The sequence below is a fragment of the Hemibagrus wyckioides genome, linkage group LG07, assembly GCF_019097595.1.
Source record: "Hemibagrus wyckioides isolate EC202008001 linkage group LG07, SWU_Hwy_1.0, whole genome shotgun sequence".
Lineage (NCBI taxonomy): Eukaryota > Metazoa > Chordata > Actinopteri > Siluriformes > Bagridae > Hemibagrus > Hemibagrus wyckioides.
The window spans coordinates 11,547,572-11,670,446 of NC_080716.1; the positions used below are offsets into that span (position 1 = coordinate 11,547,572).

Here is a 122,875-nt window from a genome sequence, read left to right on the forward strand (position 1 = left end):
TCTGTCAGGGAGTTTTGATGGCCGGGATTTTTCCGCAGGGAAAATAAAGTGCGCACGGCTTGTTGGGCTCCTGCACCACTCCAAGGCCACGTTTCCTTCCTACAGTTACAGGTTTCCGTGCGCAAATCTTATCGTTCCCAAAAACCTGAGGCTTAGCAAAATAACCTTTACACATGCTCTTTCAAGTCTCAGCTCAGCAAACATCTCACGCACGTCTGTCGATACATGCCTTTATACTACTAGCAAATATACATGTCAACATCTGGATCCTATGACTATGTACATACACTCACAATGTACATTATACTGTATGGGGACTGGATATGTAACAGCCTGGAAAATAGATATCTCAGCATTGGTGGCATTGTGAGACTTGCCCTGGACGTGAACTCTTTACTGCAGACCTGGCAAATATTTAAACATGTTCAAGTCTAGTAGTACCTGATCTTGACTAACATGAGTGTCTGTGAAATCTATGGATGAAATGTAAAACATGATTTTGCAAATTAGACAATGATCACTAGTTAGAATTAAAAGGGATGAAGTGGGTTAATCATTTTCCTTTGAATATGTTAATAAAAAAGTAGGTTAAAAATGTAAAAAAGAACAAAATAAATAAATAAATAATAAATTTAAAAGATTTTTTGAGGTCATTGCTTGCTTTTTATACAGCAACCCTACACGTTTGGTGCAAGAAGATAACTCATGGGGAAAAAAAGCAATATGTTTTATTTCGTGGAATAAACATACATAGATTCATTTTTGTTTTTTAGGATTGAAGATTTCTTTTTGTTATTATTTTTAACTCTGTGCCTGGGAGTTCTCACTTAGGTGGGAAACCTGTGGAGGCTCACACCTTTAATCCACTCCTCTGTGCGCCCATTGGTCCGTGCTACGCTTAAAGTCCGACTGGAACTCTGGGATTGACATGAAGAGGCTGAAGAAGTCTTAAAGACAGTCATGTACTTTGACAGAATGTTTCCCTCTTTGGACATGCAAGAAATGCTGGAAAGCGAGCAGCGCTGTTACGCACCGTCTGAACAGCCCGAGGTTCCGGTCTCAGGGCCTTCTAGCCCAGCATCGGCTGAGTCCGAGCTCAGCTGCTCCAGTCCGGAAACCAAACCGACACCGGAAACACGAGTGAGGAGACCTCTGAATGCCTTCATCATTTGGACGAAAGAGGAACGCAGACGTCTTGCGCAGCTCAACCCAGATCTGGAAAACACCGACCTGAGTAAAATACTTGGTAAGTAAAACAACAAGAAGTGCCTGTTGCTCTTTAACACTTAAGGTCGTCAGGATATTTGTAACACACGTTACAACATTAGGTCTGAAACACGTACACACAATGTGCACAATATGTCCAAATCATCCATAATATCAAGCTGTCAGATTCCAGTCCACATTCATAAAGAGATCAATGTTGTCCCTATTGAAGCCCTTGCTAATTAGCTGATTGATTGAATCAGGAATGCCATTATCCAGAGCTAAAAGTAGACACTGCTGCTTTTTAAAACAATTATTTTAAGCTTTCTGATCACATTTCTAATCTTCACTCCTTTTGTTTCACATGCTCTGTAGGTAAGACCTGGAAAGCCATGTCTCTGGCAGAGAAACGTCCATATATGCAGGAGGCAGAAAGACTGAGGGTCCAACACACTATTGACCATCCCGACTACAAATACCGTCCCCGTCGCCGCAAGACCAACAAGCGTGCTGCCAAGATGCCTTCAAATGAAAGCAACATCTCACCCAACTACCAGCTTAGCTATATGCTCCAGAACCAAGCTCTTCAATATCCATATACACATTCACACATGCTGCCTAACTCGTATTCACACATGCATGGTCCCAGCTTCCAGCATCATTCTGCCCCGTCACAGAATGGCCCTACATTTACAAATGGAGGGTTAACGTTTCCAGATGGAGCAGTATTCTTAAACTCGTCTTTAGCATACCCGCAGCAGTCTGTGTACTCAGCAGAACACCAGCTGTACTACAGTTCCCAGCATGCAATTCAGCAGAGAAGTGAGCAGTGTAATTGGCGTGGGGCAGAAGTGTGTGCTTGTGTCCTGTGCTCAGGCGGACCATCACTAGAATTTTATCTGGAACAGGTACGAGTGGACATGCTTGACCAGCTGGACCGCAGTGAGTTTGACCAGTATCTCAATCCTGTCCAGCCTAAAGACCAAAACTTCCAATAAACACCAGAAAGTGACCACACTTCAGTGTTATAACCCAAGAGACTCTGCAGGAGGTCAAACCACAGTGTTTGAAAGTTTTCTGTTACTTGGAAAACTTAATTTTTTTTTTAAACAAGATGTGACTATGTATATAAATATTTGTATTTATTTATGAAGTTTAGTGGTGCCTGAATACAGAATATACAGAACCTTCCTCAGGGGTAAATCTCACTGTCAGTGTAAGACTCCAGAAAATCCATCATCTTATTGTAAGATGTGTCATCTGCCTCACTTTAAATCATGTAATTGTTGCTGCTTTTTTGTCTCAGAGATTTATAAGATCAACATACATCACTGTACTTTCAGAATGTGTATTTATTACTTCACTTGTGGGAAAGTCCAATTACAGATTCTATAAATAAAATGTTTAAATATAATTTTGTGGTTTTTTATCCATTTCATACATTTGAATGATGTTAGAATGCTTGGGTCTATTTCCTCATGTTCCAGAAACGTCCCCAAGGTTCATGTGAGGTCAGGATACAGAGGTCCTGCTATTCTTTCATTGTTCTTCATTTAGACCTATTTGTCTGAGTGTTTGATCATGTCAGGAGCATGGTGCTGATTGGTTCCTGGGCTAATCTCCACCGCTTATCTTCCTCACCAGTTTAGGTTTTCCACAGGTCCAATTTGGCAGTACAATTTTTTGAAGGGAAGCATTACAACTGTACAGTTTGTATACCAATGGGCTTAAAAGTATGTTTGTATATCATTTAAACCATTTGGGGTCCTCCTTACAAATGTTTGCATTCTGGGTGGAGCCACAGTCCCTGATGTCAGACAAAAACAATACTAACAACCTCCAAACTAGATCATCACAGGACAGAACAGACTGTTAGTTCAAAATTGGTAAAACTGTTAATAGGTAATAATATGTAAATTAGTATTGGAATAAAAACAAGGAAATGATGTATTGGTTTGTCAGATAGCTTTGTCTGAAATAAAACTACATAAAACTCAATCGTTTATTTTAGCTCAGAGGATTTCAAGAAACTTGGAGTTTGAACTCACCTTTAGTTAGTCACGAGGACAGAACTTCAACCACTCTGCTTCCATAGCTTATGTAAATAAAAACACTGAAATGAATCAGCATACTGACTAATTTCTGATCAATATCATTTCAGATGCATAGAATGTTTCGTATGAATGCTAGCCCAATTCTGCATACAGAAATCGTATAGAACAATTTCTTCTCAACCAGCAAGCGTAATAAATATTATATTTTAATGATTTATTTATTATTATATTTGTATCCTTTCCTGTTATTTGCTTTATGTCAATGATCTGGGGAATTTAAAGCATTTGCAAGTTGTTATGTAAATTGATGTGCTATTTTTGGGTGTAATCAATTTCCATCCAGCACGAAAGTTTGGAATGTGAAAGATTGATTCTTACAAGTTATGTTTTTAGAAATAATTAAACTTTATGGCTTCACATTTGCTCAGTATTACACGCTGCTCCGAGTTATGTGCTGGAAGGAAATAACCCTCATTAGAGTTGGAGTACTGAATATTTCCTGTTGGCCATGCTGAGTGGGCTTGAAGCTACATGTGTAGCTGTGTGAAATAATGTCTATGCTTGAACTCTCCTGTGGCAAATGTTCCAGCAATGCTTTGGAAATGCTTTGTGGAAACAAAAATGTTAAGGGAAATGAGAATAGTAGGTGGAACATATTAGATGAGATTTTCTTTTTTTGCAAATGTTGAATTGAGGCAGGAAAATGGAAGTGAGGCAAGACAGCAACATTTTATAATGTATTATTATTATTATTATTATTATTATTATTATTATTATTATTATTATATTATTATATTAAGAACTTTATTCAATATTAACCCTAGTTCTGATGCAATCAATGGTGGATATATAGAGAATTGGAATATTTTTTTTTTTAACAGACCCAGTATTAAAGACATCATAAAATCTAAAAAAACATCCAGACCAAAGTTATATATTTTAAAAAAGGTGCCCAATACTTTTGAACGAAGACATAAGCCTGAACCCACTGACATCTCGTGAGCGTTTAATGAAGTTTAAAAAGTGACTAAAGTGTTAAAAGTGATAAAAAGTGAAGTTTAATGCAGTCGCAAATAAAACCTCACAAGAACATATTAAATACAAAATACAAAAAAAATGTGGAAAAGAAGCGGAAGTCACAGACAATAAAGTAATAAATAGCGTTACAATAATTATTAGGCTAAGAAGCTGCTTTAAAGCTGGTAACGGAAAGGGTGGGGAGTGTGAAAAAGTGATTCAGTGAAAATCTCAAAGGTCGTATTGTGGAATTATTTAAAAAAAATGGCTGCTTCAATACTTTTTGTGGTTTATTCTCAGGACATTTTCAGTAATACTTAATGATCATTTTATTTTTGGAAAACATTCTTTTGTAGATATTTAATGATATATCCAAATGCTAATCTACTAAGACCATTAAAATAACTGATTATAAAGGAAATTAATACATTACTATAAAAAAAAAAAGAAATAAAAAATATCCAGGTTGGAAAAGAAAATCCCTTTTTATCTTATCCATAAAAGAGGATCATTTGATCAAGAGGCACTCTTATATTGGTGTGGTTTTATCAGTCTGAGTTAATAAGTGATTGGTCTAAGCAGAGCTTTAGTAGCTGCAGGAGTGTGATCAGCCCATGTTTACTGAATCTCTACATCGATCTTCTTCCTCTGTGTGTATGAGCTTGTGTCAAGTCTATGATCCCCCTCTGTGGTATTTTTATACCCCGAGACACCAGAAAGTTGAATGTGAATCCAAGTCTGTGCTTGTGTGAAGGATGCAGAGCGATAGAAGTGCAGAGGGAAAGACCCTTACATTTCCATACAATGGTAATGATAGAGACCCTGTGCCATGTCACAAACAAACATCTCTCCTTTCTTTGGTAGCTAATTGCATCCTCTCTGAATTAGTCCTGTCTTTGTTTGGATGTTAGAAAAAGATTAAGAAAGTAGAGTAAGAAGGTGAAGTGTGAAATCACGCTCTGTTATCTGCGCCGGTGTGTTTATGTATGTGTCTGAGCACGTGTGTGGGACATTACACTGAATATAATGATTCGAAAATGACCCCTGATTTAACGCACAGGCTCTTTTAACACACACACACATTTGATCATTTTAAGGAATTATTCTGTGAAAGGATACAACAGATTAAATCTTAGAATGATATGTAATATCCTTTCAACAACAAAAAAAGGTCTCAGAGCAGATAATGGAGAGAAACAGTAGTTTAGAAAATGTGTGTGTGTGTGTGTGTGTGTGTGTGTGTGTAGTGTTCTATGAGTCACCATGTGAGGGAGCTATCAAGTTCCATACGACTGTGAACAGTGACGGCACCAAATTACACTCCAAATTACAATAGCTATGAAACAAGGAAGAAAACCTGGCTACTCTAGCTACTTGCTGCAATTACATTCTTTCCATGATGTCTTTCATTCATTTCTATTTTTCAGTAAATTAATGTTTCCATGTTGGTTGGTGCAATCATGCAGCTATACCACTGAGACATTTGGCTCCACTTCATATCAAGTAACTCTAACATCTGTGTAGATACACATAAACTATAGAGGCTTGTCCAGTGTGATTAATGAGGATGTTTTACACTTTGACAGATATTGTAATGTATATAGAAAACATGTCATGGATATCAGCCTTAGTTTGGGGCGTATGTAAATACACACTGTATCACAACATTTGTAACAAAGACATTCACTCAAATTAAACTGTGTAAAGATCATAATCTTTCCATGAAATGTTGATTTTCTTTTCTTTTCTTTTTTTAATTGGACACATAAATACATTACAGAGCAGGGGTTAAATGTATACAGAAATCAGAGGTCAGTACACAACAGCAAGGGAAAAACACAAAAACAATATGACACTGTATACAATTTATCGTTTCTTTCGCAATTTCCTAAAACATCCGCGAAGTAAGCTGTATTTCTTTTGTAACTGGTTGATAGTCATGAAGAAGCTGTCGTTGGAAGGATTTTCCAAACTGGTCACTCCTCTCTCATTCCATTTAATACTGTTTTATCTATCTATCTATCTATCTATCTATCTATCTATCTATCTATCTATCTATCTATCTATCTATCTATCTATCTATCTATCTATCTATCTATCTATCTATCTATCTATCTATTTATTTATTTTCTTATTATTTATTATTTTATTTTGTTTTGTTGTAGTAGATTTGGTACATAGGACTGTGCCATAGTGGACTCTGAATGAATGGTGAATGATTACTGTTCAGTATTTTATTTTATTTTTAACATGTGGTCAGAGATGTGTAATTAGTGTTGTTATATAGCACTTTTATCTAGCAGGTTTTGATGGATTTATCTATGAGTGATAGGTTTTTCAAAAGCAAATCTTGGGTTATTGTCTTTTTAGTATCTATACCATATAGTATTTGTATTTTTTTGGTCGAATGCAAGTTATCGAATGCAATGTGGTTGGAAAGAGAGAGAATACTAATATGAAATTGGAGCATTCAGTCCATCATTTTCATTTCTGAAGAGTGACCAATTTTTTAGAAAATTATGGAGGGGGTTGATTTTCTTAAAAAAAAAAAAAAAAAGTTATTACCTAATCTACCACAGTTATATTTTATATCTGTTCTACTAGGTGGTGAAGGCATTATGTTTTAGGATGTTTGTGCATACTGCTGCAAGCTACTGTTGCACAAATTACTGAAGAAGTTAATGCTGGTTCAGAAAGGTGTTAGCATACACAGTGCATGATGGGTCAGGGCTGATTTGGCAGCAAAAAGGGGGACAGACGCAATATTAGCCAGGTGGTCATAATGTTATGCCTGGTTGGTGTATATTATCATTATTATTTAATATAATTGCATCATTGTACAAACATATACTTATCCAGCAGATGAACTGATTATATTTTGGAACTGATCAAGGTCAAAAGTCTGAAAGTGTATCGCTTCAGTAGCTTCCTTCCTGTTTGACATATATTTTAAGGGTATAAGTAACAAGAAGGAATAGACTTGTTGCCAGTGGACACGTGGACACCCCATTGATGCCACTGATGTTGAGTTCTACTTGTTCACAACATCCCTGGTATTCATCAACCTTTTTTATTCACTTTTAACAATTTATCAATACTTTGAACAATCACTTGTGAACAATAATGTGTTACATGTAGCTCAGTATTTGCTAAATATGGTGTAGTGCTTGACACAATATTGATCAATAAGCAGTTATAAATAAAAATAATCTGTCATTTGTAACCAAATATTAAAATAAAGGAATATATTTTCTTATATAAAGTGAATTTTTCCATACATTTAGATTCAAACTCTGATATGTATGTATGAACGCAACCATTTAAGTCTTTAAATGTAACCTAGATATATGGATAGATTGTATGTAGTAATTGTGAAATTACAGAGTGGTGTTTATCCTCCTGATTCAAACCATATTTTCCATTTGCCTGAGCCTCACCTCGAACCTAATCACAATCGTCTTTGTCACCATGTATGTGGGTGTCAGTGTGTGAGCTCTGAGTTTTGATCTCAAAGACATTCTGTTCAAACATTCGGGAATAGGTGTTGATTTGAGATTGCACTCTGAGCTGTCAAAATGGGTTATTTTATCCAGCTACTAGCATTAGCAACGAAAATGATTAACATCTGTGTATGTTAACATGTTAAAAATTATTGACATCTAAGTGTTTGGGTATATATAATCCTCTTATAAATTCCGACAGGTTAGCTCATGCTAACAAACTGACAATGAAAGACATAAATAAAATTCAGGTACACATGTAAATGGCAGTGAATTCTTTTCACTTGAAGGCATCATTATATGGACTTACTGACACTCCCTAAATTTCCAAACAGTATATTCCAAACAGACTTTCATTTTCAGAAAGGTAGAGTCTGTGTTTCCTTGTATAGAATCACTGCTGATTGAAATGTTGATAATAAATCAGGGAAGAAAGACAGTAAAATTTGTGACAATGAGTTATATAAATGATACGTGAAAATTTTTTCATTGACTAATTGTCTGTGCCTATTACATATATTTTTAAAAAATTCATTTAAAAATTTCATTTCTATTGTTCAAATGTTTTAAATTCCCATTTCTGCCCTAGGTGTGTGTGTGTGAATGCTTTTGGGGTTTCCTCTGGGTACTCCAGTTTCCTCCACCAGTCAAAAGCAATTTTTTGGCTGACTGGCCTCTCTAAATTGTCTGTAGTGTGAATGTGTGTGTGTGTGTGTGTGTGGTTGAGTGTGATAGGTTGGCACTGTCCGCCTTGTGCCCTGACACCCTGGGATAGTCTCTTGGTTTCTCAAAACCCTGTGTAGGATAAGCAGTTTAGACAATGGATGCATTGGAGTTTAAATGAGAGCCTTTTGTTCTTTTATAGTGGGGGTGTTGAATCAGTGCTACCTGCCCTGGCGTCCACATATTTTTAGCCATATATGCATTTCTTTCTAAAATAACATTTTAAATCAATTTTATTAGGCTCGGATTATGTGAAATGTCTACCATACAAGATGTTGTAAATAAGAAATGTCTGATTTCTATAGCTATAATTCACCAATCAGGCATAACATTATGAGCACTGAGAGGTGAAGTGAATGTGACTGATGATCTCCTCATCATGGCACCTGTTAGTGGGTGGGATATATTAGGCAGCAAGTGAACATTTGGTCCTCACTGTTGATGTGTTAGAAGCAGGAAAAATGGGCAAGCATAAAGATTTGAGCGAGTTTGACAAGGGCCAAATTGTGATGGCTAGACCACTGGATAGAGCATCTCCAAAACTGCAGCTCTTGTGGGGTGTTCTCGGTCTGCAATGGTCAGTATCTATCAAAAGTGGTTCAATAAAGGAACAGTGGTGAACCAGCGACAAGGTCTTGGGCAGCCAAGGCTCACTGATGCACATGGGGAGCGAAGGCTGGCCCGTGTGATCCGATCCAACAGACAAGCTACTGTTGCTCAGATTGCTGAAGAAGTTAATGCTGGTTCTGACAGAAAGGTGTCACAGTGCATGATGGGTCAGGGCTGATTTGGCAGCAAAAGGAAGACCAACACAATATTAGGCCAGTGGTCATAATGTTTTGCCTGATCAGTGTATAAACCTGTGCTTTAGAAACCTGTGGTTATAGAAAATTACAGTCAGCACCTTAATCAACAATCAATAATCGGCACCTTTTAACCCATCAAAATTACACATTCAACATTGCTGTGGGATTAAAATAGATGAAATAATCCAAACAGAATCAGTATTCAGTGCTGGCTGTGTGACCTACATGATTATGCAGAGCAGAGCATACCAAGCTGTGACTCTGCAAATTAATTTTGGAGAAAGGCTTTCCATGAGCATTATTTACCAGGTGTGTGTGTGTGTCTGTGTGTCAGTTAGGATAGGTTGGATAGGCTTATTTACATCTGCTGCTAGAGATTAACACGAACCCAGATTAAATGATCAGAGAAGCAAAATTAATTTTAAAGGGATAGCATGATGAGAAAAAAACGAGTGCATGTATACATCAGGGATATGACCAGAGCTGGCTAGGTACTTACCCTAAGCTTCCTACAAACATTACACACATACATCCATCTAATCTTACTGAGAAATCTATCACTCCAAAATATTTCTGTCACAGAGTGTCTTGTAAGCCTACAGTAACTGTGCTACTATGTATGTAAAGTAATAAAGCGCTAATAAGTAATGTTCTACTTTCTACCTGTGTGTATGGCGTGGGACGACACATTCAGGCATGACTCAGGCTCAGTGATGGTTATGGTGGTGGCAGTGGTGGGTGAGGAGGTTGTATGTTGTCTTGGGGATGCCTGGGTTTGTGAGAATAACTGTTGTGATGTATTTATTGTTGTTGTAGGGTCAGGTTGCCAGATTGAGCCTGTGCTCTGCTGATAGCGCCTGTGTTATTGTAAGGCCACAAGGCCATCTGATAAGCACATAGTTTGGCGATAAGGCCTGTTTAGGATGGTGCTGAGCCAGAACCCTTAAAAAACCCACAAGAGTTCAGGGCCCCCACACACATAAACAGCTGTAAGCCAATTAAAAAAAGGAATTATATGCTCCATTGACTTATTACAGTAAGAGAGAGAAAGAAAGAGAGAGAGAGAGAGAGAGAGAGAGTGGCAGGTGGGTTATCTGCACAGGGATCAGCAAAGGGAAGCTGCTCATCTGACCACAGTCAGGGAAGTTAGAGCTGTAAGAGGCTAAAGCATGAAATGACATCTCTTGTGTGAAATGAAATGAAATGAAATGACATAGTGTGTGTGTGTGTGTGTGTGTGTGTACATGTACTGTAAATCCTTTAAAAGACAGGAAGTAGGCAAAACTAAGGAACTCAGCTGATCGTTATGTCTGTTTTCGAAAGAAAATAGTTGAATTTACATTAACTTCAAATTGTTGATTTTTTCTTTCACTGCAATTGATATAATGAGCAGTTATTAAATCCTATTGGGCTAAACTACATTTCCCATTTCAAGTAGAACTGGTGCATCTTTTACTAATCCCAGTCCTCTGTTGAACACCAATTTACAACGTCACATTGAATTTCATATATTTTTTCGATGAGTTTGGTATTATTTTATTCTTTTTCTGATTACTGATTGTACTGTAACTTACTGCAGTCTTGTGTGCTGCTTGAAAGTGGGCTGCCTGTTGAATAGCCATGCTGTAAAATATTACAGATTGTTCATTAGTGAATGTCAGGTAAGAAGTAACACCCTTATAAACCCCCTGTAACACATTTTGAGTAATCAGCCCTAGGCCATATGGAGTTCATTTAAAATCAATAACAGTTATCTGTGTGTGTGTGTGTGTGTGTGTCTGAGTGCATATGTGCTGGCGGGAGGAAGCAGTCATACACACATTCATGCTATGCGTTTCCCCTATAAAACCTACAGCTGTGAGAACCAAAACTCTTCTCTCTCTCTGTGTGTGTGTGCATGGGGGGATCTATCCCCCACTCAGTCTTCACCCAGAGAGAACCACAGTAAAATGGACTAGAAATGAATCAGACTAAAATGAAAAACATTTTGGTGTGACTCTGTTCAGTTTCGAAATGTAGTTTCGTTCTTATCTAGATCTTATCTAGAGTGTCTGGTGCATTCTGTCAATAAAAGCAGCCAAGAAACAGCTACTTTTAGAAAACTAAAAAGGAATACCCTGACCAAAAAATGTGCGATTATCTCATTTACACGCCACTAAGTGCTTCACACAAATCTCAACATTCTTTTCAGTGCTGTGGAAAGCAAATCAGACTGCACCCTTTGAAAATCCCTAGGCTTGTGCTCCCATAAAAAAGTATACAAAATATATTAAGAGACTCAGATAGAGCTTATGTTTTTATGTCAGATGTATAACCTTCTTTGTCTATGTATTATTCCAATGCCTCAGAGCTTTTTTCTGCAGTTAAACTGAGTTAGCTGGTTAACGTTACTAGCTAGTTTAACACAACCTCAGGCTTTATGCAGCACTGACTTTAAAGTAAAGCGTGAGCCAGCTAATTTCAAGACAACAAAAATGACCACAACAATTGGTAAAGAGAAACAAAACAGTTTTGCACATTTTTATTATCTGATCTGTGTTGTCAAAGCTTGCTATCATGTGTGTGTGTGTGTATGTGTGTGTGTGTATGTGTGTGCGTGTGTGCAACTTCAGCCTTTCATCTCCACCCTTCTCAGCCTTTTAACACACAACTGGTGAAACAGCACACCTGACACTGGAGTAGGTGTGTGAGAGATCGATTCACACATGCACTCACGCACACACAGAGATGATGATTAACTTCTATTTAAACTTGTATAACTCTGAATCAAGGGAACTCAATACAGTCTGAATCAATATAAAGTTTCTAATGTGTGTGTGTGTGTGTGCGTGTGTGTGTGTGCGGGAAGGTTTGGAGGGGGGAACTTGTTCTTTGGTCTATAATACTTTACTCTGATGTTTTTCTCTGAGAGATCAGATTCAGGTTAATGTTCATAGGCTATCCTATCTTCATGCAGAAAAACAATGGGCAAGTTCAAACACTATATATCACTCTCACTGATTTTATTCTCCCCTTCTGTGTGTGCATCTCTCTCTCTCTCTCTCTCTCTCTCTCTGGGTCTCTCTCTCATAGTCATTCACAGCCTTGTCACAGGATGTTGGCTATTCCTCTTCTGTCTTTGCACAAATGCTCATAAAAATGATAAACTGTTGCAATAATCAGTGTCAAACAGTCAACTAGTGTGTGTGTGTGTGTGTGTGTATGTGTGTGTGTGTGTGTGTTCTTTAGTCTAGGCCAGGAAGGTGAAAGGGTGAAAGTGGACCTAATCTCTGATGGATCTTTGGGAAATATTTCTGAAACCATCGAGTCTATTTAAACCCAACAGTGAATTCAGCTCAGTGCATTACACATGTCTATGTGTGTAAGGTGTAAACTATACAATTAGCAACAGAGTTTTTCCTTTAATATTGGCAGCAAACACCATTTTACACACATTTAAAGGAAAACTTTGTCTTCCAGATGTGTAGCATGTGATTACCTCAGACTGTAATGGTTTGGGGAAAAGGACAGAAAGTCTGTTTACTTGAAAATCAAATCTATTAGAACTTTAAGGTCAGTTGTTGGAGCATTGAATAATCATATATGCTAAAACAACAAACGTTTATAATTATCAAATTCTTTGATTAACAGCATTTGTAAAGTCTAAACTTGTATAATTTTTCATAGGGAAGTGTGTAAATGATGTACATGTGTTGGCTGATTGTGTATAGATATACACAATAGATATATAGATATACACACACAGTGTATAGTATTCAGGCTCTTGCTTAAGACATTATAGTGCTTTCTTTTTGCTGTGGTTAGCTTGACATGTCTCTACACCTTGACTGGAGTCCTTCTGCTGCATATTAAATTGATTAGACAAGATTTAGAAAGGCACACACCAGTGGGCATTAGGTCCAACAATTCACAGTGCTCATCAGACCAAAATCTATAAAGTACAACGGACTCTCCATAGACCTCTAGAATCAAACTGTGCTGAGACATACATGTGAGCTGAAGTATAAAAACATTTTTAATTTTTAACTCCGTTAACAGAGTAGATTAGGCTTCCATCATTCTGAAAGTGGAAGCAGTCTGAAGCCACCAGGACTCTTCTGTGTGCTGCCCATCCATCCAAACTCAGTAACTGAGCTAGAAGGGCCATGGTTGGGAAAATAAGAGACCTGAGGAGCTGCCAGAAGGATAACCTTCTTAGGAATAGGATTATTTTATTAACCTTGTATAGTGGCTAGACAGAAGCCACTCCAAGTGCTAGTTCTGGTGACAATCAAGTACCACTCATTGATAACAATACAAAACAATACCACTCAATACAATGATAGATAGATAGATAGATAGATAGATAGATAGATAGATAGATAGATAGATAGATAGATAGATAGATAGATAGATAGATAGATAGATAGACAGACAGACAGACAGATAGATAGATAGATAGATAGATAGATAGATAGATAGATAGATAGATAGATAGATAGATAGATAGATAGATAGATAGATAGATACTTTATTCATCCCAAAGGGAAATTCACAATGGCTAACACCATTCCTGACATGAATCATGGTAATAGTAGGACTATGCTATGTCCTTAAGTGGCCCAGGTAAAATCCGGACATGAACCCTGCAGAACATCTGTGGAGAGACCTGAAAACAGCAATTCACAGACACTCCCAATCCAATCTGATTGAGCTTCAGAGAATCTGCCAAGAAGAAAGAGAGAAACCCAAATCCTGGTGTGCAAAGCTTGTAAAGACTTGCCTAAGGAGACAAGAAGCTGTAATTGTTGCCAAAGGTATTTCTAAAAAGTACTGAATAAAGGCTAATAAATAAATAAATTAAACTAAAATAAATAAAAGATTTTAGTTTTTAATAGAATTGTCAACATTTCCAATAGATTGTTTTTGTTCCGTCATTATGGACACATATGGATATTGTGAATAAAAATGGACATTCATTTTAATTAAATCCATAACACAACAAACTGCAAAAACTGAAGAGGTCTGAATACTTTGTGAACCTATTGTACATAAGACATATTTTCTTAGGTAAACTATATTTTCCCTCCACTCTAATTGATTCCAAAGATGTTCTATCAGGTTGAGGTTAGGACTCATCTATCAAACCCGCTCATCCATGTCTTTATGGACCTTGCTTTGTGCACTGGTGTACAGTCATGTTGGAACAGGAAGAGGTCATCCCCAAACTGTTCCCACAAATTTGGGAGCATGAAATTGTCCAAAATGTCTTGGTATACTGAAGCATTAAGAGTTCCTTTCACTGGAACTAAGGGGCCAAGATCAACCCCTGAAAAACAACACCTGAATACAATGATTTGGAGGGGTGTCCCAAAACCTTTGCCAGTATAGTGTATATCTCATCCTAAGACCTTTGTTAATTTTGCAGGTTTCTGCTTTACAAAATCAGGAGAATCCAGCCATCTCTATCCGGAGAGGCCATTCTGTGATCTGGTCATCTCAAGATCAGACTGCAGCTCCCTCCTGGCTGGTCTTCCTCTGATACAAGGAAGACACACACCTTGGCATCCAGGTAGTGTCATGATCTTACTCTGGCTGTTCAAACAGCTTAGTCATTTCAAACAGTAAAGATCTTTATCAATCACTTAACTAATCTCTCTCTCTCTCTCTCTCTCTCTCTTTTTTTTTAAAAAATCCTTTGACTTCTGTTTTCTTTTCTTACAGTACTAACCTCTTCTGACAGGTCCTAGTCCCAGACCTAGTGAACTAGAGTGAAGATATGTTTAGAGACTATAATTTCTGTAAAAATAAACTGTTTTTGTTGTACTGTATCTAGTTACAGTTTCTTTGTTGACTGAGTCGAACATTTTCTGGACTTCTACTTGTAATTAGAATAGGGTCATTTTCCTTGGCCAAAGCTAAAAAATAAAAATATCAATATTAATAGCACAATACTGATTCTTAGGGTTAATAATTTTAACAAACGTATAATATTAATATGAAAATGTAACATTATTTATGTGTTCATATATTACAGTAAAATACTAGTTTTATGAACCATTTCAGTTAGAGACACACGTTCAGTATCATAGTCAAAATTATATGAAGTATTGAGGACAGAGTTGTGTCATGCTCAAAGTCTGGCCATAAGCTGGTCCCACAGAGCCACAAACACCACTGTAGACAAGAGAGGTCACTCTGAAACAATCAAAAAGTGTCCTTTGACAGGACATAGTCATATGTTGTAAAATGTTATTACATGATCAAATTTGTTAGCTTGTCTTGATTTAAAATAATTATTTTAACTATAAATCATTTATATTTATAATTAAATTTAACATCTTATAGATCTTAATTAAGATTAAAAGACAACAGATTAATAGTTATATTTCTAAGTAATAATGTGTAAATACATAAATAATATAAAATATAATTACATTTCTGTTAATTAAAAGCTTAACTAGAGCAGTTCAGATGTCCAAAATCCCACAAATAGTATTTTTAAGGTTTGTGAAATTTTTTCTGACTAAATCTGTTACCAGAAAGGGAAGAATATTAATAAGATGTTATTTTTTCTGTGTGTGTGTGTGTGTGTTCATATAAATCAGATAAGGAAACACTGACAGTAATAGGTTTAAAATGATGGCATGTTAACAAGCATGTATGGGGTTGAATGTTTAGGTGTCTGAATACTTTTGGGCACATATTATACATTTTACTACTTTTTCACCAGGACTTAAAATGTACCAGTAGTGTTCATCTCAAGTGTTCATAAATTGGCTTGCAGACTGAAAGAGGGGAAATTAACTCTTACAAGTTAACACTTATTTACAAAGCATCATTTACATGACTGACATTTCTTTGTAAACACCCAGACACAGAGTCGTCTCTGCCAGTTTGGCAACAGTGTAGTTTCATTTGCTTTGCTTTCCATGTTTCCTGTTAAAGTCCATCACAAAATTGCGACAGCTTCCTGATGCAGCCATATATATATATATATATATATATATATATATATATATATATATATGTATATATATATCATTCTATATATAGACAGAATCCTAACTCAGCAATGAGAGTTAGTTTTTTATTTATATAGCTTTTTCAATCCTGTATCAATTATATGCCTGGGTACTTGGTATAAAAATATACATACATGCTGTTTGAAATATGGGCAGTATATGATGCAGTTCAGTCCTGAGCTTGGGCTCTCTCTGTGTCTGTATCTGTGGGTTTCTTCCTGGTTCTTAGGTTTCATCCAAACTCCCAAAATCATACCGGTTTGTGATAAATTGCCCCTAGTTGTGAATGAGTGTGAAATTGTGTGTGCATTATATCCTGTGATACACTGGCATCCTATTTTAGGGTGTATTCTCACCTCATGCTCGGTGTTGTCAGAATCAGCTGCTTGACCCTGATCAAGATAAAGCAGTTACTAAAAGTGATAGAATGAATGTTAGAATGCTAATCTCTTTAAAAGCTAAAGAGGCAGGTCAAAAGTTTTTTTCTTGCCAAAGATGAGTACTCATGACCATGCTCAATTAAAAACTCTTAGGCTATTCTTATAGATATTTATTTATTATTAGTGATGTAACATCTCTAGTGTGGAGACTACTAACATGCAGGAGAAACAAAATCTTTCCGGACCTACGTACATTTTTACACTCAGGTTAAAATAAAATTGCTGCTACTTTTCATACTAAAATTATACAGAACACTTTAGTTAGTGACTGTAGTTAGCTCCAACAATTCTCTATTGTTTTAAATGCCATAAGAATAGCTATAACAAATATAACTATAGCTATAACAAACAAGTTTGAATCTCAATTGTTTAATATCTGGATAACTTGGACGACCGATATATAATTTAGGTCAACGAAAGTGTAGTGCTTTACTTGTGACCTATCCAAGATTGCTATCTTAATGGATAAACAATCTTTTTTGAATATTAATCACTGACACTTTCACTGACTGTCCCTTTCTGGTCTGTTAGGTCATTTTAACACTTTTAGAATTTTTGAACAGATGCAGGGTGTGTAAGCAGGTCTGTATGGCACCAGCGTGGCCTAGGGGAGTCTGGGGTGGAGTGAGGTGTGTGTGTATGATGGAGCAGTCTCTCATTCTTATCTGAGCTACTGCTTCAGCGTGCATTTCCTGTCCCCCACAAACTGCTTCCTGTCCTTGGTGCAGGAGCACACACTGTCCGCCTTCAGACATACACACACACACCCACCCACCCGCATACACTCGCACACACTCCCACATGCACACACAGACTGTCGCCAGGCGAGCCTTTCTGGGGAATTACACAATAGCATTGGCTCCTGAGTGCTGCTTTTTACATGAGTCAAGCGGAAGCTGTATATGTGTTAGCACCACACACGCACACACACACACACACACACTCACACACACACAGAATATTTGGTCTCTGGTAGTAAAATAGATGATGACAGTAATACCGATCCAGCACTCCCTCTGTGCCCTTACTCTGGGGGACAATAGAGATGTGTAGAGGTCCAAATATACTGTATGGGTGTGGGTGAGTGTGTGTGATGGTGGGAGAGTTGATGAGGTGTTGCTGTGTGCCTGAGCGTGAAGATTGAGGCTGGAATTTGCCTGTACTTAAAAAGCCTCAGACTTTTCACTTGTACCTAATCATCATATTTATAGAATTATAATTACAGGTAAGGGACTCAGAGAGACTGTTTTTTCTCATCAGACACACACACACACACACATATGCATGCTTGCACACACAGAGAATATGGTTGTTGGAAAAATAGGATGTGGTTTAGGTGAGGTTCCCAGTTCTTCTCGGAACAGCATAGGCATAAGGTGTACTAACTTCTCATAATACACCTTCTGCTAAACTACTCCAGTAGATGAAATGGTTCTGTAAAACATGAAATTAATGATATTGCTGACAGTCTGGCACAATAACGAGCAATAATTCAATTTTTGTAAAGTAATATCAAATTATGTTCTTTATGTCCATTACATCCCTAAATCTCTCTTCTTCCAACACAGAAGTACATGGCAAAATACACACAACTTATTTTATTTAAACTTTGTTCATGTATTGCAAATCATCTATATAGTTCATATTTTAAATAGTCTAATAGAATGTGTTAAAATGAAATGAACGCATCTTCCTATTCGATAGTGTAGCATCAAAGCAAAGAATGTAATATTAGTTAAGTCTCTAATCAGTATACAAATAATGTGCATGTATAAATGAAATGAATTTGTACATAGAATGGTGATTCCTCTGCATGTAACACAAAGAAATGAGTTTTTCTTTCAGAGCAGTTTAATTCATTTAGAGACGCGCTTATTTCTGTACAAATACATAGCACACCAAACAAGCCTTTATCGATTAAAATATTTTTATATTGGTTAGAAAGTGTCCAGATAAGACGTTGTACTGTGTGTTTGGATGTGGGAAAATATTAACAGTTTGTTATATTGTTACCAGGCAGTCACTTGACTAGAGAATATTACCGATAATAAGAAGTATTTCGTAATTTTGTGGGAATCATTCAAAACACACATCCTCTTTCACGACAAGTTGCGAAAAATCCGAGCAGAACCTCCAGTTAAACACACCTGCACTGTAGTCCCACTATCACCACTTCCACCCGGAACAGACCTAAACCCGGTTAACCTGGACTGGTTTACACACACACACACACTTCAACTTTTAATTGAACGATTAATTGTAAGATTATACAAATTAATGAACGTTATGAGGACGTGTGTTGACTTGACACGTGGATTTGATTGAAGTCAGTGTGTAAAGGCAACCAGGTTACATTGAGGAGAAGTGCTGGAAATGTGTGTTTAATCGGTCTAATCTTTAAATCTCTGTTTTCTGAGTCTCTATCTCTGCTTTCTCTCTCTCTCTCTCTCACTCTCGCCACTGTTTGCAAATGTAGCCACACACACACAGATACAGAGAGAGAGAGAGAGAGAGAGAGAATCAACCATTTTCACTCGTAAAAAGTAAAACGCAGGCTTTTTCTTTGTCCTGTGTGTTGTCATTGTATAGTAACATTCATTCTATAATACACCTTCTTACATCATTTTCCATTAAAGACGTGTACAGATGTTGTAGTCGAAATTATCGCCTCAGTTCATTTTTTTTTCAAGCGCGTAAAACAGACCACCAATATTCTTTTGGGTCAGTATGGTCAATTTTCTAACCAAAGCTGAAAAGGCAACATTATGAAAGTCTCTGACATTAAAAGAAAAAAAAAAGTTTAGGAGAAAGTTGTGTTGTTGAATCTCAGCTTGACTCTCAGTAATGATGGGAGGGGTGTATACAGCCTACACTTCATTATTCTTACATTTAATTAATTAGGCCTAGGATAAGAAGTACCTTAGAGCCCCAAATTGACATAACGACAAGGGAGTTTTCAAGGGAGTTTCAACTCTGGTCTCTCCAAGGTCCCCGAGGGGCAAAGCGGTTATGAGTGAATCTGACTTGGCTGATGTACTCTAATGTCCCAGCTTCCTCGGCGGCGTTGCGCGAGCCCTCCCACCGCACTCGCTATTGGTTGCTGCTGCGCTTTTAAAGCTCGCTGCATCCCTCCGGTTTATTCCGACTTTTTTCAGTGTCCCGGAGCGGGTCACTCGCATCTTCCTTTGCTCCAGCGGTGAAAAAAAAACGCAGCAGAAGCGCAAGCACCTGCACCAGATCCAACTTTTCTCTCCACTCACGCGCGCGTCAAGTTTGTCCAGCTCCGCGAAAGAAGTCATTCTCGGCCCCGCGGTAATCGGAGGGTGCGGGTTATCGCGAGATGAGCAGTCCCGATGCGGGCTACGCCAGTGACGATCCGAGCCAGGCCCGCGGGACCAGCTCAACCATGATGGCCGGCGCGGCTCAGTGCGCGTGGCCGGAGCCGCTCAGCCCGCGAGCGCACGCCAAAGTCAAGAGCGAAGCGTGCGCGGCAGCGCGCGGGAAAGGCGAAGCGCGCATCCGCCGGCCGATGAACGCTTTCATGGTGTGGGCCAAAGACGAGCGCAAGAGACTGGCACAACAAAACCCAGACCTGCACAACGCCGAGCTCAGCAAAATGCTCGGTGAGTGGCGACAGCTTCATGCGCAACATCATTATTCAGTCCGTGAAAGTTTTGTGGCATAACCTCACTCGAGCTCTTAAAATAATCTAACATTTCTATCTATTATATTTCAGAAACTTATCACCACAAAAATTCTAAGTCATTTTATTTTGGGATCCACCTGCGCGTGCTAGTGAAATGTTATATAACTTTAATTCATTTAGGAAGAAAAATCCTTTCAGCAGAGATTAATTTCATAAGGTTTTAATTTTTTTTTCAGAGGAGGAAGGGTCGTTATTATAGAAACAAGCCGTGTTCACAACCAAGCGATTTTTATTTTTATTTTATTCGTTACAGTGTATTTATCAAAAACTTCATGCTTTTTAACGAAACCTTCAGAATTGCAGCTTTCTCACTATACAGTGATGAAGTGTAGATATACAGCACTGTCTGCCTTTAACTATCAACCTAATCACAAGCAGCTACTAAACTGTGCTGCTTCAGTATACTGCTATAGTAATCGGCAGTCTTTTATTTTTTACATTTTTTAAAAATATTTTATATTTTTATGTTTTAATCTTTTTGTTTCATTAGAAATAATTTCTAAATTTAACTCTTTATTTTAAAACTAAATAAAATATTTTAATATGCTTTTCATTTAACACCTAGATTTTTACTCTACAAACCTTATTTGTTTAGATTTATTGAATCTTTAGTATCACTCTTGTTGACTGTATCCTAGAATTTCTACTTGAGAGTTATTATTTTGCAATTATTCTAATTTAATATACTATTTAATACAAACATTTTTATTCAAAAGTTAAGACACATTGCTAATAAAAGCTAGTTATGAAATTGTTCCCAGCATGGTTCTGTGTCAAGAAACTGAAAATGGATTTCTTAAGGGATATGGGCAATGTTAGAATGGATATTTCTTTAAATATTACAGCTAGGAGATGGAACTTTGCTGGGAATCAAAAGGTCATTGGTTTGATTGTAACTGATAACAGCCTGCTCCAGCCATTATGCCCTTGAAGCACTTAACCTGCTCATGTGAGGTCTTGGCAATGGGACACTTTAAGACCTGATGAAAAAGTTGGCTAAACAGAGTCTACAGATTGTTATACATAATAATTGTTGTAGCCTATATGAAATAAGCTGTGTTAATTATATTGCATTTATGAATAATACAGAAATAAGTAGTGTCCACAGTGTGCTCTATTTTATGCTGGGTTTTTTTTTTTTTTTTTGCATCGTTTGTTAGTATTTACCTTTGACAGCATCTGGTGCATTGTCAAGACAAAAGTTCTCCTTAATGCAAGAGTTATATATTTGTACAGCTGTAATTTTTATTATTTGGATGTCTATAGCGGTAAGATGTTTGGCAAGTCAGTATAAAACATCGCAGAACCTGTGCTAGGAATGATTAGCTCTGTTTTACTAGCCAAGTATGAAGTCTTATCCAGTTACAACTTGATGGATCTTGTACACAGTCTGACTTTTTAAGAGAAACAGTTTATACATTTGATGTTTTTGATTTATTATTTGCACTAAATGAACTGTATTTCCATATTTTGTTAGGTAAGTCATGGAAAGCCCTGTCCATGTTGGATAAGCGACCATTTGTGGAGGAGGCAGAACGACTGCGTGTGCAACACATGCAGGATCATCCAAACTATAAGTACCGGCCTCGTCGGCGCAAACAGGTGAAGAGAATCAAGCGCCTGGACTCTGGATTCATGATGCCTGGGACAAGTGAGACCCAGGGCGCTCTCAGTATGGAGAACATTGAGGTGGGCTACCCCCTCGCCCCTGGGGGTTTGACTCAGGCTGGTTTCTCTCAGTACTGCGATGCTCAGGGCTTGTTTGAGCACTACAGTCTTCCCACTCCTGACTCCTCCCCAATGGATGCGATGGGATCGGAGAGTGTGTTCTTCACTGGCCATTCTCAGGATGACAGCTCTCACATGGCATACAGCTACAATCACCAACAAGAGTACGCAGCGCTAGGGCACCAGCACCCTCTCATTAGTACACAAGCTCAAGGCAGAGTACGAAGTGATACACATTCGCATGCCACAACAAACTCACAGGTCCACACACACACCACCTCCAACTTACATTTAGTACATGCTCACAGTAATACACAAGTTAATCTGATGAGCAGTTCACACCCTCAGGAACTCGGTAATGCAAATGGCAGCACACACCACAATATCAACCACAATCTCAATCCTCACCATGCGCATTCGATATCTCAGGCGCTTTTTAACAGGAGCCTGTCGCCTGGTTCCAATCAGGCCCCGCCCCCTGCGTACCTGGGCTGCCCATCTACTCTAGGTGTTTTTTACAACCCTGCCTCTCAGGTCAAACGCCCGCTTGAGCAGCAATCACCTCCACAAGAAGGGCACACGCATTCACACACTCCTTCTGACCAGCACTCCCATACACATGCAGAGACGTGCCGGCATGCTCCTGAGATGTTAAGTGAAATGGCTTGTGGTGAATTTGAGCAGTACCTGTCATATGGCCTCCATCATGCCCCCATGCAGGGGTCTGACCTCATCTCTACCGTACTGTCTGATGCTTGCACAGCTGTTTACTACCCTAACTATAACAACACCTGAAGCTCCTGAATCACAGCAAACACTCCTGAGCCACCAGTAATGACTTCTGAATGACTTAATACTGTCTGAACACACTGGAGCAACATCTTGCTGACACACACACATATATATATATATTTGTAGAACATACTGAAGGATGTTATTGAATTAAGAAATGTTTAGAATTGTATGAATTGTAGAAATTCACTGAAACATGCTTAATTGAACATGTTAAAATGTTTTAAAGGAGACAGTAATTCTGTATATAAGTCATTTTATAAAATAAAATTTCATTAATGTATTAAAATGTAATTTCATATTTTTTTTGCACTTTTGGAAAATAAACATTTCAGTCATAAACATTTTTGTCATTTTCTTGCTGTCTTTTTTTTTTTAATTACTATTAACTTTTCTGATCCTCCTAATATTTCCATTATGTAACTCTGACCTGTTTTCTTCTCCCCTTTATGTGTGTGTGTGTATGTGTGTGTGTGTGTGTGCACTTTAGGAACTGCGATTAACACACTTCTTCCTGTTTATTGCAGCTCCATTGGCTTTGATAACTTAAATATGATCACAATCCCTTCACCAAACAAACTCCATCATTAACATCAATAAGGACCTGAGCTCCAACCCCCCCATTCCACCTCTCCACACATACACACGCATACACAAACATACACACACACACACACCTTCCTACACACAAACAAAGGCTTGTCAGGCCAATGGAGGAACCACGTATTGCGCCTTGTCCCATAATAGAAACAATTAGTCTGCGTCTATCAGCATGTTGTTCAGAGTGTGCAGTATGAGCACGTTCATTTTCTGTTTGAAAAAGGAAGAGGCTTTTCGGAGGAGGTCACTGACACTGACCCTGCGTCCCTTTTTAGCCTTCTGACGGAAACATGCAGCAGCTACAGGTTTTTGCACGAAGACCTCCAGATTCCCACACACACAGAACGTGTGGACCACTTGGTAAATGTGTGTGTGCGTGTGTTTTGTTCTGTGAGCCTAGGGCAAAACAATGGGCCCTGTCTCCACCCTGAAACACCTGTATTGGTGTGTTTGTATATGTAAGAGAGAGTGAGCTGTTTGTTGTGGAGGATGGGGTTAGTTGGCTATAGCATCATACTAATACCCAAATTAACAGGCAACTAATGCAAATTGACTTCAGGCATAGAAATACAATAGGGTCTTGCATATATTGGAAAGAAAAAAAAAATAGTGTGGTTGTGTATGTGCATACAGATCGACAAATGCTCCTCACATATAAAACAACATGTAAATAAGTGAATTGTGAGAGTGTACGGTCTTGTAGGCCTAAGCTCTGTAAGCACCGAAGGGCACAATGTCCATCAGAGGAGGCAGCTGCAATAGACGGGGTGTCTCCTGTCTGAAACGGAATGTGTGTGTGAGTGCATGTGTACTTCAATGTATGTGTGTGTGTGTCATGTGTGTGTGGGGCTGAGTGACTCGGTTTTATAATCCTTGGAATATGAGTCTCCTCCCTGGCCTTATCACATTCATAGGCCTGGCTTTCCCAAACCAAACCCAGTCGGTTCAGTTGTGCACTTCTAAATATAAGCTCACACTTGATCAGCGCTCTCCCAGCTCTGACACAATAAGCTATTTTCACTGATTTGACCCTTAGGAATATACATATATAAAATACTTTATATGCACAGTTAGGCAAGCGTTTAGTTGCTACAGTAAAAACCTATATATGAATTGCCAGAAAATTAAAAATCATCGTGTTTTGGAAAAATAAAAGTATTCACTGTGGTATATTGTGAGTGATGTAATTCACCATGCGTTTTTAAATTAGTTTTTCTGAAGCCTTCTGGCTTTCCGACAAAATCTGCTGCATTGCACAAATGTAATGCTGTTGTTTTGTTACAGGAACCTCGAAGCAAGAGGCCAAATGCAGAAAAATCCTGCCTCAAATGTCAATCTGAAATGCATTTAACCTGTAATATTACATGTAATAATGAAAAATATTGGTTTCCCTTTTTTAAAAAATGTTTAGAGTTTAAGAGTCTTCTTAAATAATGTAAATCATGTGTGTTCTTTGCCTTAAACAGATCCTTTGTGCATAGTAACAGTACAGTTTTAGGGGTTTCCTGTGTAGCTGTGCCATATGTGTTCTCTAACAGTATAAACTATGTACACCGAGTTTATATTATTATAATATAAATTTATTATATTTATTAATTATATTTATTAATTTTGAAATATTTTTGAAATATTTCACTGCTCTACACAATAAACAGCCAATCAGGACATATCCAGCAAGTTTACATAATTTGCTATGACATTCCTTATGTTTTTTCTTAAGCTACGTTAATAAAGCATGACCATTAAATGTGCAAATCAGTACTGCATAATAGTTATTTTATAATCTTAAAAATAGGTCATGTTTTGGAAGTTGCCCTTGATGAATTTCTGCACAATAAGATGAATGTGCTTTATTGTGTTTATATATATATATATATATATATATATATATATATATATATATATATATATATATATATATATAAATATATATATATATATTGGAGCATTTGTGGAAGTTTTTCAAGAGCAACTGCCTGTACTTCCTCGACTTAGATATTGTCTTGGCTACTTAACACATGAAAGATGAGCTGGGAACATCCTCAGCTGTGCAGGAAACAAAGTTCTCTAAAACTGACAGAACTTCCACTTCTCTGGGAAAAAGAGAAGGATTTCCTCCTAAATAAAAATACATCAAAAATAAAACTAAATAAAGAAGAAAGGTCAAAACATAACACAGGACAGACACCTTTGTCAGGGTCAGACGTCTGTGTGTGTGTGTGTATGTGTGTGTGTGTGTGTGTGTATGTGTGTCTTTCCCACGCATGTCTCAGACTGGGGTCACAGCAACGTTCCTGTTTATCACTGAAGTTCCACATTCACACCTGAGGAGAACAGGAACAGACAAAACCAGCATAAATGCAGATAATGCATGTTGTTTTTCTGACTTTCTGTAAGTGAAGCACTGTTTTCTATAATGTTAAACACGGAAATAATAACAAAAAAAATGATTGCATAATGCTTGTAACTAGTTTGTCTAGCTTGAAAACTATAACATACGCTAGTTAATCTAAAATAGATGACTTTGTCTATATTATATATGAACTGCATTTTAACCTCAGTGTATACTTTCAGGGGTAAAAGCGGTCTTCGTTTATTGTATTTGTAAAAGACATAGTTTGTAGACATTTACAAACTTGGAGAGAAAAATTCAGTGTGTTCATGAGATTCCAGAAGACACTGCAATGGGTTAGTGTTGAAATTATTTCAGGGTGGCAAAACTCTTTAGCCAGCAGTCCATTTCACTGTTAAAAAAAGTACAAAAAAAAACTTTGTTCTTTTATTATCCATTATTTAAATGTGCACAATAATATTTCTATATATTCATAAAAATATTGACTAAGTTTCACTCGCATTCACAATTACACAATTACACAATTACATCATAATCGTCTACTTTTAATAACTATAAGAACTTAATGATATTTTACACATTTTACATACATACATACATACATACGCATGTGCACACACACACACACACACACACACACACACATACACACACACACACACACACACACACACATACACATCTGGAAAAAAAAAGAGACCGCTGCAAAATAATCAGTTTCTTATGTTTTTTCTTACAGGTTCATGTATTGGTGAGATGAACAGTTTTGCTTTATTTTTTGTGAACTGCTGACAATATTTCCCCTAAATTAAAAAAATAACTATTGTTATTTTTAATATATTTGTGTATATTTAAAGGAAATGACAACACATCAAAATAACCCAAGATCATGCAGTATCTGCAGAGCTTTAATAACTCAAATAAAGCAAAATGCAAATAATTTGGAAACAAATTGTATTAATGCTTTGGCTAAATAACATTAAGAAATCAGTATTTGGTGGAATAACCCTGATTTGCATGTGTTTTGGCTCCATGCTCTCCATCAGTTTTTCACATTGCTGTTGGGTAACTTTATACCACACTTTTTGCAAAAAAGCATCAGCTCAGCTTTACTTGATGGTTTGTGACCATCCATCTTCCTCTTGATGACATTCCAGAGGTTTTCAATAGGGTTCAAATCTGGAGATTGGGCAGTGGTCTCTTATTTTTTTCCAGAGCTGTATATATTTGCCCTGTGTGTGTGTGGAGTTTCCATGATCTCCATGTGCTTTAGGGGTTTCCTGTGGGTACTCCAGTTTCCTCCTACAGTCAAGACATGCATTGTAGGCTGATTGCCTCTTTAAATTGTCCATAGTGTGTGAATGGATGTGTAAGTGTGTGCATGACTGTGCCTTGCAACAGGTTGGCATCCCGTGCAGGGTTGTCCCCTGCCTTGTGCCCCTGGGATAGTCTCCATGCTCCCTGGACCTTGTGTAGGATAAGAAAATGGATGAAATAGATGGAACGATAGATTAAAAAAATAGACAATAGTAGGTTATGATTTCAACCTACTGTAATAAAATGAACAAACAAACAAAACTGTAAGAACCATGGCTCCAGAATCAGTAATGCAATATACTTGTTCTTACAGAAATGGAAACTGACCACCATTTCTGTCACAGGCTATTAATATAATAATATATAATATAATAATGCTTAATGAAAAATGTTTCCATACTGGAATTATTATCATGTGAGTAATTTTAATAGTAATAAATTTCGTTCAAGCCTGGGAAATGGGTTGCTTGAAATGAATTTGATGCTTTGTGCAGAAACCCGTGTCTTGATGTGCACTGTATAAAATATACTCTTAAAATAAAAATAAGAAGGAATCTTCAGTGATTATGTCTGGTCAGTGATGGGATATATCTGGCTTGAAAACACACAGTTTTGCGTACCTATTGGTCTGGACTTAAATTAAGCCTAGATCAGGCTCTTAGCTTAGCTTCTGTTTGTAGCAGACTTTAGTTATCTGCTCTAAAAAAAAAAAACAAATGTGTGGATTTGACTTTTCCATATTTTTTATGATCATTACTATTACTATTATTATTATTGTTGAAAAGTTTTTAAAGACTTATGAATAGATAAGAAATGAATTTGACATTAGTTAGTTTCCAAGAATCGCCTGTGAGAATTGGGGATTTTCCCGCCAGAGGGCGCGCGCGCTGCATAAGTCACGCGCCACGACCGTTAACTGAGAGAAGATGGCGGAAAACCTAAATAATAATGATAATGATAATAATAATAATTGTACTGTAATCACCAAAATCACATATTATGCCAGATATAAAAAATACATTCAGACCTGTTGAATATGCCAATGTGGTGTGAGGCAGCTGCTAAAACACAGTCTGAGCAATAGGAATAATTGAAATACAGGTTTTTCTGATATATACTTTACTTATGAACTTGAAGCACTGAACGTGTTTATTAGCCACTGAGCTACCTGGTAAAGCTTGTAGAGAGGAAACCTCTGAATTATTTTCTCAGTTAACGCTTACAAAGTTGTTTACTAAGAATATAACACCAAAGCAATTTAAATAACACAATTATTGATTGATTTGGTCCAGAATCTGGGAAATAGTTTTCTCTCAGGCAGCTGCTTACTGATCAGACAAGTGGATTTATCACAGCTTTAGAATTGAAGCATTATGAATTTTAGCAGAAATAGTATTTGTTATAATATTTCTGAGATTTCAAAAAATTTACACAAGAGCCTAGAGGAGAGAACAGTCTAAATGTGTGTGTGTGTGTGTGTAGGTAAAATTTATGGAGAGTAAGCTAAAGGTGAAGCTATTGTTCTGCTGTAATCTACTCTGATAGCTATTTCCTTATGACATAAAAATGGGTGTATCAGAAGTTTTATATAGCATTTCATAAAATAATAATTACATACAATAATACTAAAATTATAGTAATAATTAGTTACTTAAGACATCTTACAGTTATGTGTTATCAAATATGTTAATAGGATGACATATGTTTCATCTCATATCATATGTGTATCTCGTGTTTGTGTGTGTGTGTGTGTGTGTGTGCGTGTGTGTGTGTGTTAACGGTAGCTAACTGCGGAAAGATCTGTGCGTAACCTGGGTAGATTGTCAGGATGGCATAGCGGGAGGTTGTAGGGCAGCTCAGGGAATTCCAGTGGAAGATCGGTCAGGACCTGGAGCAGCGGGGAGCCGGAACAGGACAATCCTCTGCTTCTTCCCAAAAAAAAAAAAAAAAAAAAACCTAAAATGAAATTATCTTAATGTGTCAAACTGAGTTTCTCTTTCCAACAATGCTTTTTGTGGGTGGTCATCCACTTGATGGGTCAACTGGAGTGTAGGTGAAAGAGGCAGACAGAATGAAGTTGGCAATGGCAGGTAGGGTGGGATCATGTCATTCTTTCTCTCTCTCTCTCTCTCTCTCTCTCACACACACACACACACACACACACTTTCACACACACCCACACAAGTTTCATATATCAAACATATCCCTTATTTCATCCTAAATGTGTCACAAATACTTTCCCACTGAAAGAGAGCTCAGGGATCTGGAGCCGGCGCCGAGACTGCAGCGAAGTGTTAAATATAGATACACACACATTCCATCCACACATCTAAATACTGCAGTGCTTAGATCTAAAAGGGAAGAGACCTCAGTTTGCCTTTGTGTGTGTGTGTGTGTGCATATACATGTGTGTGTGCGTGTAGGAATAGTACAGTACAGCAGGATTTCATGCTGATTAAGCAATGAATAGGCACAATTCTGATATTTATATCACGAGACACCACTCTGCCACAGACTCCCTTATCAGTAGCAGGAAAAGGCTTTCTTTTCGTGGATGTTTGACATTCCTCCTCTTAGTTTTGTTTTGGGAATAGGACACACTCAACAGGAGACCACACCGGCATTCCACACTTCTTCATTTCCCTCACATTTCACATTTCTTCCATGTGTATTCATGCACACTGTGGATAAAGGGTATATTGCCGGTGATAAAATGATTTTCTTGAACTTATTCCAACTGTGTATGTCTGCATTCATATCTCTTTGGGTTGAATGTATTGTTTAGTGTGTGTATTAAGACCAGTTTTTTATAAAATAGAGTTAAAATAGAGCTTGCCTCATTTTTGTTTTCTGTTTTTTTACCTCAGAAAGAGACCTTACTACTTAAATTAATTTAGAGTGCTTCATTGCCAGGACTAACAATGGTACATTTGTATCACATGTTTAGGAAGAATGTAATCTAAAAACTGTGAAAGGTTAAATGATTCTGCCTTTAATTGTTAATTTAACTATTTGTTCTTATTTTCTTTCTCTTTCTTTGATAGTTAAAGAAACCTAGATTCTTTAATAACTGACAGATTAAGATTATCTTGGACATTATCAAATATTTTGATCAGAATGGTTATCAGTCTGCTTTGCTATCTCTCTCTCTCTCTCTCTCTCTCTCACACACACACACACACACACACACAGTGCTGGATTTATCCTTTTAAAGCATACAAATGAGATTAAGCACAGAACCTGTGGCCATCTGGAGTTAAACACAGAGTTGGGTCAGTGTAACAGGAGCAAATATTGGAGTGTTATTTACCAGGTATTGTACTTATATAATTCTGTCTATTGTACATAGTGTTTTAAAAATATTTTTAAATGTAGTCTAGGTCATTTATATATTGGCCACACATACTGATAAGGATTTTATCTAATGTCCCATTGTATTGTTCAGTTATTAATATATATGATGATATTATTCAGTAACTATTTTGAATTATTTAGAAATTACAGTGAAAGTAATGGGAAACGTATGTTATAACAAATGTGGTTTATGACTTGACAAAGGACACTGGCTGTATAAATAGTCAAATTGCATAGGAGCTAAAATTTTTGATAGTGATTTTGAGTTCATATTTCTTGAGAGCTCTTTCCCCCTACTTGGATTTGAAGACACTAACTCACATGTAAACACCTACAAACACACATATCCATGCACCCTTCTGTGATGTGTTTTCTCCTCCATGTAACTGGGATTAGCAGTGAGCAAAGATTAAGCAAATTAATGGTGAAGCCTCTGCTCAAAATAACTCCACCGACCAACTGCGCTTCACCAACCAGCACGCAAGAGCAGTTTAACACCTTCCAGCTCAATATGGGAAACTTGGTAAGTGTTAAAATCCCTTTTCCAGTGTGATTTAAACTGAAAATTGTTGCGTATTAGTCTGCTGGCTTTTCTGAACACTTGTTTACAGAGTTTATAGAACTGTAACCTTCCTGTTGCTGTGTGTATCTTTGGCTCTAATGTTACTGTTTGTTTAGTGGGCAAATGTAGAAAATAGGATATTAAAATATTATTATATATTAAATATATAATATCTTTACAAAATATTTGTAGTCTCTAAACAGAAATTTTAAAAAAAATGTCAAATGTTTTAACTGTTGGGAGATGAAAATATTAATAAATCATTCCAAATATTATATCTTCTGAAAGAAATATACATATAAAATTTATAAAATAATTATACACTATATAAATACATTATAATGTTTATCTACCATTTGTAATGTTTTTTTTTGTTTGTTTTGTTTTAATTAATTTTAAATCAATTCATTAAAATTATTGTTGGTTACCTAAACACTTATCAAAACTCTTCAGGAAAATAAAACAGAAAGGAAGTAAGATATTTTAGTGCAACAGTTTTTTATCCTGGCAGCAATTTATATCAAGCTAGATTATTTTGTTTTTCTTCGTAGTTAAATATTGTTGTTTTAAATGCAGTCTTGTGGTTCTGAAGCAGTTCATAGGTAGTATCTTTCATTACTCATACAAGTCTTTTCTTAGTCAAATGGATTTGTATAATATGAATAACCACAGATGTTGAAGGTTTTACTACAACTCTTAAATTGACTACTGGATAGACATTTTGATGTATAAGACAGCATGGAGAGACAGCAATAAATTGTTCATATGGTAAATCAGATTAAATTGAGCTGCTCTGCACGTTCTTGTGTTTGCCTCCTGGATGTAGATTACAGATAATCAGATAAAGAGATGTTCAGCAGTCTGACGCATTTTAAATTCGGTCATAGAAATTAGAGATGGCACTCTATCACCTTTTCTTTCTGATGCTGATTGTAGTATCTTCAAGAAGAAGGTTCTTCTAGAAGCTGTTACAATCAGGTCTCTTTATATGTATACATATTTCAAGTTCTGAAAAAATCTTTTTCAAACCCACTTCCAATCCTTTTCATTCGTTACAAATTGGGATATTATTTCTTCTGTGGTCCATTGCTGATCCACCATTTTTTGCTGTTATCAGCCTAGTACAGATCCTGGGAATCAGACTGGTGCTACCTGTAATAAAAATTATAACCTTTCTATACAAAATTATCGTTACTTTTCATTGCCTTGATTATAGCCAGACAGAACTAACTACATTAAACAAATCTATAATTAATTATAAAACTGCAATGTGAACAGTGCTTGATAATAATGAATAAACAAAGCAAACAAACTGAAAAAAGATGCAAACATCAAACAGAGAGAAAGCTGATCTTGGCTTATTTTAGTTTTCCATTTATTCAGGTATCTGTCAGAGACTTGATTATTGTTGTTGACAATTCTTTCCTAATGTTGTTCAGTGCCAGTGCATGAATATATACTGCTTAGACCTCTGGCAGTCATTGTATAGTCTCCAATATTTTTTTTACCATTTTTAGAAGGGGGTGGGGGTTGGTGTGGGGTTACTTTTCTTATATGGAGGGCCTTTGCACATCGAGTATTGATTGTTAAGTGCTTTTGAAGCACACTGAACTATCTTAGTGATTTTGGACTTGAATAATGCTAGACTTTCCAGTTGGGTCATAAGGTTTTATGATTAATATTAGCAGGAGAAAAACATTTCTATGCTAAAATATTTAATCTGTGCACTCAGTTCTGACTTTTGTATCTCTCTCTCTCTCCCCTTATAGGCTACATTTACAGTGAGATTATGAATGACGCTTCAGGATTGCAGAAGGCTGCACTACGGAAACAGTCCCCTGGCAATAGCCACACATTGCTACCTTCACGGCAGCCATACATGAGCAAACCTTTTGCATCAAGGCATGTGTGCTTCTATAAAAGTGGGGATGCCCAATTTAGTGGTTTGCCAGTGGTCATCAATAACCGCACTTTCAAAACCTTTGAGGCGCTGTTAGACAGCCTGTCCAAGCGAGTTCCACTGCCATTTGGAGTCCGCACTATTACGACACCACGAGGCCATACAGCAGTCCGTGCTCTTGATCAACTTTACGACGGTCATTCATATATCTGCTCAGACAAACGCACCGTCAAGCCCATCGACTTGGAGCAAGCACGACGCAAACCGCCACCATGGTACCATGCCAGGCCTGTCAGCAGCAGGCACCCAAGAGAAAGGAAAAGTCCTCTCCCACGCAATTCAAGGCGGAACGAGCATGCTGCTCTGCTGCACACCCCAAAGCGGCTGGTGGTTTTCCGCAATGGAGATCCAGAAGTCAAGCATACACTTCTGCTTCAGAAGAGGACCACACACTCTTTTGAGGCACTGCTTGATCACATCTCTGAGGTCATGTGCTTCCCTGTGCGCAGGTTGCACACACCAGATGGAAGGAGGGTGAGAACTCACTCAATCTTTGATTTTTTTTCTTATTCGAAGTTTTTAGGCTTGTTTTTTTTTTCTTCATTCTTTTCACCCTGTTTTGTCACCTGCACTTCAGTTTAGCAAGTGATCTGCAGTTGCCAGGAGTTACTGATGGTGTTTGCCAAGAATGCCAACTGTGCTGTGAAGCTCTACATTAATGTTTTTGTGATTCACTACAAAAAGACAAAAAGACAAAACCTAAATAGATTACAAAGGTAATTAAAAATACCCTAACAACAAACTCAGTTCAATTAACAAAAGCTTTTTTTAGACCGAAAATATCAATAACTGATAATGAATCTATATTTATTTTCTTTTCTTTTTTTATTGGTCATTTAAATATACAGAAAAAAGCAGATCAGCACATAAATCCCTATTGCATTTATTTAACAATCTAATTTTACTAACTAATCTAATTTAAAGAGATTTCTTAAACCTCTTGGGTATCGTAAAATGTGTATTACAGTAATTAGGTATTATTTTTATTTTAAAAAGTAGTAAATAGGTAGTTAAACTAATTATATTAATACAGGTTGGTATTTATTTCTTATTTTACTTTCTTTTGTCCTCTCTCGCTAAGTTGCTTAGTCTAAAGTCTACAGTAACAACAATAACTTATTGCCAGTGATAGAGTTCTCACTTGAGGTTAGCTTGACATCTTACTAATTTTGCCTAGCTAGTGCTAGAGACACACCTGATTAAATCCACTGGCTAATAATGCTACTTGACAAATTGAGAACAACTGTTTGAGTATGAAAACAACTGTATGTCACCTTCATTTCTTCTACAGCACCATTTCCACTTGTGTACTGGTTGCTCTCCTTTTTTGCACACTTATAAAGTGTAACCATAAACATCAATGTAAAAATGTGATTTATCCTTCAATGTTCCTAAAATTGAATGCTAAAAAAAATTCAATATATGCATCGTAGCATACGCATGAGCAGCGTAATACTTGTATAAAAATGAGCGCATTCACCATGGCAGTAACCTAGAACCTTCACCACAACTGTCCAAATTTACTATGTATAGTTAATTCGTGTTACATGTGTACTCTCCCAGTTTATGGGATCTATAGTTTTGTTTTGTTTTTAAATACAGCAATATTTATAGCTTATTTATGTCAAATGCCCAACGCAATAAATTACAGCTTTACATTTACATTTTACATATAACATCCAGAACATGCTTCCCTAGAAAAACTCAAGGCCATAGTGAAAAAAGTCAACAATTGGGGGAAATCCATTTTCATAAAGCTTTGGGTTGCCAAATATGCTTGTAGATTTTTCTAGAAGTTTGGACCATGTAACCATAGTGGTGTATGTTGATGTTTTTCACACATTATGGGCTTGTCTATAGTTTCTATGAGCAATAAAATGGTTGAAGATGGTTCATCACCTTGCAGTATTAAGCTTCTTTACTGTTTCATCCTATTATGCTGGCCTGTATCCGGGAACAAAGCCTGCGAGTGGGAATGTCTTAAATACTCTGTAGTCAAGACAACTAACCACTAAACACTATTGCAAATTTTATTCCTTATTGCATCAATTGAATTAAATTAATAACTGGTTATACTATGGTCAAAATGTGTCAGTGGATTCTAGCAATATAATGGAAACAACATGGTTAAAGAACAAAAATGACATTTTAATCATTTATCATGAAACACCACATATTTAAATAATGAGTTTTAATTCATATAAATATCTTGATTATTATTGGTAGCACTGTAGAAATATTAATAGACATTGATTCTAGACATGATTCTGGTCATAATTCCATAGTTAATCTTCATGAAAATATGTTTTGCTGTATTACAGGTGGATGGACTACCAGCTCTGATCTTATGTTCTGGTGTCTTGGTAGCTGCTGGTCGTGAGCCTTTCAGAAAAGGAAATTATGATGTTCAAAAGCCCTTTGCTCCAACCTGGTTGCCAGCAAAAAGTGTAGGAAGACTGCATCCTGCCACCAGTAAGTCTATCATTCTTTATCTACTTCAAATAGTAAATAGAGACAAAATATTTTAGCAGAATTTATGACCATCCATTGGTTTGCCTTTATTTAATCTTTATATGGCAAATGGTCAGTATGTAATGGATTTAAAAAGTCTTTAAAAAGTTTTTGTGATGTTAAAAATGAATCCAAGGTTGATCATTAATGCAACAAAATTCATATGAAACACAGATTGAAACATTTTATTAAAAAAGAAATGAAGCATGTGACTGTGCCCAAAATGAACCAATCACATTCAAACTCACTCTGAACAGTAATTAGCATACACCTAATGATCTGCTGGTTTTGTGGGATTTTTCTTGAATTTCACTACTGAATGCCATTATCCAGATTACAGAGATTACAATGTATGTACAGAATCTCATTATCAAAGGGTATTAATAAACAGAGGGTTACAAAGGAATTCCCAAAACCTTAATCAACAAGTAGAGAAAATTTGGTGTGACAGTACTAAGAAGAGGACATCCTTTATAAACAATTGATAAAAGGACAAGATGGCAACTTATCTATGAAACTGTCAGGAGACCTACGGCAACATTAAAGGAGCTGCAGGAATATCTTGCAAGTACTGGTCACCTCTGCATGTGACAACAATCTCATATTTTTCACACATCTAGGCTATGGGGTAGGGTGTTGAGAAGGAAGCTCTCTGTGATAATAGAAAAAAAAAACATCCAAGCCTACCTAAATGTTGCCAAAACTAGTGGCAAAATGTTTTATGGTCTGATAAAACCAAGTTAGAATTCTAAAAGACATGTCTGTGTGAATATTTTGCAAATGCAGGGTGGAGCTGGTGAAAGTGAGTGACAAGGATTTACACCTTTGTGGGATTTGTCTAACGAATGTTCTGTGTTTCAGAGAGTGGCAACAAAGATAAAAAGGTGAGCGACATTGTGTCAGTAAGATGAACATCTCTGAAAAACAAACAAAAGAAACTAGAAAAAATAAGAGCTTCCTTTTCAGTTGTCCAAAACTAGCAGACCGTCTACCCAATTTTTACAAACCCATAAGAGTGTCACATATACTCATGGTCAGGCATGTCATTGGAAGCATCATGATATGGGGTTGCTTACTAGGGCTCTACTCAAGATAGAGAGATCTATTTTGGCACAAAAACCTTTTACACAGCTGAGGAAAAATTCCATCTTCCAGTATGATAACAATTCCAGTAAAATCTAAACCACAAGTCAACAAAGGAAGAGCTTCTGAAGAAGAACAAACTTGTGGAATGTCCCAGTCAGAACCTAGATAGAACTGAGCACCTATTTTTTAAAACTGGAGAGCTAATTTGAAAGAACTTTGCAAGAATATAGATTGAGAAATTAAGATAAGTTGGTAGACAGTCCAAAAAGACTCACTGCTCTATTAACAAAGGGTTCACTCGTTGGGAAACAGGTTGTAACGTTAATTTGTTTTTCATTTTCGTTGTTTTCAATGTCGTTGGTTGCCACGTCACAGTAAAAATGGGAAAATATCTGATGTGATTTATCTTAGTTGCATTTTTTCTTACATCACAAAAACCTGACATTTTAACACGGGTGTGTAGACTTTTTAAATCCATTGTATTGAACAAGACATATTCTGTGTAAGCAATGTGAGATATTTATAACTTTATTTGCATTTAATAACCAAGCATTATAGCAACAAAATACTACAAATTGGCTGCATCTGTAAAATACTGTAATTTAAATGGGTGACTGTCTGTGTTTGAGCTTATCTGAGGCAGGTGCTGAGGCATTGGTATCTGCACTAATAACCAGCTTGACCTATATCTTGCAATATGCATCATAACTCACTTACATCATTGGTAGATCTAATCCCTGTCTCTTTTCTTTTTTTTCCCTGTTAATGCTTTCATGATGGTCTGGCCTGGATAATCAAATTGATATCCTGATTCTGTCTCGGTGATTTCTGGTTAAATACTGTCCTGTTCTTCTATTGCATTGTGTGAAAATCTATTTGATCATAATTTACCTCTAAAGGAAAAAAGAAATCTATGACGAGCAGCACCAAATCTCGTCCTTTCTCACCATCTTCAGAGCATTACATTGTAAATCAGTTACACAACAGTTTTGCAGAAAGTGTTTCTGTGGAAATGGAGACTGGTCATCAACTTGAATCTGTTGCAGAGACAGATACAGTCACCTGCATGGATGGTGACACTAATGAATACGTCTGCATGCCCAAAGATGACGACATTGAGAAATCTTTTCGGGTCAATCAAGACGGCAGCATGACTGTAGAGATGAAGGTGCGCTTGACTATTAAAGAGGAGGAAACGGTTCATTGGACGACAACACTCAGTCGGCAAAGTGTTGCAAGTCAAATGAATTCTGGCTTGGAGTCACATTCTGATCTAGGTGCAGCTTTAGCTGACAACATGGCCCGAGATATTGGCTTTGATGCGTCAGCAATCCAAAGATGTCTTGAAGAATATAACAATCTCTCAACTAATGAAGACCTGTATGAAGAGATAATGGACGGTACAGCAAAAGAAAGCATCAGAATAAAAGGGCCCCTGCAGCCAGTTCCAGAACAAAAACAAATATTTATTGAAACTGAGAGCCAAGATACTATACCAAGATTAAACATCTCAAGGGAAGAGGCAAGTAGTGAGCAGGAGCACTGCCTGGTTAGTACTCCTGGTAAGTGCGATAAACACCCAGTACCTAAGCCACGTAGCGCTGGCATCTCACAAATGCAGACAAGTATGTATAAATCCGCAGAAGTTCTGCAACTACAGGACAGTGGACAGGAGACAGTGCTTCAAATCTATGAGCAGCAGACTTGCCAGAAGAGTTTTCTTGCCAATACAGAATGCTATGCTCAGGGGAAACATACAAGTGATACTGTATTTTCTGCATCCCCTGATACACGTCCCTCTTCAAGCAAAGAGTCTGAGCCCAGACCTGCCACTGTTAATGGTTCTCTCCAAAGACAAGAAAATGTCTTCCCCTCATGGAAGATCCAGACATCCTGTGAAAGAAATTACCCTCCAGAGATCATAAATAAAAAGTCAAAAATGCATATGGCTCTAAATGAATATTCTAAAAAGTCAGCTCCTCTGAATGCAGATTCTAACAAGAAAAGAAAGAAAGTAAGGGTTATTGTAAAAAAGAGTCATGTTTTTCACATTATGACTCGTGAAAATAGGAGAAAAAATAGCAAAATTGACATTCTGAAAGAGATCAAAAAAATAAGAGCTGCTATCTTTAGCCAAGCTGGTGTTATGAGAGGTATGACTGAACAGTACAGAACCAGATCTGTCAAGAAATTATTAAAAGATAAAAGAACCGATCTACCCAAGACTTTTATGATGCAAATAGAAAGTCCAAATAAATTATCTGTGAAAGACTGTACCAATGACGAGCATCCTACCAATGCCGACAAATACCCTGGGAAACAAGGAGAAAATTTTAGCTCACAGAATACACATTTACTCAATGTATCAACCAGTAAATGTACTCTTACCCGGCAAACATCAGTGCAAGAAGAACATGAGACACAGGAGCAAAACACACAAGCGCTTAAAGAAAGCACCTCCATTCCTTCACTTCATTACCCTTCCTCAGTATTAAATGAATATGTAGAACTCTGGCTACAGAAGAGTGAAACAGACACACCTCCTGACCAGGAACAGGTGCCACCATCTAAGCCTTCAGTGGAGTTAGTGATAACTTCTGAGACTCCAGTTGCAAAAGTGGCATCAAAAAAGAATTTAACACCTCCGATTCGACTAGATAGTACTGCTAGAAATATGGCAAAGTTGTCAGTGAAAGAGCCATTCAACTCTTCCCCAAAAAGAACAAGAATGCCAAGAGGTTCTGCCCAAGAGAGCTCATCCCTACCCCAAATTAACACAGCGAAAGGAGAAATGAAGTCTGAAAGTAACACTTCAGTGAACACGTCTTTACCAGTGACACCCTCTCTGATAAATAATCACTGCCAGAGAATGTCTTTGGAAGATAATTCATCACCAAATGGAGATCCATTTTGCAAAACTATTGGCCACTGTATGTCACAAGAAAATACGCAATTGACTAGTTATGCTGCTTTAGATAACAATTTATCCATATGTGAAAAATTATCTTCAAAACAAGAAATAATCCAACTTCACCAATATGTGAAAAAACATGAAAACTCAGATGAGACTTTGAGTGACAAATGGAAATGTGCAAACAACTATGTGAAGCCAACATCTCTTACTAGAGAGCGTTCTTCAGAAAAGACTCTATCCACCCAAGCCTCCATAGAACAAATACCCAAAAACAACACTTTGTCCAAGGCATCTCTGTTCAGCAATCAGGTTGTAGAGAAAACAGGCCTTTCTCAGAATGGAGCATTTTACAAAAAGCCAAAAACTGGACCGTTAGGAAATGTCAAGGGATCTAAATCTATGATTGCACAAGGATTGGTAGGCTCATGTCAAAATGATAAGCATACATCTTTAGGTCCACTAAAGAAAGAAATGGCAGTCTTTCCAGCAGAAAAATCATACACAGTCAAAATGGCAGTCAGGCCTGATATGAGGCATGTGCTGGATGAGCTCTGCTGTTCAATTAATTCGCTCCGTGAAGCAGCACAGCACAAGCGGTCCTGTTTGGAGAAATCCAATAGCCTGCCAGACTTTTCCTCGCACTTGGCATCTACTTTTGGTTCCTCATCACGAGTGCTCCTAGCATTCCTTTCAGTCATGACTTTGAGGGATGGTCTGGCGAACGCACTCCGCCAAGCCGAGAACAGTCTGAGTTGCTCAGAGGCTTTGCTCATGCTTCAGTCTCTTAAGGAGATGGCAGCTATTGAGGATGCAGAGCAGCTGAGAGCCGACTTAAATGCTCTGCAGAAATCAGCATCTGATCAGCTGCTGCAAAGCTGGAAAGGTTTTCAACAACTGACCAACATGTGCATGAGTTCTGGTCTCACACCAGAGTGCACTCAAGGTGGGTCTTACAGTGCGTCAAGCTCTGAGGAAGAAACAATTCAAGGTCTCATGGAAGAACTAGGTGTTCCAGACAGAGTTCGAGAAGAGTTGGCTGCTCTCCACACCCAAGGAAAAGAGGGAGTCAGAAGTAACCAGGGTGAGAGATCAGAAGAGCTGTCTGAGTCACTCCAAGAGAAAAAGGTAACTAGATATACAGAATCAGGCTTAAACAAAGAAAAAGAAACAGTCAGGTTTCCTGACTCTGTGCTTGAAGATATAAGATCATATGTTAAATTTGTCGTTGAAAAAGCAGTTTATGCACATATCAATTCAGAGGTCTGTAGGGCACATTCATTGCTTGGCACTGAAAAAGAAATCAGAGTAGTAACTTGTGAACAGGACAGAAATTCTTGTCCCACAGAGAGAATACAACAGGCTGACGCCATACAAGATTCTAACATCTGTGAAAACATCTTGGAAGAAAAGCAACAAAGAATTGAGGAGAACGATATTAGACATAAAGAGAAACAGGAAGCATATTCAAAACAGGAAATAAATATGAAAGAGATCAAACACAGGGTAGTGTGTGAACAGAGTGGAATGACACAAGGAACAATTATATCTAAGGATGACAGTGTAGAGGAAGATTACATTATGGAGACTGATCCTAAATATTCTCATAAAGAAATGAAGGAAGTGAAAGACCTAAGAGACGCAAGTGAAATAGATTATGGTAGAATTACTGAAGTGTACCCCAAATTATCAGAGCCAAGGAAAAATAAAGAAAGCCTGACTACCTCTGAAGAGGAGAAATCCAGCATAGAAGAAGATAGCTGTGACGAAGAACATATGAACTTTTCTGAAGATCAGGTCAGTGATAAAGAAGAAAATCTTCAAGTAAATTCAGAAATAGAGCCCCAAGCAAAATGGCAAAGTGAAGATTTGTTGAATCAAGCACACACACAGTTACACAGTAAAACAGAGAGTGCGAAGAACACTGGGCAACCTGAAACACAAACTACTTTGATTGCTGTTTGTCTGGATCATGAGACAGGACATCAACCCGAGGAGATTTTTTCTGAGGAGCAGCAGGTGGTTGTGGAGGTACCAGAATGCTACACAGATCAAAAGGAATATAGTCCCAAAGAAGCTGTAGTATGTGAGAGAAAGATAGTACATGCTAAAAAGAAAAATAGTTCAGTAGCAAAACTCATCAGTAACCTGGAAACATGTAGACAAAGGCCTAGCAGTAAACCTGAGAAGCCAGAGCAGAGACTTGTGGGTCACACTGAAGTACCAGACCCAGATAACTTAAATAATGTTTCTTTAACTGGTAAACTCATAGAAACAAACTCAGAAGCCAACTCATCTTCATTAGCATTTAGCTACGATTCCCGAAGCAGCTCTGTGGCACAAGAATCAGAAAGAAGCGTTCAGGCTAACAGAGTGAAGTTTATCAGGGATATGTTTCTTGCTAAGAGTCAAACTAGAACCCAGAATGGGCAGAGCCAACTACATAGTCCAAATTCTGATCTATCTGATTCCCAGCCAGAATCTACAGACAGTGGGGGAAACTGGTCACAAGAGGCATCCAGTGGAGAAGATGATGCAAGCCGCTTGGCTATTGCCAAGGGTTTTGTCAGGAGAACCATTGAGAGGCTCTATGGCAGAAGTAATTCGAACAGTGTAAGTGCAGATAATATGAAATCCCCATCTCCCTTGAAGGACAAGCAAAGAGAAGGTCCGGGAAGAACCAATGTATCTAGTCTGGCCTCTTACCATGAAGCTCGCACTCGAGTAATGACTGACTTATCATACTTTAGTGCCACAAATGCATCTGATATCTTCAGTGTGTCAACTGATTGCACCAAACTGAATGAACAGGCACAATCTGGAGACACTAATTCTCTTGACAAAGGACACTGGTTACTTGCAGAAAACCAAATTTGTGAATGCTCTCCAGAACTCAAGAAAGGTCACAGAATTGGGAACAACAAAACCATATCTGTTGATCCTGAGCAACCTTCTAGGCAGGAAGATTCTCTTCATGGGACTCAGCATTCCACTAAGCTTGAGAAATCAGGATTTACTTACTTCAACCTTCCAAATGCAAGTGACGCTGAGCTGGAGCCAGAGGAAAAAAGGGAAGTGAAAGTGGCCCCTGCAAAACAGGCACATAAAACCATGACTGAGAGAAACAGCTTTCTACCTGCCTTCAGCCCACCAGTCTTAAAGAAAGCAGATAATAAGGTGCACCCACTGACAGAAGCTACAACCCCTGCTGTGGTTACTCAGCCAGTCAAAGCACAGAATGCACAAACAGGAGTCATAAAACAATCTGCAGAACCTGATGCCCTTGAGATGCTGTTTGTATTTTGTGGACAACACTGCCCCATACTGTAAACTACGTATTTAGCAATTGCTAGTAGTGGTAATACATGAATATATACCAGACTCATGATGACCTAAGCTGCCTTGTTAGCATAATGGCTTTTGAAAGGCAACAGTTTCTTGAGGTGCTGAAAATGATCATGTGCGCCACCTTGATTTATGAAGCACATCTGTTGGTTACTGATTAGCACTTAAGGTGACAGAACATGAATAATTTAGTGCCTGATCTCTCATCATAACGCTGAACTGTCAATTGTTCAGTGCTTGTGTTCATACCTTTTTTAATGAAAAAAGGAATTGTAATTAATTCCATACATGGAAAAAATGGATGTTTTATATGCCTCCCTCATAGAAAATTTGCCCAGTGACTTGTCATTAATGCTAAAGAGATGCATATTTGTTTACATCTTGACTGCCTTGCCTCTGTTTGAAGCAGGGTAAAGAAAAGCTCCTTTGGTGAGTTGAATGCCATCCTGTGCATTATGGCAATCTCATTTTGACCAAATACTTTAGTGTCACAGACAATTAGCTCTAGCTCCCGAAATGAGACCCAGATGTGGGTAATAAAAAGCAATAACTGATAATTATACAGACCAGTCGGGAGCATACTGTATTAAGGCACATAATTTGAAATGGGCTTAATATTTATTTAATTCCTTTGTACATATTCAGTGTATATACCACAATTACTAGACACTGTCTGAAGCTAATGTGTTTTCGAAATACTGTATTTTTCTAATAAATAAATTCTATATGTGCATATACACTGTGAGACATCCTGCAGTATAATACTTACTGCACAGTAAGTTGGAAAAAACACCAAAACAGTTCTTCCATTCCAAGTTCTAATTCAACGTTGCAAGGTCAATGGCAGCTGGGTATTTTTGTGTGTTTAAATATGTTTAAGTAAAGGCTCAATGTCCTAGATATGTGTACCACTAGATGTCAGCAAAAAACTTCTCATTGCGTCTAAAGCAGGAACGTCCAATCTTATCCACAAAAGGTCGGTGTGGGTGCAGGTTTCATTCCAAACGAGTAGAAGCCACAACTGAGTCTACTGAAAGCCAAGATCAGTTGATTAAACAGGTGGAATCAGGTGTAGCTTCTGCTTGATTGGAATGAAAACCTGCACCACACATCAGATCTTTGTTGCATGCTTAGTTTTTAAAGAATGCACCTTGTAGTAATAGTTAAGCTCTATGTTTGTCCATGTCATCTGTACTTTGTTTTTGTTCTGTGCAGCACCTCTGGTCCAGGAGGAACGTTGTTTCACTTCACTGTGTACTGCATAAGCTATATATGGTTGAAGTGACAATAAAGCTTCTTTGACTTTGACTTTGATTTTGAGATAAGATTGGACACCTCTGGTCCAAAGAATAATACACTGACAGATAGCATATTTTGCTAAGTTTGTGTTTAAGTAAATAAACTCCATTTAGGCTCCATGGCATCTGTTGCCATAGGCTCTTCGAATCATTCCTTCATTTCTTTCAAAATAAAATTGACTCTTTTTTCTACCAACATGCCTCTGACTTTATTTTGTTCACCTCCTCCTTGCCCATCACTCATCAGGAAGTTAAAAAAATGCAGCTCAACATCACACAGGCTTGATTCTGCCTGTCTATTATCTTGACCCCTATTTCTTATATCACTACTTGAGAATTTTGGTTTTCTGAATAACTGCCCTGTAACCTCTAATGTGCCATTTGCTGTTAAACTGCCTCCTAAATGGAGTCTACCTAGTAATAAATTCCAAATACTCTTAATCTAATTTCTATCCTCTCCACAGCTTGGTAAGAATTTACATAATGTTTATTTGTCCTTGTTTTATCACCTGTATTAAATTCTTATTCGTGCTTGTTATTTGATTATTTCCTATTTATTGGATTTCTTTAATTATGGAAATCAGTTATGTGTTTTAAAAAAAAAAGGTGCCCAAAAATAAAATGTTTTTTTTATTATTATTCATTCAGTCATCTTCAGTAACCTCACACAGACAGCAACCCAGGCATGAACCATGGACCCTGGAGCTATGAGGCAGCAACCTTAAGCCCTGCACCATTATTTATCTGTCTGTCTGTATGTGTGTTTGCTCATTTGTTTAAATGGTTGTTTTTTGTTTTTTTTTAATGTTTATTTATCATTTATTTATTTTACTTTAATGAAGTATGGGGACGCATACACCAATCAGGCATAACATTATGACCACTGACAGGTGACATGAATAACACTGATTATCTCCTCATTATCTGTATTATTACCTGTTAGTGGGTGGGATATAGTTGATGTGTTAGAAGCAGGAAAAATGGGCAAGCATAAGTATTTGAGCGAGTTTGACAAGGGCCAAATTGTGAGAGCTAGACGACTGGATCAGAGCATCTCCAAAACTGCAGCTCTTGTGGCATGTTCCCGGTCTGCAGTGGTCAGTATCTATCAAAAGTGGTCCAAAGAAGGAAGAGTTTGTTGCATATGGGGCTGCATAGCCATAGACCAGTCAAGGTGACCATGCTGACCCCTTGTGCACCACCGAAAGTGCCAACAATGGGCAAGTGAGAATCAGAACTGGACTACAGAGCAATGGAAGAAGGTGGCCTTGGATCCTGCCATCCATGTGGATGTTACTTTGACCACCTACCTAAGGACTGTTGCAGACCATGTACACCCTTTCATGCGAACGGTACTCCCTGATGGCTGTGGCCTCTTTCAGCAGGATAATGCACTGTGCCACAAAGCAAAAAATGGTTCAGGAATGGTTTGATGAGCACAACAGCGAGTTTGAGGTGTTGACTTTGCCTCCAAATTCCACAGATCTCAATCCAATCAAGCATCTGTGGGATGTGCTGGACAAACAAATCCGATCCATGGAGGCCCCACCTCGCAACTTAAAAGATCTGCTGCTAACATCTTGGTACTAGATACCACAGCACACCTTCAGGGATCTAGTGTAGTCCATGCCTCGACAGGTCAGGGCTGTTTTGGCATCAGAAGGGGGACTAACACAATATTAGGCAGGTGGTCATAATGTTATGCCTGATTGGTGTACGCATGCATAGTACCTCTAATAAAATTGTGTAGCACAGCTGAAAACGTGTACTGAGTTGAAACTGGCGTTAAATGTTTTTTGTTTTTGTTTTTTTTTTGTTTTTTTACAAAATATTAAGGGCTTTTTTTATAATGACAGGGTTTGGGGGGATGGACACTGCTCCTGTTTAGTTCTCTCAACGAACTTTGTACGCAACGAAAGGCTTTTTTGTTGTTGTTTTTCATCTAACCACTAACGGAAGTACTGGGAGCTATATGAGTATATGCTACCGTATATTTGACTGCAAGTGGCTCTGTGTTGAGATGAGATAACAACAGAGCTTTTTGCAGCTAACAAATATATACATAGCTGGGTTTGGGGTATGAAAAAGAATGGATATACAGAACTGAACTTTACATACACTTTATCCAGTTGATTATTATGTACAAATAAGCATACTGCATAATGCACACACACAATTAAAAAGCAAGCACAATTACATGGAGTCTGCTGTCTGCTATACGGGCATGAACTCAAACTTATAAACGTAACCAACATATCAACATTTGCCATTTATGAGATGAGCATTTTTTCAGTAGTTACTGTTTACTTTGACCAGTAAGTGAGTCTGAATCAGCCTACACACTCTGGCACATCTCCAGTGCTTTTTATGGCTCTTTATGCAAATGAAGGTAGCTGTTAATGCGGTGTTTGGATGCCAGAAGTTACGAGAAATACACAACTTACACAGAGAACCTACCCAGCTAAAACATGTGATATATCATCGCCTTGGAGAAAGAGTGAATTTTTAAGAATTTTTAAGAGTGAACTTTTAAGAATCAGGTGAGTAAGTTGAAGCTAAGCTTAACATAATTTTGTGTTGCTGGTATTTTCTGGAATTTTCCACTCATATACATGTTAGGTTCAATATTAACAAACTTGTTTTTGAGTAAATTAAGGCTTGGATTTTGAATCAACTCCATTAAAAATATAACACTGATGATAGTTTGGTGATTTCCATAAAATGTTTCGATTCTGAACCCTCTGGCTAGGCTTCACGTCTTTCTGAGTCTCAGACGGAGAAACTGAAGGACATGTAAATGTGCTTCATGCAACCTTTTTTCTTCTATGAGTGTAGAACTAGTGTTATCTGGTTACAACTTTGGGTGAATTATCAATGGTAATGTTTAGAAACAGATGTTCAACAGTACTTAAAATTACATTTCGAACGTGAAGGTTTAGGTTCCTCATTTTTCTGTTTAAGGGAAACCCTTAAAGATTCTACAGAGAATAACTACAGCAGAGGATTTGCGTTCTGTGAGGAATGAGATCAGACTCATTTTAATCCAAAAGTAAGTGCAATAAAATGCTTTAAATGTTTCTAAATATGGTGTCACGTTTTATTCCATCTCTTATTTACAACACCTGCATTCAGAGTGATCCATAAGCCATTATTATTGATTTCTGGGAGGAAGAGAAGCAAACACTTTTTCTGTTTTTTCAAGACATTTTCATGTCAAGATATTTTTTATCAGATGTTATAAAGACATATTAGAAACAATAATTCTATTCTCTTTGGTTGTCAAGTTCAAACTGAAGCTTTATTGACATGACTGGCAATTAATTGATGCGCATTTAGTGTTAAAATACATAAAACATTTAAAAACATATGAGCACATTTACAAAAAAGGAAGAACAATGGGAGTGTTAAAGTGTTAAAGGTAAATGAAGGCAGTTTCAATTGAATTCATCTCTCTCTCTCTCTCTCTCTCTCTCTCTCTCTCTCACTCACTGGTAGTATGGGATGTGTGAGTTCTAGGGAAAAGGGTGGTGGTGTGGAGCAAAGGTCGAAACCCCGACCCCCAGAAGTCAGCAGATACACTGGAGACCCAACTAAAGTAAAATACAAATACAAAGATTCTATCTATCTATCTATCTATCTATCTATCTATCTATCTATCTATCTATCTATCTATCTATCTATCTATCTATCTGTCTATCTGTCTATCTGTCTGTCTGTCTGTCTGTTTTAGATAAAACATTAGGTTTTACCAGTGCACATTAATCTATTTTAAAATAGAGAATGTATTTAAGGCAAATGGAATGTTTGCAAGTTGTATTTATTATTAAAAAAATATATTTCTTTCTTTTCTCTGAATCACTCACCGGTATTACACACATTTATAACATTTAGCTTCACATCACAAAATCGCTTCTGTTTTAAACTAATTACTCTGTCACTGTTGAGCAGCTATGTAACACATGTATCAAATAATTGTTTATTTTTGGATAATTAACATGTAATAGGTATACAATTATATACCTAAAAGTATAGGCTCATTTCCATTTTTTTTTTTTTTTAAATAAACATTATCATTCTTTTCTATTTGTATCTTGTTTATAAGCCTATAAAATTGTTTTATTTAGTTTTTAACAGCAACTCAACATCATGTCTGAGTAAAAATGGCTTCATTCCTTCCTCATTCAAATGATATGCAAATTCAGATAAACCTACCGAGAGAAAAAAAAAAAACAAGGTCAATTTTTCATCATGTTTGCATATCAAAGTTTCCACTGTACACTCTGACTCACTCTAGTTTTTCTGTGTCTAGAAATCATCATCACTGCTGCCTGGGCAGCTTATGCAGAATGGGGATGGTATGCCATAACATGCAAACACAACACACACACACAGTCCTGTCCAAAAGTATTAGAAAAGCAAAGCTAACTGTTTTGAAGACAAATATGAGGCAATAGATCAGCATTTCAGCTTTCATGTCCTCAAAATTACACCTAGATGTGTTAGAACATGACACCTTTTGTTTGTATCCTCTCATTTTTCAAATGATCAAAAATCAGATGTTTTTTGTTTCCCAGATGTGTTTTAGGTTGATTTAAACAATGAATAGATCTCAATGTCTACTCTTGGTCTGAGCCCTGGGTTTCATTTGTGAAGACTGTATTTGTTGTTAAAAAGGATAAACCAACATGAAGACCAGAGAGCTGTTTATGGGATAAAAGAGGGACATTTACATGACATTGTCATAGGCAATACAAAACATTTGGAATGTTCTGAAAAAGAAAGAAAGCACTGGTGTGCAGTAATGACAGCAAATAATAATAATGGTTTAATAGTAATAATAGTAATAATAACAAGGTGAGACAAACAAAAACCTATACAAACAAATATATATTTTATATTCTCACTATCCTATGTACAGAGCAGGACAGTGACATCGACATGCTAGTGTGTGAGTGTTTAAACACTGTGTACACTGTATACTAACCCTGTTGGTCCACCTTATACGAGTTCAGTTAAAGATTGTAGTTAATCCTTTTCATGCATAACCCTTTACTCCTTCATCAGCATCACATTCCAGCAACAACACCCTGTCAGTCTGAGAGCAGTGCAAAGAATATAACCACAGAGCACTGACTCTATGGTCTAATTGATTTGATTGACACAGTGGAGCTAAAATGACAAATCAGGCATAGTAGCTGAGTTTTTTTTGTTTAATGTTGTGTTTATAGTGGATTAAAATGGTGTTTGTATATCCACAGCTGAATCCACAGACAGCAAGATTGTGATAGCCTTATTCCCATATGAAGCTGAGAATAAGAATGAGCTAAGTTTCAAGAAAGGAGAGAAACTCGTAATATTGGATGAGTGAGTATAAATTACGCATTGTATATAAATATATAAACAATTCCATTAAGAACACACACACACTGAACGTCATCTAATATATTTTTTAATCTATAATTATCACTGTGGTTACTGCTCTCTGTTTTGTCTATGTGTTAGGAATGGCGAGTGGTGGAAAGCAAAGTCTCTTTCCTCTGGCAAAGTAGGATTAATACCGTCCAATTACATAACGCCAGAAGAGAGCATGGACAACAAAGAGTAAGTCAGTTTTCTTTTGGTCTCTTAGGGGGTGTGTGAAATATTGAAAACGCTTTATGGAAATTAGAACCGGAAATATAAGGAAATGAAATGTAACACTACACTGTGTTCTGAGAAATTAAGTAATGGAGTTGTTTATATTGATATAACAAACTGAGGATGAATAAAACCCAGCATAAATATAGAAAGTGGATGTAAAATAGGATAGATGCCTGCTCCCACTGCAAAGGTGATGATCACAGACAAAGTGAAATGTTTTAATTTGCAAATTTGTCACAACTTACAGTATGCAGCTTGCTTTAAGAAATCTTCAAATCACATATTCTTCATGATGTTGTTCAAATTCAGCAGTTCTGAACAGTAGCCCTGTTAATCTATTCAACTAATTTAGTTTTTTCTGAGTGACACATGCTCTTTGTTCACCTTCGCAGGAGCATTTCGATCACAGTTAGTGTATTTTCCTGATTAGGAAACAGGTCCCATTAATTAATGCAAAAACAAATTGGCTTTCACTCTCCCAGAACTTTGTCTCTTTTAGGATTTTTAAGTCACAATTTAATACACATTTATTTCTTCTGTATTTATTTATTTATAAATAAACAAGTTTTCCTCTCTGTTTTCATTGTTGTCTTTGTCCTTGTCTGTTTTTGTCTCTGTTTGGCACTTTACCGTATGTTGTTTGTTTATTAGATGGGAATGTAAAGTGTTCTTGCTAAATGGAAAGGCAATACATTATTATATTATATTATATTATATTATATTATATTATATTATATTATATTATATTATATTATATTATATTATATTATATTATTATAACCAAAATATCTAATTTTTTTTTTGTGATCAATACACCTGCAGTCAGGACCTGCAGTCTTGTTTTGGCCTTAATTTGTTTTGTAAGAAGTACTGATATATTATACATGAATTATATTGTAGAACCAACACTATCTAATAAGACTGATCTTTTATTTTGGTTATTTTCATGTGAGGTTTTACATTTTTTCCCCTCTGTTCAACATATTATTTAAAATTTCAATAAGTAGTACAAGTTCTCATTGCATTCATATCCTTATTATTCCTTATATTGTTTGGAGTATGGAGACGAACATACACTCTTTCCACTGAATCTCTCTCTCTCTCTCTCTCTCTCTCTCTCTCTTCCACATATCACTGTATCCTCAGGTGGTACTTTAAAAACATCAGCAGAATAACAGCTGAGAGAAACCTGCTGTCTCCTGCCAATAAACCAGGTGCCTTCCTCATACGCCAGAGTGAGACAACCGCAGGTCTGCAGTCTACACACACATACACACACACACACACACACACACACACAGAAATCAGTCAAACTCAAATAATTAAAACTTAAATATCACTAATTAAATCTGAGTGAAATACATTTATATACAGAATTCCTGATAAAGAACAATTTTTATACATATTCTTCATTGTGTTTGTTTGCATGTAAACACATCTGTTACTGTGCACAGGAAGTTACTCCATGTCAGTGAAAGACGTGGGTCCTAATGGCTCAGCTGTGGTAAAGCATTACAAGATTCGCCTGTTGGAAGATGGAGGATTCTACATCTCCCCAAGAATCACCTTCAAAACAATAGATGACCTCATTGCATACTATCGTAGTATGTAAATTTTATATAAAAACCAAAGTCAGTTAAAGGCTTAAATGAAAGGAGAGATACAGGAAACACAAGGGAACACTGCTCTAAACAATTCATTCACGTCCAGTAATATTTGTTGACTCCATGAATTAACAAATATTATTTTTCATATTTGCATTTTGGGATTTTCTTTTCAACACATGATCCACTTTTTGTAATTGATCACCAAACAAACAGGCCAGTCATCAATATGACTTTGAATGTTGTCTTTTTTTTTTTTTTAGACAAAACTAAACAAAACATTTCAATGGCATATCTTTGGACATTATTTAGACAACAATAAATAAAGTACCAAAGGTCCCAAAAATAAAACCTGAAGCATAAATTTTAGTAAATAATTAAGGCTCTATATTAAACTCTACTGTATAATTCAGACACCTGATAAATGAAGAATACGGCCTTTTTATGACTGTTCTGGTGTTTACACACTCTGCGTATCTGTTTGTAGAGCAGGCCAGTGGTTTATGTCAGCGATTAGGCAAAGCATGTGTGAAGCCTAAAAATGCAGTACAGTGGGATGAAGATGCTTGGGAAATTGCCAAGGAATCTCTTCATATGACGAGCAGGCTTGGAGCTGGTCAGTTTGGCGAGGTCTGGTTAGGTGAGTGTGTATGATTCTAGGGGCATTATTATTATTAAAAAAAATTATCAGAGCTTCCTGTTTCCTACCATACCTGCTGTTTCCTTCCATGTGGTTTACTTCTGTTTTAAGGCACGACTACTTCTTTTAGCACACATACAGCTAAACAGTACATTGCATATTGCAAAATTATGTGAATATTCACAGAACATTACATTTCTTTCTCTCTCTCTCTCTCTCTCTCTCTCTCTCTCTGTATCTCTCTAGCAACATATAACAAGACTACTAAAGTAGCAGTGAAGACCCTGAAGCCAGGCAGCATGTCAGTTGAGGCATTTCTTCAGGAGGCTAACTTGATGAAAACGTTACGGCATGACCGCCTTGTCCGCCTTTACGCCGTGGTCACCAAAACAGAGCCCCTCTACATCATCACTGAATTCATGGCTAATGGTATACACTAGGAGTCTTGTCTTTTATACTGGGATTAGGTGTGGACTATACCAAAAGCTTTTTTTGTATGTGAACCACTATGTCATAGAAACACTAGAAAACACTGAAAAAACAGAGCTGATAGAGAAAAGAAGGCATTCGCATTCACAAATTCTAACAACAAATAGCAATTTGCATAAAATAAATGTAATAGCAATTGCTTTATTCAACTCCAGGACAAGACATCCAATGAAACTTTCCACATAGCTTTCTATCATAGTAGAAAGCACACACAACAATAGCCTCCTCATAATATTCTAGCAGATTTTTTTTAGATGTCCTACATTCCAGGCAGGTCAGCAAATTATTACAATGCCCATATGATAGCCCAAGAAGATTTTCTGATAATAGTTCATATCAGAACAGCGGGTCCACATACTGCAGATACTTACTACAAATCAGAAATATGTACCAGTGTTCATTTTTTTCCCAAATAAAGACTTGCATTTAGAAATGCATTTACATTTTTCTTTGCCTGAACATTTTGGCCTAGTTAATTAAAATTAATATTAATATTTATATATTTTTTTTATTATTTGTGCCTAACAATATTTTCATTCTCTGTTCCTTGCTGTTAGGGAGCTTGTTGGACTTTCTGAAAAGTCCCCAAGGCAGAAAAATACAGCTACCTAAACTGATTGACTTTGGAGCTCAAGTATGTATTATCATACACACACAACAAGTCAAATGTCATTAAAAGCCATATACTACATAGAGCGGGTTAGAACAGGTGTCTGATATTCTCAGAATTACATAAATATTTTAAGAGAACTGAGACTTTCTGTGAAGCATGGTGTGTGTAATCAGGCAAAAGCAGAACTTCGGTGCGAGTGATGTATAATGGAAATTGTTGTTTTTGTGCCGCAGATTGCAGAAGGCATGGCGTACATTGAAAAGAAGAACTATATTCACAGAGACTTGAGAGCTGCAAATGTCCTCGTCAGTGAAAGCCTGCTCTGTAAGATTGCTGACTTTGGTCTGGCTAGGGTCATTGAGGACAATGAATATTCAGCCAGAGAAGGTATAGACAAATAGAACCAATTTATATTTCATTACAATGGCTTTGGGTGTCATTGCTGCCTCATTGCTCCACTATCTGAGTTTCTCATATTCTTATCCTTGTGCCTGTATGGGTTTCTTCCTGATCTCCAGTAGGAGGATTGTCTACACAAACTTGCCCTTAGGGGTACAATGAATGAATGAATGAATGAATGAATGAATGAATGAATGAATGAATGAATGAGCACACACAATGGTAGTGTTTGATAGCAGACAGTTTGATCATTTGTACAACAAACTAAAGCACTTTAATTTCTAACACTTAAACAATTTAAATCACACTGCCTGGTGTCACCTAGATGAGGATGGATTCACTTTCGTGTCAGGTTATTCTCAAGGTTTCTTCCTAATATCATTTTTTTCCCCTTGCCACAATTACATCTGGCTAGCTCATTACAGATAAATGTAAAATTTATTATTCCTCCTGAATTTACATAGTTCTATAAAGCTGCTTTGTGGCAATGTCTATTGTTAAACCAAATGCTATACAAATAATATTGAACTGAATTATATTGTGTGTTTTCCGCTCAAAATATTACTCAATAATGTTTTCTTTTATTTAGGTGCTAAATTCCCCATCAAGTGGACTGCACCAGAAGCTATAAACTATGGTTCGTTCACCATCAAATCAGATATGTGGTCATTCGGCATCCTTATATATGAGATCGTCACCTATGGGAAAATCCCCTACACAGGTTAGTGTGACTACAGTATCATTCCCTAACCACTTCCCTAATCCACCCATGACAGCTTCAGTTACTATTTTGTGTAACAGAATGGTAATTGTTTGACTATGTATATGCTGAAATCAATACATATACATATACTATTTAATCTAATTTTCATCTATAAAAAAACTTTGCATGCAATATTGTTTAGTCCACATTTTCTCAACCCTAGCCTTGGAGTACATCATGACCTGCTAATTTTGGTGTTTTTCTTACACACCCATTACATCCCAGCAAGGACTGTTAATTAGCTAATTATTTGAATTTGATGTGATTAGCAGAAAACAGCAAAAATGTCCAGGAAATGGCTCAGAGCCAAACTGCGATCCACAGAGAAGACTCTTGAACAGAGAGCGGTGTTTGCTGCTCTCTAGTGGCAAAATCAATTATGCTTAATTGTTTCGTACACCTATTCAGACCACAATGTTGAACACTGAATTATGAGTTATTAATTGTACGACTGTAAATATTTATCTGTAGAGAAAATGTTAGAATATGAAAATCCACACATTCTGGAGTTTATTCAAAGAACCACAAAACCCCATTTTAAAAACGTGTAAAGAGATTTTGCCACCCTACCACAGGTCTGAGCAATGGTGAAGTGATGGCACGAGTGCAGCGTGGCTATCGCATGCAGTGTCCTGAGAACTGCCCATCTGAACTGTATGAGATCATGACTTCATGCTGGAAGGCCAAACCCGAGGAGCGGCCTACATTTGAATACATGCAGAGTGTGCTGGAGGACTATTATACAGCCACAGAGGGCCAGTACCAGAGCCAGCCATGATACCAGATTGGACAACCAAGACCATCATATAGAATTTTATTATTTACACATATTAGTTCAACACCATGTGAGAGCAGCTATACCAAGGATACACTTCCTAGAAGTACACAAATAAAGAAGAAAACTTGAAGAAATTAAAGGAAATAAGGAATTAGGACACATGTGGAACCTGTCCTCCTCTGTGCTGAAGGAAGGCTGGTTTATCTCATCAGTCAGCAAAGAAAGTAAAAAATAACTACCTTATATGGCCTTTTTTCATTTTTGTTAGTGATCAATGTCAAAATTTGTAAGAGAATGTAAAAATAGAATCAATCCACCAACAGATGTTATTAGCAGGAAATGTTCAAATAAAAGTGCTCACAGTTCAGTCCAGTGTACAGATCCAATTTAAAACTACAGTCACTGGCCACTTGAGCAGTCTCCCAGTTATCCAGTCAGTGAATCATATGGCACTAGAAAAGTCTATAAATTCATGGAGATACAGGTTAAGAGCTTCAATTATTGTTTATATCAAACATGATAAATTGGGGAAATTGTGACCTCATTGACTTTGACCATGGGTTGTTGGTGCCAGACCGCCTGATGACATATTTCGATAGATGGACCACAGTAGATTAGATCCTGATTCTTGGTCCACCTTAAATATGTATCTGAGGCTACAGTGGGCAGAGATTACAATGGACATGTCACAATTGGGAAAACCACCAAGTTACCACTGTTGGGCCCAAGGCCCTTAACCCTCTCTGCTCCAGGGCACCGTATCACGGCTAACCCTTCGCTCTGCTTCATGCGACACGCATTCGGAAATGCTTTACTACTCCCCCTGGAGACAAACAGGGGCTATTCAAGCTACTCTAGCCTTCCTGTCAACTCAAAGCAGTCTGGTCATAGTACTCTGAAGGCATTTCTAAGAAAAGTACAGATACACCACCTACATAACGTGGCCAGTGAGTGTAGTGGGTTTAGAAAATTTAGTATTTCTTTCTAAATGGTAATAACTATATACTTCTGACAATAAAACCCTTTGTAAATATGGCTCAGTTCTTTGGCTTGTTATACAGGGTGACTGGAAAACGTGTCTACAGTGGTGCACAAGTGGAACCCGATTGAAGCAATGATGTTATATATTTTACAGTCCACAGTAATGCAACTGTCTCCTGTAAGTGTTACACTGTTGTAATGAAAAATGTTAACATTGGATACCCCCTGTACTGTATATTTAATGGAGTAGGATTTTATATGAACGTTTCATTGCTTGCAGAATTGTACTCCCAGAATGAGACTGAGGTAAAAAAAAAAAAAAAATTATACAAATAAACAGACAGTGCAATAAAAACTAGACACAAACCTAACCACACACAGACTTGATCAGTTAGGCTTTTTCCTCATGGATGTTGTACTGCAGACAGATTTTCTGATTGTGCGGCAGAGATTTCCTGAGGATGGGGATGACATGGATTCTTTGATGTTCACCAGCAGTCCCCGCTTTGGGCGAGCTTGTCCTATAGAATCATGGGTTAGCTTCAGCAGATCCTCTTTCAACCCACGCAGCTCCAGCGCCCTTTCAGTGAGCTCGCTCTGTAAATGCTCAGTTTCTCGCTCCTGTTGACAGGAAGACAGCAAGGTGTTAAAAGGCGAGTACAGCTCTGGGTGTGTTCGTGTTTAAGGACCAGAGTGTTCACATTACCTGATAGTTGAGCCTGTTTTGTAAACTCTGAACCTCAGCAAGTTTCTCCATGTAGCTCTCGCCTGCTTCCTGCAGAGTCTCGTTCAACTCGTTGATCCGTTTCTCGAGTGATACAATTAACTTGACAGGACAACAAAGGAAAAAAAAAAAGTAATCAGACTGTGTGTAATCATTTAGTGTTGTGTACGGTAAAAATTAAAGTTCTGGTCCACTTGTTCCATTAGAGGGAGGAGTCATTACAAAATCAACAGCTACTCAGACTAATCACCTTCATCTTATGGATCTACCGCACCCTCATCCACAAGGCACAATCATATACCATCATCTTCAGTCACCAGACCTCAAACTAATTGAGCACTGATCTGAGACTAAGAGTTTCTCCACCATCACCAACCAAGAGAATATCTTGTGGGGATGAGTGGTGTTCATCACTCCATCACAGTTCCAGACTGATTCTAGGACTAGAAGTACTGAAGGGGGTTTAGTATTTTCACACCAGACATATGTTGTTTTTTTTCTTTTAATTGGTAAAATCTTCAGTCATGGTTGGATTGCATAGACCCACTGCTCAAATGAAGGGTCATCAAGCTAACTCATTTACATAAAGCAGTCTGTTAAGGATGAGACTCAGGAATAAGAACATATGCACCAGTAATATACTCTACCTCTTGTTTTTCTGCGCACACCTGCTCCACAGCACATTTCTCTTTGTAGAGAAGCTTGAATCGCTCAGACTCTAAAAGGAAATGCAAAGTTGATGTCTGACATTCAGGCATTAAAAAGAAATATCCACATGTACACAAGTCAACCTACCCATCTCCTCTGTGTTTGGTTGCACCAGGTCAGTCTGTGTTGAGTTTTCCTGCTGAAGAATTGATGCAGAACCTTGTTGCTTTTGTTCCAATTCATTCACACGCCTCTCAAGCTCCTAGGTGAACAGGAAACAGGTCCTTATTGAGCCATAAAGTACATGATGATATTTCAGTAATTGTTTTTCATTCTGTAGTAGACACCTTGGCTCGGTCCTGCTCAGCAGTGAACTCATCCAGTGGGACATATTCCTCTTCTAGCCGTTCCAGGGCACACTGGTAGGCATGCTCCTTCAGCGCCTCTTTATACATCTCAAATGTGCTGCCCATTTTCTCCTCATAACTCTCCTTCAGATCTGCCATCTGTCGACTAAATAGCAGACCATCAGTTGTTAATTTATCTTTATAATTAGCTTCTGTGCAGAATTTGTCAAGCTGTCAAAGAACAGTACAAGTCCCTAAATAATTTTCTGCCATTTTCTTCAGGTTCAATTGAGTGGTGCAAGACTGCACTTGGCAGAAATCATTTCAAGTTTACCAAAGTACCAATGAAATGCCATCTATCCACACCATTCTAATGTTTTTCCATGTGTTGTAATGGTGAATAAATCACTCTTTAGGGTGGCACTACTGTTTTCACATAATTAAATTGTATCAAGATACCCATTTTGCGGTCCGAAGGGTAGTTCCAGTGCTCAAAACCCCAAATAATGAATACGTCAATCAATTACATGCATAAGTCTTTAAAAATTTCTAGCACTATACATCACTAAAACTTTAAAATAAATGAATAAATCTTTTAAATAAATAAAAATCAAACTTGTTTTTCGTGCACAATTCTTTTTCAAATATTGGTGCAACTTAATCATTTATGAACCAAATGAGTATACACACACCTATGGCATTCTTCCATCTCCATGATTTGCTGCATCATGACATCACCCATCTCTCTACGGATCTGAATCTCCTGCAGCAGATTTTTCTTGCGCTCAGCCAGCAGTTTCGCTCGAAGACTCTCCACTAAATTTAACAATTCCTACAGAGATATCGTCCTGGTGAACAAGCCTTATTTGTTCTTCAAATGCAAAAAAAAAGCATTTTTTGGCTGATATTTGTTTACGCATATCTATCTATATATCTCACACACAATGTTACATTATAACAGCTGGGGTTACAGAGTTACACGTTTTACCTCCTGGGGTAATATCGACATATCTGCCTCTTCATCACCATCCAACAGCTCCTCCTCAGACAGGTACTCATCCACTGCCTGGCTGTCAAGCACTCCATTGTTCAGCAAAGGCTTTCCATCTCGACCAAGCAGGCGTGGCGCTAGAGACTCAAGAGAACGAGGCTGGATCACCTGAACCACCTGACAAGAGAAAGGTTAGCTTTATTATTTTCTAAATGCAAGTCATTTCCAGTAAGCTTCCAATCTTTGTGCAATGTGTCAGACATTTTCACAGTAGCAGTACCTCTTTAGCCACAGCAGAGAATTTCATGACATGGAGAGTCTCATCATAAGTTGAAGCACACTGATTAATGTTCACAATCATGGAGGCTCGACCACGACCACAAAACACTCCCTGGAAGAGGCGGGTCAGCTTGCTTTCACGAAAAGGAACGTAGCTATTCTTTGCCCTATAAAAGGCAAATGATTAACCAGGAGAAAGATTCATAGCACCAAAACAAGGAAACCCAATGTTACAGTACAGGATACATTATGGTATATACACACTATCGTATTGTTAAATAAGTCTACTCCCTGCATTAGTTCTTGGAAACAGTAGGATATAGCGATCATGGTAGTTTCTGCTAGCTGCAAATATACTTTATACCTCTTTACCAGTACAGTCAATTTCAAATTACAGAAAATCAATTTCAATCAGTATAAACAAATGAATCCCATCCTCTCTTTTATCCCCGAAAGTCTGATATAAAATTACTTAGGATGGCTTTCAGTGTGAGGTTTTTCCCCTCTGTGTGGAACCTTACCCTGAATTTTAGTGGTTGAAGATAACTAAATTTTAGATGCTTATGAACAAGCACTCAGGGCATCTGAGAGCAGAAATGGGTTTGATATCAGCATTTACTTTAAAGGTTTTTTTTTTTTAATTTTCTATAAAAATATAAAGTCCTGAGTATCTATTTTCATGTGAGCCATTAAACATCAAAAGTGGCAAAAATGCCATTTTGACCTCTGGTACATTAAAAAAAATTAAAATGTTTAACTTCTTAATAGTTCTGAATTATCCCACTGAAATATTTGTCCCCACCACTGCACATAAACACAATAGACAAACAGTTTCTTCACAAGACAACTATTAAAGCAAGAAAATATGTAAGGTAAAAGCAATCCAAGTCCCTGTGATGGGAACCACTGTAGTACTCTAGTGTACAAAGGATGTGCTACACTGCCTGAAACAATGGATCATCATCTCCTTATCAATCATACTGATATTGACAAAGCCATTTCCTCAGGCAGAGCATATATACCTGTCACCTTGGTTGTTACGGAGCCCTGCAAGGCACTTTCCCAAAATCAGTAGGGAATTGTTGATGTTTCCGGCCTCCTTCAGACGCTCCCCAAAAGTTTGTGTCTTGTTACATCGCTCAGAACCAGCCAGGTCACACAGAGAAAGCCTAAAAAAGGAGAAAGATCACTCTTTTCCAATCACACACAGTCAGTATATAATATACAGTAAATAAATTTAAAAAAAAAAATCTTACTCTGATATTCCCTGGACATCAGATCCATCAATACGTATCAGTTTAATGGTAAAGATGCTGTGGCTGCATACAAAACAATATAGTACACATAAAAGCCAAGTACAACTTATTACTTACTTAATAGTACAAGGCATTAGCCACCATGAGCCTAGGTGTGCTTTTAACAAAGAAACATGGTGTTGAAACAGTAAGAGAGGATATATAGAAATGTTACCTTCTGCTGGAGGACTGGTTCATTTTGGTGGCAGCAGCACTGCGATTCTTGTTTCCTACTCGTAACACTTTAGATGCCTCTTCTGTGCTCTGTATATTAACCCATCTCAGATCTACAACATACAGAGTAATAACACTGGCATGGCTACATCAGTTTTGTTTCATATGAGCTGAATCAATATTAGAAACAAATATTTCTCAGTGTTACATGAAAGTGATAAAAATAAATAAAAAAAAGGTTTAATTTTTTACTTTCAGCTTAAACTAACAAAAACAACCGGAAAAATTATCCCAGTGTAATTTAACTGAATTTTTTATGCCAAAAACACTCCTCATTTTATTTAGACGTAATGGAAAGTTAGTGAATGAAATTTAAATAAACTGCTGCCCCTTGTGTTTAAAAATTGCTATAGCAAATTAGTGGTGGTACAGGATGATAGAGCATGGTCACCTCTAACGTAGGAATTTCCAGCACTGTCCTCACACAAACGCAATGCAGCACGCCTCTTCGATCTGTTAGAGAGTGCAGGCTGCAGCAGGTCATACACTTGCTCGTTGTAGATCTCATAGTAAGCAACCCACAGCGAATAGACACACTGCACATCGTCCACAGCTCCCTCTGCGCTGTCCACTAGGAGACAGGTATATACAAATTACAAAAGCTTTAAGAATTTAAAGAATGGTCAGAACACTTGTAATATTGCAGTGTTACCGGTCTGATCATAAGAAACTCCAGAGAAAGAGAGGCTGTTGGTGGAAGACGAGGAGGAGCTCCGACTTCTGCTGGTTCTGGTGGACTCAGGGTCCTACAAACATAAGATCTTTCACCATCCAGACTCATTAAATGAAAGATCAGTGAGCACACAAATTTGATTATTACAGGGGATACTCATGTACATATTTTGTTATTCAGCTATGGGACAGTTGTGTTGATACCTCTTTCAGCATACTGAAGAGCGCAGTCTTGGCAGATTTCTCCATTCTGACCTGATCAGGGTCCAGTTTCTGCACATCCGAGTTCAGGTAAGGCCTCAGGTCCATCTGCTCATACAGCCGCCCATTGATGTGCCTGAACACCGTGTCAAGGGCACGAGGCAAAATACCCGGGTCTTTTGGAGAGCCTGTGCTCATGGAGAAACAACTGCTGTAAGAAATATGAACCTGCTTCAAATCTTGTACGTCACAACAGGTGCACAGTACCACACAGGCAAAAACTGACGATTAACATGATACAGAATAGAGGAAGTAAAAAGGAACCACTTCTCATTATGTGGTGTCTGAAGGATATGCTTAGATTAAATTGCACACTTTAAAAGCTTTAAATGCCACAACAAAGGCAAGTCATTTTTTTGCAACAGCAAGTGATATTTGATTTATTTTGATGACAAGTATAGATCATCTTGCACAAAGATGTTGGCAGATGCTTCACAGCCAGCAAGACTATTTGGTTTAAATAAATTTTATACTATTTGAGCATCACTTCTGCCTCATGCAAGTGACCTTTATTCAGAGTATGTTGCCAAGATCCCAAAAGATCTGACACCATGTAAACTTGCATTTAGAACCTGCAAAAACCTTGTTGCTCCATTTACGTAATGCACCAAATATCGATCTAGTATCACTAGGCAATTACAGTTTAATACTCCATGCCTTGTATGGTGTGCGTCTTCCCAGCATTGGTTACTCCATAGCTGAACACCAGTGTGTTTTTGCCGTGCAGAAAGTCCTGCACTTGCAACCTGATCGTTCCGTCAAAGAACTCCGCTTGAGTCGACTCCGGCCCAAAAATCTACATAATAAACATAAAATTTCAGAAACCTCTATGGGCTAGGTCATAAGAAAGATCAGTCTCTAGTACCTAAAAAGGTACCAAGTAATACCTTGGTGAAGGTGAACTTGTGCACCTGTTGTCCAATGCCTTTTTCACTGCACTTCATGGTGGCAGAACCTTTAGGGGCATGAAGTGTGGCAGTTTCTGTACTCTCCAACACTACACAACCCTGAAGAAGGCAAAACAAAGAGTCGACAGTTTTGTATCCAATTTTTTTCACAGCAGTAGGAAACAGCAGAAATGGACAGTTTGTACAGCGCTAAGGATTGGTCAGCAGTTTAAAACAAAAAGTGAAACATCAAGGCCAGCAGACACAAACCTGGTCCTCATTATTGTTGAGCTCCTCCTTACTGAAAGGACGAACTCGGAGGAAAACCCGAAGCTGCTGCTCACATCCATCAACAGACTCGTTCTGTGAACACCCACACAAGGTAAATTTTCCAGGAATACTACATGCAAAGGAGGATTTAGTGTCACCCTCAGTACCTGTGAAGTGATGGAAGAAAGGCCAGAAAGTTCTGGTAATGCAGTGTGGTGAGGATCATACGCTGTTGACTCCATGGCCACCAAAACTGTACCTTCATGTGTCAGGTCAATAGTTGTTGCCATGACTGTGACAGAAAACAAATAATACAATTATCTCAGTAATCATTGCACATGGATGTTTTGTGCTTATTAAATCTCATCACAAAGAACCTGAAACCAACAAACCTCTTCAGCTCCAAATCATCTAGTGGTGACAATCTGCCTTTGTTTAAAGTAGTGAGACGAATTCAACACACTGAACCTAGAGTAAAACAGCTTTATCCACTTTCAGTGATGAGTTAAAGCCCGGCCTCCAAATGCCACCTAGCCAATTATCTGTGAGTTGCAAAAAAACATCAGCTCTCCAATCATTGCTGAGCAGTAATCAGCTTCATGCGTGAGAAGGTTGCAACTATCTGACTCTACGGAAACACTCCTGTCATGCCACAGCTCTTTTCATACTAATTCTTTGTAATCCTGATTTCTTTCGAGATTAAGCTAATACATCTTACCCACTGAAAATCCAAAGCCCAATACATCTTCATTAAATAATAATTCTGAAAATTTATGCAGCAACAGATGAGAGGTCTATGCCTCAGGGCCTATTTAACAGGCAGGTGAGTCTATATAAAATTACTGAGAATTAGAGATGACGTGACTATGTTTAAAATTGGTGTCAGGTTGATACATGCAAAAAAAAGTATGAAAAATATGTAGAAAAATATATATTCAATCATATAAATCAGACCTATACATAGATTTGTATTTTTATTCAATTTTTATTTTTTAGTTTGGATTAATTTATATATATTTACACTTTATTGATTTAAAGTGCATCAATTAAGTAAAATAACATAAGAAAAGAAATTGTGTTTCTATGAATATTTTATAATATTATACACTCACAGAGAACTTTATTAGGAGCACATCTACACTTATTTTCATGCACTTATCTAATCTGACAATCTTGTGGCAGCTGTGCAATGCATACAGTCATACAGATACGGCCAATCAGCTGGTAGTGTTCACAACCCTCAGAATGGAGAAAAGGTGATCTCAGCGATATTGACTGTGCCGTAGTTGTTGCATGGTTTGTGTGTTTCTTTAACTGCTGATCTCCTGGGATTTTCTAACACAACAGTCTCTAGAATTTACTCAGAATGGTGCAATAAAGGGGAAAAAAAAATCCAGTGAGAGGCAGTTTTGTGGATGGAATAACCTGTATAATTGTGATGAGAATGCACAAGACATCAAACAGCAGAAGACCATGTCTGGTTCCACAAGAACAGAAAGCTGAGGCTGAATTGGGCACAGACTCACCAACACTGGATAGCTGTAGACTGGACAAATGCAGCCTGGTCTGATGAATTTTGATTTCTGCTAAGGCACACAGATGGTAGTATCAGAATTTGACACCCAGAGCTTAAATCCATGGGCCCAATCTGCCTTGTTTCAACAGTCCAAGCTGGTGGAGGTGGTGTAATGGTGTGGGGAATGTTTTTATGGCACACTTGAACAGTCTATTTGAGTATTGTTACTGACCATGTGCATCCTTTCACGGCCACAATTTACAATCTTCTAATAGCAACTTCCAGCATTATGCTCAGTGTCACAAACCAATCATCATCTAAAACTGGTTGCATAAACATGACAAGTTCAATGTTCTTCAGTGGCCTTTCCAGTTACCAGATCTGAATCCAGTAGAACACGTTTGGGATATGGTAGCAGGAACTGTGAGACAATGTTAGAGCATAGGGTGGTCATTTAATTTTTCATTGTCTGTACCACTTATCCGATCTATACTCGGGTCACGGGGAACCTGTGCCTATCTCAGGCGTCATCGGGCATCAAGGCAGGATACACCCTGGACAGAGTGCCAACCCATCGCAGGGCACACGCGCACACACACACCAGGCAATTTAGAGACTCCAATCAGGCTAGAAGCAGGTCTTTGGACTGTGGGAGGAAACCAGAGCACCCAGAGAAAACCCACTAAGCACAGGAAGAACATGCAATTTCCACACACACAGTGGCATAGGGAGGTCTTACACAGAATTAGTATGGTGTTCCTAATAAAGTGCTCAGTGTGTATTAATATTGATAATTTAGGATATTACATTGAGTACTGGGCCATTGAAACATTTTAAATAGCTGCCTGTTTTATTGCCTATATAATGTATTACCTATATAATATATATATATATATATATACATACATACATACATACACACACACAAAATTGCCTAAATATTGATTTTAAATATTGATTGTGTAAATGTATTTACACAAATTTAAATAGATAAATTGTTACAGTAGTAATCAAAGACCATGGTTTCTGATGAAACATCTAAATCCTAAAAAACCTAGGATTTGCTTTTGGTTGAAACACTTGTAGAATCAATAGTTAAGTTTGCTTACAGTTCTAGTTTAAACAATTTATGGCTGCAGCACTAACCACTGGGATTTTCAGCTGGCCTATATCTAACCCTAACCATGCTTATTTCAAGTCATTTTATATTTACAACCAGCTGTATGTATACTTAAGTTTATCTGCTAAATTGGTCATTACAGAAAAAAAAAAAAAAAACTGGACCAGAAAACATTTATGCAAGTAAATGTTTGGGAAAACTCCAAGCTTGTGCTTCTTGTATCCTGTAGAAAAAGGGAAAAAAGGCTCTGCTCATTTATAAAAGGATCTACCACAGATCAAAGTTGTGCTTGAACTTGGACCAAAGAAAACCACAGCATGTTTTATCCAAACTTTTTTTTTTTTTTTTTTATTGTGCAGACATGAATTCAGTACTGTTCATGCTGATGATCTTAAGCAGCTTATGCGTCTGCGATGGTAACCTCGACTTCAACACCAGGCTCAATGCTGATGCTGGTGATCTGCTTGACAATCTCAGACGGGCTGTGAAGGTCAATGAGGCGTTTGTGGATCCTCATCTGAAACCTATCCCAGGTCTTGGAACCCTCTCCACAAGGAGTCTTACGGGTGGTGATGCGCAGAGTCTGAAAGGAAAAAGAAAAGAAAAAGCCTGGATTACACCATGGACCTGGCATTCTAACTCTTGGTTAAATCACTGCGCAAAAAAAAAAAAAAAAAGTCAAAATAGTTCACACATTTTTAGAGCATAAAGTCTTTGGACTGAATTCCCTCTAGGAATACACATCAGGACATAAACAAGACATTCCAGCTTAACCCTAGCAACTGCACAGAGCAGCACAATTTAATGCATGATCATTCCCAGGTCTAATGGTTGCTTTATTTACAAATAGGATCAGTAGACTGATAAGTCACCACTGCTTTCCCCATGACCATCAGAGAAATTTTCATTTAAGCCATCTGGTTCACACTTAATCAGAGGCACTTTTCTGAATCCTACCAGTAGCTGCACTACAGCTGACAGACTAGTATTGTATGGAGCAAGAGGACTTCACTACATGTTCAAAGCATTATATAAAGCCTTGCACACTTCATAGTACATGTTAATACACTTGGAGCATAGCATTTAGTTACTGTAGTTTGTGTAGCTAGTTTGTGTCAAAGACGACAATTCCCTAGTGCTGACTTTATAATAACATTAAAACGGTACCAACAGATGACTGCACCATTAAACAAAATAACCAAAAGTACAATGTGTGCCACTTATACCATTTTAAAATGTGTACCGCCACAACCATCCTTGTTTTGAGCATTTTTGTTGAGCTGCATTATTTACCTTGGTGGGCATGCGCACAGGTCCTTTCACCTTAAGGCTCTTTTCCTTGGCACCACGGATCAGATCAGCACAGACTGTTGAAGGGACAACAATTTCATATTAGAGAAAAACTTGCAAGGCAAGTCCTAAGCTTGGACATAGAAGACTGGCTCAGAATAGCGTATAAATTTGTAATTCATCCATTCAATCATTTCAATATAGGGTGTCCTCATTGCCATAGGATGCAAGAGAGAGGAAAACTAGTTAATTACCAACCTTTCTCAAGAGACTTGACATTACGGCTGGTGAGGGTGATCCGGATGCGGTGAATTGCCACCTCAGGCTCAACGGGAGCTTTGCCAGTGTCTTTGAATGCCTGCAAGTTAGAAACAGCCATCAGGGTACTTTCTAGGGAGTAATTAAATCTATATCTTAGTTGTACATTATTGTGTGGACTAAAAAAAAAAAAGAAAAAAAAAGGGACAGTCTGTACACTTGAGTGTTCACATACACTATATTGCCAAAAGTTTTGGGACACCTTCAAATCATTGAATTCAGGTGTTTTTCAGGAGTTGGGTTTGGCCCCTTAGTTCAAGTGAAAGGAACTCTTAATGCTTCAGCATACCAAGACATTTTGGACAATTTCATGTACCCAACTTTGTGGGAACAGTTTGGGGATGACCCCTTCCTGTTCCAACATGACTATGGCAAGGTCATGACAAGGTCCATAGACATGGAGGAGTGAGTTTGGTGTGGAGGAACTTGACTGGCCTCCACAGAGTCCTGACCTCAACCTGAGAACACCTATAGGATGAATTAGAGCAGAGACTGAAAGCCAGACCAAAACAGACATCTGACTATATGCACATGAATGTAATATGGGGTTGTTCCACCCCTTTCAGCTATAACAGCTTCAACTCTTCTGGGAAGAGTTTCCACAAGGCTTAGGAGTGCGTTTATTGGAATTTTTGACCATTCCTCTAGAATGGTCATTTGTGAGATCGGTCACTGATGTTGGACAAGGTCTGGCTTACAGTCTCCACTCTAATTCATCCTAAAGAAGTTCCATCAGGTTGAGGTCAGGACTCTGCAGTTCCTCCACACCAGACTCTCTCATCTATGTCTTTATGGGCCTTGCTTTGTGCACTGGTGTGCAGTCATGTTGGAACAGGAAAGGGAGCCAAAAAGCAGCTCGGATTAATCATTAAACATGTCAAATTACACAAATGAGGTACTTTTTCTACACTTAAATGACCAAATTTTATACGAGTCATTACTGCACTTCACCTCAACATAAGGAAACCTGCCACCTCATGACATTACTGAACACACAAAAGCTAGAGTCTTGATTTATGAACACTTTGAGGAAATTTATCATTAACACAAAGCTGTTGATTTAAACACACACACACACACACATACATACACTATATTATATATATATATATATATATATATATATATATATATATATATATATATATATATATATATATATATATATATATATATGAGAATTAACTTTAATACCAACAACAGCCGTTCATTTCAAACACAAGCTAACCAGCTAACATGAGCCTCACGTGCTCAAAGAAAAAAAACAACCCAAATTACAGAAATACGAACTAATTTCGACATGGTTAAGTAAAAAACATTAAAGAAGACTATTTACCATAATTTAGTATTCCTGACCGACTTATTCGTAGGAGTAAAAAAGCGAACAGCGGTGAGCCAGGAAGCAGGAAACACACACGGTGTGCTCTGTTCACGGAGAAAGGAAGGCTTCACGGCCTGCTCAAAGCCTTATATACAGCATCCGGGTACTGCGCGAACTCCTCACCGCTTCATATCCAACCAATAGAAAGCGGAGGAACAAGGCGGGAGTGCAGCGCGGGAACTGATTGGCTGAGAGGACAAATGATTGACAGCGTCTCCGCCCATTGACGTCAGCGTCCAGAAGCAGGACAGAGGGTCAGCGGGTTCACTGGGCGCTTCAGGATATGCGCTCACTGACGCACTGTTAGTCCAGTGCTGACTGCCATGTTGTGTATCACTGAGAAACTATACCGAATACGTCGATTTCATATGTCCATTTCATTCGTTTTATACAACCATTTTCATCTGAACGAACTTTTCTCTCAAGTGAACAATATTAGCAACCTATAAAAACCCAGAGGACCTTCAAGTAAACAGTCTGAGCAGGCTGTAACAACTGCACTTCTAGACTGAAGAGTAGTCTAATCAAAGAGACAAATTAGATCATCACAGGCGTATGTGGTTATTATACCATAATATGTCATTAATAATAATCGTCACAAAGATTAATAAAAAGGCATTTAGAAAAATGCCTGGGAGAATATAGAATAAATATCATATACAGGATGCCATTCTGGAGCTTTGTGTGTCCAAAACCCTTATATTAGGGGATCATAACTACCGGCATAGTCGACTGATGTCTTATATGTTTAGTATAATTTATTTAATACAAATTAATGGGATGCGTTAGGGTTCTGATCCTTTGTTTTGAGTCAGTCTTCAGAATTAGTAAGGTAAGAGAGTAAGAAATAGCATAAAGGGCTTTATTCACACCCTAGACATTGGGGCAAGAAAAGCTTCCAGCACTTTTTAAATATCATTTTTATTATTTTTTAATAAGTTGTGGGTTGTATGTTCCAGCAATGACCAGGATGGGAAATTACTGATGATGCAAATCAAATACAGGTAGATATGCTGTGCACAGCCGAGTCATTCAGAGCAGCCTCGGGCTCGCTCACTTTTTATAGATAATACATCATCATCGCAGTGATTTCAAGAGAGGACAGAAACATTTTGTCCCATAAACCATTTAGTCTCTGGATCAAAGTTCAGCTCTAAGAAACGAATCTCCAAAAGTACCTACAGAAAGGCGAGTTCCAAAAATACCAGAAAAATTATTGTATTCCTTGTGAATGAGGAAAAGAGGAATATTTTGGACTGTCCAGCTCAGTTCCAATTCAGAATTCAATAACGAGTATACAGCATTTAAAAAACAGACAGAGACTGCATTTAGAAGTTCTTCAAAAACACACAACTAAGGAAAGCAACTAATGGATCTAATGGATGAAGAGAATGAAATGGATCCTGTAAAATGATTGCATAAAAGCAAATAATTAACATTATTTTATTTGAATGCAGTTTCAATATTTCATCCCCAATATATTAGTGCTATATAGGAATATACTTCTGAAATAATAATAATAATAATAATAATAATCCATCAGAGAACATTTTTATTGTATTAAATTTAATTGTACTGCAATATATATATATATATATATATATATATATATATATATATATATATATATATATATATATGTACATTTGACAAACTTAATTTTCTTTACTTTTTAAAGTGCTTACAAACTATGTAAGAAAAGATTCTACATATATCATACACTTCATAACGTCATATACTTCTTAGTGGGAAATAAAACATACTTTAGGCTGCAATTAATATCTTATAATTTTAAATAATAATTGAAAGCAATAACTCTTTCAACTTAATAAATTAAGCCTTTAAAGTAATATGTAACATATGTCAAAAAAAAAATGTTAATAAAAAACAAATATGTAGCAGAATCATTCCCTCTGACCAACATAATACCCTATTGTCTTTATGCAACATATATAATGTTGAAATTCTGCAGATGTATTTTACAGCTGCTCAATATTTTCTCTAGCTTCTCTTTCCCATTCCCCTTTTCCAGTTTGTTCAAAACCAAGTATTTCTAAACCCCCACCACAAGATTTGCGTTTTGCTATTTATTCTTTAATAAATTTGACATACTATATATTGACACAAAGAGGAACAAGTTAAAAAATAAAAAACAACAATCTGTAACAAGGGTCCTTCTGGTATGTTTATTGAGCTCTCAGTACTGTGAACAGTATTAACACTGGACCAAATCTCTCCTCTCCTCACATAGCAGCAAAGGTCGTCTGAATGCACACAGATACACGCTTTCTTTCTCAGACACAAAACACGCACACATTCACACATTGCCATTCACCTTCTACAGCACACAACTGGCTCATCCAGCCAGCCACTAAATAACTTTCTCTTTGGATGATGTCATCTGGAGACAAAAGAAAACGCAGGCTGCAGCAGCAAGTTCTCAACACACACACACACACACACACACAAAATTATGAATCATTCTGTCTTGGGATATACACATACAACAGTAGTTTGTAAAAGTACATTACGGTAACATATACATTGATTAGCGAAAGCCACTATCACAGGATGGCATTACAGAAATGTGATTAAAAACAATAAGGACACCATGTAAAACACCATTATGGCTGGAATGCTGTCTCTTGAACAAAACCTCCTTCTCCTTCCCTTCTCGTCTTCGAAAGGTCACTCAGAGTTCAGCTCTACAAAGACCCTTCCCTCGAAACACGGCTGTGGCAACATCCAGCTCCTAATCAGCTTTGATAAGGACTACATCGCTTTACTGACACGTCAAAATAGGACACGCACAGTACACATGTCCGCTCCCTCTTCAAACGTTTCATGGATCTGAAAGAATGAGGGGGGACGGGGTGGGGGGGACTAAAAGTTCTGTTGCGCCATCATGGGCTATGCCATGTCCATTAGCAGCAAGTCGAGAGACGGTTCCACTCTCACAAATATGCACACTGCAGGATGGTACCACTGACACTGAACAGGAGAATTGCTAAAGGTCTGTGTCTCCCAATGAAAACGCGCTCGGACGCCGAGCATTTCAATCAGCTTCTCTGCGCAATCCGTCAGCCACTCAGCAGCATCGAATGACATCGCCATTTCACACCTTAAAACATTGAGGCATTCTGGTCTTCCCAGTTTTATACACTTTTCTCAATACTGAAGTATTTACAAACTGCAGATTTTGGAAGATATTTTAAAAAAAAAAACCCTTTGAAAACCTAACAAATGATGGAAGTGCTTCGAAGAAGAACAAGAAGAAGAAAAAGAGGAAGAAGAAGATGAAGTTTGGGTGGAATAAACCATTCGCATTAAAATCTCAGTGAGAGACACAGACGTTTTGTGCAATAAAGCAAAAACAGGAGACATTTACAACATTAAACACTGTATGAAGTGTACCTGTAAAAATATCACACACTTAGCATTTTACATATATATTGTATGTATGTATGTTTGTGTATTTGTGTGTATATATATATATATATATATATATATATATATATATATATATATATATATATATATATATATATATATATATATATATATATATATATATATATATACACATACACACACAAACACATGCTAACAATCTGCTAAAAGCTATATATGACATCTAAACATTTGATGCAAAAGGTTGTTTAACATAAAATACATATTTATAACATATGACAAAAACCAAGGCATCAGATTCTTTAGAAAGTGCTAGTATGAAAAATATGCCCAACCTGGAGGCTTTCCAGCATCCAACAACCTTCAGCTCCCAATGTATAATCAACATGACCCCCAACAATCATTCAGCACACCCCTCTGTCGTCCCTGCTCCGCCCCTAGCCCACCCCACCCGCACCCAAACACACACACACACACACAAACACAAATACACATCTGTACTGGGGTTTGGTTGGGGGTTTTGGGAAAAGGATTGTGCCAACCATAGCTGTGTTTTACAGCCTCTGGAGCCGTATATATTCTGTAAAACTATCTGTAGAAATGTATCTTATTCACAACAGAGCTTCTTCACAGACTGTGTATGTCATTTGCAGGGCTTCTGCGTGCGCTTCGGATGCAGCACAGATCCATACAACTGAATTTTTGTTTTTTTAATGAGAATCAGAATCAGTGCAATGGACAGCATTCTAGCAGATGAGGTTGAAGGTTGTGTTGGTGTCTAAAGTCCAGGACCAAAAAAAAACAGAAAAGAAAAGAAAAGTAATAAAGACAAACGGCAGGGTAAAGAACTGAAAAGGGTGTTTAAGAGCTGGGTGTGTCTACACATGACAGTCTATGTAAGTCAGTCCATGTTTCCCTTTATTGCTTTGTATAGTGAAGCAGATCTGCACTGGTAAAGTTTAAGGCCCTTAAAACGAGCAGCAGCATGAAGGCAAACGGCCATTTAAAAAAAAAGTTTAAAAAAGGAAAAAATAAAATAAAAATAAAAAATAAAGATAAAGGCAAAACAAGACGAGCCGTCCACACTCTGGCTCTGAGGGGTTTGGTTGCCTTTGGCTGTGTATAGTCACTCAGATGCTGGCATTTCAGTACCCTTTCGCTTGTGAGCCAACAAACAAAGTGATCAACAAAAATATCAGGAAAAAAAAAATAATAAACTCAAATGATAAGCTTTGATGGAACTTCAACATCACTAGAAATTCAAAGTGCTAAATGGGAAAGCTATATGCACTCAGTGTCTGAGAGCAAAACTTCACTGCAAACCAAGGCACAGACACATTCGTAAACCAGACTGATTGTTTCGAATGCCAGCCGTCAAGATGTTCAACATCTTCTATTGCTAACTCTTAAAATGCAGACTGAAATAGATTTTTAAGGAGCAGGTGATATGTTCTCAAAGGCACATAATTTAGTAAGTGTGACTGATTTAAGTAATAAGTGTTGTCTTGGTGTGTGTGTGTTTTTTTGTATTTAATTTAAGTGCCAAGATGATGTGTGTAGGTGTGTGTAATTGCTACGGTAGCTTAACGTGTGTGCCTGTGTATGTTTTGGATCACTGGAAGGCCTGGTGAAAGCGAGGCAGGGTGGTGGTTGTATTCAGGCTTGGCGAGTGTGTGTAACTTGTGGCGAGTGTGTGCGTCTGTGAAAGCGTGTGTGGATGCGTGAGCGTGTGAATTGGGCCAAGAGGATCGGGAGCGTCTTGAGAAGGCGTCATCACAGGAAGCCCCTCCTCCTGGCTGTAGGAAACCCCCAAGGCTGGCCCTGCCCCTTGCCCATAGGGCAGGAAGTTGAACAGAGGAGACAGGAAGTCCAAAGACGGAGGTGTCTCTCCAGAGGTCGTGGCAGCAGCGCTCAGCTTCGGCATCTCCTCCGCCTGCAGCTCCAGAAGGTAGCTCTCCAGCTCAGGACGGAGTGGTGGTGGTGGAGGAGAGTAGGAAGCATGGCCAAACAGGTAGGGGTGTGGCTCTGAGGGCTCCAGCGGCTCCGCCTTAACACGCAGCGGCTCGTGGCTGTGGCTCTTCTTTACATGCCGAGTCAGGTGGTCCTTGCGGCCAAAGCGCTGCGCACAGTATTGGCACAGGAAGTCCTTGCGGCCCGTGTGCACCACTAGGTGGCGCCGCACGTCCTTGCGCGTGTAGAATCGACGCTCACAGTGCTCACACTGATGCCGCTTCTCCTTGGCTGCAGCTGTGGCACTTTTGCCGGCGTGGGCACGCAGGTGCTCGAGCAGCAGGGTGGTGCTGGGATATGGCCGCAGACACACCTGGCAGGTGAGGTCGCCGCGATGTGCTGCATGCAGAGCTTGGTGCCTTCGGAAGCCCAGCTTGGTGTTGTAGCTCTTGCCGCACTCGGCACAGCTGAAAGCCTCCTTGTTGGGGTCGTGTGTGTGCAGGTGATTCTTGAGGTGGTCTTTGCGATGGAACATCTTCTCGCAGTAGCTACACTTGTGGGTCTTCTCAGGTGAGTGTGTGGCCATGTGGCTGTGAGAACAAACCAATATGCATCATTATACGGAAAGAACAGGAGAGCAAGAAAAGTGTGAGCATCTGATTTGTTAAGGATGAGGTTTATTAGTCTGTTATTAAGCATCTGTTAGTCAGAATGAGTGTGTGGATCCCAGTGGGACCTACCGTAGCAGTTTATACTTTGAGACAAAGGCCTTGGTGCAGTCGGTGTGTGTGCAGCGGTATGGCCTCTCGCCTGTGTGCGAGTAGGAGTGCACCTTCAGCTTCTCCACGCTGTTGAAGGCCTTCTCACAAAGCTGACATGGGAAGTTTTTCCTCCCTTTCCCCTCTGGCCTCCTCTTCCTCACTCGATCGTGCTCTGCCGGGTTGGGGCAGTCATCGTCTGGAGTGACTGTGGCCATGGCGACTTAGCGCGGGCCAGCCACGCGGTGGACACAAGCGATGTGTCCGATCACTGACAGAGTGACAGAGGCTGAATCTTCAACACCACAAAGAGGCCAGGCACTGAGGAAGTGAGAGAGGATGATGGTAGGTTTCCAAAAGAAGAGAGGAAAAAGCAGATCGGACACTAGACAAACATCCTGCTTTTCTGATGGATAAAACAATGATCCTAAATTCTGCTGCATTCATTTGTTTTTGAACAGACTTTTAAGTGGAATCAGGTAAACACTAACATATGTAATAAACAATTGTGAAAATGATCACTCAAATCACACAGGTTTAAGATAAACAGTGACTGTTGCGGTGTCTCTGTACACAAGCATAATAAGACTGCAAAGTATTAAATGTCAGCCTGAATATGTCTTTTGCCTTTATATACATTTCAACTGAGACAAACAGAAACAGAGGTTTTTTTAAATACCCTGTAATCCTTTCTGTTTCAGAGAAATATAAAAAAAAATGGATAAGCATATGGACACAATTCTTAATAAAACTGTAACTTAGTACTTGGTTGCAAATCCCTTGCGATTGATGACTTCCTGAAGTCTGTGACGCTCAGACATCACCAGACACTGGGTATCTTTCCTGGTTATTCTCTGCAGGCTGTTTTCAGTTCCTGCTTGTTTTGGGGACTTTTGCTTTCCGTTAAAGTAATGCCTTCTAAGCCATACATGGTCATAACACCATCTTTCATGCTAGATAGTATAAGGTAGCATGCTTTATATTGTGAGCAGTTCCCTTTTCTCCAAACTTTCCTCTTTCTATGACCCTTGGTACAATTTTGTGTCCGTCTCATTTACCCATGAGGCTGTCTTCTGCAGGTTTTTAATGCACATTTACAAAAGGTATCAGTGGTTACCTGGCGGGTTCTGAAGTTCTCTGATGACATGATGAAAAACTGTGTTTATAGCTTGTGTCCTGCGTGTATACCTAACACTGCACCACACAGGTGATTTGTCTTGACTCTTTGTCTGATTGATTTATTCTGCTTCTCAGTCTCATGATGGCTTCCTTTACTGGCACTGACACCAGTAACAGACTCCAGATGCAAACGCGAAATCTTGAATCAACTCTACACCTTTTGTCAGCTCTCCTGCGCTTAAACTAGTGATGTAACAACAAACAACTGGCCAAGAAATAACTGAGCAGTCAATTACCAAATTACGTCTGGGATTATAAAATGGGAGAACTATGTAGAAAACCCGAGTGTAATTCCTACACGGTTCACCTGATATAAATGTAGGCTACATATGCTAGATATTAAAGCCTATTCATAACTATTGTTTCATTTCAGATTCGCCCGTGCTCTCAGAGAGTGCCAAGGCAGCAAAAAGTCTCTCCAATTAGGCATGGACTACGCTGGATGTCTGTGTTATTGAACCTGAGTAAATAAATCGCATATGTTCACAACTTGGAGTAAAAACGACTGCAATTTTCAAACACATTTCCACACATGAGCTCACACCTTTTTGATGTACATCGATTCTTGTCTTGCATCATGTTCAGACTGAGAAGAATTCTTTAGACATTTCACTGAATTACAGCATTCGATATGAAGTCTCACTCACAAGTACTATCATCACATAGTCCATCTAGTTTATGATGGGAAATATCAGAAATAAAATTTCACCACCAGACACTGGAAGTCATCAATCACAAGGGATTTGCAACCAAATTAATCCCTCAGGACCTGTTAGTGCATGAATTTTCTCAGTCTTGCGACTACTTGCATTTGGTATTGGTTTCACTGTAATTAATGAATAATATGCTTCGAAACAAAGAACGTGTAAGGAGATAAATATTCCGCCTCTGACGCTATAAAAGAACAGAAGTCAGAAACATGGCACTTCTGTGGTGAAACTGTTGAATAACTAAATAACTGTTTGAGCCGTACAGCTTTCATCCAAATATCTCTACCCAAAAAAATGCAGCAGAACTATTTATCCTTTCATTACTCACTTCTACTTTTGCTTTCCATCTTTATCCATTCAGTTCTACACGGACAGCACTGTATATCCGAGGACCACCAAAAGACTCGCTATCTACGCAACATTACTCAGCACCTAGATTTAGGATCCTAAGTTTACATCTAGAACCCTGAACGGTTCCTCAGTTTGTCTCTCAGAGAAAACCAATAAACATTCTTGGTAGAACCATACAGAAGAGTGTTTCTTTATCTAAGAATCTGCAACTATCAACATGTTGTTCGGGTTTAATATTCCTCTGCCCCACTATATCGTTATTCATGAGTGATAGATTGAACAATCAGCATTTTACATGAACTTTGAGGCGAAAATTTTGGTCGAACGATTTCAGACTTTCAAAACAAGTTCAGACTTTTCTCAGGTTGGCAGCCTTGAACTTTTTATAAACATTTGATTTTGTATTTCACTGCAAACTGTAGTGTAAATTGATCAATGTAGCAATCTGACAATTTTCATTTAAACAACATAAAAAAAACACTGATAATAAGAACTCTATTTTCATTCAGTCATGCTAAATTGTTAGTATTATTTTTAAGTATTATTTTCTAACTAAAAACAAAGAAAATTTACTAGTGATGAACATCAGGTGATATCATCTGCCACAAACTTAATTATTTGAAGGAAATTCTACATAATTATATTTCAGATACCTTTCTTATAAATACACATATTTATCTGAAATTAATTCAGTAAATTTATTAGCCAATTTGTTCAGGAAACCTTTAATCACGAGAGACTTAAACTTGTAGCTAGGGAAAATGTTTTGCTACACTGAAAGAACCAGAAACCATAATCAAATTTGTACATACTTTGACGGCTAATTTTACAGGTAACAATTATTCGTTCGGCATTGCTAAACGATTCATTAGCATTCGGCGTCGTTTAAATAACACTTTACAGAAAAACTTTTTTTTTTTTTTGTTTAAGGAAAAGATATGAAACGGCTGCACATGCACACATTTCTGAACATTTTATGAATGCAATAACTTTTTTTCTCCTCATCAAATAATTGATCAGCTTGAAGAGATGATTTTGCATCTTTCAAAAGACTTATAGAATTAAGAAATAATTATAACCAGTAGGTTTTGATTGAAGCAATGCTAATGAAAACTAAAACATTTTTCAAACCTCAAAATCCTAAATCACTTCCTTTAAAGTCAGAACAAACAGCACATGTGCACACAACTCCTAACCAAAACAAAACAAAATCACATTTCATTTGTAACCAGGAAAGATGCCATAACTAGCAAAAATGTATTCACTTAATTAGTTTAGTAATTTTGAAGTAAAATAGAAAGGTTTCATTGCACTCCATTCCAAAGCATTCATATCCAAATTACTGCATTAAACTGCATTTTTTTTTTTTTTTGACACAAACCAGAACAGTGCAATAAAATTCCAGCAAACTTTTTGGTTTTAATTGTTTAAACATTTTAATGGAAATACAAAAAAGGCAGGAATGCCACAGGAATGCTTCACATCATTTTCAAAACTTCCGAAATCACTTCATAAAAATAGTTTTCGATCAAGAGTACAATTGAATCTGCGGCACCAGAGTGCACATGGGCTGCCTCTCAAACCGCATACTACCGCACTACATAGTACGCCATCGCACGTTGCCATAGTTACCAGGGATCGCGTGCTATTTTCACACACTACGTAGTGCGGTAGTAGCCTGTGCGGTTTAGGACGGTTGCCACGCACTTGGTTACGTCTCTCGAGCGGAAACGCGACACACAAACAAACCGAGACGCCACGGGTTGAAAGTGTCGGGTTTTCATTTACATATCCCGCACGTGCAGGCTGCGTCTCCATCACGCGCACTCCCAACAAGGCGCGACTTTCCACGCGCGCCACTCTGAACCCCAATAACACATGCAGTACACAACACAAAAGTTCCATGCGGGCTTCATGCGTGCCCCTGTCTGAGGAGGTAATCCCAGCCCCCTCCTTCTTACATGCTCCGTCGTCCAACGGCACCAGGGGCATCAGCAGAACTCCAGAAAGTTTTTGCAAAAAAAAACAAAAAAAAAAAAACAAACAAACAAAAACAACCAAGGACTTATCCGGTGTGCATGGTGTGGTGATCGAGCGCGCAACATTATATGCATAAGTTCATTTGATGGACGCATGGTCTGCAAACCAACCACACAAAACACACACATATGGACCCCTCTGATGAATGATGACTGACCAACTCCATAGGCTGTACTAGTAATCACCTTAATTTGACACAATCTCAGGTCACACTCGCGCCACTCCATATTATGCAAAGGTGAGTTTGGAATAGAAATCAGCACGCTGTCGGATTTGTTATGGACTGAAACACGGGGTTTGTATTTGGAGGGACACACGGGGGGGGGGGAAGAAAATGTTTAGCTCCGGCCAATTAGTCCCCCCTTAACTTCTCCCTCCATTTTGGTTGTTTGCGATATTGACAAGCAACGTTCCTCTCGCCGATAGCCCCCTGGAAGCACACGGAAACGCTGTGTATTATCTTTTGGCTCCTCCGATACGATCAGTGACAAACACGACCACTACTCTTGAACCGACAACTTTTGCAAATCACGTGGCTAAACGAAACTCGAACACATTTCATCCAATTTCGGCATTACGCACAATATGACACATGCAAACGCAATTCTGCCGACAGGACGGTGTTTACTGTCGTCTCGCGTGCATGTATGTGTCAAAATTCGAGCAGCACGAGCGCGGCGTGCATTTTATATTAATTTTTTACCATATTTAAATGCGCGTGCGTTCGCCACGGCTACCCCGTACTGCCGACGTTATTATATTCAGTGAAAAACTTAAACTGAACTAAAATTCAAAACTTTACCCCGACTTTTTACAACTCCAGGATTTCCTCCGTTTGTTGACATTCATTTGCAGTGAACGCGACGTGACAGGACAGAACACCTTAATTTATATTAATTTTCTATGAATTTCTATCTTCCGCTGCTTTTCTCTCAGGTCCCGAACTGGGCGCTGATTAACGCAAACTTTTTTCCCTAGCTCACCCTCACTCTCATAATTTGAATAACCCCGATATTTTAATTCAAGAACACCGTAACAATTTACTTAATTTGCGCAAAACTTACCGTGGGAGCCTTAACATCCTTTCTAGGGCGTTTTCCTTGACTTTCACCTATTTTCCGAATTTTAATAATTTTTTTCTCATATTTTTTGCTGGACGCGGCGGGCCTGAAAATTGTTTGCTTTCTCCTCTTTCCAGCAGCCATTGTGTAGACTATGCGCTGCGGTGCAACCAAACCCGTTTGGCCACGCCCACACCGTTGCCCCGCCCTCCCCGCTCTCTGTGATTTGTGCATAACGCTGTCATTTTCATATTTCACTGTCACCGGCCGTACCTTTCAGAAAATCAAACTTTTCGGACTCGTCGGCGATTCTGTCAATCTAAATGACTTCAGTTGATTTCTATTTAAAAACAATAGGTGGGTTAAAAGCGTCAGAGACTCCAAATTAGTGGCTGGAAGACCTGTCAGTCGACAGGGTAACCGCCGGTTTATTTTAGTTAGCACTGCAGATTGGTCAGAGCTTGCTGTCAATCACCCGAGGGGCGGGACTCTCAAGCTGTGTTGTGTTTCGTATGTCGTTCAATCTGACATGAGGGAAAGCTCCTAGGTGTCTCTGTAACTCAGAGATGTGAGGACACACTGTTATTACAGTCTGAGGTGCAATAACCGGTGAGTACACATATAAGAACGCGTTTTTATTTGTTTAAACCATCGTGATTTACCTGTTAGTCACTTACAGAGAGTCACCCAATATTAAACTATTCACTGTGTAAGAGCTGACACTGAGGCTAACAGGCTAACCGCTAAAGCTCATGACACCGTTAGGGCTCTGTGCTTCTGGAAACCTGAGAATGAATGAATGAACGAACGAATTTATTTTTGCGTATAAAACCTGATAAACTTTCCTCTTAATATTTTACACCGTCGACACAAAGCCATTTGCGATTTTTATTCGTGTCAAAGGATGTTTCACGGTCAAAGCCTTAGCCTAGCCTAGCGTTTTTTCACCTGTTTAATTGGAGGTCAGATTGAATGAAGCACCGCCTCGAGCAGCAGCACCACAGAATATCTACTGCTGTCACTTTTTACCGTGTCTTCGGTACGTTTTTGCACATGACTGACTGAAATGTTCACGAGGTTTATTTTCATCTTCGAAAAGCAGCCAATAAAGTTCTCGACATGTCAGGGAGTTTCTTCAAGGAAACTTCTTGCTTTAATAAAAGCCACCCCTGAAGCACCTTAAAGGTGTGATAATGATCGAATAAAACCTGGAAGATTTGTAAAACAATAAAATATGAAGTGGCTGAGAAAACAAGTTAGATATGAACTGAAGTCACTTTATGGAAAAAATTAAATAAATAACTAACACACTACACTTTACTGCGTTACACAGACAGTGCAGGACACCGTAGGTCTTTGGGGGCGGGGTTTCGTGAACATGGGAGGAGTTGGGGACGTGGTAGAAGGAGTAACGATCATTCAAATGTTGAATACTTTTATAGACCCAGGGTTAGGTTTATTATATATATATACACACACACACACACACACACACACACACATATATATATATATATATATATATATATATATATATATATATATATATATATATATATATATATATAATTTTATTTTGTATATAATATGAATGTGTGGTGATGTGATTCTGGTGGTTGAGGCTGTATTTTCATTATTTCAGTGAGAAGGTATCTGTTGTGTGACGTCACAAGGGGGACGTTGCTACTGAAGATACTAAAGTGACATGAGGGATAATTGTCAGGTCTCAGTGTTGGGCAAATATATTTAAAATAAGGGCACTTCATTTCTCACGAACCATTTTTAATCATGATGTCATGTTACTGACAAGTTTTGGAGAAAGTGGGTGTCCCAGCCATACAACATATTTGTAGCAGAGATTTGGTTTGAATAGGTAGTGATTTAGGAGATGAAGATCATTGATGGTGGTGATGGAGATAAAAGCATGACATTTCTGTTTAGAATACGCTAGAAACCCTAGAAAAGCAGTAAGGCTTAATGCTGCGTTCAGCTCGAGGCAACAACTTGTAATCTGCAAACTCGACTCAGTAAAAGTCAAAGAAAACACTACCTCTCGACTTGAAATTTCTACCTGTCAAAACGGAGTAGTCTTTAGTTTTTATGAAGTTTGCAGAATGATTGAAATGTTAAATTTATCAAATTCACTTGTTGAAGTCCCCTTGAAGTGCCTTGAAATGTGCAGCATTATCTGATGTGTGTTGACGTGGTTTCCACCCAAACAGGAAGTCAAGGCAGAGTGGCCCCTCCCCCTTTTTAAAATAGCTTTGAGTGTTTTGCTTACCTCACCGCTCCTCAGGCCAATTCATACAGACATCCAGCATCTCTAGTCACTGGCTAACATGTGAAGTTTAGAAAACAAATGTCATGTAGGAAGATTAATTTATTTTGATCAGACGTCATTTGGTACCTACGTTAAATACTTACTCATGCTGGAGGCAGTGCCCCTAAGTGTAAAGGTTAGGAACTGCTGTCTCTGGTAACTGAAGGTAACTCACATACCCCTGTGGCGAACATTCCAAAATTGGCGAAGAAATCATTGGAGCAAATACCTCACACTTCAGAGTGAATGAATTTAAGCTATTTCCTTCTTAACCAATGTATAGTTGGGAAAGTGAATAAAACACATGTTCGAACAGACAAAACACATTTATAACCCGAGTGTGCTGATATGATTTCTTTTCCACACAGAAACGACAACTTCAGCAAGGCGATTTTTGTAACATTGGAGGCGCGACAATAGATTCTAGAGAGCGTTTGATTGGACGGGAAATTTGATGAGAAGCTTGAGTGCTGAATAATGTTGATCTGTATTAGTGTTAGAGAGAGAGAGAAAATTCATTTTGAATGTGTAGGCTCTAAATTGTTTAGGCTAACATATTTGTACTAAAAGCCACAAAACTTCAATTTTGATTTTTTTTGTGGACTTTAAAGATGTAACATTGACTATTTAGTTGGTAGTTTGAGGAGGCCAATGTACATCTCTCATCACAAAAGTGAAAACTAATTGATTTTTTTAAAAAGGTTTATAACAAAAAAAAAAATCAACTCACAATTGCAAAATAAAACTAGAAAGATACATCAAGATCAGATATATTAATGAGAAAGATTAATATGCATTGGTGGATTTTTCCCGCCATTAAGCTGAGGAAAATATCAAGCAAGAGCAAAGCTTCTCAAGGTTACTCTGAAACATATCACATAGGATGTTAGTGGCTTTTGTTGTCTGCAGAAATACATTTTTTTTGCAGTCACTCAAATAGAAAAACATTAAAATACAAGGTAATTTGAAAAATTCCTTCTTTATGTAAGCATGCCCATCGTTTTGATTAGTACTGTAAATTTTCTACAGACATTAGCATGTTTCACACATGATGCAAAGTTACTATGCAGTAGTAACATATGGTGTAGCGTCTGTTAGAGCTGATGGTGCTGACTAGTAGGTTTCGGGGCAGGTGTGTTTCTGCTTAGCTACTCATCACTGGAACAGTCACAGCTAATTAATCATGCTGCTGTAGAAATTGGTTTACGGCAGTGTATCACAGACAGTTACAATAATACCTCGCAGATCCGCATCTCACGATTCGCGACTTCGGAGATCCGCGAAATTTTCATTGGAACCTAACTAATTTGCAAATCTTGCAAGAGTAACACTACAAAATAAATGTGTAGCAAATTTGCATAGGAATGATCTGCATGAAAATATCTTAAGAGAACCATTAAAATCAATATAAGTCCTTTTTTTTTCTTCTACTTTTCTTCTACCTCATTCTTTACAACAGAATTGTGTGATGCCTTCGACTCAACCGGTCAGCTGCTTACTCCTACAGCTCCAGTAGCACGTTGTTTTGCACAGCTTAGATCTAAAGTGACACTTTGTGTACAACTCTGGAAATGCATGTAAATATACTTTGACCACAACTCTTGTATTTCAGATACTTTCGGATATCACGGATGCAGCTGAAGGATGAGCAGCAAGTCGGGTGCTGGAAAAGTGCGGAATGCAGACAGCAACCCCTGTATAGAGGTCAGGTTATGAGTACCAGCATGTTTCTTTGTTCTCATATCAAACTTTCAGTTCCGTATGAAACTTTCAGCCACTTCTTTTACACTCACTGTAATGTTAAATGGAAAACCAACCAAGAATCAAAACTGACTAAAGAAATGCAGCATTTTTTCTTTCTTGGTTGTTATGCACTCTCTTGTTGTAAGTTTGTTTCCTCCAGTCTGTATATTTGTGTAATTTCATAAAATTTTACATAAAATCTAATTTATGTATTTGCTTTTTGCTTGTTTGTTTTTTTTTCTTCCCTTCTTCTCTTCCCATCGTGTTTCCCTTCTTCTCATATGGCTCTGCTGCTTTCCAGGCTGCCGTTGTAAATACAACAGTGATGTTGCGTGACTCGTTTTTAATTAAAGATATACCGATCAGGCATAACATTATGCCCACCTGCCTAATATTGTGTTGGCTGCCAAAACAGCCCTGACCCATCATGCACTGTGTATTCTAATCCTTTGTATCAGAACCAGCATTAACTTCTTCAGCAGTTTGAGCAACAGTAGCTCATCTGTTGGATCAGATCACACGGGCCAGCCTTTGCCCATGACCCTGTTGCCGGTTCTCCCCTGTTCCTTCTTTGGCCAACTTTTGATAGATACTGACCACTGCAGACCGGGAACACCCCACAAGAGCTGCAGTTTTGGAGATGCTCTGATCCAGTCGTCTAGCCATCACAATTTGGCCCTTGTCAAACTCGCTCAAATCCTTACACTTGCCCATTTTTCCTGCTTCTAACACATCAACTTTGAGGACAAAATGTTCACTTGCTGCCTAATATATCCCACCCTCTAACAGGTGCCATGATGAGATCACCAGTGTTATTCACTTCACCTGTCAGTGTTCATAATGTTATGCCTGATTAGTGTAAAAATTGCTGCAACAGTACATTTTATGCAAGGGGACATGAACATCATTCTAGGCCGATGCACAGATTAAGTCCACTAAGATGGTAGTGCATGTTATTTAATCGTTCATTGTGGTATGTAATTAAATGATTGTTACAAGGGGAAAAAAGGAATAGTAAAATGTGTTATGAATATACACTTACCATTGACTTTATTAGAAACACCTACTCATTTATGCAGTTAATCAATCAGACAATCATGCAACAGCAGCACAGTGCATAATATCATGCAAATTCTGTCCCAAAGCTGCAGTTAATGTTCACATCAAACATCAGAATGAAGTGTGATCTCTGTGACTTTAACCACGGCATGGTTGTTGATACCAAATGGGCTGGTTTGAGGATTTCAGAAATCTCCTGGGATTTTTACACACACTTTAGACTTTAGAGTTTACACAGTATAAGAAACGAAAAAGCATCCAAGAGCAAGAATCTGAGTCTGTCATGGGCACAGACTCAACTAAACTGGACAGGTCAAGACTGGACCAGGTGATTTTATTTTTTTCTGCTCCTCAGTTTGTTACAATGACAGATTCAGATCCTTGTTCCTGAAAGACAGGAGTATACCCTGATGTGGTGGTCTTCCATCCACCTCAAGACCTCAAGGTTTCGTGTTTTGTGTGTACATATAGGCTTTTATTCTCACCACATTTGGAAAGAATGATTATATGAGGTACTTTGTCCTTTCTGGCAGTTCAAAGCAATCTGATCATTTTTTTTCTCTGACCTCTCTCATCAACAATGTGTTTCCACCCAAAAAACTCATTCTTCTTGTACCAGAAATAGGAAAAAAAGAAATAGCCTTTTTTTGTCACATATACATTACTGCACAGTGAAATTCTTTCTTCGCATATCCCATCCTTTGGAGGTTGGGGTCGGAGCGCAGGGTCAGCCATGATACAGTGCCCCTGGAGCAGAGAGGGTTAAGGGCCTTGCTCAAGGGCCCAACAGTGGCAACTTGGCAGTTGAACCTTGAACCTTGAACCTCCGATCTTCCGGTCAACGACCCAGAGCCTTAAGTTAAAGTCGTAGAGATCACACTTTTCCTTTATTCTGGTGTTTCATCTGAACATTAACTCAAGCTCATGACCTGTATTTGCATGATTTTACACACACATGTATATGAGCAGATGCGTATATTTGTAGTAATTGAGCACAATATTGCATCCATACAAGATTACATACCTGCCCTCATATATACTGTAACCTCTAATTATAACGAACTATTACTAATTAATTGCTTAAGATGTACTGTTTCTTTCTTTTATTTAATCTCTGTTCATTCGGTGGTCACTTTTACCAAGGCTGCTTAAATGTAAAGCAGAAAACAATCTAAGCTACTTATTTGTTAAGGGAGTTCACATTAATATGTGAGCTACAAAGCTCCTTCCTCTCAGACTGAACACACACTCAACAAGAGTTGATGTACTCATGAACGTTAAACACACAAACACTCAGTCACGATTTGTTGATGTTGATACTTCTTGCACAGATTATATGAATTCCCCATCCCATAACAAGTATTACTGTTACTTCATCTCTGTGTAGGAGAGTGATGGATCCCAAAAGTGTCTGGAAGCATATAACTATGATAAGAACATGTGCTCTGCATACTTCCTGAAGTATAAGAACTGCAGGAAGTACTGGGTGAGTGTTTTATCTCCAGCTATTACCAGTTTACACTATGTCAAGTGGTTCACACCAAAATAAATCAGTTTAGTGACCAGTAACACATCAGCAGCTACTCATAAATGAGTTCATTTATGTGAAAAGTACATTCTGAATTGACATCATATCACTGAATAATCATTAAAGCTTATCAAATTATGGATCTACCATATATGACTGCATAAGTGCTGTGCATAATTATTCGCCCTTGGAATTGAGATTGTCATAAATCTACCCAAAAAAAATCCCACGTTATTAAAGTGCGGAAAACAGTGAAGTTTGCTTTATTCTTTCAAACCAACAGACTCCTCACATTCAGTAGTTTTATGTACTCTTCCTTCTTTGAAATAGTATGGTGTTCTTGTTCCTGGCAGTATTGTGTACATCAGGGTTCCTCACATCTTGCCCTGGAGAGCCAATGCACTACAGAGTTTAGCTCCAACTCCTTTACCTGTGATTTTCTAATGATCCTGAAGAAGGCTCAGGTGTGTTTGATTGAGGTTAGCACTAAACTCTGCAGCAAAGTGGATCTCGTGGGCCAGATTTGAGGATCCCTGGTCTACATTCATCAGTACAGTGAGACAGAAACTTGTCTTTTAGGGGTTTCTTTTGACACCACGTCATAGTACGGGTCTCCTGTAAAATTTAAGTCATTTCAAGAAATAAACGATGAAATATTTTGAACACTGAATGCTGTATCCCATTGTGTACGGAGTAGAAAAGGAGGATGATGGTTAGTGAGCATATATACTACCACTCAAAAGTTTGGGATCACTTGCATATTTCAGCTTGATTTCAGAAACGGAGGAAGAGTCCATCGGCCAGTGTGGGAAATGCTCCATGAAGCATGGGGTGAAATCTCATCAGGTTATCTTGAACAATTGACAGCTAGAATGCCCAGGCTGTAATTGCTACAAAAGGTGTTTTTTTTTTTGTTTTTTTTTTTTGATGAAGGCATAGTTTAAAGAAAACATTCATCATTTCCATCAAAATCATTATTTCTAACTCTGACATGTCAGCATGTCCTGTTCTTTTGCTATATTTTCTCTTCAGACTAATTTCGTGTGTGTTTCCTTGGAAAACAATAAAATTTTTGAGTGATCCCAAACTTTTGAGCGGTAGTATACTTCGCGAACATTTAACTCCATGCAAAGCTCTGAAGCAGACATTTTACACCATATCATCTCGTTGAAGCAGCTATGTGGGCTAATGTGAGATACAGCATTTGTTCGGGTGTTCGTTTCTATTAATAAACATTTGCTTGCATCAGTACATGTGTATGTGCGGTATGATATAGCACAGAATCTAAAGCCATCTTGCTAGAAGGGTCTTTGCTAATATTCTTACACATCTGATGATGTCAGGGGTATTCATCTTCACGAGCTCTTATAAACACTGACTGTAAAATACCACCACTGACTGCAAAATACCACCATTAGTGAAAGAACCATAGGAGCACTACAAAAGAACAAGGAAGTGTTTGGAAGTGCAATGAGCCTGTTATGGTTCACTTTAAGGATGGTTTGACTTTAGCACACAAAATCTACAATCTTTTGGAGGCTACATTAAAGGACTGGTTCCGGTCTGCAGGCCATATATCTGACATGTCTGCACTCAAGTATTACTCATTCGTGAGGTAATGGAGAATAGCTTGCTAATGCTTTCTCAGTTTAAAATGGTTCTCTCAGAATCAAGGAGATTTTGCAAATAGTTATATTTAATTGTCAATTTGTTTATTGGTTAGGCTGTTACTTTTAATTATTACTAAAACTTATTACTTACTATTATTATTATTAAAGCTAATAATAAGGTGGTTTAAAATGATAGAAAGAACCATATTAATACCGTATACAGTACAGTGAGTTTGGGAAGTATTCAGACCCCTGCGTTCTTTTGTCTTTGTTTTGTTTTGTTTTGTGCTATGGATTTAATTTTAAATACATTTTTTGGCCCTCAGTCTACAAATAATAGCCCATAAGGAGAAAGTAAAAACAAGCCTTTAGATTTCTTTTGCAAATCTATTTTTAAAAATATATATATATAAATAAAAATAAATGAGATATGTATTTAAATGAAAATGTTTGGCAATATCTTAAAATATTTTTTTTGAAAACTTCCTTAAACGTTTTTGCTTTGTCATTATGAATAATTGTATGTGGAAAAAAAGAAGAAGGAAAAAAATGTAATACTGTTTGAACCTACTGTAGTTCCCATTGAAGAGAGAAATAAAGTTTCAGATAAATGAACACATTTAAGGTATAAAGTACGTAAAATGTCTTACTGACTTCAAAACTCCTGCAAAAAGTCCACTGTACATTTGACATTTTCTTAAAAACCATTTATTTATTTATTTTTGTCCTATACAACATGTCTGTCTGTATGTTAAACTGCACAATTGTTTCCCTCTCAGCATGCTGTGATGCTACAACGCAGGCGTGAAGGAGTAAAGCCCGATATGCCTACAGCTAGAGAGAGGGAAGAAATGCTAGCTTCTCTGGGAGGGAAGCCCTACTGACTTTTAATAGCAGAACACTGACTGTGCCTTTCTGAGGTGAAGAGTGTGTGTGGATGAGTGCATCCTTCTAATAGGAAGCCTTAAAAACTTTATTTACACTTCAGCCCAGTGGGCAGGGGTGTGTGTGTGTGTGGTGTGTCAGTGTGTGGGTCTGTGTGCATGCTTGTGTGGGCATTTGTGTGCACATACCTGTATGAAGTTGTTTGTGTGTGATGATGAGTTTCCATGATGAGTTTTTAACACATGCTAGTTAATCTTTCTGTGAATCTGACAGATACACATGTAAATCATAGACAGTTCTGATACGAGTATTCAATATGAATATTCTCAAGAGTCTAATAAATAATGAAAAAAATCAAATCGCTATTGTTTCTTTCTTTCTTTCTTTTTTTTACTTCTGTATAAATTGTAAGGGTTTATTTTTCCAGATGCAAAAATGTCCATGAAATGAGTGTGCTGTGTATAGGAGTGCATTTCCTTCAGTGGCCTCATGAGGGTGATAGGATCCTACAGTGTTTACTGTATATTAGTGGCTGACGAAATGGTTCAAGTAGGTTCATCCTATGGACTGTGATTTCATGGTTTTCAGATTAACAGTCCTGATTACAGATGCCTCTGTGACCTTTTTGTAGTAAGCATTGAGAACAGCCAACGTGTTACTAATGTGACAAGCTGTTGCGTTGTATGCAACATGTTTGTCATCTCCCACCCGAGTCACGACTCCTTATGAATAATGTGCTAGTGGGATTCAGGCTTTATGATGATGTAAGCGGCATATATATTGCATATAAAATGGAACAAACTACGTTGAAGTCATTTTCCATCAAACGAGCTCCTGTGCCTGCTGGTTCAGACTCCAGGCAATCGTAGAACCCCCTGCCTCTAAATGTGCTACTGAACCATACATGAGCAATCCATTGACATTATTACTCTTAAATAGAAATAGGTTATCATGAACAAATAAAAATAATAGTATGTTATTATTTTAATGGTGGATAAAGGGTGATTTGATTGCACCACTCTGTGTTCACCATTATTGTTAGCGCAGTAATCATCTGTACAGAGTAAGTGTTCCCCGAAGGCGTGCAATCTATCTCAAGGATGAATGGTTATGAAATGCAGGGCTTAGCACAGTTGTTCATCAGGCTCAGTGAAACTGGCAAATGACATTTTCATACCAGGGAGATGAAGACAGAATTATACTTCTCAAAATCAGCTGCTTTCACGGGTCTGTGAGTGTAATAAAGAATCCGATCCAGGAAGAATTGAATGTAGAACAAGCAGATTTGCATGCCTGTTAAAGAGGCTTGCTATAAACCCGAAGAACAAACAAAAGCACAATAAAGACACAAGCGCTCGAGTGTATAAATCAACATGTTAACATAATCTGTGGTTTATAAGCTTTATTCGGTTTCATATCGGATTTCATAGCCTGTGTTGGTTTAACACCAGCTTCCTCAATACATTTTGGTTAAGAAATTAAAAAAAATATTCAAGTGAGCCACAGAAACTATTCAGTCAAGGCACATTTCTGCATCCTTGTCCTTCATTGGAGGTATTTCGTGATACAAGACATGACACATTTACAACCGATATGTGTTAAACACATGTACACATACATTACTATTATTACATTGTTATTATACTGGCACATTACATGTACTGTCCAGATTAAGTGCCTTTTCAGTGGTCATGGCACATTGCCAATAGTAGTTTGCATTGCCATTTTTGCATAAAATCTTGATTGCTTTATTCTTCTCAATGCAGCTTCACTCTAATGTCACTGAAAGCATGATCCCGAAGCTCTAAGGATGGGGTTAGTTTCTGCTCGGACGTCAATCGCTTTTCTTGCCGTGCCCTTTGAACTTAGCCATAAAGTCAAATGCTCCCAAATATTTACCAAGCAGCACTCCTAATTTAACGGGCAATATGCTGAAAGAAATATAAAAAAAAGAAGAAATGCGAAACATTATTGTCCATCTGAATAACAAGGAGAAACAAACCAAAAGTAAATCGGTAGAGAAACCGAATGGAAGTGTGACATTTGGACCAGTTCATGCAGTAGGCAAATAGCCGCATATGAACATTTTTAACTCGCATAGGAACCTGTGTAAAATTAAAAGAGCCAACAAGACAGGAAAGGCTGTCTAGATAATTAGACAGTTTGTTATATTGGATGAAAGAGTTCAGAGCATAGAGTAGAAACAGATACAGTAATAGCAGTAATCATGTAAATCACTCGGATTCTAAGAAAAAGCAGGTACTGTTATCGCAGTGCTGTGGATTGTACGGTATTTCTAACGCATTATAAAATATAAAACAGTATTTGCATTTTAAAGCAGAGACCTGTGAGTGAAATATTCCTGTTTTCATTTATATAAGCACTGAAACTGAGCTTATGACTTGTCAGATGCAAAAAGGAGATGTATCGACGTGTCCACTGTCTCGAGTCTATCCGTGTTGCAAAACCCTCAACTGCTCTTCTAAATTTAAATGATTTCACATGATCTGTAATCACATGATCTGATCCTTTATTATACTAGCTTTAATGATCTGGTAGTGCCAGAAAGATAAAGCAGCAGATCAACATTATATGGTGCAGTAATGCTTTGTAAACATTTGTAAGATACTAGAGAATTGAGAACGATTCATTAACCCTTAGCAATTAATAATAAGCAAAAAATCCTTAGTGATACCAGAATCAAATCCTGCACCCTATTCTGGTGCATTTTTCTTGCAGTATTTTGGGGTTTTTGCATGCCAACTGCTGATCTAAAAGTGAACCCCATTACCAAACAGACATAGTATAATCAAACACTCCTACATGCACACACACACAAACGTGAACAACAATTCAGCAGAAACCTGGCAAAAGATCAGTCAGACATGTAAGAGGTGTATCCATTATGGCATCATAGACTGGTCTCGCTAATTAAAATCTTAAATGATGGCACAATTATGCTAGAGTTCAAAGAGATTTGAGCATAAGCAGCAGAGAGAGATTATGTGTGTGTACACAAGGGCTCACGTGTGCACACACATACACGTAGTGTACAGACAAACAGAAAACTGCATACACTATATGAGTACTGAGTACACACAGTGAACACAGCAGTGCAACATGATTCCTGGAATGACTTAAAATGTCTTAAAAAAGCTTAAATGTGACTCACCTCTTTAGAGCGATTGAAATGTAGATGCTACGAGGCAGATACAGATAGACCTGATCTCTCCGGACAGCATCCACAATCTTTCTACACACGTACTCCGGCTCCAAAATGGGCATGATTCTCGGCCACCTACAAAAAATACATAAACCATTAGGAGACGTTTTAATCCATTAACTTGCAGTATGTGCAGAATAATTAGGATAAGTACTTCACCATATCTTAGCTCTTGAAATGGCATTTCCTCACAGACAAGATCTCCTTGACTTTTAATTGTCTTGCACATTAAGACTGGCTATCTTACAGCAAGCTGTAGTCTAATGCATAGTCATTGCCATTTCAGGCATAATAGTTTTCTTGATGATTTTTGTAAAGAGTTGTCTCATACAAAGTGGTAGTCTATTAGATATACATTATATTGCCAAAGGTTTTGGGACACCCCTCCAAACCTTTGAATTCAGGGGTTGGGCTTGGTCCCTTTGTTCCAGTGAAAGGAACTCTTACTGCTTTAGCATACCAAGACATTTTGCACAGTTTCATTGGTCAGACATTGGTCAATTTGGGGATGGCCCCTTCCTGTTCCAACATGACTGTACACCAGTGCACAAAGCAAGGTCCATATAGACATGGATGAGCGAGTTTGGTGTGGAGGAACTTGACTGGTCTGCACAGATCAACTTTTGGGATGAATGAGCGGAGACTCTGAGCCAAGTTGGGAGCATGAAATTGTCCATAATGTCTTGGTATGCTGAAGCATTAAGAGTTCCTTTCACTGGATCTTAGTGGCCAAGCGCAACCCCTGAAAAACAACCCCTGAATTCAATGATTTGGAGGGGTGTCCCAAAACTAGGCTATGGCAGGATGAAATGAAGATTTCTTATCTAGTGATTCGTCTTTGTGGCCCAATAGCTATGTTCATCTCTTACATTAACTTAGGTTTCCCTGATGACTCTTTTTTTGTTGGAAAAAGAATCTAATAAAGAGGTTATCCCGCAGCAGTATACCATCTGTATACACAGTGGAATATACTGTGGTTTAATGAATATATCTACTGGGTGTATGAAAATTAATATGAGCAGCCACAATGTAGCTTGATCTTCTAACATGCAGGGTCATATGCACCATCAACAAATGAAAATTTCTGGAATATGGGAAATGTGGGAAATATGGGAAATGTTATCTAATGCTCTTTTGATGACATTGCTAAAACTCAAATCGAAGATTACTGATTTTTTTTTTTTTTTTATCATTTCTTGCTATATTTCATGATATAGCAATATCAAGCTTGAAATGAATAAGGCTTAGGTAAATTGTGATCTTATAATAGGAAACTTCAGATAGATCTGGACATATTCTGAATATATTTTTATATATTAGATATTTTTACTTGCTTGCATTTGTGCAATGATCACCCCTAATGCTAGAACACTCACTTACATATACAACATCTATCAAACACACACTGATCATTCAAATAAAAACCTAATATCTCAGACCTTAAACTGGGCTAGTAACACAATATGCCCCTAGCGCTCCTGTGTCCTTGATCTGTCGGTTTTAAAAATCTGCATAACAATGCCTGAAGATAAGCCCAAATGAAATACTAAAATATGTCAAACTTCTCCTGTTTGTGTATTAGCAAGCATTCAATATTCCTTACACTTAAAATACTGTGGCCGCACTGTCTCCAATCAAATGATTTATCCACTGAAATATTGTGTGTAAGTCTTACTTTGTGTTAGCCCCATCAAACATTCCAGTGTTGATGAAGAAAGGACACACAATGGTGGTCTTCACTCCGTCACAGCCCATAGCCAACATCTCCAGAGCAATAGACTCTGCAAAGCCCACTGCTGCAAACTTGCTAGCGCAGTAATCTGTCAAATACACACACACACAACACTAGGCAGTTAAACCGGGTTTAATGTAGTGTTTACTGTCACACAATTTGTGTTGTGGGTGTGTACCTGCTAGTCCGCTAACACCGATAAGCCCAGCTGAGCTAGCTATGCTGACAATATGACCATGGTTTGCAGCAATCATCGCTGGGAGAAAAGCCTTACACATCTAAAGAGAGAAGCAGTCGTTGTCGTTGCAGTAAATAGTCTTAGATTTGGAAGAGAAAGTGAGGAACTTCAGAATAACTAACCCAGAAATGTGCCATGCTGTTGACCTCCATAGTCTTCTGTACAAGTGAGTCTGGAGAGTCCAGAAACTTCTTCCCTGTAACGATGCCAGCATTGTTCACCAGGATAGTAATGTCACCCACCTCACGTTTGACCTAAGGAGCCAAGCAAATTGAATCATCTTTAACTGGACAACATACTGTGGTGTAGTGCTTTCAGTAGCACTATTCTCCAGCACAATTTAGCAGTGTTTGGAATCAATAGGCTTTTGTATTTTCTGTGCCAGCTGTAACGTCAACAGTAGGCTATGGTGAAATATGTCTGTGTGTGTGAAATAGGTTATGTTGAAATATGTCTATTCATTCATCCATGTCCTGATTAGTAGCATCTGTATACAGGCACAACATTATGACCACTGAGCGGTGCCGTGAATAACACTGATGATCTCCTCATCATGGCACCTGTTAGTGGGTGGGATATATTAGACAGCAAGTGAACATTTTGTCCTCAGAGTTGATGTGTTAGAAGCAGGAAAAATGGGCAAGCGTAAGGATTTGAGCGAGTTTGACAAGGACCAAATTGTGATGGCTAGATGACTGGATCAGAGCATCTCCAAAACTGCAGCTCTTGTGGGGTGTTCCCGGTCTGCAGTGGTCAGTGTCTATCAAAAGTGGTCCAAGGAAGGAACAGTGAACCAGTGACAGGGTCATAGGTGGTCAAGGTTCACTGATGCACATGGGGAGTGAAGGCTGGGCCGTGTGATCTGATCCAACAGACGAGCTACTGTTGAAGATGTTCTGTTGGAAAGGTATCTGAATACACAGGGCATGACGGGTCAGGGCTGTTTAGGGATCAACACAACATTAGGCAGGTGGTCATAATGTTATGCCTGATCGGTGTATAATTTGATCATGTAGGGCATATATTTGGCTCGCCCACAGTGAAATTGTCTTTGCGAATTATTTTCACTTAAAAGAACATCCAAACAAGTTGAGGTTGGTTGTAGAGCCTCATTCAGCTAGAGTAACAAACATGTAATATCTTATATAGAGTGTTCCCCTACCCGGTCTGCCACTTTGTACACCTCCTCCCGGCTGCTACAGTCGCAGGTGTAGGTGTGCGCTCGCGCACCATGTGTTTCCTTGACGAGGCGCGCGGTCTCCAGGTTTCCCGCCTCGTCGATGTCCAGGAGCACAAGGCGCGCGCCGAGCCCCGCGAACTCCAACGCCAGGATCCTGCCCAGTCCAGCTCCAGCCCCGGTCAGCAGCACGAGCTCGCCCTCGACACTCTTCCTCCGCGCCGGCACAAACAGCCGGACAAACGCCTCCAGGTAGTAGACCACCGACAATCCGAGGACCTTTAAAGTCTCTAAGAAGAAGTTCATGGCGACAAAATAACGGATTCTGGACACAAAGGTAAATGTTCAAGCTCAGAGCTCGAGTGACTTAATCAGCGTCTCTGTGTTTACAGTAAACTGCGGAAGGAGTTTCTCTCAGCACAGTCTGTTCATTTAGTTCAGGGCAGGAATACAGGTGATAAGTCCACCGCTGCGATCACTCGCTTCTTTTTTTTTTTTTTTTTTATTTAAACACACGGCGCAAAGTCCACCTTCGGTCACTAAAAGTTCAATTTCATGTCGTGTTTACCTCCAATACAAAGGTCGATATTTCTGCAGCGGCTCAGTAACGGTGCAGGATGTAGAAGGCGCGGCTTATTGTTAACTGTTTGTGAGGCGCTGAGCTGCAGAGTTCAGCCTTTCACTGGATAATGTTTCAGGAAGGTACAAACAAAGCTACTTACTATTCTATTGTGGAGAAGAGCTGGGATTAGTTTACAGAGAAAAATACAATAAAATTACATGAACCAGAAGTTTTAAAAAGGTTTTGCTGCTTTCGACCTGATTAAAAGGAAGAATGGGTTACAACAATAATGAGTCAATTACATCCAGAAAATGTGATTTAATCTTAATGTGACTGTTAATGTACATTATATTGCCGAAAGGTTTGGCACACCCCTCCAAATCATTGAATTCAGGTGTATTTTTTAGGTGTTTGGCCCCTTAGTTCCAGTGAAAGGAACTCTTAATGCTTCAGCATACCAAGACATTTTGGATAATTTCATGCCCCCAACTTTATGGGAACAGTTTGGGGATGACCCCTTCCTGTTCCAACATGACTGTACACCAGTGCACAAAGCAAGGTCCATAAAGACATGGATGAGGGAATTTGGTGTGGAGGAACTTGACTAGCCTGCACCCATCCATTGAGTCCTGACCCCATCCTGATAGAACACCTTTGGAATAAATTAGAGCGGAGACTGTGAGCCAGACCTTCTCGTCCAGCATCAGTGCCTGACCTCACAAATAGTGGAGTGGTCAAAAATTCCCATAAACACACTCCTAGACCTTGTGGAAAGCCTTCCCAGAAGAGTTGAAGCTGTTATAGCTGCAAATGGCGGAACAACTCCATATTAAATTCATGTGCATGTAAAGGCAGACGTCCCAGTATTGGAATGGCTCACAGTCTCTGCTCTAATTCATCCCAAAGATGTTCTGTCGGGTTGAGGTCAGGACTCTGGACCTTGCTTTGTGCACTGGTGTGCAGTTATGTTGGAACAGGAAGGGGTCATCCCCAAACTGTTCCCACAAAGTTGGGAGCATGAAATTGTCCAAAATGTCTTGGTATGCTGAAGCATTAAGAGTTCCTTTCACTGGAACTAAGGGGCCAAGTCCAACCCCTAAAAAACACCTGAATTCAGTGATTTGGAGGGGTGTCCCAAACCTTTGGTAATATAGTGTATCTTGGATTACTGTCAGGAACAGCTGGACAGTTCCCTCCCAGGCCCAGAGAGGGCACTGGCAGGTGAACCTTGGAAGCCTTCTTCTTTGTGTGTCTTTTGTGCTACGTCCTTCCCATTGTTCTCATTCCTGTTGTGTCACCTGTATCCCATTAGCCCTAATGTCTATCCCTATAAATAGGGATCCTTGCGTTCATGTCTTTGTCAGTGATTGTTATCTGTGCCGTGGTTCTGTGTCATGTTTTGTTTTGCCATGTCTAGGATGTCTAAAGTTAAGTTAGTTGTCCCCTGTCTTGTGTTTATGTAATCCTGCATATGGGTCTCCTTTCACGGTGTGCAGGCACGTGCACGCAACACCACGGAGGTCAGGGTTCGAGCCCTGCACAGGGCAGGGGTCCTGGACGAGACAGAATCACTGACCGTTTTCGAGACCCAGCAGGATTCCCAGCTGGTTCCTGTCTTCGGTAAGGATTTGCACTCTGCTGGCTAGAGCTCTGGACATCCGGTGGATGACATCCGGCAGATTCCTTTCCCTGTTTCCCCAGAGAGGTGCCTCCATCCTCGTTTAGGTCGAGGACACCGCTCTGTGAAGGAGTTCCGCGGAGGACGCCGCTCGATCCCATGTCTTTCTTATCGGACCCCATGGAAGCGTGGTTCCATCACCTTGCCAGCCGGGGACGCTGCCCCATGATGGAGTTTCCGTGGAGGACGTCACTCAGTACCACAGGTGGAAGACGCTTCCCTCCCGTCTCTTGGCAGGGTCGGATGTCAACTTACCGCTGGGACCTGGGCCATCGCCGTAGACTGCATTCATGAACTACATCAGGCCTTGCATCTCCCCTCTGTTATGGACTACATCTCCTGCCTACTCCTGGGGTGTCCTCTAGTTTTAATGTGGGCGCTTCGGGAGCTGTGCCTTAGAGGGGGGGTTATGTCAGGAACAGGTGGACAGTTCCCTGAACCTTGGAAGCTTGCTTCTTTGTGCGTCTTTTGTGCTACGTCTTTCCCATTGTTCTCATTCCTGTTGTGTCACCTGTATCCCATTAGCCCTAATGTCTATCCCTATAAATAGGGATCCTTGTGTTCATGTCTTTGTCAGTGATTGTTATCTGTGCCGTGGTTCTGTGTCAGGTTTTGTTTTGTTTTGCCATGTCCAGGATGGTTTAGATTAGTGTTTTGTTTTATACCACGCCATGTCTAAAGTTAAGTTAGTTGTTCCCTGTCTTGTGTTTATGTAATAAAAGCAGCGCTTCGCTGAATCCTGCATATGGGTCTCCTTTCACGCCGTGCAGGCACGTGCACGCAACACCACGGAGGTCTGGGTTCGAGCCCCGCACAGGGCGGGGGTCCCGGACGTGACAATTACATTGTTGGTATAACTAAATCTATGACAAGCTTTTAAATACCTTACTCAACTGTAAGATAAAACTATATGGTCTAAGGGTTACAACAGTAAAAATTCCTTGTGGATGAGGAAGGTGGAGCTAATCTGAAGTTGACAGGTGGCCCAAGATCACCTCCCAGGTATGAAATCTTTCTTGTAGGGGGTTGGGGTGGACAGCAGTTTGTTAACCTGTCAAGGGGCCCAACATTCCTTCTGCTGCTCCTGGCTACAGGGCATAAACATCAAGGACATACTTGCTGGAGTGAAGTCAATGTTCTATCAAATAACAGCTTCAGTACGGTTGCATGGAACTGTTCAGGGTGTGGCAAATGCAAATTTCTTAACAACACACTTGTCCTAAGTCTCAGGTCGGAAACCTGCTTCTTTCGCACCATGTTTTATTTGAATTATTCTTTTATGTACAAACCAAGCTGAAATTTTTTTTAAAAAAAAGGGTAATATTTAAAGAATGAAATGCAGGGCCGTCTGAGAAACACATTTAGACGATCACATTTGTACATTTTCTACTAAATGTAATCCTAAAAACCACCAGTTTTCCTGAACTGAAATATGCCTTTGCCATGCATTCAGCCGGTTAACTCCAAAAGTGATTGAAAGAGTTAAATATTGAACTTTGAATATAGTGAAAGACACTCAGACTACTGCTACTTTTATAACCCAAGCTATTATTCTGCCAGATTTATAGAATTATTGCTTTAATGTGGGAAATAACTTATATTAATTATCAGCATCCACAATAGTCTCTGCCTTATTATCTGAGGTAAATGTCACTCACAAGCCTCATCTCATCACTCAGTTGATCACTGTTTGTACTAACGTAGGTGGGCAAATATTCACTGATTAATTCAGTCTGTACGATTGCATACATTTCCTTATATTAGTGTCTTTTATTAGGTCATTTAAACATATTAAAACTTTGCATGCTCTCAGATTTGGAATGTCAGCATCTTCATCACTAAACTAAATGATGTCACAATGTTTAAAAGTACTGCTGTATATTGTTGCCCAACCAAATATTTTTTCTTGTGCTATCATGCATGCACACGATGCTCAAGATCTATGCACAGATTTTATGAAAGGTTAAAATTAACCTCATTGCACACACATGCACACCCATTTAACTAACGGTTTGTGAGGTAGAATCTACCAAAACAGTACATGTTGATTTGACCATTTTATTATTCCTTGTACAAATGCTCCAGATCAAATTGTGAGGGGATCTCCCGTGTACAACCATCTTCAAGTAATTCGACAAGCTTTCGATAGGATTTAGATCAGGGCTCTGATTGGGCCATTCCAAAACATTGATCTTCTTCTGAAGCCACTCTTTATTGACTTGGATTTGTGCTTTAGGTCGTTGTAATGGCAGAAGGTGAATGTTTTCTTTATCTTTAGCTGTCTACCAGTGGCCTGCAGATTTTGTTCTAAAGTAGATTGGTATTTGGTGCATCCATGACAATTATTGGAATTCTTATTGACTAGATGCTAATACTGACGTGCTTCACTGTGGGTGTTCTTTGGTGATAGACTGTCTTTTTTTTTTTTTTTTTTTTTTACCAAACATATAACCAAAGTCTAGGCTTGTGTTTGAAATTACGTCCTGTGACAGTGCCATTAGACTCAGTTCCTACTGATCAGTAACTAGCATACTAATCAATACACACTGACCAGGCATTATGACATTATGACCACCTGCCTAATATTGTGTTGGTCCTTCAATAGCCCTGACCCTTCATGCACTGTGTATTCTGGCACCTTTCTATCAGAACCAGCATTAACTTCTTCAGCAGTTTGAGCAACAGTAGCTCGTCTGTTGGATTGGATCACACGGGCCAGCCTTCACTCCCCATGTGCATCAATGAGCCTTGGCCGCCCATGACCCTGTCGCCAGTTCAATACTGTTCCTTCCTTGGACCACTTTTGACAGATACTGACCACTGCAGACCGGGAACACCCCACAAGAGCTGCAGTTTTGGAGATGCTCTGATCCAGTCATCTAGCCATCACAATTGGGCCCTTGTCAAACTCGCTCAAATCCTTACGCTTGTCCATTTTTCCTGCTTCTAACACATTAACTTTGAGGACAAAATGTTCACTTGCTTCCTGATATATCCCACCCACTAACAGGTGCCGTGATTTCATACTACAGAATCTCGGCAGAAGCAGCAGCTTATCCGGGTATTTCTAGTCTACTGTTTTATGAATATAGAAAATTCAGACATACTGAATCGCTTCATACTTGTCGCTTAGCCACATTAAAGCAGTCACCAAACAGTATCTTAAAAACATTGTCATAACATTATTATAGGATTATTGAGAATCTGATCCATGATTTTATTGCCAGCAGGGTCTACTTTTGTAACAATCTCCTAACCAGACTTATTAAAAAGACCATTAAACAGCTGTGACTCCTTCAATATGCTGCTTCAAGAATTGTAAGCAGAAGCAGAAGAACCACATTAGAGAGCACATTATTCCAGTTCGCAAATCGTTCTACTGGCTTCCAGTTAGTTATAATATTGATTTTAACATGTTGCTTCTAGTCTATAAATCACAAAATGTCCTGGATCCTAAATACCTCTAATATGCTAAAAGAATATTACTCACGCAGGTCAACTGGTAGTACTGTACCTAAAACCCAGACTAAACTGATGTTAAGGGGATGTGGTAGCTTAGTGGTTAAGTTATTGGACTACTGATTGGAAGGCGCTTAAACCGCAATTGCTCAATTGCATGATAAATTCTGTCACTCTGGAGGGCATCTGCCAGAAATGTAAACTATTCATTTTAATTCAATTCAATTTATTTGCATAGCACTTTTATGGTCATTGTCTCAAAGCAGCTTTACAGATGTATAGAAACAGAAAAAAATATAAAGTTTAAAGTTAAGTTACTATTTATCCCTAACATTTATCCCTAATGAGCGAGCCTGAGGTGATGATGGCAAGGAAAAACTTCCTGAGATGATATGAGGAAGAAACCTTGAGAGGAACCAGGCTTAGAAGGGAACCTCATCCTTATTTGTGTGACATTGTTCAGTAAATAATGTAAATGTCCTTTCTTCAACAGTTTATAGTCATGAAGAATTGTGCAACCAAGAACTCTTGAGGAACTAATAGGTCAATGTAGTTTCTGAGTTCGTTATTGACTTAACACTAATTCCTTCCTGCCGAAAGCTGACTGATGGAACGGCAGTTCAGAGACGTTGTGATAGTCTCCAAGAGGTTCTACAAGCAGTCCCCTGGGTCACAGGCTGTCCATGCAGATCTATCCCCAGCAGCAGTGAGCACCACCAAGCAACAAGACTCCAACCAGGGGTAGAGCATCTGGCTGGATCAGGCAGGTCCGGAAAGAAGAAATGGTCACACTGGGAGCTTAGGAGTGGGATGTGTAGCTCAACAGAGACAGACAGAAAGAGAAAAGAGAGAGAGAGGAAAATATTAGGTATGCTGGTGATCATGTGATGTGTAAAGTCAATGTAGATTATGTGCAAAGTAACTGCAACTAAACATGGTGAAGCAGCATTTATCTTTTATGCTGTTCAAAACTGGGATCAGCTCCCAGAGGATGTTAGATGTGCCACAAATGCAGCTATTTTTAAATCTAAATTAAGCATTTATTTTTTAATGTGCCACACCCTAGCTGTAAGCCTTGTACTTTTATTGCTCTATATTCTTTTCTCTACTCTTTCAGCATCTTTTCTTTTCTGAATTATGACACTTACTTGATTTGATTGAACCCTTTAATGAATAGTACTTGGTTTTATTCTAATTTTGAAATGATTGTACTGTGTTTTATATTCTTCAATTTATTTGTAAAACATGTTGCATTGCCTTGTGTGTGCTATACAAATAAACCCGGCTTGCCCTCTCCTGATCAATAACATGCTTTGTAAGCTCTTTGAAGATTGTGCCTTCAGCAGTCGGATGAAACCAAGATGTCCAGAAAATCACTTCATTGATGATCGCTGTATTATAATTACTTTTGAATGTGAGTTTGAATGTGATTGGTTCATTCTGAGCAAGCCACATGAGGTAATTTTAAGTATTTTTCTTTCTTTTTGTCCTACAACTGTACTATCTTTTGTTTCCTTAAATATTTGGTTGCTATATTACACTTTAGAAGGTTAAAGAAGATCCAACATAATTTATTTATTCATTTTTTTCTGTATGACAAAAAAATGCAATTTGAGGGGGATATGTAGACATTTTATCCACTGTATCCTTCAGATTTACAAACATTTCAGAGATTTCTTTTGTGTTTTATTAGCTGTTGGACCACATTAATTCATAGACCACAGTACTCATTCCAAACACTTTCTGTTGCAAGGTCTACAAGTGGTTTAGAAAAACCCTATTCAGGATGTCATTCCCAGTACTATGCAGATTCCCAGTGCTCTGGACCTACTATGGCATGGACTAGGATAAATTGGTTCACATTAATTAATTCATATTTATTTATTTATTCATCTTCAGTAACCATTTTCTCAGGTATATATTAAAAGAAATAAAAGTCTTTCTTTGTGTTTAACACGTAATTTCTCATAGATCATTTCTAAACATTATTCTTTCCACAAATTAAAAAAAAAAAAAAAGGCTACCAGCTTGTGACAGTAAATGTCACAGTCAGTACTGTTCATTGCTTTTAAATGATATAAGAAAAAGAGCAGTAATTTTGCTGGATAAGGACATGCAATAAAGACCATGTCAGTGTTACGACATACTGTTGTTATGTGTAAGGATGCAAAGTCCTTAGGTGACTAAAAGTACCATTACTAAAAGTGCCATTATTTATGATCACAGGAACCAAAGGTGAAAGATGTGTAACTTGGTTATCAAGCTCAGTGTCAGCTATAACAAAAGCATTTCAATTGACTTGAAGGATCTAATCTACTTATTTATATAATGGCCTAGGGTAATTATGCATCATAAAGACCAAGATAGCACCAGAGATAAGGAGAGAGAGAGAGAGAGAGAGAGAGAGAGAGAGATTGATTTAAATATTTATTTGATATATTAACTAGACCTTGCCATTTTTGCTCTTTCCCTTTTCATGTAAATGATGATTGACCTTTGGTCTTCACTTCGATCACACTATTTCACCTCTAATACAAAGGTCAATATAGCTGTAAAGAGCTTGGGAAGTGCTCAAAATCTGCTTCATCTTGTTATCTACTTCTGAGCCACAACATACTCCTAGACACGTAAGATTAAGGATTCAAAATAACAATTTTCTGGTAGGTGCTGCAGGTTACATTTGTGAAACAGCACTGATCACCTGTACTCTTTTCCAACAGCAAGTCACCTGTACTTTTTTCCAAAGATAATGCTGAAGAGATGGGCAAGTAATATGGCGAGAGACTGACAGACGATACCCCTCTCTGTTATCTCTTCCAGAAGCAGGTGAAAAACTACTGGTGTCCTTTTCCCAGAGTCCTGGAGACACAAGCCATTATTCCTGGGTTGTGTGGAATAAAAATTCTACTGTACTCACTACTAAAATCTGACTCCAGCTCCACACTGACCCGACAGCTCAGTCTAAGTGAGACTCATAGTTAGTAAGGCCTCAAAACTAAATAAGCCAATCAAGCAGACTAGATGAATGCAGATAAGAGATTTTATTTTGTAATCAGCGCTGACACAAGAATTGAGATGCTCACGCATGAACGTCCCAAAAACCTCTCTCCGGGGAACTCCAACTACAGCCTTTATATACATTTCCCTTATCTTCCCAATGCAACATGTCACTGGTTCTTTGCCTAGACAATCCCACCCATCTTTCTTTTTTAGACCTTTTAGATTCTTTTTTTACACCATTATCTTTGAATTTACAACTTTTCAAATACCATTATAATTAAAACTTCCCTAAATCATTATATTAAAAATTGGGCCTTTCCGCCCCCACCAGTGGGATTGTCTTCGGCCTCACTCTCGCCAATACCTCATTCTTCTTCAGGAGACAGCATGGGTAAGTTCTCAGTCCTTCAGGGGCCAACACCCTTTCTTTTATTACACTCTACACTTCACGGCTTTTCTGATTTATCCGCTGTCTTCTACATATGTACTCTAGATATTTCGCCTGGTACCACCATTGCCATCCAGCATGCGCTGTGTTTACTTCATGATGAGATCACTGCCGCTCCAGGTACCAGTGGGGCGAAGATTGACCATTATAATCTAGGGTGCATCTCTGCCATTGATTGGTCCAAGTTTGGAAAGCCTGGTACCACAGAGAAGGCCTGCCAGACTGACATCATTGATACAACTATTTGTTCTTCAAAGCCCTTGCAGCCTGTGTGCAAGGCCCGTGACAGGCCAACATGCCGTGTTAAACCTTATATTGTTCTTAAGCTCAAACGACCTAACGAATAAACCTTACCTGAGAACTCACTCCTGCTGTCCCCCGATTATTTCACACTACATCAAACACACACCTCATACATATATCCTCATTTACAAAATTATCTCCCACATTAAAGGGGGGAATGTGGGATTGTCATTCTGTAGCCAATACACTGTGCTACACTCTGTGTCTGCCTGCGTCCCAGCCATGAGATATTGTTCTGCTGTGGTTCTGTCTGGGAATGTCACCCAGAGGCCTGTAGGACTGCACTGAATTCTGGCCTTAAATTTACACAAAAGATCTCACCCCAATAAATTGACTGGTGTAGAGGGTGAATACAAAAGCGGTGCCACAATGGTGGTGTCTTCTAATGTTAGTATCTGAGGCTCTGTGAAATGTAAGATCTGTGAGATCCCTGAGAAGCCTGTTGTTTTGATGGTCTTCCGAGCGAGAGGGAGATTCGAGCCTTCGCGCCCTATGCATGAATATGTGGCACCTGTGTCGATCATGAATGGAAAAGGACGCTCATTATTGAGTGTTACCATGACAGTTGGTTCCTGTTGCGGATGCAGTGTAGTGGCATACTGCATATTCTCCCCCTCTGGCTTCTCAGGGCCGTTTCAACTCCAATTTGGTGCGGGCCCCAGTCCCGGGCCTATCTGGGGCTGATACATATGTGGGCAGTCTCTTCTCATGTGTCCACTCCCTCCGCAGCCCCAGCACTCTAGTGGTTGTTGTGGCTGCTGGTACTGAGGATTGGGGGGTGCCTGCGCGTAACTCAGTCCTTGGGGCCCTCCAGGGCTCTGCGGCGCATATCCCTGCGGTGGTGATCCAAATCGTTCCCACGGCTGCCTTCTCCCTTGCCACCGACCTCTCATTGGGCGTCCTCTAAATCTTCCTTGTGCACCGCCAATGTGGACATTAATGGGTTGGGTCATTGGGTACACCTGGCTATTTTGTGGATGCTGTGAGTTTGGTGCTGCCACCTGCGGTTGTGGCATCATTTGCGGTTGCTGTGGTGTTTGTCCTTGTTGCGGCAGCATTTGGTTATTCTGTACAAGTTCTTGGCCTGCTGGGATAACCACTGCGGCTTGTATTTTTCCTGCTTTTTCTCTCTCCTTTTCTTTCTGTCTAGCTCTTGTCAACTCGCCAAGCTGTGTTTTATATAGCTGTGTCAGTAGGGCCTCTGAGGCTGTTTTCTCGTCCTTTTGTTTCTTTCTGTATTGTTCCACGTAATGTATCACATGTGCTTTGTAGGTATCCCAAGGCATGGAGTTTAGACCGACCACCTCATCCAACGAGGTTTGGACTTGTTCTGGTAGACATTTCTTCAGCATTAATTTAAACAGTCCTTTACTTGTGTCCGTCTCGTCCCATGTTCCACCTGTCTCTTCCTTCCATTTATTCTGATAATCATGAATGAATTTTACTACATTTTCTTCTTCCTTTAGAATCATGTGTTCCAGTTGCCCTGGGTCCATTTTCGTGGGGTAGGTTTTCCTTATTTCATTCCACAACCTATTTCTCCATGTCCCTAGAGCTATAGCATCCCAGCCTGGTAGATCCATTGCTCCCTTTAGTCCAGCTTCATCCAGTATTTCAGCTGTCTTTGCTTTCCCTATTGTTTGGGCTAATATGGCTTTCACATCTCCTATCGACAAGGTATGTCCTGCTGTCTTTTCTTCAAACTTTGTAATCCACCTTTGTCCTCCATTACACATCTCTGGTAGATGTGAGCTTAATCCTACCATATCCATAAATGTCCATGGAACATATTACACATCTCTTCCTTTTGTCACCAGGGGATTCATTTGAACCTCTTCCTCGTCATCAAACCCATATCTCTGCGGTGCTTTTAATGACTTCTTGTCCCTTAAGGTTCTTGGTCGTGTGCGCTCCCGTTCCAGCTGCTCCTCCAACGCTGTAACTGAATTTTGTAAGCGCTCTTCTAAGTCTTCCAGCTGCTGCGTGAAATTACGAACACTATCCCTCACCTTCTGCTCTCTGGTGTCCCTCTGTCTCTTTATTGCATCTTCCCTTGGCTCTATGTACAGTACTCCTCTAACCTGTCTCTCTGGATCTTCTTGCCAGTATTCAGCACATGGTTGCTTTTCCGGTGGCCCTGTTGTCTTTTCTGTTCGGGATTGATTATACACACCCTGTTTCTCACTCATTGGTTCATCTCTTTCTCATTCTCCCAGGAGCGTAGGGGGCGCTGTAGGCCCACTCGCACACGTTGACATATATCTCTCAGCACTGTCCCCCACTGGTGTTGAGTGTGTGAACTCTTTTCCCTTTTGCAAATACCCTTCACTCTCTTTCTTTGCTCTTTGCAGTATCTCCTCTGCCTCCCCTTCTTCCTCATTTTCACTGTGATTTCCCCCTGTTTCTTTGCTCCTTCTAATTTTTCCTTTAATTGGGTTTTCAACTGATATCTCCACGTCTTCCCATCCTGTCCAGTCAGCATAGCAGTCCGTTAAGGTTGGATACACTCCCACTTGTTCCCTGCCCACCATTGGCTCGTTGTAGTTGGGTGGTGGACAGTAGATTGGCGGTGGTCTTTCTATTTCTTTCTCCTCTCTACTCCGCTCTTCTTCCTTCTTTATCGCTCGCTTCACCGCTTCTTCCACTTCTCTGACCTTCTTTCCTTCTCTCATGAACCATTCCAGAATCTCTAATCGCCTATACTTCTTTCCTCTGGATTTATCATCATCTTTGCTTGGCTTCCAGTGTCTCAGCATTTCTCTCACTTCTGAGCAGGCCTTTTCATCAAATGTTCCTTCCACCGGCCACTGCCATGTCCCCTGAGTCCTGTCATGCCATTTTCTCATACACTTCCTGACATACTTCTCGTCAGGTTTGTGTTGCGCTATTATAATGTCAACTGGTGTAGGCTGTCTTCTCCCTTCACTCATGATGCACCCCTGCTGTGCCCTGTATGCGCTACTTCTCTCTCCTGGATTCCTGTTGCCTTCTGACCACGTCAGTGCGACGCTGATTCGTTTCACTGTCAAGCTCGGCCTTACTGGATTCTTTCTTATCTTCTCACCGAGCGCGTTGATCTTATCAATCAGCACTGACGTTGCAAAACCTCTTTCCCAATGTACGAGTCGCGGTTCTACTGTCACAGTTGAAACAGCCTTTATTTGTCACATATACATTACAGCACAGTGAAATTCTTTCTTCGCATATCCCATCCTTGGAGGTTGGGGTCAGAGCGCAGGGTCAGCCATGATACGGCGCCCCTGGAGCAGAGAGGGTTAAGGGCCTTGCTCAAGGGCCCAACAGTGGCAACTGTCAATCCCGAACAATAATTGTACTGGCTTGGTCTGGGCTGGAATAACTCTGCCAGGGGTTCGTCATCCTCCTTATATGGGTCACTGATGAAATCAAATATTGGGATGGCTACACTGCAGGGCTCAGGAGCGTCAACTAGTGCTCTCAATATAGGACTCAACAACTTGGGCCGCCAAATCTTCCTCAAGGCTTCGTACCAGTCTAAGTCAGGGAAAGTTCTTTGTAAGGTGTACAGTCCGTCAAACTTTGTCAGGGCCCACAATTTATCCCTAATCAAATCCTCTGGCTGCCAGTGCTCTACTCCTTCTCTATCTTTATATGTTCGCTCATCCCAGAAGTGTGTGCGTATTCCCCTTGTTTCTATCTCTAAGTCTTGGCGAAAGGCCATACAGCTGAAGAACACAGTAGTGCGCATGCAGTATATGGTGTCAGTATAATAGTTCAATACTTCAATAAGGGTAATGTTGTATTATCTGGGTCACACTTTTTACAATTCACTGAGTGGCCCAATAGAATGCAGACCCAAGTTTTAGGTGGATTTTTCCTGAGTATTCCCTTCTGCTGATTGCACAATATCCATCCCTCGCTAAGCCTGCTTTCAGCCACTTTTGATTTCGTCCCAAGTCCACAAACCGTGTCTCTAGCCGCTGAACTCCTCAGCCTGTTCATATGTACAACTCTTTTCCCTCACTTGTTCTGTATGAAACTCCTCCTTCTAGGGGGGATGTCTCCGCTCTTACTCACTCTTTCTTGGCACAATGCCCCCGCACACACACACACACACACCTCTCCACCACTCCAGAAAGCACTCAGTCTTTTTCCACACACACACACCCTTGTTCTTTTTAATTCTTCATCATCACCTGAGGGTCTACTGTTAAACTTCCTGCAATGAAACACTTCCACAACCTACGATCCTGCCCCAACTTCCACATGCTAATCCAAACTTCCGTGTATTGAGGACCTCTTGGGGTCATAGGCCACATTAAATTGACCCTAACCAGGAGTTTCCCAGCTTCCTTCCTCAACAACTCTAGTGCTGCCTCCGCAAACTCCCTTTCAAACCTATTTGGAAACCTATAGCCAATTCGCTTGAATGGTAGTGGACTGCTAAGACTTAGCTCTAATCCGCGAGTTTTTGCTCTTTCTGTGATAATATTGGGAATTTCCTCACTTAGTTCCTCCGGAACGGTAAAGTAAGCACTCACACGGCGTCGTCCCGTGTAGGCAGATACAAACACTTCCACCATTCAGGAGCAGTAGTGTCCTTCGGTGTGCTACATCTTCACATGGACCCCATGGATGTCAAACCACACTTTCACGTCAGTAGAGGGTGGAACAATTATACGAGCGACAGATACACGTATTCATCCAATTCAATGAGTGCACAACAAATTGAGATGAAACATTAGCTCACACTTGGCACTAGGTCCTCACTTACGGTATGTGGACGCCCGCTTCACTATAAGATTTATTCTAAAGGCTATTCTGGTCCACACCATCACTACCCTTACTTTCCCTTCATTTCTCACGTAATGCACCTCTAAAACATATATATCAAACCTTAGTATGATTGCATCCATGCACGGTGATTCCTTTACTCTCACAAAGACTTCTGCCTTATTTTCCCACTCTGTTGCAGTTCCTTTTCAACTTCAGCCCTATCATCCCCACCTGTTTCATATATCACATTCCATATCAATGTGCATGCATGTACACACTGGTTTTCCTATAATCTCACAGTAATAGTGTTAGTAGACAAAAGGTTAATACAGTGCTATTTACAGTGCGCACATCCAATCACCATTTATTTTCCTCATGCACTCACACTCACACAGCCCCTCGCACTCAACACACCCACACACTGCAAGCAATACAATCAGGACAGACAACAGACAAAGGCCGACAGCAGGCCTCTCTCCTTATTCTTTGTTTTTTTCTTTATTTTCCTACCGCCTGGATCCAGGACTTTTTCTCTTTATATTCTCTTTATCTCTTATTTCTCTTACACCTAGATCCGGGAATTTTCACTATATTCCTCTTTTCCTCTCTTATTTCCTTTCACTACTACCCGGATCCAGGAATTTTACTCTTTTCTCTTATCACCTGCTACTTGACACTTATTTTTCTTTTACCAGTGACGGTGTTCACGTTCACAGAACTTACTATTCTGCTACTAAACGCTCCGTTTGCGTCCAAATAAGGTCTTTTTCACAGGAATTTCTCTCATACCACCTGGAACCCACCAGGACTTTCGATCATACAGACCTTTACACATTCATACATCTGACATCATCTAGTCTTTTCAATACAAAACATGCAATTTATCATGACACTCTATGTGGTTTTAACTTACACTCACTCTGCCTCTCTGCCTCAATAAGTTGGAGCAGAGCTGATCCGACCCTGGGCCGAGCGCCTCCGCCTCCCCAGACCACACACAACTAACGCAGAAATTCGGTTAAACAGGCTTCTGCCTTACCTCTGTCCTAGTTGGATCCCGTGTCTGGTCCGTGGGCGGCGGCCGCAGCCTCAGGTCCGGGGTCTGGGGCTCTGCTGTTCTCTCTGTGCCAATCTCGTTTTCTTTGATATCACGTCGGGGTCACCAAAACAATGTGGAATAAAAATTCTACTGTACTCACTACTAAAATCTGACTCCAGCTCCACACTGACCCGACAGCTCAGTCTAAGTGAGACTCATAGTTAGTAAGGCCTCAAAACTAAATAAGCCAATCAAGCAGACTAGATGAATGCAGATAAGAGATTTTATTTTGTAATCAGCGCTGACACAAGAATTGAGATGCTCACGCATGAACGTCCCAAAAACCTCTCTCCGGGGAACTCCAACTACAGCCTTTATATACATTTCCCTTATCTTCCCAATGCAACACGTCAGGTTGGTTCTTTGCCTAGACAATCCCACCCATCTTTCTTTTTTAGACCTTTTAGATTCTTTTTTTACACCATTATCTTTGAATTTACAACTTTTCAAATACCATTATAATTAAAACTTCCCTAAATCATTATATTAAAAATTGGGCCTTTCCGCCCCCACCAGTGGGATTGTCTTCGGCCTCACTCTCGCCAATACCTCATTCTTCTTCAGGAGACAGCATGGGTAAGTTCTCAGTCCTTCAGGGGCCAACACCCTTTCTTTTATTACACTCTACACTTCACGGCTTTTCTGATTTATCCGCTGTCTTCTACGTATGTACTCTAGATATTTCGCCTGGTACCACCATTGCCATCCAGCATGCGCTGTGTTTACTTCATGATGAGATCACTGCCGCTCCAGGTACCAGTGGGGCAAAGATTGACCATAATAATCTAGGGTGCATCTCTGCCATTGATTGGTCCATGTTTGGAAAGCCTGGTACCGCAGAGAAGGCCTGCCAGACTGACATCTGACAACTGACATGATACAACTATTTGTTCTTCAAAGCCCTTGCAGCCTGTGTGCAAGGCCCGTGACAGGCCAACATGCCGTGTTAAACCTTATATTGTTCTTAAGCTCAAACGACCTAACGAATAAACCTTACCTGAGAACTCACTCCTGCTGTCCCCCGATTATTTCACACTACATCAAACACACACCTCATACATATATCCTCATTTACAAAATTATCTCCCACAGTTGGCTTGCTGTATAAAACACCTATGTACAGTAATTGGTGAAATGCTAGTGATAGTCTTACCAACCGAAGTACAGTCACATACAAACCTTGGGGTACTACCTGCAGATGGATTAACTGCAGATGGATCAACAATAACTTTTAATCAGACTATGAAGCAATATTCAAGTAATTACTATGTACACACCACTGGGATATTGTGTTTATTGTTCTCTACGTTGGTGGCTTGGTGGTTAGCACTGTTGCCTTACAGCAAGAAGGTCCTGGGTTCAAACAGGCAGGGGCCTTTCTGTGTGGAGTTTGCATGTTCTCCCCGTGCTTGCATGTGTTTACTCTAGGTACTCTGGTTTACTCCCACAGTAGGTTGATTGGTGATTTTAAATTGCCCATAGTGTGTGTGTGGTTGTCTGTCTATATGTGGCCCTGTGATGGACTGGTGACCAGCCTTTTGTGCTGGGATAGGCTTCCTGTGACCCTTATTAGGAATAAAGTGGGGATAGACAATAGATGGATGGATGTTCTCTATGTTAGATCAACTCATTGAATTATGATAGCCTGCTCTAGAAGTGGATTGAAATTTCACCATCACACTTCTCTTCACATCCCCAGCTAATCATGCTGTCTCTCATATAACTAGGCCTGGGCCCAGAGCCCCTGGACCTTAGTATAAGATATAAGGAAATATAAGGAAAATGCATTTGATGAAAAGAACATCTTGCCATCTGTTATGCATGAAGGTGGATCAATTATGCATTTGGGTTGTGTGGCAGCCAGTGAAACATTTCTCATGTAGATGAAAGAATGGATTTTAGTATTTATCACTCAAGAAACTGAAGCTGAAAAGAAATAGCTTCTAGAATAGGACACTGATCCATGCCTCAGAATTTATCATGACTTTATTCAAGGAATGCAACGCAAAGCTTTTTAAAAGGCCCTCAGTCCCTTGACCTGAGCACAATTTAAAAAAAAATCATATCTGAAAACTCTGTATGCAAAATGGTCCTAGAATTTCTCAGTACTAGAAATGTTCTGCAAATGTAATGTTTGTAAATTCCTAAAAAGCTTTTTTACTTTTTAATTTCAACACATTTACGGTAACTGCATTAAAATTTAGAGAAATTAATGTTTTTTAATAGTAAGTTAAAGAAATATTTGCTTCTTTTTACTTCAAAAATCAACAAAACATGCTATTTGGTCAGGGGTGCCTAAACTTTCACACACACCTTAATAAAGATTATGCCACTGGGTATAAGACACCCAGCTGCACATTATAATGTGATTTATTGTTCATTGTTATATCATTAATAAAGGAACATAGACAAAAAAACATAATCATAATCATAAAGATTTCTGTGACTACTATCCTAAGGCACAGGATCTTCTGTTTAGGCTACATATAAATAGTTAAAATAAAAACCCATCTTGACACACTCTAATAAAAGTCCTTTTTATAGTTGCTTAATGGTAGATTGAAGCGTCTCTCATATACGTGTAAGGATGTATCTCTGAAACGATTTCAGAACGATTTTCTCTGATCTCGATTTTAACTGTTACAATAGTAATGAAAGCCAGAAGCATTGTTTTGCAGTTTCAAGCAGTTTATTCAAGCTGTACAGCATATAACAAATTTAGACAGTCAACAGAACAACCCACTATAAGAAACACTGCTATGTGGGGAAATCACTCTATTGTGGTTATAAAAAAAGAAACGTTCACACCATGTAGTCTCCTGCTGTGGTAAACTGGAAATATATTCCAGGATCAATCTCTAAATAAGTGTGGTGTAGAGAGCTTTATCTATAGTGCAGCCAGGGAAATAGGAAAAAGTGACAAATGAAGGTAGGACAGACTAGCGTAAGTGATATTACTTTGTAATTGATCTGTTGTCTGATTCTGCTACACATGCTTGCATCCATGAAACATGAATTCCAGTAGCCACAATATACCTTCGAGAGTTTTTTTTTTGTTTTGTTTTGTTTTTTTTACATTATGAATGTTTAGCACTGCAAAGATATTACAAGCAAATTATACAAGCGGTGTCAGCACAAGTGCATTACAAGCAGGTGATTTGTTTTTCTCTGCCAGGATTACAAAGAACCTTTAACAGGTAAAAGGTGAAGGGGGATAGAACAGAAATATCAACAACTAACCACAGTCTGATGGACATCAGTATTCCACGAAACCCCCATATTTCTTACTCATATCTGATGGCTTCTCTTGCTCTTCTTCCTCCCGTGGCGAACGTTTAAAGACACCTCTGTAAAATTTAGGCTCCTCCCCCCAATCTGGCCTGCCCACCCTCCGCATGAACCCACCATATCGTTTCTGTAGCGGCTTTGATTCACCTCCTGAGTCATAACCACGTCTCATGAAGCCACCATAGCGTTTTACCACACCGTCTAACTCATCAACCTCTCCCTTCCCATTATGGATGTCCTTCATTGAAAGCCCTTCCTTCTCTGCATCATCTTCAACCAGATTGGCCAGCATCTCCATGTCGCTCTTAGACAGGATTTCTCTGCCTCGGTCTACATCATCAGGCTGTGGCCCATAAACCTCTGCTGCTTTTTTCATGAAGCCTCCATACCGTTTCATGAAGCCTCCATAACGCTTCATGAAACCACCATATCGCTTCATGAAGCCACCGTATTTTTTCTCTTCATGGTGTTCTTGGGGTAAGCTATAGCTTTCTGTTGATGCTTGCCCTGCTTCAGGCGTGCTCTCAGTTGTCTGCAGGAAATCTTGACATATACCCCAAGAGCCACCAGTGGAAAGATGACCTTCACACTGCAACACACATTCCTGCCAAAACACATGAATACCATCTGTGAGATACAAACCATCTGCAGTCTTTGGGCTTACAAACTCATATACATACCAACACTATCTGACTCTGAAATAATTAGACATATCAGTGTTGATGGTTGTTTCTCACTAACATCTGTCAAAATTAGACATGACTAACTGCATTCTCTTTTATCTAGTAGTGTGTGCTACATGTAATGAGTAAGTGAGCGTAGGTGGGAAGCAGAGTTAAGCTCTTGAAAAACCATATGAATTTTAATACAATGAGAATAATTTTAAGCAAATCGAAGGTTTTTTTGTTTGCATTATACTGCATATTATGATACATATTACTATTACAGGTACACTTGAACTCAAAGTGTTTTAGCTCTTCAGTTAGTTCTTTAATGATGTATCTGTATCTGAAAGGGACCTTATCCATTATAATAAGATCACCATGTCAGATTGTTCAGAAGAGGAAACAGAGGAAATAGATAGAGTGCACATTTAAAACTCACAACTATTAGTCAAAATATTCTGTTACATATTTTGATGCCACAGACCTCTCTCTCTTTCTCTTTATGTATACTGATATGTAGATAGATAGATAGATAGATAGATAGATAGATAGATAGATAGATAGATAGATAGATAGATAGATAGATAGATAGACAGACAGACAGACATGTGCCATGAAAATATTTAACAAAATATCAAGTATTTTGTCTTAAACCATTCACAGACAGCTTTAGGGCAGCTTTGATCAATACATCATTAAGCACCATGAATTGATTCAAGGAACATACCATAGCTTGAAAATGATACACAATCAATATATCACTGACAATATTTCTTTTTTCTTTTTTTTCATCAAATAGATGTAACATCAATACATATCCATCTTCTTTTTTTTTTTTTGGTTAACTTTCTAAATCAGTTACCGATTAGAAGGGCATGAAGCATAGAATTGCACTCTGAAACTGAATGATGTATTTTATTATGGAGAAAAGTGCGATATTATAAAGGTTGAAAATTATTAGTAGTAGTATTATGCACAGCAATAAAAAGAATTAAATAATAATAGTTAAATAATAGTTATTTTTAGTTATCATTTAATAATAATAATAATAATAATAATATTATTATTATTATTATTATTATTATTATTATTATTATTATTATTATTATTATTTCTAGCATAAAATCCAGTACTCTTTTCCTTATCGTCACAGATGTGAAAATATATACATCTGAGCTGCATTTTTTGAGGAAAAACTATTGCTGTGAGCACTGAAAGCGCACAGACGCACAGTGTCGACACACTTACTATAGAGTTGACGTGTGTTTGTTGCAGGCGCAGGTGCACAGAGCAGTAGGCGCAGTCAGAGCCACAGTCCGCGCTCACCATCCGCAAGCACGCGCTGAAGAAGAGCGCCCAGCGGACGCGCATCAGCCCCGAGCACGGCTACACCAACACCCAGAATAACAGAGAAGGAGCGAGGGAGGAAGAGAAAATGAGTGATTACAGGTTTAGTAGTCTATAAAGCGGATGAGCTGTTACAGAAAGAGCTCGTGACTGATTACTTTGATCCACTTACAACACTGTACTGCTGATTTAATAAACCTTTCCTAGGTCTCTGTGTGTGGCATGAAGAACAGATGGGAAATGTGATGGGATGATATAATGTTGATAATAATGAGGATGAAATCAAAATTCGAGTACTTTTTCTTTGTAAAAAAAAAAGAAAAAGAAAAAAAGAAATAGTTTGTATGGTTTTGTTGCTAGAAAAATCCGAAAATACTTTCATTTCATTTTGATATCCAAAACCAACAAACAAAGGAATCTACAAAAAAAAGTACTAAACTGATGCCTCAGGACTTCAAAATTGTTTCACATTATAAATATAATATGAGGAACCAGAATCAAATAAGTAGGTCCAGCTTTTTATTCCTAATTTAACTCTGAAATGATGCTGAGGTTCACTGACCTTCATCATTGCGTTGTGCGCAGCGTCCGCTTCTGTTGCGCGCCGCCGTCTGATGCCGCCGATGTGCAGCCACAAGTCTGTGTAACTAAGTGAACTGACGGAGAAAGAAAGGGAGGGACAGACGTAGTAAGAGGAGAGAGAGAGAGAGAAAGCGAGAGAGAGAGAGCGAGAGGCTGGCTTATTGGGCTTTTCCCTCCCAGAACTTGCTGTGCGTGAGGATAAAGTTGCTCTCCACGGCGCGAGCGTTCCTGATGTGTGCGCGCACGAGTCTTTTAATTCCCCCGATCCTCCAGAGGAAGCGCTTTCTGGCGTGAAATGACGCAGACGGAACGAAACGCTACCACATAATGACCCACTTCATCCAATGCAGCTAATTATGCGTAAGTGAAATTGAGAGAAGAGGTCGGTGGCAGGGGTCATTGTGGAGGCAGGAGGGTCGCTGTCTCCTAAATCACATCCCAGCCCGAGCTCAATGGACCAAAGCCGTATTTTCCATTTCCATTAGGTCAAGCCACTGCTAGGGGTCTAGTACAGAATCACGTGTATACACACTTCAACAGGCATGCAAGCAGGAGGTCCACGTATTTCCTTTGAGGTCAATATGATGTTTTCAGAAATACAAACCTATCCATTTACCCAGACATATAATCCTGTGTTTGATGTCATTCCTTTCACTAGAAATGTGAGCGTGATTGTGATGCTGTATTCATGCCTTTGTTGTAGCGTTTCAGCTATAGGTATATCTTTTCTCTGGCAGCTATTGACCACTGGCTGCACTCCGTAAAGATTATTGATGTCTATTTAACATTCCAGAAGCCACTCAACAGAGGTTTAAATTCATGTTCACTCATGAACGGGAGTATTGGACCACGTCTACTCACAAAAAAACTACAGGTGAGGGAGATTTTAACCTTTATCAACAATGACTGCAGAATTATATGGAGTAAAACACTCAGTTACTGATAGACGAGAACTGTGATTCTGAATTTCAGCTTTGCTAATGCAGTACTGTCATAGAACACAATCAGGGTTCAAAAACGTCACAGCCAAGGATGCACAATATTTTTATGCAACAACTAATGTAAGTGATTTGAGACAATTAGTGAAAGATTTATACAGACAAATTCCAGTTCTGAAGACGGAACCAATGTTAAAGTTCTAATATCAAAAAATATTGCCCGCAAAAGCAGACCAGATGTTTTGTAGTGACCTCTCTGTCCACTCGCTGTCCCAGACCACATCCGAATGTGGATTACAATGCATCTTCAAGATACACCAAACAGCCATAACATTAAAACCACTGACAGTGTTAACATTTTTCCAACTTTCAACTGTCCTGCACTTTTTACACTCAGATTCTGGTTTCCATTTGACAGGAGTGGAACCTGACATGGTCTTCTGCTGTTGTAGCCCATCTGCCTCAAGGCTCGATATGTTGTGCATTCTGAGATGCTTTTTTGCTCACCATGGTTGTATAGAGGGGTTATTTGAATTGCTGTAGCCTTTCTATCAGCCTGAACAAATTTGGCCATGAACTTGCATCAAATGGCTTTGTTGAACTGCAGGATGCATTTGTTTTTCTCGCATTACAGTATAAACTCTTGAGAATGTTATATGTCAAATCTGAGGAGATCAGCAGTTTCTGAAATACTCAAAGCAGCCTGCCTTACACAAACAACCATGCCATGATTAAGGTTAGTGAGATTACATTTTTGTCCCGTTCTGATGTGAACATTAACTGAAGCTCTTGACCTGTCCTTGACCTTGTGTGATGTTATCATTGCACTGCTTCCACGTTATTGAATGATTGGATAATTGATTGAGAGATCAGATGTTCCTACTGAAGTGGCTAGTGAGTGTAAGTTTGTGTCTTGTTCTTTGCTTAGTCCTCCATATGTTTAAGCTGTAGTTGTAAGCTACGATTTTCCATGTTTTTGTGGTTTTCTTTGTTCTACTTCACTTTTTTAAATAATTTCATGAATAGTATTATTTCTTTTCCCTAAATTATTTTTTTTTTCCTGTAATGACTTTCTGTTTGTCTGCTCCCTGAACTCTTCTGTAGTCTCTGAAAAGGGTTATTGGAAAAGCTTCAAATAAAACCCCCTGCTTACATCCCATCCTCTCTGGCTCCTGTGTGATACAGAGGATTTTTTTTTTTTAATTTGTCCTTGTCCTGTATAGTACTCATGTAAAAGTGTTCTCTAGTGCTATTAAAAGTTCTGTGCAAATTAGTAATTGTTATGCCAGTTATTATTTTCTTTGCTACGAATGAAAGGGACCATTACATTACTCCTACCTCATACCTTGGCCTTTAGAGTTATTTTTCACATTCTTTCCCAATTAAGAATGTATGAATTAAAAGAAAATGTAAAATATGTGTGTAACCAACTTCAATAATTTTTTCAAACATAATTCTAGTACACAAGGTCTAAGGTAGGAGCGCTATTATGTTGTATCCACACAGTTAATAAATAAATAGGAATTTGCATAATAGCAAACAATTTTCTCAGAGGGTTACAGGGCACTTGTAAGCACTTTAAAGGACAAATAAAACAATGAACTGCATTAAACGATAGCCAGAGACGACCTGCTGTAATTCTAGATGTTTTATTGAAGCTGCTTTTCCAAAACACATTTCAGTGTCCACTTTATGGATCAGAACATGAGCAGACTCAGTCATCCTATGTAAAACTCTAAGGCAATATCTACCAAGAAAGACAGGCTGAGCTCAAAACATCATACAGCAATAATCCCATCTATAAAAAAAATAAAAAATACTTTTGGGATTCTGCCTGATTTATGCGCTCATCTTTCTGTCAGCACCAAATTACCAGATGGGCTTGGTGCCTTGCACTGATAAAGGATCTCTTTGGAAAAGGGTGAGATGAAGGACATTCTGTGACATCTGATGGTATAAGTGTGACTCACAAGTGATGGGATAATTCAGACAAGGCAAGAAGATAACTGCAAAGCTTTTGCCGTCAATCCATATCCAACCAGATGAATAAAGTGGCTTGATATACAACAGTATATCAATGTTTTTCCTATATACTTGCCCAGTAACTGAAGGTAGGTGCCTTTCAACCCTGTAAGCATGGATATAAATGTTGCCTCTAATAGATACTGACTGGCCAGTTACTGAATATTTTAGAAGGAACTGAAGGAAATAACACCGTGCCAGGACTGTGCTGCATAATTGGATATAGATTTTAATTTATGATTATTACTGGTGGAAAGGTGTGATTCAAACAGTGTAAAGGAAAAAGTGTAACTTCAACAAATTCTCTAAAATAAGCTCCTATGTATGATACAGTATAATTTCGATCACATATACACAATATATGGCCAAAATTTTTGCGGACATCAGACCATCATATTCGCATGTGCATTTTGCACATTACATTCTAGGTGTTTTCTCACCTACCTCTTTCACTGTTTTCCAGAAGCTTTTGGAGTGTGGCTATGGAGACTTGCCCATTCAGATACAAAAACATTAATGACGTCAGGCACTGATTTTAGATAAGGAAGCCTGGGTTGTAGTGTGCAATTCAGTTAGTCTCAAAGGTGTTCTGTTGGGTTGTGGTCAGCGCTCTGTGCAGAACTGTCAAGTTCGTCCACACCAGCTTTGGTAAACTATGTCTTTATGGGCCTTGTAATGTGTATATGGGTGTATATCATTTTCTTGATAAAACAGGTTTGTCTTCCTCCATTACAGTAAAGGGAAATCGCAATTTTACAGCAAAAAAAAAATATATAGACAGTGTGTAGTGGAAATATATAGGTATGATGGACAGGCGTCCACAAACCTTAGTGACTTGGTTTCCAATAATAATATAAACTGCCCACACAATGCCAGTTTTTGGTACGTTTGGCACACAGTCAAGACCAAATGTTACATTAATGAAGAGCTGTCATTTCACAGCCTTCGCCTTAATAGTTAAATACTAATAATTTTGTTTTGATTGAGCACGAGCAATGTGCCTGTGTATGAGCTCTAATGAGGGGAGCTGGTGATTTACCATGATTCTTGTGGCACTGATTGCCTCTGATGTTAAACACTAAATTATAACTTGCAGTTCAGTTGCCACTGATCAGATAAAAAAACAATCCCCATAGGAAATATTAGCCTGTCAGCGCTATCAGACATAAGCGAACTGCATCATTGGATTTGTGTCTTATTGTAAATTAATATTTAAAAATGTGTTTTTCCTAAATCCATTCCTGCAAAGGTAAAACTCTACATAGTAAGTGTGATATATGATTATTGTTATATGTATGCATGATAATTAGACGTGAACTAAGAGGAGGCTACACTGAATATACTAATCTATATTTTTATTATGAAGCTGATACGGTTGACTGGTGATGGATATAAATATTGTCTACAGCAGATCCTTTGAGACCAATTTAATGAGTTAGTACTGGCACAAGAGGCTGCTGAGTGTGACAGTCATTTCTCAAAACACAGAAGTCTGCAATGATGCTGTATGATTCACAGTGTCTGTCAGGTTTGGGGGGCACTTATATCTTCAGAATTAATATTAATGTCAGTCTGCAATAAAATGAAATAATATTAAAGACTAACTGGGTTTATTAACATTTGTGACAATAAGTAAAAAGCGACTGAACTACATTTTCATGAAAAATACAGCAAAGGAAGCTGTAACTCTTGCATCCACATTCTCCATACAAACAGCTAGTTTTTCCAGACATTCCTCTGAAAAAGTCTCTGCTGTGCCTTTTCCAGAACTTCCTAATGGTCTGGAGCTGGCTAGAGAGCATTTTCTTTCTCTCAGACTTTTTGATCTGACCACAGCAGCTCATTTAGGTTACAGTTTGTATGGGGTTGATAAAGTAGTATGAAAATTCTGTAATATCTTGTACATAAAAGTATAAAATATAAAGAGAAATGAATGAACAACCAATAGAGGTTACTACAAATCAGTACAAAATTATTCTGTCTGCTTGCTTTTATTCTATATTGAAACATTTTTATTCCTGATGGAAATGCTCTGTTCCAGGATAATATCACCATTTTGTCATGGCAACAACAGAATTGGTATTCAACTCCATTTCATATAATTCAATTCAATTCAATTTTAAAAAGTATAATGCTTTTAAGAATTGTACTGTACAGAAGCTTTACAGAAATATGTAAGGATATTAAGGACATAAATGATACATTTATGCTAATAAAGCAAGTCAGAGGCGATGGTGGTGAGGAAAAACTCCCTGAGACGATATGAGGAAGAAAACTTAAGAGGAACCAGACTCAAAAAAGAATGCATTCTTTCATGACATTTGCATGACATTAACTAGTTTCACAGACTGCTTGGACAGTTCCCTGCCAGAACACCAGAGGGCTGTCTCTATCATTTTAGTGTTTTTATGTCATGAGATTTTGTTTATGTTTTGTGTTTCACGTGTTTTTGCCCCACCCGATCTTCTGTCTTGTCTCCCGCCTCTGTACACCTGTTCCTCATGTTCCCCTTATATGCCTTCCCTTTATATACCTGTTCTGTTGTTCTTATTATTGCTGAGTCAGTAAATTAGTAACCATTTTTGATTAGAGCCTTTTGTATTTTCAGTTTCGTGGTTCTGTGTTTCATGATGCCCTCCGACATCTGTATTGTTTCTTTAGTTTTATCCCTAGTGTTCTCCCGTGTTTGGTAGTTTTGTTATTTTCTTAATAAAAATCCCTAGTCTGAATTTATCTTGCATTTGGGTCTGGACTCTGTATCGTGGGTGAACCGTGAGATCTCTCTGGCCTTAGATCTGTGTTAAATATCCACCTTTGGTGGTAAGCAGGAAACATGAAGTCTATCTTATTGTTATTATTGTAAGTTATTAACTCTTCACAAATTTGAGAAGAGAGCTGTTAGTAAAAGTCCACAGCAATTCCATGTATTTCCAGGCTGGCCATGTGGAGCCATCTTCAGCAGCAGTGAGAGATTTCTATGTGATGAGATGACCACATGAAGTGACCAACCAGAAGTAGGGCAATGGGATGAATCAGGCAGGTCCAGAGAAGGGATGAGGATTGCTGATATGTCATGAGTAGCATTTGCAGTTCAACAGAGAAAGAGGAACATGGATTATTAGGTATGCTTTTTATCATGTAATAGTTAAGTACAACATGCAATTTGTGTCAAAAACTATTTACAAAAAGGCTTGACTAATCAAATATTTTTTCAGCCTAGACTTAAACACAGAGTCCTGAACACTAACTACAAGCCTGTGCCATAAATGAGGGACTTTGTAAGAGAAAGCTCTGCCATCTGTTGTTGCTTTAACTATTTGAGCTACCAACAAATAGCCTAC

General features: G+C 38.7%; 10 protein-coding genes and 1 non-coding gene across 11 annotated transcripts; 5 read left to right on the plus strand and 6 right to left on the minus strand.

The window, feature by feature from the left end:
- The first annotated feature begins 927 nt into the window (after positions 1-927).
- On the plus strand, positions 928-2,586 carry sox32 (SRY-box transcription factor 32). The gene is made up of 2 exons (XM_058395375.1): positions 928-1,246; positions 1,582-2,586. The coding sequence occupies exons 1-2, from the start codon at positions 961-963 to the stop codon at positions 2,202-2,204; spliced, it is 909 nt and encodes a 302-aa protein (XP_058251358.1). The 5' UTR covers positions 928-960; the 3' UTR covers positions 2,205-2,586.
- A 17,292-nt stretch (positions 2,587-19,878) lies between these two features.
- On the plus strand, positions 19,879-23,248 carry sox17 (SRY-box transcription factor 17). Its single transcript, XM_058393845.1, has 2 exons — positions 19,879-20,373; positions 21,934-23,248. The coding sequence occupies exons 1-2, from the start codon at positions 20,091-20,093 to the stop codon at positions 22,977-22,979; spliced, it is 1,329 nt and encodes a 442-aa protein (XP_058249828.1). The 5' UTR covers positions 19,879-20,090; the 3' UTR covers positions 22,980-23,248.
- Positions 23,249-30,992: 7,744 nt separating this feature from the next.
- On the plus strand, positions 30,993-44,446 carry LOC131356225 (uncharacterized). Its single transcript, XM_058395155.1, has 4 exons — positions 30,993-31,123; positions 32,932-33,596; positions 35,444-35,594; positions 37,619-44,446. Exons 2-4 carry the CDS (start codon positions 32,952-32,954, stop codon positions 42,958-42,960), a joined length of 6,138 nt encoding a protein of 2,045 aa, XP_058251138.1. The 5' UTR covers positions 30,993-31,123; positions 32,932-32,951; the 3' UTR covers positions 42,961-44,446.
- Positions 44,447-46,674: 2,228 nt separating this feature from the next.
- On the plus strand, positions 46,675-56,406 carry LOC131355500 (tyrosine-protein kinase Lyn-like). The gene is made up of 14 exons (XM_058393826.1): positions 46,675-46,813; positions 47,235-47,322; positions 47,769-47,868; positions 48,583-48,628; positions 49,532-49,637; positions 49,776-49,874; positions 51,060-51,163; positions 51,368-51,517; positions 52,005-52,157; positions 52,404-52,586; positions 53,204-53,280; positions 53,493-53,646; positions 54,248-54,379; positions 54,997-56,406. The coding sequence occupies exons 3-14, from the start codon at positions 47,770-47,772 to the stop codon at positions 55,197-55,199; spliced, it is 1,506 nt and encodes a 501-aa protein (XP_058249809.1). The 5' UTR covers positions 46,675-46,813; positions 47,235-47,322; position 47,769; the 3' UTR covers positions 55,200-56,406.
- Positions 56,407-56,474: 68 nt separating this feature from the next.
- Positions 56,475-63,078, minus strand: zgc:56231 (uncharacterized protein LOC406257 homolog). Its single transcript, XM_058393827.1, has 18 exons — positions 62,956-63,078; positions 62,789-62,881; positions 62,519-62,638; positions 62,289-62,427; positions 61,575-61,759; positions 61,351-61,444; positions 61,090-61,269; positions 60,640-60,751; positions 60,426-60,488; positions 60,192-60,338; positions 59,171-59,336; positions 58,888-59,067; positions 58,592-58,731; positions 57,900-58,065; positions 57,700-57,814; positions 57,552-57,622; positions 56,887-57,006; positions 56,475-56,801 (listed from the first exon to the last, which is right to left on the minus strand). Exons 1-18 carry the CDS (start codon positions 63,076-63,078, stop codon positions 56,568-56,570), a joined length of 2,448 nt encoding a protein of 815 aa, XP_058249810.1. The 3' UTR covers positions 56,475-56,567.
- Positions 63,079-65,744: 2,666 nt separating this feature from the next.
- Positions 65,745-68,527, minus strand: rps20 (ribosomal protein S20). The gene is made up of 4 exons (XM_058393749.1): positions 68,369-68,527; positions 66,973-67,072; positions 66,718-66,791; positions 65,745-66,007 (listed from the first exon to the last, which is right to left on the minus strand). The coding sequence occupies exons 1-4, from the start codon at positions 68,369-68,371 to the stop codon at positions 65,825-65,827; spliced, it is 360 nt and encodes a 119-aa protein (XP_058249732.1). The 5' UTR covers positions 68,372-68,527; the 3' UTR covers positions 65,745-65,824.
- LOC131357011 (small nucleolar RNA U54) lies at positions 66,861-66,934 on the minus strand. The gene has a single exon (XR_009205209.1). It is a non-coding gene; the product is annotated as a small nucleolar RNA U54 (small nucleolar RNA).
- Positions 68,528-71,999: 3,472 nt separating the features above from the next.
- Positions 72,000-80,034, minus strand: plag1 (pleiomorphic adenoma gene 1). The gene is made up of 3 exons (XM_058394720.1): positions 79,877-80,034; positions 74,515-74,853; positions 72,000-74,364 (listed from the first exon to the last, which is right to left on the minus strand). The coding sequence occupies exons 2-3, from the start codon at positions 74,748-74,750 to the stop codon at positions 73,437-73,439; spliced, it is 1,164 nt and encodes a 387-aa protein (XP_058250703.1). The 5' UTR covers positions 74,751-74,853; positions 79,877-80,034; the 3' UTR covers positions 72,000-73,436.
- A 289-nt stretch (positions 80,035-80,323) lies between these two features.
- Positions 80,324-89,346, plus strand: chchd7 (coiled-coil-helix-coiled-coil-helix domain containing 7). Its single transcript, XM_058394723.1, has 4 exons — positions 80,324-80,482; positions 83,806-83,897; positions 86,383-86,481; positions 88,913-89,346. The coding sequence occupies exons 2-4, from the start codon at positions 83,838-83,840 to the stop codon at positions 89,015-89,017; spliced, it is 264 nt and encodes an 87-aa protein (XP_058250706.1). The 5' UTR covers positions 80,324-80,482; positions 83,806-83,837; the 3' UTR covers positions 89,018-89,346.
- A 1,036-nt stretch (positions 89,347-90,382) lies between these two features.
- sdr16c5b (short chain dehydrogenase/reductase family 16C, member 5b) lies at positions 90,383-95,999 on the minus strand. Its single transcript, XM_058394721.1, has 6 exons — positions 95,374-95,999; positions 94,334-94,465; positions 94,152-94,251; positions 93,917-94,061; positions 92,191-92,316; positions 90,383-90,949 (listed from the first exon to the last, which is right to left on the minus strand). The coding sequence occupies exons 1-6, from the start codon at positions 95,692-95,694 to the stop codon at positions 90,853-90,855; spliced, it is 921 nt and encodes a 306-aa protein (XP_058250704.1). The 5' UTR covers positions 95,695-95,999; the 3' UTR covers positions 90,383-90,852.
- A 17,382-nt stretch (positions 96,000-113,381) lies between these two features.
- Positions 113,382-116,816, minus strand: penkb (proenkephalin b). The gene is made up of 3 exons (XM_058394052.1): positions 116,555-116,816; positions 115,894-116,031; positions 113,382-114,584 (listed from the first exon to the last, which is right to left on the minus strand). Exons 1-3 carry the CDS (start codon positions 116,561-116,563, stop codon positions 113,949-113,951), a joined length of 783 nt encoding a protein of 260 aa, XP_058250035.1. The 5' UTR covers positions 116,564-116,816; the 3' UTR covers positions 113,382-113,948.
- Positions 116,817-122,875: the final 6,059 nt, after the last annotated feature.

Bases quoted from the DNA above. Each gene is read 5' to 3' on its own strand.
- sox32 (XM_058395375.1), top strand. From the start codon at position 961: ATGTACTTTGACAGAATGTTTCCCTCTTTGGACATGCAAGAAATGCTG. The intron at 1,247-1,581 runs GTAAGTAAAACA...CATGCTCTGTAG, and splicing joins CGACCTGAGTAAAATACTTG to GTAAGACCTGGAAAGCCATG.
- sox17 (XM_058393845.1), top strand. From the start codon at position 20,091: ATGAGCAGTCCCGATGCGGGCTACGCCAGTGACGATCCGAGCCAGGCC. The intron at 20,374-21,933 runs GTGAGTGGCGAC...ATATTTTGTTAG, and splicing joins CGAGCTCAGCAAAATGCTCG to GTAAGTCATGGAAAGCCCTG.
- LOC131356225 (XM_058395155.1), top strand. From the start codon at position 32,952: ATGAATGACGCTTCAGGATTGCAGAAGGCTGCACTACGGAAACAGTCC. The intron at 33,597-35,443 runs GTGAGAACTCAC...GCTGTATTACAG, and splicing joins ACACACCAGATGGAAGGAGG to GTGGATGGACTACCAGCTCT. The intron at 35,595-37,618 runs GTAAGTCTATCA...TTACCTCTAAAG, and splicing joins AAGACTGCATCCTGCCACCA to GAAAAAAGAAATCTATGACG.
- LOC131355500 (XM_058393826.1), top strand. From the start codon at position 47,770: ATGGGATGTGTGAGTTCTAGGGAAAAGGGTGGTGGTGTGGAGCAAAGG. The intron at 52,587-53,203 runs GTATACACTAGG...CCTTGCTGTTAG, and splicing joins CACTGAATTCATGGCTAATG to GGAGCTTGTTGGACTTTCTG. The intron at 53,647-54,247 runs GTATAGACAAAT...TCTTTTATTTAG, and splicing joins TGAATATTCAGCCAGAGAAG to GTGCTAAATTCCCCATCAAG.
- zgc:56231 (XM_058393827.1), bottom strand. From the start codon at position 63,078: ATGGCAACAACTATTGACCTGACACATGAAGGTACAGTTTTGGTGGCC. The intron at 61,270-61,350 runs GTAACACTGCAA...CCTGTCTCCTAG, and splicing joins AGTTTCTTATGATCAGACCG to TGGACAGCGCAGAGGGAGCT. The intron at 59,337-60,191 runs GTATATATGCTC...TGCCTTTTATAG, and splicing joins CGTAACAACCAAGGTGACAG to GGCAAAGAATAGCTACGTTC.
- rps20 (XM_058393749.1), bottom strand. The intron at 66,792-66,972 runs GTTGGTAATTAA...TCCCTTCAACAG, and splicing joins TGTCAAGTCTCTTGAGAAAG to TCTGTGCTGATCTGATCCGT. The intron at 66,008-66,717 runs GTAAATAATGCA...TTTTCCTTTCAG, and splicing joins CTGTGCGCATGCCCACCAAG to ACTCTGCGCATCACCACCCG.
- plag1 (XM_058394720.1), bottom strand. From the start codon at position 74,750: ATGGCCACAGTCACTCCAGACGATGACTGCCCCAACCCGGCAGAGCAC. The intron at 74,365-74,514 runs GTAGGTCCCACT...TTGTTCTCACAG, and splicing joins TCAAAGTATAAACTGCTACG to CCACATGGCCACACACTCAC.
- chchd7 (XM_058394723.1), top strand. From the start codon at position 83,838: ATGAGCAGCAAGTCGGGTGCTGGAAAAGTGCGGAATGCAGACAGCAAC. The intron at 83,898-86,382 runs GTCAGGTTATGA...ATCTCTGTGTAG, and splicing joins ACAGCAACCCCTGTATAGAG to GAGAGTGATGGATCCCAAAA. The intron at 86,482-88,912 runs GTGAGTGTTTTA...TTTCCCTCTCAG, and splicing joins AGAACTGCAGGAAGTACTGG to CATGCTGTGATGCTACAACG.
- sdr16c5b (XM_058394721.1), bottom strand. From the start codon at position 95,694: ATGAACTTCTTCTTAGAGACTTTAAAGGTCCTCGGATTGTCGGTGGTC. The intron at 94,466-95,373 runs GTAGGGGAACAC...TTGGCTCCTTAG, and splicing joins TGTACAAAGTGGCAGACCGG to GTCAAACGTGAGGTGGGTGA. The intron at 94,062-94,151 runs GTACACACCCAC...TGTATTTGACAG, and splicing joins CGGTGTTAGCGGACTAGCAG to ATTACTGCGCTAGCAAGTTT.
- penkb (XM_058394052.1), bottom strand. The intron at 114,585-115,893 runs GTAAGTGTGTCG...GTGTTTTGGCAG, and splicing joins AAACACACGTCAACTCTATA to GAATGTGTGTTGCAGTGTGA.